Genomic DNA, 133,596 nt, shown 5'->3' with positions numbered 1-133,596 from the left:
TAACCTTCTCTGCCAAAGAGCGCAGGTGCCTCAAAAGACTACAAAGCCCAAAATTCTGTAGGATGAAGCTATGGCAGTTAAAGTGGCATTATTTCTACAGTGTTGATGCACCCAGAGATAGACTACCTCTGAACCTGGAGGTCCCAACCATCAATAATTTCTTATTAACAAATCAATCCTCCCTGACTTTGTCTAATTTCATCACCTTAGCCACTAAGAGGCTACATCCGCACTGGAGAAATAACCCCATTTGGCACCGCTTTAACTGCCCTGGCTCAAGGCTATGGAATTATGGGAGTTGGAGTTTTGCTGTGGGTACAGAGTGGAGCAGAGCTTCAGTCCCTGTACTGGGAGGAAGGTAGAATATAAATAAACATAATAATAATAATAATAATAATAATAATAATAATAATAATAATAATTGTTCAGCAATTGAAGTAAGCTGAAGACAAATACCTTTTGCACTTTGAACTTAGTTTGCAGCAACTGAAGTACCGTATATACTCAACTATGAGTCGACCTCATGTATAAGTCGAGGGCAGGTTTTGGGGCCAAAATTATGGATTTTGATATGCCACTTGGATAAGTTGGGGGTAAAACTTAGGGGCATGTAACGAAGGATGTAAAGGACAAAGCAAAGGAAAACAGTGCCAACAAACTTACAAAATTCCAGCAGGCATAACTATTGGTACTCATACTAAAGGCTGGATGGATGAGAAAGTAGAAGGGGTCAGTGCTTTCAGGGCAGATTAAACTCTTGCCTTTCACCAGGTGATGGTTTTTTAAAGTACAATACTTACACTGACCCTACGGTTGGTGTCACCCAGTGTGGTCACTCACAGGGGGGTGAGACTTATGGGGACAGGACTTCTGGTGTGCAACATCCGGTGCGAACAGTAGCATGAGTGCATAGCTGAAGACACTGTCCGCGCCCCCAGGGAGCAGCCCCAGGCCCCCAGGGAGCTCTGGAAAAGCCCCATGCACCCTGGAAAAGGGCCAGGGAGCAGCTACAGGACCATGGGTAGAGCGGATGAAGCCCTGCATATCCCCAGGGAGCAGAGCCACATCTGCGGGGAGCCCCATAAAGCAGGCCTGTGGCTGCGAGGACACCCCTCATGTGGGGGGACCAGCCATGTGTCACCCCCTTTTCTGGGTGTCACCTGGTGCAGTCTGAACCCTCCGCACACCCCATTAGTGACACTACTGCTGACCTTTTGATAAGCTGGCTCAGGTTTTTGGGCCCATTTTTTAACCTAAATGTCTAGACTGATACATAATAATAATAATAATACTGTTTGTTTTGTATCCCGCTTTTCCTTTTCAGATCAAAGCGGGTTACAGGAGCACAGCAGTGTGCAAAACATTCCAACAGCATACACATCTAAAAACGCAAACGGTACAATCAAACAGATTAAAAACAGATTAAAAAAACTACCAATTACAGTGGAGCCTCCGCATACGCTGCCTTTTTATAGGCGGCTTTGAGCATAGGCGCTCAAAGCCGCCGGCGCGCGCGGGGCGGAAGGGGCGGCGCATCCCATTCAATTGAATGGGCGCACAAACCCGTTGCACTTCGCGCGCCGCCGCGCACGAGCCCCATTGGAAACAATGGGGCTCGAGAATAGGCGGATTTTTTTATACGTGGAGGGATCCGGAACGGATCCCTCATGTATAATAAGGTTCCACTGTAAAACCATAACAATAGCTAGCAAAAGTGCAAGTTCATCAATACATTGGGGGGGGGGGAGAGCGGATATTACATTATCTGGGGGAAAGCCTATTTAAAAAGGAAGGTTTTTAAGCTCTTATTGAATATGTCAAGGCAGGTAGCCGAGCGGAGCTCATCGGGAAGAGAGTTCCAGAGCTGCGGGGCCGAGCTAAAAAATGCCCTTTGTGCAAGCGTAGAATGTTTCATGTTTGGAGCTCTTAACAGGTGCTTCCTGGCCGACCTGAGAGTGCGGGGCGGATTATATGGGGAGGCGGTCCTCCAAGTACCCTGGGCCCAAGCCATTTAGGGCTTTATAGGTAATAACCAACACCTTGTATTGTGCCTGGAAGCGGATGGGCAGCCAGGGTAGATCTTGTAAAACAGGTGTTATATAGCTCATCCTGGAGCATCCAGTGACCAGCCTGGCTGCCATATTCTGCACCAATTGAAGCTTCCGGGTTTGGTACAAGGGTTGCCTCATGTAGAGCGCATTACAGAAGTCCAACTGAGAGGTCACCAGAGCATGTACCACCGTTTCAAGGTTCCCCCGGCCCAGGTAGGGTTGCAGCTGGCGTATCAGCCGAAGCTGATAACAAGTGCTCCTGACTGTCACATCCACCTGAGATGTAAGGTGGAGCAACGAATCCAGAAGCACCCCCAGGCTGCGGACAGAGTCCTTCAAGGGGAGCGTGACCCCGTTCAGGACGGGTGGACATATTTCCATCCCTGGGCCTGGGGAACCTATCACGAGTACTTCCGTTTTCTCTGGATTCAAACTGAGTCTGTTTTCCCTCATCCAGCCCATTACTGACTCCAGACAGGCATCTAGAGGAGAGAGGCCATCCCTGGTCACTGCAGCAGTCGGAGACACAGAGAAACATATTTGGGTGTCATCAGCGTACTGATAACACCGTGCCCCATGTCTCCGGATGATCTCTCCCAGCAGTTTCATGTAAATGTTAAATAGCATGGGGGACAGAATGGCTCCTTGAGAGACGCCAGATGTAAGCGCCCTCTTATCGGAGCACACGTCCCCCAGCTGCACCATCTGGAATCTACCCGAAAGGTAGGAACGGAACCACTGGAGCGCAGTGCCCCCGATTCCCAACTCCCTCAGGCGTTCCAGAAGGATACCATGGTCAATGGTATCGAAAGCCGCTGAGATGTCTAAGAGCACTAACAGGGACACGCTACACCTGTCCATGCCCAGACGGAGATCATCGTCCAAGGCGACCATGGCAGTCTCAACTCCATAGCCCGCCCGGAAGCCAGTTTGAAATGGGTCTAGAAAATCAGTATCATCAAAGACTGATTGAAGCTGAATGGCAACCACCCTCTCGATCACCTTCCCCAAAAAGGCAGCAGCGAGACAGGCTGATAATTATTATGAATCAGGGGGTCTAGGGAGGGCTTTTTTTAACAGCGGTTTTACAATGGCCAATTTCAAGCTGGATGGAAACCGCCCTTCCCTAAAAGATGAATTAATTATGCGACGTAACATATTAGTTACAGCCGTGCGCCCCTGAGCCGCTAGCCAAGAGGGACAGGGATCGAGAGAGCATGTCGTCTTCCTAACACTTCGAAGGATCTTGTCCACTTCCTCAGTACTCACAGACTCAAAATGATCCAGTACAATTGAGTCCACGGAAGCTCTGGAGACCTCTATTCTGGAACCTGAAGAAATCCTGGCGTCAAGATCAGCCCTTATCCGAGAGGTTTTATCTGCGAAGAAGTTGTTAAACTCATCGCAGCAGGCCTTGGATGGTTCCAAAATAGGGTTCAGGGCGGAGGGCAGCTGAGCAAGCTCCCTCACTACCCTGAACAGCTCTGCCGGATGCGACTCCGCAGATGCGATACGTGCAGCATAGAACGAATTCTTTGTATATACAGTATATGTATATACTGAGTATATACAATAAGCTGAGGACAGGAAAGTGGGAGGAGGAGAGGGAAACTGGGGCATTTTAAAAGCAGCTGAGAAAGTGGGAAGGCTAAGGATTAACTGGAACTGTCCCAGCCAAATTGGGACAGTGGCAGGGTATGAATTTGCGAAGCCTTGCTTTTTGTTAAATATATTTAGGGTCAGGATTCCAAATTGAAGGTTATCCTTTTGTATACAGAGGGGCTAAAGTCAGTCAAGACATCTCTGCCTCCGTAAATAATTTATGCTTTGTCATATGCCATTCCTCTGCTTCACCTCTGCTTCCTGGGCCATGCGATGGTTGCTCTTGCTAACCATCCACCCGCCTCAGACAGATGGGCTCATTACAAGAGATGGAGGCTGTTTCCTTGAGTTTTGGTCTCGCAACATGTCATCTAGAGAGCATTAGAGAGCCCAGCATGACTGATGAGATCAGATTTCATTCCTTGGCCCAAGCCATCCTTTTTTCTTTCCTTTTAGCATGGCCTTTTCTTTTCTTTCAGCTTATTAATAATCTTGGTGATGAGCAGTGATGCAACGCAGTGGACAACAGCAAAATATTCAAGACAGTTAAAACAAAACAAAACAAAAAAGAACAATAGAAAAGATCTCTGAACAACAAAATGGTGCATATATATATAAATTTTACATTACATAGTATCCGCTGGAGTTTGGTTCCAGGATCCACCCCGTGGCTACCAAAATCTGTGGATGCTCAAGTCCCATTAAATACAATGGCATAGTAAAATTGTGTCCCTTATGCAACATGGCAAAATCAAGGTTTGGGTTTTTTTGGAATGTATATATTTGAATTTTCAAACTAAATAAAAGATCCGTGGATATGAAAGTGCAACTGCACTTAAGTCTAAAGCGCTGCCCACTGGGGGGGGGGGGGGGGAAATATCCCCATTTTGCATTTATGCTGGGGGCAGACAGAGCAAGAAAGATGTCTTGGGATTGTGCTGGATTAGTTTGATGGCAAAATTAGCCCTGTGAGTTGCAGCGGTGGAAAATCCAAATGCTATGTTGGGCATCCTTAAGAAAGGAATAAAAAATAACCCTGCCAATATAACGATTCCTTTATACAAAATGATGGGTTGACCATAGCCTGGATACTCTTTTACACTGACTGCATGGTTATAGCATTAATAGTACTTTAGCTGTACTGCAAACACCAGGATCCCATACGATGCAGCCTTGGTATTTAATCTGCTATCAAACTCCTACAATTGTGTCATGTAGCATACCTTCCAACTATCCCGATTTGGCATGGACAGCCCTGATTAATCCTTTGCCACCCCAGTTTTTCAACTGCTTTTAAAATGTCCCAGTTTTTCTCTCTTCCTCCCACTTTCCCCTTTCATCCTCAACTTACTTCAGTTGCTGTAAACTGAGGCTGCTTCTACACTGCAGAATTAAGGCAGTTCAACAGCGCTTTAACAGCCGTGGCTCAATGCTATGAAATTCCAAGATTTGTAGTTTTGTGAGATATTTAGCCTTCTCTGTTAAAGAGCTCTGGTGCCACAACAAACTAGAAATCTCAAGCTTCTCTTGGATGGAGCCATGATAGTTAAAGCTGTGTCAAACTGCATTAATTCTGTAGTGTGGCAGCAGCAGCAGGAATTCAAAGTGCAAAAAGAGTTTGCAATTAACTTATTGAGGGAAGAGAGATCTGAGCCTTGTTCTTCCCAGTAGACTCAGGCAAAAGCAAACCGCTGCAGCATCTTCTAGTTTTTCTTTCTTATTAATAACTTTTGCCATCTGGACCACATTCTGATATTGCTTTGCTACACATGTCCTGGTTTTCATTAGTGAAAGGTTGATGGTTGAAGTAGATACACTCCTAGTACACTCCTCTGAGTGACAGGAGAGAAACCTAAGACCCTCCCCAAACTATAAATCCCAGAATCTCATTGCATGTGGCCATGACAATTGAAGTGGGATCAAAGTACTATACAGGGTGACTGAAAATTATCTTTATGACTTCCAATTCTGCATGTAGTTGAAATTGTAAAGATAATTTTTGGACACCCTGTACATAGTGTGAAACAGTATGATCGTTTTCCAGGAAATATATTGTATTGCTGGGAAACATGCAGAAAAGGGCAACTCCAATGACCAAGGTTGCATTTGGAGCTGTTTAGTGTGGAAAAAATAAGGGTTTGGGAATACAGGACAGAGGAGAACACAACCATGGATGAGAGAGGAAAAAGTGGATAGGGAAAAGATCCCTCTCCTTCATAAAACAGGAACCTGGCCCTCTTTCAGACTGCGCAACTACAGTGCTATGATTCCACTTTAACTGCCATAGTTGTGTCCTCTGCAATCATGCAGTTTGTAGTTCGGGGAGACACTAGAGCGCACCAATCTAGAAATGCCATCAAACTCTCCTAATTTATTCCACACTGCAGAAATTAAATAGTTTGATACCACTTTAACTGTCATGGCTCCATCCTGTGGAATTCTGTTGATGAGATATTTAGCCTGGTCTGTCAGAGAGATCTGATGCTTCACCAAACTGCAAATCCTAGGATACTGTAGGATGGAGCCATGACAGTTAAAATGGTGCCAAACTATTTCTGCCATTTGGATACACTCCTTCTTCCAGTGACCCCACAACATGTTTCTTAGTATATCATTGAAGAGAAAGAGCCTGTTGGCTGCTGTCTGATATTATTTGCAACCTGTTGTCACACCTTCTTAAATGTATTGAAAGCAAGGTCTCCTCCTTTTCAAGAGCAGCCCCAAAGATCCCCTGACAATTTCTAAAGATGTCAGCTGTGGCAATTGGCAAAGGCGATCAGTTGTCTTCGATGCCATTGCCTATGTCAATCTATCACGACATCTCATCAGTATTAACTTTTGGACTGGTCTTGTTCTTTTCTTATCTCCCATTCATGTGATCGCTTTGTCTTAACATGAGTTCTGGTTGCTATCCATTTCTTTTGGTGCAACAGACAAATGAAGCCAACGTGACTCTCCTGGGATCTTCCAGTGAGTGTGGGTGATAAAACTCATCGAGTTTTGCCAGGTTTTGTTGGCTTTTCTTGCTTCTGTGTCCATTCGGTCCATTCTTTTGGGGGATCTGTTTGTAGCAGCTCCATGACTCTTCCAAATTTTTTAATGCCGTTGTATATAACGGGACATGAGCATCCACATCTTTTGCTATTTGTGTGTGTGTGTGGAGGGGGGGGGGTCCCGAACAAAACTGCAGCAGATACTAAGACACCCCTGCACTTCTTCTGGCCATTAAAAAAAAAAGACTATTCAGGGGTCTGGGAGACTGGAGGGATGCAAAAACAGCCAGGGAGGGTTTGTGCAGACAGTACTGGGCTGTAGTTTTCTGTGGGTTTTGGGGTTGTGTAGCTGCATTCTGGAGAAATTTATTCCTAATGTTTCACCTGCAACTGTGGCTGGCATATCCAGAGATTGGTGGCATAGATGTGTGTGGAGTATATATACCTGTGGGACCCACACACTTCTATGCCACCAACCTCTGAAGATACCAGCCACAGCTGCAGGCGAAACGTCAGGAATAAAATCCTCTAGAATGCGGCCCACAGCCCAAAAAACTCACAGAAAACTATGGATGCTGGCCCTGAAAGCCTTCAACTTCAGTACTAAAATTGTTATGATTTATTAGTTATGGTGGGTGGGTGGGGTTCTGGGACATTGTATTTTAATGTTTTTAATGTTGTTAGCTGCCTCAATCTCATTGGAGAGGCAGGGTATAAATAATAATAATAATTATTATTATTATTATTAGCCTAGTTAAGAGGCTGTACCAGGGACCTGGCCTGATCAAAGATCATTTTTAGCACCAACGCAATGACCTTTGGGGTGCCAAGACCCTGTCTGAACAGATATCCCTTTGCCGTATTCAGTACAATCGTGTCCCCTTAATGCAAACACATCTCCTTCCAGTCCTAACACAAATGTCCATCAAACCAATTTCTCCTCCACCTCAAAGTGTGTTGGCTGTGATTTCCTGGCGTGTGGGAATTCATTACTTGCTCTCTCAAGGGATGCCTTGAAGGCTGAATCGATCCCACCTCCCACCTCCTTTGCTTCCCAGTTCTCATTCTCTTCTTCAAAACGCATGCTTCCAGTGCTTTGGCAGGAACTTAAGTGTGGGTTTGCCATACATACCCTCACCTTCTCTTTCCAGGTTCACATACATCTTTTAATCGGATGCTTGGGCCTTTTTGCAGACCTCTGTCCCTGGCAAGTGACGTTTTCTCTTTGGGTACCTCTTCCCCCATATTCCTGCCCTTTGTGTGACATGGAAACATAATGAGATCTCCTTTGTCTTACTGACCTAGGGAAGAGGTGGGGAACTTCAAGAGCGCTGGTGTCACTAGGGTTGATGTTGCCAGGTACAGTAATTTATGGTATCATATCTCCCCATTGATCTCCTCCTATAGCACACCATACAGAACTCTTAGGAATGGTTTTTGTACTAATCTAGTAACATCAACAATCCACCAATCAGGGATTACCATTACTGGGCCAACCAAAATGCACAATAGACATCTTGCAAGCTTTCAAAGCGCCACTGGCTGCTTCATCGGGTAAGGCATTAAAAACTATACAAGTGAAAAAAATGGAAGCTGTTAGTCATAGGCCTGCATTTTGCTGTTTTTGGCCCAGTACAAATGGGCCAAAAGTGGCATGCTGGCACCGATTCTAGGGTTCTGGAGTGTGCAGCAACCGCACGCTCTGGAACCCTAGTACAAACGGGATGTGCGTCATGATGCAAGCATGGCGCAGCATCCACACGTCCTGGTGCTGTGCTTGAGTCATTGACGTGCCACAGTGTGCCAGTGGCGCACTGATGACATCATCTGAGTGTGCCAAAAAGAACCTGTTTTTTCTGGGTTCTTTTTGGTGCAGAGGGAAGCTGCACAGTTAGGCTGTTGTGGCGTCTCTCCAGAGGAAAAGTGGGTGCCTCCAGCCCACCCTTTTGGGGTGGTCTGGAGAGCCCCTTTATTCTCAGTTCAGATGGTATGGAGGGGTATTTCTTGCAGGGTGGCACCTCCTCCTTCTGGCCATGTGGCTACTGGGAGATTCTCAAAGTCCAGGAAATTTAACATCCATTTGCAATACAAAAAGGTACCTTCGGACTTTATTGCACCGCCTCCGGTGCCTGACTTACCTCTTCTGAATTGGGCTCAAATTCAGAAGTTATGCTGATTGTATCTCATGGACATTTCCTCAAAATGGCTTCCTGTTCCCTCCAGTGTTGAGTTTGGGCCCCGTAAGTCCCCTTGGCGGCCATTTTTTCCAATTCCGAAGCTTTCATCCATGTAAACAACTTGGTTCCACTGCTTTGCTATCAGGAACCCCTTAACTCTTACCTGTCCAGGAGGAGATAACTTTTGCTATCCCTGACCTTGTTTTTCTGGAGGAAAGTCCTTGAACCCAATTCCAAAGAGAACACAGTTCTAAAGAGATGCAAATATTGTTCTAAGTCAGCACAAGCAAAACTTGTTTCTCCTTCCCCTTCAGCGAGGACTCTAAGGGTGATCCAGTCCAACAATTTGATGATGAAAATAATGACGATGAAGAGGATGATGATGACGACGATTCCACTTTTGTTCCAAGACCTGGGGTGCAAAGTGGCTTGTTCATTACAAAGATTGCAATGCAAAACATTCAAAAAGTCAACACTGAAACTGTTTTAAACTGTTAACTGTATTTAAAATGTACATTCTAAAAAGATTTTAAAAGTTTAAAACAACACAGCACTTACAGCCGGAGGAAGTAGACCTAAGTCTACTAAGGGGCTGTGCACACTGCCGCGATAGGGCACCTTGTGGGCGGAGTCAGAGTGTGGCATCCATATGATGTATGCCCCAACCCCGCATGTGTTGCCGCATGCCGCACCATGTGGAGCACGGTTTTACGGCACTCCTCTGGCACTGTGTCTGCATAACACAGCACCGAAGGAGCCATGGCACCAAAGCTATCATGCCCTTTGCAGGGCGCAAAAGGAAGCTGCTTTTTGCACCCTGCAAAAGCAGCCAGATTGGAGCCATGGCGTGCAGTTGCCGCATCCCTGATCTGGCTGTAAAAGGCATGGCCTGCACAGCCCCTAAGTCTACAAAAGCTTATGCTATAACTTCTTTTGTTGAGTTAGGGGCTCTACAGGACCGAGGATCAGAGCCATGGTAGCCTCATGCCACAGCCCTGCTCTGGCCTTCCAAGGGTGCTATAGTCGTGGCGACCTGGCTATATGATGACCCTGACTGTTTTAATATGCTGTTTTAAATTTTTTTATTGTAATATTTATAATTGTTGATGTAGTGTATTGTGACATGTGTGAACCGCTTTGATCTGGAGGAAAAGCGGTATACAAATAAAAGTTTATTATTATATTATTATATTATTATAATATGGTGTCAGGGATGATGGGAGTTGTAGCTGTTCACCTCTGGCTCGAACTCACCACCTTGTTGCGCACCGACGCTGACCAGTTTTGGCCAGTGGATAAAGCTTTGCTCTAGAGCAGCAGAGTTACAGAGAATAGGCTGAAGACCCTGACAAACTCTCCAAGCCTTCTCACTCTTGCTTCCACAGAAGTCTTCACACTTCTTCAGGATCCAGCTGGCTCTTGTATCTTCACCCAAGACACCAGACAACTCAGTAGTCTTATATAAAAGATCTACTTTATTCTACTATATACAGCTCCAAAACTATCCAACACAACTCCAATAATACTCCCCACTACTACTACCCACAAAATACATTGGGATTCATAGCCATTATTATAGTCATTGCAAAATACCACCCACTGTTGTCTGTTTCCACCCAGTGGGCGTGTACATCCACTCTCATTGGTTCTCTTGGTTCAACCCACAATTAATGATTTCATCATTTCAGCCTTGACCACTTAACAATTCTCAGGTGTGTTCAATTATCCACTTTGCATTTCTGTCCTTGGCATTCAGGCCTTGCTAATTCCATTACCTTTTACACCTGTGTGGCTTCTATTTGCTTCTGCTGAGTCATCCTGACTCTCACATACATGTTTTATTTCTTTCACTGTATATCCCATGTTGCATTTTCCTTAACATATGGCACCCTTTCAGCACTGCGTCATCTGGATGCAGTGCCTGAGGAATGCCATGATACAGTATGCCATCTCAAGTGGCGCATGGCATCGGGTGCCCTGGGGGGGCGGAGTCAGGCGTGCGTTGTGAGGATGCTGCACCCCAACTCTGCCCCCAGGCTGGCCTTTCAGGTCAGTCTGTAAAGGCCCTTAGTCTCAAAGATGTTACAAGATCCCTTTGCACACAGATATTCCAGACTAACAAAGCCATATCTCTGAGTTGCAGCCCTTTCTAAAAGCCTTCAGTTCTAAAAGCCTGTCTGAATGGAACGTTTTTTGCCTGTTGATGGACAAAGGGGGTCTTTCTAGCCTCCCTGGAGAGAGACTTCTGGAGTTTAGGGGCTGCCACTGAGAAGGCCCTTTTTCGTGTCCTCAACAACAGTACCTGGGAAGATGGTGGGATCTCAAAAGCATCCCTGAGAGGTGGCCATCTAACATCCTTTTAAAACTTTCTGCAAAGAGGTATCCACCACCACCTCCCCAGCCAGTCCCTCCTCTTGGGGAATGCCTCTTACCACCATCCAGATATTCTTCTCAAGGTTTAGTCAAACCATCCAAGAAATGGGTCTGCTGCCATCCAGTTCTGCAGGACCAAACCCGAGTTTCACTCATGAATCCCTCCTCCAAGGAAATGTTCCCCCAGTTTGAAAATGTTCCCATTTTCGAGGGTTTGGGACTTCAAGTGCTTTCAGCCGCAGATGCAGCTGGGGAGAGGGACTGGCGGCTGCGATCTTTCTTTTTCCAGATCTCCAATTATTTCTTGCGCTTCCTGTGCTGATCATCCTGATGAGGAGATGAGCAAGAGCCAGGCTGAGCCTTCTCCAAAGACACCTGCTTCTCCTTCCCTCCTTCCTTGCTCCCTCCTTCTCGTTGCTCTTGCTCCTTGACCCCCAGAAATCGGTGGGTGACGTGGAATGGTATGGTTTTAATCAGGAGGAACAGAGGAGGAACTGCAAGGGAAGCAAGCAAAAGCAGGGCGATGGGGGGGATCATAATGACTCTTCCTTTATGCGCCAGGAAAAAACAAGGCTCATGTGGAGTCACTTCTGGAATGCTAAATTGCCTCCGATAAATTGCACAGCAGTCAACAGCTGCTCAGAAGGGACAATGAAGGGGACAATATGGCTCAGGGGACAGGAAGGGAAAGCCGCCAGAGGCCTATCATGCAAAACAGTTTTTAAAAACCATCTTTTTAAAAATAATAATAATAATAATTCAAATTTATGCAACGATATAAAAACGGTTTGCATCAAGGCACATGCAGGCACGTTCTTAATGCAAAGAACTGTAAGCATTTCAAGCCTTAATATATGTTGTTGTCTTCTTGTCTTGTCTTACATTTTTGTTACCAGACCAGCACTTTGGAGTGTCTTGTTTGGCTCCAGTCAATATGCTTGACAACTCTCAGGTCATTCAAGTGGTTTCTCCTGAACATTGACTGGCTTCATTACAAATGCTATGGAGGTGTTTCCTCCAAAGCAAAACCAATACATTTATACCACACTGACACAAAGTGGTCACGTTGGTTGCTCCACTCATGCCTTCTTTTCCACTGAACTCCAGGGTTTTAAAGGGATGCAAACACTATAGCCCATTTCTGCCAAAAGGCAAATGTTTTGGGAGCAGTGCTATCACCTGTTACCCTAAATGTGTGGGGCTAGTAGAGCCTCCACTGACAGCAGCAATCTATCTTTAATTAATGAGGGGAACGCTTGTCTTGGCCACATGAAAGGGGGGGTGTAACATAATTTGTAGGATCCAGCACTAGTTATATTACCAGTAATAACTGATAGAGACCCTAGGCATGTGACCATACAGTTGGGCCTTAATATATGCTGGGGTTTAGTTCCAGGCCCCCCTGTGGATGCCAAAATCTGTAGATGTTCAAATCCCATTAAATACAATTTCATAGTAAAATGGTGTCTTTTATAAAAAATTTCAAAATCAAGGTTTGCTTTTGGGAATGTATATATCTTTTGCGTATTTTAAATCCATGGATACTTGAATTCATGGATAAAAAATCAGTGGATTCAGAGGGCCAAGTTTATATGACCTTTTATTGGAGGAAATATAAAGCGCACACACATCCAGCTAACTCATCCAAACAACCAACATACAGAGCTAACCAAAAGGAGGAGTGAAATGGGATCGCAGACTTAAGGAATCGAGAGAAGAGAGTGCAGTTATCTGTCCTTAAGAAATGGTCTACGGAACGCAGTAAAGTGGAACCGGTGCAAATCATAAGACTTGGAGAAGCAGCTTTGGGAAAGTGGATGGCACACACACAAAAAATCAAATTGAGGCCCAATGGGCTTCTTAAGCCTCTGCTTTTGTTATTAACTGCTCTCAAGTCGATCTTGACTCATGGAGACCCTATGAATGAGACATCTCCAAGACCCCTTGTCTTCCACTGCTCTGCTTGATTCCTGCAACCCCATAAAACCCTTAATAGACCTCCTTAATAGAGCTATCTGGCATGTGGCCCTCCTCTATCCCTACTTCCTTCCTCCTTTCCCAGCATTATTGTTTTTTTCCAGTGAGTCCTTCCTTCTCATGATGTGTCTGAAGTACGACAACCTGAGTTTTGTCATCTTGGCTTCTTCCAGGGAGGTTTCCGGCTTGATCTGCTCCAGGACCCATTTGTTTGTACATTTGGCTGTCCATGGGATCCTCAGCACTCTTTTCTAGTCCCACATCTCCACTGAATGGATTTTCTTCCTATCTTCTTTCTTAACTGTCCAGGTCTCACATCCATCCATGGTAATACAATACAGGGAATACAGTGGTTTGCATAATTCTAACTTTTATGCTCAGTTATATATCTTCGCATTTTAGAATCTTTTCTAGTTCTTTCATGGCTGCCCTCCCCATTCTTAATCTTCTTCTGATTTCCTGACTGCAGTCCCCATTTCTAGCAATTGTTTGATCTCAGATACAAGAATTCTTTTATCATTTCTATTTCTTCATTGTCTAGATTGAACTCTTTAAAATGTCCAAAGAAGGAGGCTCCATAACACTCCGAGGAAAGAGTGTGTTCCACTGTCAAACAGCCCCTACTGTCAGGAAGTTCTTCCTAATGTTGAGGTGGAATCTCTTTCCCTAGAGCTTGCATCCATTGCTTCATTTTCTGGAGCAGCAGAAAACAAGCTTGCGCCATCCTGAATATGACATCCCTTCAAATATTTAAATTTGCCTAATATGTCTCCTCTTAACATTCTCTTCTGAAGACTAAACAAACCCAGCTCCTTATGCCTCTCCTCACAGGGCTTGGTGGTTTCCAGACCTTCAATCGTTTTGATCGCTCTTCTCTGGACACGCTCCAGCTTGTCAACATCCTTCTTGAATTGTGACCAGAAATGGACACAGGATTCCAGGTGAGGTCTGACCAAAGCAGAATACGATGGTACTGTATTATTACTTCCCTTGACCTAGACACTCGACCTCTATTGATCTACAACCCCGGCCATTATATCATGACATACGAAATTATCCTTGACCTGGCCTAGAACAGAAGGATGTAGCTGGCTTGCCAAGCCACCAGCTTGTATGAAAATCATTAAAATTATTTGGAGGGTGGTGGTCTTTCTCCTTTATTGGAGGTTTTTAAAACAGAGGTTGGGTTTCCCCGCCCTCAGGAGGAACTTTTCAGATGGATTCCTGCATTGGCAAAGGTTAGACTGCATGGCCTTTGGGCTCCCTCCCATCTCCATGACATTTTGGTTATAATTTGCACTATAGATTAAAAATAGACAAAGAAGAAGAAGAACTTTCTTTTTGAAACCGACTGTAACCATATTTATTTTTGGTTGTTTTTAAAACAGCATCCTTGAAAAGCACACGCTGGCTTTCTTCCGTTTCAACAGGCCACCCCTTTAAGAAAAGATAAAGCACTCTCTCTTTATTTATTAGAAGAAGAAGGCCTGGCACAGAGGCATTCCTTCAAGCAAGTCCATAACCAGCAGCCAGAAGGATGTTTTATCAGTCATCCTGAGTGTCTGTAAACATCAGCTGAGAAACTTATCAAAAGATGCGCTGGAGGAGATGGAGAAAGGAGACAAAGATGCTGTTGAGTCTTGCCATAAGTCTTCATTCTTCCACATTAGACAGGCTGGAAGCCTAAAGCAGGCTATCTGGGGAGTTTATCAGACTCAAGTTTTGGACCCTGCAATTGCGCTAAGGAAGTGTAAAGAACGTTGCGAAATGACTGTTTCACACGATGTCTTACCACATTGCTTGCTTTTCCGTCATTCCCCCGTAATGTTATGTTAGCGCTACAATTGCGCGAAAGTTGTGATTTGCGTGATGCGAAACCACGCATAGCGGAACTGTCTACTACACCAGCGCCTTCCTTTTGTCTTTCGCATTTCGCATCAACATATTTGCGCATGCCCTTTGGAGGCTTTGGTGGCATCCTGACCTTTGTGCTTCTGGGGGAACGAGGGGGTTCCCCCCCTCTAGGGTCCTATTTAGTGGAGGGGAGGGGGAGAAGGAAAGAGCCGAAGGAAAAGGGGAATCTGGATGCAACAGGTGACAGAAGGCAAAAGGGCAAATCAGGGTGGCTTTTGGACTGCAAATGCAGTATTTTTCCCCATTATTTTTATTATTAAATATATACACCCCTGTCTTTATTTTTATTTATTTTTTCATTATTTTCATTATTAAATATATACAAAATGAGTGCATGTTTTGTTGTGTTTTTTGCTGAGGAATGTGTGTGTGTGTGTATGTATATATATATAAATATATATATATTTGCCCTTTGCAACAGTATCCCTTTGCTGGAAAGCAGCTAATAAAAGTGAAAGGGAACAATAAAAGGGCACTTTTTTCCTTGGAGAATCCATGCTAAAATGCGAATGTTACAATCGAATGTTACATTTGTTGCTTTTGTCAATTAGGCAATTGGCAAAATGATACATGCTTTTGCAAGGAATTCAGGGACAGCTCTGAATTGCTTTTAAAAGTCATAAAATAATGCATGACAATCGCATCCTTTTCTGGCATTTATGGTGATGAATTTATTATTATTATTATTATTATTATTATTATTATTATTATTACAAGTGCAAGAGGCATTCTGGGGTGGCAAGGAGTGGGGGATACAGGATGCATTATTTTTATTGTTAAATATATACACCCCTGTCTTTATTTTTATGTTTTTTCCATTATTTTTATTATTAAATATATACACCCCTGTCTTTATTTTTATTTATTTTTTCATTATTTTTATTATTAAATAAAATGGAATGGATGACCCCTAGGGGCCCCTTTCCTTTGCAGCCTCCTAGGTGTCCATGCTGGAAAGAGGAATGGGGCTGGAATGGATGACCCCTGGGGGTTCCTTACATTGGAAGCCTCCTAGGTGTTCATGCAAGACAGTCACCAACCCGCCCCGGGGGTTGTCCTGGAAAAGGAAGACCACCGGAAGGGAATGGGGTCAAAAAGCAGCCCAGCATCATGGGAACTTTGCAATCAGTAACTTTAGCGTTGCGTTGTGCTGCTGCCTACCACACCAAACCATTTCGCAACACATTTCGCAAGATAACGGGAGACCATGGCCTGGCTTCCACTTTTGCCCGCAATGCCCAAAAAGGGGAGGAATGATACTTAAACTACGGGAGCGTTGCACAACGGGCTCCCATAGAAATGAATGGCGTCTGGAAGAACATCGCGCTTTCACGTTATTGCGCAACGTTGGCGATGCTAACATTGCGCAATAGGCAGGAAAAATCGCCAAAAACTCACATCTGATAAACTCCTGGGATTGTCACAACCAAATTAGGGGCAGTGCTACACGCATTACAGATACTATGCGCAGGGTGTTTGTTTGCTGAAATTCTGCACCAAGGAAAGCTAATTCTGCAATCCACCTTTGCATTCTTTATTCTGCTGTTTTACATCATTTATCAAGCATTGTGAGGCATGAGAGCAGAGAGGGATAAATGGTCCTGAAGGTACACAGGCACATCCAAAGAAATATTTTGGAAATCCCTTTTGGTTTATGAGAAGGAAGTGAACACTGGCCTAACACACTTCAAACAGATTTTTGTAGCCATGAGGACTAGACACTTGTGCTTTGGGGAAGTTCCATGCGTTAGAAGCACCATACAATTGCTTGCTACGGCTTGAGTTTCCCTTGTCTGGAATTCCAAAAAGCAAAACTTTTGTCATGGGTGGCTGAGATAGTGGCACCTTTCTGCTGGAATTTTGTATTTAGACTTGGGACTGATCTCCAAGATAGCGCATTATGTATGCATAGGCAAATACAGGTATTCCAAAATCCCCAAAAATCCAAAACGTTTCTGGTCCCAAGCATTTTGGATAAGAGAAATTCAACCTGGACAAATAAATATATATTGGTGATAAGGGGAGGAGGGATAAGATAAGACCTTTGGTTTTCAGAAAGTAATCTCACATTTTCCACAGATGTAAACCCACTACTTTCCAGAGCCGGGGAATGGAAGGCTTACTATTTTTTGGAATACCTATCTAGGGATAGCTGAGTTGGCCATGTATGTAGCACAGTACAATAACATCCAAAATCCACATAACAGTGGTACCTTTATTGGACCAACTAGATGCAAAAAATACACGTCGCAAGCTTTTGGAGCTTCACTGTCTTCTTCATCAGACAAAGATGTTAAAAATCATACAGGGCAAAAAACAATTGTGATGATGTTAGTCCCAAGCTTGTATTTTGTCAAGACATTCCTGTTCTCCAGTTCAGATGTTTTCTGGGGGGAAATTCATGTGGATGATCCTCTCTTCCTTTTGGCCATGTGGATATTCTAGAAAAGAAATAATTTTTAAACTCCATTTGCAAGACAAGAAGAGATGCTCCTCTTGAGATTCAACTTGAGGAAGCCTTCCATGCCTTTGCATTAGGAAACAATTTTTTTGCATTTGGTTGGCCCAATAAAGGTGTCATTGTTTTGTGGATTTTGGATGTAATTTTTGGACTGCAGCTCCCAGAATCCCCTGGCCTGCACAGCCATTCCTTTCACTTGTGATTTCACCTTTTATAATTCTACTTCAATTGTATGCTGGGTTTCAGCTGGTCTCCTGATGGGTCTCCATGGTTATCCTGCCAGGCCACGCTCTGGACACAGGGCCACATGCGGCCAGCACAAGTCATCACACCCTCCAGGGAGCCAAGACACCGGCGCCAGGGCCTCCCAAGGGAATAATCATAGTTTTGTTTGCAGATAATCTCTTGGGAACGATTACTCTTAAATTGGAAGATTATGGATCATAATCACATAAGACTATTTGTTCTAGTTAAGTGGAGACATCGCTTTGGCTGTCAGCGCTGTGTGCGAGTGTGATGGCTGCAATGGGAGGAGAATAGCAATTGCAACTCAGTTCCTTTGTCCAGGAAAATGCCACACAGAGATCTCATGCAGACCTTTCCCCCTTCAGCTTGTCAAAAGATTGACTGATTGAGGGACTGATGGATTTAATATTCCTGCCTTTATCCTAATAGAGGTCCAGCCTAGTATAGCAGTTGGGGTGTTGAACTAGGAACCTGGAGACCAGGGTTCAAATCCCTGTTCAGCCATGGAAACTCACTGGGTGAGCTTGGGCACATCACACTCTCTCAGCCTCAGAAAAAGCAAAGGCTTAGGGAGCTAGAGATGTTTAGCTTGGAGAAGAGAAGGTTAAGAGGTGGCATGATAGCCCTATTTGAGTATTTGAAGGGGTGTCATGTTGAAGATGGAGCAAGCTTTGTTTTCTGCTGCTCCAGCAAATAGGACCTGGAACAACGGATGCAAGCAACAGGAAAAGAGATTCCACCTCAGTAGTAGAAAGGACTTTCTGACTGTAAGAGTTTGGTGGAGTCTCCTTCTTTGGACACTTTTATACAGAGGCTGGATGGTCATCTCTCAAGGATGCTTTGAATGTGTGTCCTGAAGGCAGAATGGGGTTGGACTAGATGGCCCTTGGGATCTCTTCCAGTTCTATGATTCTTTGGTGCAATACAAACCGCCTGAAAAGGGAGGCCTGCCGGCAGCCTAATTTCTTCCAGAGGGAAGCCACAGCTGCCAAACTCCCCCTCCGGAGGAAAACTGGGTTCTTTTTCCACCGCCATTGTTACACCATGAGTGTGCACTCATGACCATTGTAGCGCCACCAGTACATGCTAGAATTAGGGACCGTGCGGTTACTGCACAGTCTCTAACCCTAGTTGCGCCGCCGCCATGCCACATAGGGCCCGTCTGTCCCAGGCCTATGATTCTATAAAATGTGCAATTAAATACACACCCATGCACAATGCAATGCTCACCAATGCATTTGTGTGTGTGTAACTCTGCTTTTGTGACCTTGGACTGAATACAGACATTCCATATCAGACCAAAATAAGTCCCTGCTTCCATAAAATAATTTGCGTATGTTTTAGATAGCACCAAGGTGCTGTCAGTGGAATGGAGGGCCTGAGAGTTTAGATTTTCATTTCACATGTTGAAGTTGCTTCTACGAATTCTGCCTAAGCTTTTATAGAACCATAGAGGTGGAAGAGACCCCAAGAAGGGCCATCCAGTCCAACCCCCCTTCTGCCATGCAGGAACTCTCAGTCAAAGCATCCCCATTGACAGATGGCCATCCAGTCTCTGTTTAAAGACCTCTAAAGAAGGAGACTCCAATACACTCCATTGAGGGAATGTGCTCCCCTGTCAAACGACTCTTTGTCAGGATGTTCCTCGTGTTGAAGTGGAATCTCTTTTCCTGCAATTTGCATCTATTGTTCCGGGTCCTGTTCTCTGGAGCAGCAGAAAACAAGCTTGCTCCCTACTCAATATGACATCCCTTCAAGTACTTTAGGCGTTCCTCATGGTTTCCAGACCCTTCACCATTTTAGTCGCCCTCCTTTGGACATGCTCCAGTTTCTCAATGTCCTTAAATTGTGGTGCCCAGAACTGAACACAGTATTCCAGGTGAGACCTGACCAGAGCAGAATACAGTGGCACTATTACTTCCCTAGACACTATACTTCTATTGATGCAGCCTAAAATTGCATTGGCCTTGTTAGCTGCTGCATCGCACTGTTGACTCATGTTCAATTTGTGGTCTACTTGGACTCCCAGATCCCTTTCACATGTAGTCTTGTTAAGCCAGGTGTCCCCAACCTTATATCTGTTCATTTCATTTTTCTGCCCTAAGTGCTGTACCTTACATTCCTCCCTGTTGAATTTTAAGCTTCCAAGTGGCATCACTGCCTTTGCCACCATGAAGCCCTGTGCCAGGGGATCAATAAGAGTGGTAGGCCAACACATCTGGAGGGCACTAGGTTGGCAAAGTCCGCTTTATGTGATCATCTACAACACTGTTTTATGTATTTATTTTATTTTTTAAAAATGGACATTTTCAGGATGAGGGTGAGTCAGCTTTTCAGCAAGGGTTACGGTATTATCAGTGATCATGTAAATATTTCAGCAGATGCATTGGGAAGCCATGAATAGGAAATGAGGACGCTTATTCACAATGGGTCCAAAACCACTGCAGCTTTCACTGTCTGCAGCTTAAATTGCAGAAGAAAGGAAATGCAACCCAGATCTCTGTGCAATTTGGGAGGCAGGGCTGAGTGGAGGCAGGGGTAGGACTCGTATTCGGTTCAGTGCCTTCCATTCCCATAGTCTTGCGGTCTGCATTCTTTTGCATGTTTGTAGCAGGGCTAGTCCTCTTTCATCTTTAATCAGTACTGATTAATCACAGCAGAAATGTCTGCTGCCAGGATGTATCTATCAATCAAACCTGATTACTTGGAATCAGAGGCTGCATCCGCACTGGAGAAATAACCTGGTTTGACACTGCTTTAACTGCCCTGGCTCAAGGTTATGGAATTCTGGGAGTTGGAGTTTGTTGTGGTACCAGAATCTTAGCACTAGAAGAGACCCCAAGGGTCAATGCAACCCCCTACACTACAGAAAGACACAACTAAAGCACTACTGAAAGATGCCCATCCAACCTCAGTTTAAAGGCCTCCAAAGAAGTAGGATCCACCTGCTCAGCCATAAAACTCAGTCACCTTGGGCAGGTCACACACTCTCGGCCTCAGGAAAGGCGATGGCAAATCCTCTCTGAAGGAACATGCCATGAAAACCCCAGGATAGGTTCACCTTGGGGACACCATAAGTCGGAAATGATGTGAAGGCACACAACAACAACAACAAAGGAGGGCTCCTGGAGGCCAAATGCAGCCCTTAGACCACATTTTTTACACCTTTGCTCCAGTTTAACCCTCTGTCTACTGCAAGACATTCTTCCATTCCCACGTTGCCCTCACAACAGTCCTGCGAGGTAGGTTTAGGCTGAGAAAGTGGGACCAGCCCAAGGTCACCCCACATCACCCTGAAGATGCTTGCTGTTGTGGTTCTCGTGTGCCTTCAAGTCAGTTCCAACTTATGGTGACCCCATTCTAGGGATTTCTTGCTGAGATTTTATTGAGAAAGGATTTGCCCTTGTCGAGGACAACCAAAATGATGGGAGGTTTGGAAATGATAAAGCCCTATGAGGAGTGACTTAGCGAGCTGGGGATGTTTAGCCTGGAGATGAGATGGTTAAGATGTGATACAATAGCCCTGTTTAAGCATTGGAAGGGCTTTCATATTGTGGATGGAGCAAGTTTGTTTTCTGATACTCCAGAGAACAAGACCTGGAGCAATGGATTCAATCTCAACATTAGGAAGAACTTCCAGACAGTAAGAGTGGAACATGTTGCCTCAGAGAGTGTTTTTAAACAGGGGCTGGATGGCCACCTGCCCCAGGAAGGGCTTGGATTGTGTGTTCCTGCTTGGCAGGATGGGTTTAGAGTGGATGCCCTTGTGATTTCTTCCAACTCTAGGATTCTATGATTCTTTGATTCCTTTCAAGCTGGCTCTTGATTCAATTGCAAACTTTTAATCACTCTCTGCTATAATCAAGAAATGGAACCCATCAAGACACAGATCTGGCTGGAGGCCAGCAGTCTTTGGCTCCAACCTCACAACAGTCCTGACTGGGCTTGTTATGTAGCGAACTTGTTTTCTATATTGAATTTCAGATCTGGCTGCTGCTTTCCTGCAAAGTAGACATCTCTCAAAGGTGTGATTTGCAGCTGAAAAGCAGTGGCTGGGAGGGAAGGAAGGAGGGAGGAACATCTTTTAACTCTTCTCTAGAAGAAAGCTTGCAACATGTATTTTGTGCATTTTGGTTGGTCCAGTAAAGGTTTCACTATTTTGTGGATTTTGGATGTTATTGTACTTTGCTACATGGCCAACATTGCCACCCCTGAATCCCAGAATTCCATAGCATTGAGCTATGGTAGTTAAAGTGGTGTCAAGTTGCATTATTTCTGCAGTGTGGATGCATCGAAAGAGTGAGGCACTGAAAATGTTTTATAGTCTTTATCTTTGCTATGTTCACGTTCCCTTGGTCGCTTGGGGTGTGTGTTGTGTGCCTTGGTTCAGGGCTTATGGCGACCAGGTCTAACCTATCGTAGGGTCTTCCTGGCAAGATTTATTCAGAGGAGGTTTGCCATGGCCTTCCCCTGAGGCTGAGAGAGTGTGACCTGCCCAAGGTCACCAGTGGATTTCATGGCTGAGCTGGGAACTGAAGCCTGGTTTCCAGAGTCATAACCCAACATTCAAACCACTATGCCTAACAATACCTGTGACTTTTGGATGCCAAAATTGTAATCTCCAAATGGTCATCTGAAGGTTTAAGTTACTGCAATGCAAGAAATGTGAAGACAGTAGGGAAATGTCATGGGCGCAATGGCCCCATTTTGTCTCCCCTCACCCCAAAGTACACCCCTGGCTGCATCCTTTAGCAACCTGGAATTTGTAGTTTTGTGAGGAATGTGCAGTTCTGTGGCTGAGAATTCTAAATACCCCTCTCTAAACTGTAAATCCCAGAATTCCATAGGATGTGGCCATGGCAAAGTGGAATCATAGTGCTATGACTGCATGCATAGCCTCCAACAATTCACAGACAAAAAAGGAGACACATAGGCTCTCAAGACCAGGGTTGAATTCTGGAGACCAGGGTTGAATTCAACTTTGGGTTTTACTTTCAAGGAGCTGTGCAATCTGTTTTGGGGATAGCACTGCATGCACACCTTCTGGAGACCAGGCTTCAGTCCCCAGCTTGGCCATGAAACTGACTGTGTGACCTTGGGCAAGTCACAGTCTCTCAGCCTCAGTTCAAATTCAAACCCAGACTGTATTCACCTTGTCCATTGACATAAAATCATAGAATCATATTGGGCCACCAAGCTGCTATTGATTGTGTGCAAGTAAATCTATAGTATGCGTCCCACACAGAGAGAAGTCTGTGATATCAAGAGCATCCTAATGGCAGCTGCAGCTTCAATGCTAAGGAGCTGCCCAATCTACTTGGGGAAGGGGAGAGAATAGTGCTCCACACCTTGGACGGTTCCCTGGAAGTTCAGAAAAAAACTCAACTCAGATTCCCCACCCAGCTGACATTGAAGCCACAGCTGCGATTGTGAGGCTGTTGGAATTGCAGACTTGTGTTTGTGTTGCATACCACTGGTGGGAGTGAGTTGCTGGTGCCACCGGACAACCTTTCCTGGTCTAGCAGAACTTCTGGCCAGGAAGAAAAGGATGGAAACCCACTTTTCCTCCTGGCCAGCAGATCCTTCAGACCTGGGGGTATCACTGGTATGGTCCGCAATCCCACATCCCTCTAGTGATGCCCCTGCAAGCTCCTAGGAAGTACAGTTGGCCCTCCACATTTGCAGCTTTGACTTTTACAGATTTGATTATTCACAGATTTTATTAATATGTTCTCTCTAGAAAGCTCTAGATGTGTGTGACTCTATGGTCAATGTCCACAGAAGTCGTGTGGGAGGACCTTGATTCCTAGAGGAAACACTTCTCTAGGCATTTGTAGGTTGTCCTGCCCAATTCTCTGGTCAAGGTCTGGCAGGTTCTGACCATAAGAGTGGCGCTGGAGGTCACAGAGATTCCTAGAGAGGCGTTCTCTCAGGTAAAATAAATTGGGGGGTTATTATTATTATTATCATCATTATTTTTTTTTGTATTTGTGCTTTTTCCACTTTCACAGGGGTCCTTCCCCTCCACTAACCCCAGCCAACATTGACCTACAAATGCCTAGAGAAGTGTTCCCTCTACTTTACAACTGACTCTGTAATGGCATTTACAGCAGCATATATGTTTAGGATCCAGGCTTTCTGAATTATATCTTCACTTTTTTTATATCTATACCTATATTTTTATATCTAAGACCTTTGGGGAAGGGCCTACTCTCGATCCCACCATCTTCACAGGCATGTTTGATGGGAACATTGGGGAAGGCCTTTTTGGTGGTTGTTCCCAGCCTTTGAAAGTCCCTTCCCAGTGAGACCAGGTTGACTCCTCCTTTATCATCTTTCCTTATCACTTGAAGACCTTTCTATTCTAGCAGACATTTAGGAACTGATGGTTTTACATGTAAGAAATGTTCTATTTTAGCATGCTATACAGTTGGCCCTTGGTATCCATGGATTCAACCATCCATGGCTTGAAAATATATATTTTAAATAATTCCAAAAACACAAACCTTGATTTTGGCATTTTATGTAAGAAACACCATTTTACTGTGCCATTATATTTAATGGGACTTGAGCATCCATGGATTTTGATATCTACAGGGGGTCCGGGAACCAAACCTTGGTTAATACCAAGGACCTGCTGTACTCATTTTATCCTGTTTGAAATGATTCTAGTTTTACAGACAATTTAATACTATTTCAATCTCAATTTTTTAAAAATGTTTTTAGCTACGTGTGGTTTTAGTGGCAATTCTTGTAAACTGTAAGCGGCTTCACTTGAGTCTCAGCCTTGGTGGAAAACAAGGTACAAATAAAGCAATGGGTTGCTGGATTGATTGATGGATGGATACCAGCCTTGGTCACCAATAGGATTCCAGCCAAAGAACTGTATTACCCAATAAGCCCATGCTGGAATAATGGAGGGGTTTTGTCAGATGGCTCTCTCTGGTCCTGTTGCAAGGGACTACTAACACAGCTGTCTTTTTGGAGATTGGTTCACTGCCTGCCAGTGGCTCTCTGGGGATTTGGACTGGAGGAGGGGTTCTTCTTTCCCAGCAGGGATGCAACCCGGCACTTTCTCACAAAAGCAGGAGAGGTGATTATGCGCCATGGATTCTCAGAAGCCGATTAACCCTTGCCAAGGGTCAGGGAAACGGGGCACCAAACCAGCATCTTGCATCTGGGGCCTCCAAAATCAGTTTGGCACTTATCTTCTCCTTCCCTTTCCCTGCCAGCATCCATTATAATACTCTCATAGTGCAGAATTCTCTGCCAGTTCATCTGGAAACACAGAATGCATTTCTTCCAAGGGCTCCTTAATGCTACACAATTACATACCTTCCAACTGCTCCGACTTGGCAGGGAGAGTTCCAATTATTCCTCTGGGGAATCTGTTTTTTCCAACTGCTTTGTACTGTAAATGTCCCAGTTTATCTCTCCTCCTCCTCCTCTTCCTCCTCCTTTCCCTCTTTGTCATTGGCTCAATTCAATTGTTGCAAAAAGAGTTCAAAATGCAAAACTAAGTTGCCCTCCATTGACTCAGGTAGAGGAAGGGGCAGAATTTGGTCCTTCCCAGCAGACTCAGGTGAAAGCAAACTGCTGCAGCTTTTCCTAGCTTGTGGGGACTTCCTTGTTTGAAATATTTGCCATCTTGACCACAACCTGACATTGCTTGGCTATGTTGTTGTTGTTGTTGTTGTTGTTGTTGTTGTTGTTGTTATGTGTCTTCAAGTCAGTTCCAGCTTATGGCGACCCTAAGGCAAATCTGTCATGGGGTTTTCATGGCAAGATTTGTTCAGAGGAGGTTTGCCATTGCCTTCCCTGATGCTGAGAACATGTTACGTTCCCAAGGTCAACCAGTTACTTTCATGGCCAAGCGGGGGATTGAAGCCTATTCTCCAGAAGGTGTGCAATGCTATCCCTCAAACAGATTGTACGACTCCTTGAAAATAAAAACCAAAGTTTATTGGAGCCAACAAGCTGTCATTGAATGTTACACAGCTATCCATGGTGCTGATTCCATCCCACCTAAATAGATTCAGAATGTTGGACACCTCCTGGAAAGTTCAAATCTTGGAGGAGATTGTAGAATCCTAGAATCCTAGAGCTGGAAAAGACCACGAGGGCCATCCAGTCCAACCCCATTCTGCCATGCAGTAACTCTCAGTCAAAGCATCCTCGACAGATGGCCATCCAGCCTCTGTTTAAAGACCTCCAAGGAAGGAGACGCCATCATACTCCAAGGGAGTAGGTTCCACTGTCAAACAGATCTTACTGCAGGAAGTTCCTCCTAATATTAAGGTGGAATCTCTTTTCCGGTAGCTTACATCCATTGTTCTGTATTTTGGTCTCTGGAGCAGCAGAAAACAAGCTTGCTCCATCCTCAGTGGGATACCCCTAGCCCCTTACACCGGAGCCCAATGGATGTGGGGTGATTTGTATACAAAGCCTTCAGTCTCTACACAAGGTCTCCCTTCTCCTGCACATTTTTTCTGAGATAATTTGTGTTCTTTGCACATGTGAGTGTGCAGAGCTGGCTGGGGAGTGGGCAGCGTATTTGGGATTGCCTCAAGTGCAAAGAAATATGCCAAAATCAGAATTGTCCATGCCATCATATTTCTCATTCCTATATATGGTTGTGAAAGTTGGACAGTGGAGATTGCTGATCGAAGAGAATAAACTCTTCTGAAATGTAATGCTTGAGGAGAGTTCTGCAGGCACTGTGGATGGCTAAAAAGGCCAGTAAATGGGAAAATCAAACCTGAACTGTACCTAGAAGCCAAGATGACTAGACTGAGACTGATGTACTTTGGACATCAGAGGCATCACAAGGGAGGTGCAGGAGTTGCAGACCACATCAGGTGGCATTCTATATGGGAGGTATATACCTGGAAGTTAGCACACCAAGTGGAATTGGCACAGCTGCTGGGCAAGAGAGAAAATGCCTCCCTTTGTTGCTTGCCCACTAGTCACATGAGCCCTGGAATGGGCTATTGTTGGGCCACAGCACTACCCACATCACCAACCACTTATGGCTGTGAGTGTGTGTGTGTGTGCACGTGTGATGCCTTCCATTCCATGGCAGAGCTTCTGGGTGAGCAGCCACACCAGACCTGGAATGGGCTGTTGTCTGCAATAGCACTACCTAGAATCATAGAATCATAGAGTTGGAAGAGACCCCAATGACCATCCAGTCCAACCCTGCTAAATCCAGAGCTGACCATATTATACCTATTTTAAAAATCTGTCCACTGGCTGCCAGTTAGCTTCCAGGTGCAGTAGAAGGTGTTGGTTATCACCTTTAAAGCCCTACATGGGTCCTGCTTACTTGCAGCAGCACCTCCTCCCCTATAATCCATCTCTCACACTCAGGTCCTCTGGGAAGAATTTACTGCAGTCTAGGAAGACCAGGTTGGCTGCAGTTTCCCAGAGGACCTTCTCATCGGATGCTCCGAAAGTGTGGAATGACCTGCCGGATGAGATCCTATATTATCATCTTGGATGCCTTAAAAAGGGCAGTCAAGATGGATCTTTTCTGGCAGGCCTTCCCAGGCAACCCCCTGCCATGCAGGAACCCACAATCAAAGCACTGCTGACAGATGGCCATCCAGACTCTGTTTAGAAACCTCCAAAGGAGACTCCACTACACTCCGAAGGAGTGTGTTCCACTGTCGAACAGCCCTTACTGTCAGGAAGTTTTTCCTAATATTTAGGTGGAATCTCTTTTCCTATAGTTTGTATCTATTGCTCCGGGTCCTAGTCTCCGGAGCAGCAGAAAACAAGCTTGCTCCATCTTCAATGTGACATCCCTTCAAGTATTTAAACAGGGCTATCACATCACCTCTTAACCATCTCTTTTCCAGGCTAAGCATACCCAGCTCCCTAAGCCATTCCTCATAAGGCATGGTTTCCAGGGCCTTCACCATTTTGGTGGCCCTCCTTTGGACATGCTCCAATTTGTCAACATCTTTTTTGAATTGTGATGTCCAGAAGCCATCTGGCTGGACCAGCCAACCAGGAGCAGGTGAATGAGGCAACAAGAGGGAGAGAGGGCAGAGCTTGTCCACAGCATGCATTCTCCAGTCTTTTCTGGGCAGCTGCACAAGGTGACACCAACACTAGTGATGACACCGTTGGCCATATCATGAGAAGACATGGCATGTTAGGAAAGACAGTATTGCTTGGTAAAGTGGAAGGCGATTGGAAAAGAAGAAGCATGATAGAATCATGGAATCATAGATTTGGAAGGGACCTCAAAGGGCATCAGGTACAGCTCCCTGCCATGCAGGAATAGACAGTCAAAGTGGCCCCAGAAGATGACCATCCAGCCTCTGTTTAAAAACTGCCTCCAAAGAACGAGACTCCACCAGCTCTGAGGGAGTGTGTTCCACTGTCAAACAGTTCCTAAGGTGGAGCTGGAATCTCTTTTTCTAGAGTTTGCATCCACTGCTTTGGGTCCTGTTCTCTGGAGCAGCAGAAAACAAGCTTGCCCCATCCTTAATATGACCTCCCTTCTAATATTTAAACACATCTATCATATCACCCCTTCTCTCCTCCAGCTCCCTGTCTCTCTTCATAGGACTTTATGTTTTCCAGACTCTTTACCATTTTGGTTGCCCTCTTCTGGATATCCTCCAGCTTGTCTCCATCCTTTTTGAATTGTGGGGCCCAGAACTAGATGCAGTACTCCATTAGCAGCGGATAGGCTGACCCAAAAAAGCGGCAGCTGGCCTGAGTCTGCAAGGCCTAAGTGATCTGTTGATGACTGGAGCTCCTGGAGATCTCTCACTAAGAGGGTCGCCATAAGTCAAAGTGAACTTGACAGCAATTAAAAACAACAAGCTCTTTCTCCTTCTTCTGGGATGACCATGTTGGCCTTTCCTCCCTCTCCTTCGCCTGCCCCTGCAGTCTGTCTGCCCTCCTGGCACCAGCTCCTAAGCTTGGGACTGCCACCCTGGCTGGGCATTAGCCAAGAAAACAGCTCATCATGCATCAGGCAAGCACTTCTCTGCCTCTAGGCATCTGAGCTGACCCTTTCCGACAAAAGGGCATCCATGACATCAGAGAAGGGTTTTTGCAAAAGGCAGGAAAGAACCCAAGGCAGAAACATCCAGCAAGAGCCAAAAGCCTAAATATAGATTTGGAAACAGATTCTCTCACGTCCATCTCACTTCTCACCTAGAATTCACTACTGAATGGCTGGAGTGCTGTGGAAAGTTACTTTTCAGTGAGTGTAGAAAGTTACTTTTTAAAGAACTGGGAAGTTACTTTAACAATTGTTCTCTTTGCTGACAGGAAGGAAATTAACTCATTTGAGAACTGATGCTGGATGAGAGTTCTGCAGATACTGTGGATGGCATAGTGGTTTGAGTGTTGGATTAAGACTCTAGAGATCAAGGTTCGATTCCTGGCATAGCCATGGAAACCCACTGGGTGACTTTGAGCAAGTCACATGCTCTCAGCCTCAGTGGAAGGCAAAGGCAAACCTCCTCTGAACAAATCATGCCAAGAAAACCCTGAGGTAATGTTGCCTTAGGGGCGACAGGAATTGGAAATGACTTGAAGGCAACACACACACACCCCTGATCAAATCATGCCTGAACTCTCCCTTGAAGCCATGATGACTAAACTGAGGCTGTTGTATTTTGGCCATACCATGGTAAGATAGGACTCCCTAGAAAAGACAACCATCCTTGGTAAGGTAGAAGACAATCGGAGAAGAGGAGGAGCACATTGCAGGTGGATGGACTCAAGAAGGGAAGCCCCCAAAGATGCCCTGAATCTCCAAGACCTGAGCAGAGCTGGAGGTGACTTGGCCGTCTCTCATTCATGGGGTCACCATGAACTGAATTGCATTTGATGGCAGTGAGCAATAAACTCATTTCAGGATTTGGAAAGGAACTCATTGTCATTAGCTAAAAGGCTGAAAGACTTGCTCATTTCTCCCCTCCTTCCCCACTTTCTTTCCCTTAAAAAAAGATACACTTAGAAATTATTTTAAAAAATATACAGTGAATGTGAAATAAATCCTATCAAAATGCCTCTTAAAGTTCTTTAAGACACTCTTTAAAAGATGGGCGGGGGAAATATTCTTTTTTCTATTTTTTGGTTAGAAAGTTTTGTGTTTTACTTCTCAACATAATATCAATTACACACACACAAAGTCACTCACTAAAACAGGGGCAGCTGGTGGCTCCCATGTCAGTGGGGCAGTGACTCCACTCCAGGTTTTAGGTAAATTTCTAAAGGAGTGATCCAAGGGAGATGCAGTTCTCTAAATTGGCCTACTCTTTTTAAAGTTCATACTACAGCCCAGTTGTTGTGGTTAGCAACAGCTGACAACAACAACAACACTTTCTTTAAACAAAATTTTAAGTGACTATGGTCCAAAACACACTGCAGAAATAATCCAGTTTGAGACAGCTTTAACTGCCCTGGCTCAGTGCTAAAGAATCCTGGGATGTGTAGTTTGCTGTGGTCCCAGAGGTCTCTGACAGAGCAGGCTAAATGTCTCACAAAACTACAGTTCCCAGAATTCCCTAATGCTGAACCAGAGTAGTTACAGTTAAAGGGGTCTCAAACTGGATTATTTCTGCCGTGTGATTTGGATCTTAGATTTCACTTAGCCGGAAACTGAACAAACTTAAATGACAAACATCAATCACATTGAGACAGCTAATAGGTTTACTGAAAGTAATCCTGTTCAGAAGCCCAAGTGAAAATAAACCTGGCAGTTGGAATCCTCTGTCATGGGTTATGCGATGTAACTTTACATATATTTAGCTCTGTAGCCGAGAAGCTAAGAAATCTTGTGAGTGAATTGCAAGGAAGTGGCAAGAGTGAGTCAACAGTGTGATGCTGCAGCTAAAAAAGCCAACATGACCCTGGCCTGCATCAATAGGAGTATAGTGTGTGGATCGAGGGAAGTAATAGTGCCACTCTATTCTGCTTTGGTCAGGCCTCACCTGGAATAATCCTGTGTCTAGTTCTGGGGACCACAATTCAAAAAGGATGCTGAGAAGTTGGAAGGTGTCCAGAGGAGGACAGCCAAAATGGTGAAGGGTCTGTAAACCATGCCTTACAAGAAGAGACTTAGGGAGCTGGGGATGTTTAGCCTGGAGAAGAGAAAGTTAAGAGATTATATGATAGCCCTGTTAAGTATTTGAAGGGATGTCATATTGAGGAGGGAGCAAGCTTGTTTTCTGCTGCTCCAGAGAATAGGACCCAGATTAAAGCTACTGGAAAAGAGATTCTAGTCCAACATTAGGAAGAAAGTCCTGACAATTAATGCTATTCAGTAGTGGAAGATGCTCCATCAAAGGGTGGTGGAGACTTATTCTTGGAGATTTTTAAACAGAGGCTGGATGACCATCTTGGATGTGTCTTCCTGCATGGCTGGGGATTGGATTGGATGGCCCTCAGGGACGTAGCCAAGGGGGGGTCCTTGGGGTCCGGACCCCCCCTTCCATTAGAAACATGAATGGTGCATGCTGCTGCGCCCAAGAGCCCCATTATAATGGTAACACTTAGTCTGGACCCCCTCCTTCCTAAAATCCTGGCTACGTCCCTGTGGCCCTCGTAGTCTCTTCCAACTCTATGATTCTATCAATGTCACAGTGTGCATTGGGTTATACTGATATATGTTGATACTCTTTGGCTAGTGTCCTTGTCTGCAAATGGGACCAATGTGCATTGGTCACTTTGCCAGCTTTTTTACATAGTAGCATAACAGGGACATCCCTTACTGGACAGGGACATTATGGAACTAATTCTATTTTCTCCAGATGTATGTCCACTTATGAAGATGTAAGTTCCCCATGGAATGCTGTCCAACATTTTTAATATTCATAGAGCTTAAACTATTTAATATTCACCCACTATTTGGATGAAAACATACTATTTATGGTTAGGCTTTGCACCATTCAGGCAGCCATGGGAGTTCTCAACCCCAGAGACATTGCCTCCCCTACATTGTTGGTGTAGCAATTAGTGTTTTCCAGTTACTTTTAACTAGAGTTACTTTTAACAATTTTAACTCTAATGAGAGCCAGCGTAGCATAGTGGTTTGAGTGTTGCACTACAATTCTGGAGACCTGGGTTCGATTCCTAGCTCAGCCATGAAACCCGCTGGGTGATCTTGGACAAGTCACAATGGCAAACCACCTCTGGGAAAATCTTGCCAAGAAAGCCCCATCATAGCTTTGCCTTATGGCTGCCTAAAGTGGAAACAACTTGAAAACACAACCACCACAGCAGTTACTTTTAAAATAAGGGTAGAAAACTGCATAGGCTCAATACTCAACTTCATCCTCACCTTCTTTACAAGCACGAGTCTTTTACAGCAAATCCATATACCTCTGTTTTCCTAGCCCTTCCCAAAATGGTGGCCAGATGTGACTGTATCGTGGCCACCATCTGGAAAAGGACTGCAATGAAATTGAGGAGTTGCAGGTTAGTGGAGGTGCTTGTGTGAATGGAGCATGGTGAGGTTGCTGATGAACATTTTTGCACATGGGGGGGGGGTGTCTGTGTGGTCTTCATCCAAAAAATTTACACAAATTATGCAGTTGTGTGTGTGTTTTTTAAGGGGGTTGTAAGCTTAAGAGGCTCCAGAATTGTGGAGGGTACATTTCCTAGAAGACTGTGTCCAGTTCTGGGCACCAAAATTGAAGAAGGATGTGGACAAGCTGGAATGTGTCCAGAGGAGAGTGACCAACATGGTGGAAGGTCTGGAAACTATAAAGCCCTCTGAGTAGAGATTTAGGGAGCTGGGTATGTTTAGCCTGGAGAAGAGAAGGTTAAGAGGGGATATGAGAGCCCTATTTAAATATTCAAATGGATGTCATATTGAGGATTGTTTTGTGCTGCTCCAGGGAGTGGGACACAATGGAGCAATGGATGCAAACTACAGGAAAAGAGATTCCACCTAGATATTAGGAAAAATTCCTGTTGGTAAGAGCTGTTTGACAGAAGGACATGCTGACTTGGAGCGTGATGGAGTCTCCTCCTTTGGAGGCTGGATAGCCATCTGCCAGGGGTGCTTTGGTTGTCTATTCCTGCATGGCAGAATGGGAAGGTTATGTTGGACAGCCTTTGGGGTCTCTTCCACTCTATGATTAAATGACACAACCAAGAAGGAGGGATTTGGTCTTGCTGAAGAGAACACCCCACTCCACTATTTTAAAAAATCTGATATGTGTGTCCCTAAAGGCTTTGTCACTTGCAAGCTACCTTTTGGTTTTGGCCCTTCCACCTCCAGATCTAGTTTTTGCTTTCGAACAAGTATGATAGACAGATACTCAAAGGGCTGGGCTCATTCAGGCTGCCTCCATTCAAGCCTTATCTCTTCTGTCTGGAAGCTTCAAGGTTTCACCTCTTCCAGGGCTTTTTCTCTCGTTTGCCAAAAAAAGGACCCCCCCCCAAAATAAAATAGAGGCAGGTATGAAGGAACTGGTGAAATTATCTCTGAGGATTCCTTTGTATGAAATTCATGGGGTTGCCATAAATCAACAGGTGACATGAAGACATGCACATACATGCGCGCACACACACACACACACACACACACACAAAACTGTACCATCTACACATGCATATCTGGGCTTCTTTGAGACCCTGAATATTGTGACCTGCCTTCAGGTTGTTTCCACCTTATGGCAACCCTAAGGCACACCTATCACAGGGTATTCTCGGCAGGATTTGTTCAGAAAAAGATTGCCTTTGCCCCTGTGAGGCAGGGAGACTGTGACTTGGCCAAGCTCATCCAGTGGGGCTTCCCTGGCTGAGCGGGTCTCTCTTCTCCAGAGTCATGGTCCATGGTTCATATCACTAGACTAGACCATGCTAGGGATTTGACTCCAGTTTTCCAGACTCCTTGCCCAATATGCAAACCACACCACCTCCCTGTCCTCCTTTATTCTGGCTGTGTCCTCCCTTTATTCCTTATTGTGCAAATGAACATTCGCTGTAGATCCTTTTAATTCAGGCAGACAAACACAAATGTTTTCTTACTTCTGAACAATGGGAAGTGTTCCAAGTGTGGCATGCAGTTGGCCTTTTCCTTTCTACATTGTTCATTCTATATTCTAAATTCTAAAGTGTAGATAGATAGATAGATGATAGATAGATAGATAGATAGATAGATATGGAGCCAGCGTGGTGTAAAAGTTTCATAGAATCATAGAACCATAGAATTGGAAGAGACCCCAAGGGCCATCCAGTCCAATCCCTTTCTGCCATGCAGGAACTCTCAATCAAAACATCCCCAACAGATGGCCATCCAGCCTCTGCTTAAAGACCTCCAAAGAAGGAGAAGGTCTGAGCATTGGACTACGATTCCAGAGACAAGGGTTTGAATCCATGAAACCCACTGGGTGACCTTGGGCAAGTCACATGCTCTCAGCCTCAGGGGAAGACAAGGGCAAAGCTCCTCTGAACAAATCTTGCCAAGAAAACCTCATGATAGGTTTGTCTTAGGGTCACCATAAGTCAGAAATGACTTGATGGTACCCATCACCACTGCCACCACTACTATTCCCATTTAATATCTTGCTTTGCTCATTTCCTACAGCTTTGACTAAAACACAAGAGGAGTGAAAACCCATGCATACCCGTTTATTTTTAAAAACAACAACAGAATGCACTTTATCTCTTTGGCGGAGGGGTGGGTGGGAAGACGGAATCTCAGGGAGAACAAGAGGGACCCAGCCGGATTTGAGGCAGCAGGTGGAGTAAGACGATCCCTTCTGCAAAGCCATTTTGAGAACAGAAGGCCATATTGGCGAGGGTCCCAGTGAGAGGAGCAACCAGTGCTCAGAGAGGATCCAGATAAGTCATACTTACTGGCAAAGAGCCCTGGGCTGTGGCGTACCTAGTATATTTGACACCCAGGGCGGATCATTTTTGAAGCACCCTTCCTCCTTTCCTTGACCTTTTCTGGATCTAGCAGAGCTGCTTGCTTACCTTCTTGGCCAGCAATGCTACCAGATGCGGAAGACGCTCCATTTGAGGAGTCACCCGGTTCATGCTGTATCCCTTGCACTCCCATAATGACACCACTAGCCCTGGGCTAAGGCGACCCTCGCCCTGGCAAGATTTATGATGCACACTCAGCCAGCACTTTCTAAGGCAAAGGGTGAGAACCATGCTCCGCTCCGCTCTGGGCCCACAACAAACTCCAACTCTCACAATTCCATAGACTTGAGCCAGGGCAGGTGCCAAACTGGGTTGTTTGTTTTTTTACATTCATGAGGGTCCATCACCCCTAACCCCAGTGAATGTGGAGGGATAACTGTACATATACACTTACATACATACATACATACGTACATACATAGTGACGACTTTAATCCAGCTCCTTCCTCATGCACCTTCTGGAATCTTTGTCATTTCTGATGGGGAGGATTCTGAGTCATAAGGTTGTTGTTGTTGTTTTAAAAAATCCTCACCTTCCTCAAGGTCCAGAATAAGCCTTTTTGAATTTATTTGTGCATACTCAAGAAACATGGCCCAGTGCAGTGCGGTGGTTTGAATGCTGGCATACAACGCTGGACTCCAGGGTTCAAATCCCTTCAGTCAAGAAATCAGAAGAAGATTATAATAATATAATATAATAAAATTTTATTTGTATACCGCTATTCCTGGGTAGATCATAGCGGTTCACAACATACAAAAATAATACAGTGAAATAACAACATATATCCCCAGTAACATCCAACAATCTTCCCGCACCAATTAAAACTTCAGAATACAACCTAAAACATTACATCATAAAACCATTAAAAAATCCCCAGTACAAACAATAGCTGGATTGAACAAATGTGCAACAAGGGGAGGAAGGATGGTATAAATAAGGAGCATGGGGGAAAGCTTGTCGGAAAAGATAGGTCTTCAACTTTTTCCTAAACAAGTCTATAGAGGTGACTGAGCGGAGCTCGTTGGGCAGAGAGTTCCAAATCTGTGGGGCTGAGATGGAAAATGCCCTTTGGGAAGATGAGATGTATCTTGACTTAGGAACTCTTAACAGATTCTTCCCGCCCGACCTGAGAGTGCGGGGCGGACTGTATGGGGAGAGGCAGTCCTCCAAGTACCCTGGGCCCAAGCCATTTAGGGCTTTATAGGTGATAACCAACACCTCGTATTGCAAGGTATTGTTAATGGAAAGATTAACTATGAAAGAACTAGATAAAAATCCAAAGTGTAAAGAGCCACCGGGGCGTAGTGGTTTGAGTGTTGCAATATGACACTGGGAGAATAGAGTTTGAATCTCCACTCGGCCATGAAACCCACTGGATGACCTTGTGGAGGTCACACACTCTCAGCCATAGAAGTAGGCAAAGGCAAGCCTCCTCTGAAAGCAAAAACATTATTGGGTCAATGTGAAGTTGAAGGCATTCTGGAGATGCAATAGTTTTTTGTGGGTTTTTGAGGCTATGTGGCCGTGTTCTAGAAGAGTTTATTCCTGACGTTTCACCAGCATCTGAGGCTGGCATCTTCAGAGAAAGCAATGGTGCTTTCTGAAGATGCCTGGCACAGATGCAGGCAAAACGTCAGGAATAAATGCTTCTAGAACACGGCCACATAGCCTCAAAAACCCACAAAAAACTATTATTGGGTCACCTTAGGGCAGCCAAGGGAACCCACTGGGTGACCCTGTGCAAGTCACACTTTCTCAGCTTCAGGGGCTGGCAATGGCAAACCCCCTCTGAAGAAACTGGCCAAGGAAACACCACAATAGATTTGCCTTAGGATTGCCATGAGCTGGAAATGACTTGAAGTCACACAACAACCAAGTCAGAAATGACTTGAAGACACAAAATATCAACAGTAAGAATCTGCAGCCTCTGAGTTCATTTGGCATCCCTCTACATAGGACCTTTCCACACAGGGCACAGAAGTAGGGTCAGTTCACATTGGTCAATGCGTATTTGTGTTATATCGCATTGGTGTTCCACACCTGTGAGCTCAGAATACGTATTGACCAATGCGATATAACGTGAATACGCTTTGGCCAATGCGTATTCACGGCTGGGTTCCGAACTGAAGGCAGCCGGCTCCTCCGTTTTGCGAGTGCGCTAAATTAGTGGATTGGCGGGATCCGTATTGATGGCCAGTGCGAAACCTCTGCTGCTTTGGCTGGTGTGTACATCCAATCCGCTGGTTCTCCTGAAGACCACCGGTTACAAATTTCCCATGATGCTGCGCTGGAATTTCCCCCTTCTCCTTCCGTTGGCCCTTTCCCCTTTCAGGACAACCGCTGGGGCTGGGGAGCCATTTTTCCACTGAACGAGATAAAGCAGAAACCTTTTGTGTCGGGGGGGGGGGGGGGAATGTATATGTATATGTGTGTATATATGTATATGTATATGTATGTATATATATATATATTCACACACACACACACACACACACACACACACAAAGATGTGTGTGTAAGCATATACATGCAGCATTACACTTTTGGCTGCTCCACAGTTTGTGTGTGTGTGTGTGTGTGTGTATATATATATGTATATGTATATGTGTGTATATATGTATATGTATGTATGTGTATACACACACACACACACACACACAGCTATGTGTGTACACATATAAATACGGCTTCACACTTTTGGCAGTACCACTATGTGTATATGTGTGTATATCTGTGTGTGTGTGTGTGTGTATAAACACTCATACAGACAAATGTGTGTGTACACATAAAAAAAGGCATCTCACTTTTGGCTTTACCACTATGTGTATATATATAAGTATGTATGTATATATATAAGCATGTATGTATGTATTTATGTGTGTGTGCATATATATATATACACACACACACAGAGATGGTGCATACCCCTTTCGTAAGTGGCTAAAGGCAGCAATTCTCGCGATATTACGCGCTAAACAGTGACCTCATTCTTCACCCCGGAAGTTAAAAATGTTGCCCCCATTCAGAGCCCCACAGAGCATGCATAAGGCTGCCGATGCGCATTGGCCAATACATATTGTATTGGGCTGGTGTGGTTATCCAATCTGCACTTGCCTCACTTTGCCTGAATACGCATTGGCCGATTCGCAAAACCTCGATTTGGAAGGCCGCCCAGGTGTGGAAGAACAATGCAATATGAAACGAATACGAATCGGCAAAGCATATTCAGAGAGCGCGGGTGTGAATGAACGATGCGATATGACGCGAATATGCATCGACCAATGCGAAGTGACCATACTTCTGTGCCCTGTGTGGTAAGGTCCATAGAGAGATTGGCTGCATCCACTCTGGATAAATAACCCGGTTTGGCACTGCTTTAAGTGCCCTGGCTCAAGTCTATGGAATTGTGAGAGTTGGAGTTTGTTGTGGGCCCAGAGTGGAGCGGAGCATGGTTCTCACCCTTTGCCTTAGAAAGTGCTGGCTGAGTGTGCATCATAAATCTTGCCAGGGCAAGGGTTGCCTTCGCCCAGGGCCAGTGGTGTCATTATGGGAGTGCGAGGGATACAGCATGAACTGGGTGGCCAACTTCCAGCAGAGTTGCGTTGGAAGAGCTGGAGATTCCTAGTGATAACATATTAATCAAATCTGCAAAAGTCAAAGCTGCAGGTGTGGAGGGCCCACTGTATATAGATCTATCTTGATCTAAATAAAGACTTTTTTGTTTTCTGAATTATCTGGAACTTAATTTTAATATTGTTCAAAGATATAGCTGTGTTTGTCTGTAGAATCAGTTGTAGAAAGATCTTGTAGCACCTTTGAGATTAACTGAAAGAAAGAAATTGACAGCATGAGCTTTCATAGACTTCACTCTACTTCCTCAGACTGTTGCATAACTTGAGATTTGTTCATATGTATTACCTGTCTTTACAGTTTTGTGTTTTAATTGTATAATTTGCTTAATTGCAGTACAGTTTTACCCTTCATGATTTTTTTAATTGTATGCCATTGACAGGCTTTAATGTTGAATGGATGATGTCTGCAAAGCGCCATGTAAATGTATGGTGCTGTACAAATAAACACTCCTCCTCTTCCTCCTCCTCCATGGCCTCTGGGGTTCTCTTCCAGGTCTTTATAGGCATGCTTAAATACAGATTGATGGAGCAGCAGGACCTCTGAGGCTTCCTTTCAACTCTGTCATCCTTGAGGGATGCTTGAGCAGAGAACTTCCAGCACTGAGAAGGTTGCCTTGGAGTACATGACCCTTAGGACCCTTCCACCTTTATGCTCCTACCAACTGAGAGGGGAGGAGTGGACCTCTCTCATGGAGGGAGGGATTGCATAAGGAGTTTGTGGTTGGGGGCGGGGCTGAGATCCAGGACGGGGCGTGGCGGAGGGCGTGGCCTCCGAACTGAACCAGAGGGGTCCAAAGAGCGCCACCCAGAGGAGCCTCCAGGAAGGGCAGCTCCAGCAGAGAGAGGCAGGGAAGGTAGGAGGGGAGGAAGGAAGGAAGGAGGCAGCCGGGGAGGGGACTGGGGTCTCTTTCTGCCTCGGACCGAGGAGGGGATTGAGGAAGAAGAAGAAAAAGAAGGGAGGAAGAGGAGGAGGAGGAGGAGGGAGGGCGCCGCCCGCTTGGCTCCCCCCATCTCCCCTCCCTCCTCCCCTCCCTCTTTCTCTCCTCCTCCCTTCCTCTCCCTTCCTCCCCTTCCCCACTCTGGCCGCCCTCCTCCTTCGGGCCCCTTCATCCCTCCTTCCCTCTCCGTCCTTCCTTCCATCCCTCTTTCAGTCCCTCGCTCCTTTTCCTCCTCTTCCTGCTCTCCATCCTTCTCCCTTCCCTCCTCTCCAGTCTTCTCTCAGTCTCTCCATCCTTCTCCTCTTGTTCTCCATCCCTCGCTCCATCCCTCTGTCCTTCCACCTGTCCCTCCCTTTCTCTCCATTCCTCCGCCGCCCTTCCACCCAGCCCTCTCTCCTACTCCTACTCTCAATCTATCCATTCCTCTCCCGGTGCCTCCCTTCTTCTCTTGCTCTCCGTCTTCTGCCTTTCTCTCCATCCCTCCATTCTCTTCTGGCTCTCCATCTCTCCCCTCCTCTCCATCCCTCCATCCCTCTCCCAGTCTTCCCTCCTCCTGCGTCTCCCTCCCTCCCTCCACTCCCCTTCCCTCCATCCCTCTCTCTTTCTCTCCATCTCTTCCCTTCTCTCTATCCCTCCATCTCTTCCTGCTTCGCCCTCCACTCCCCCTTCTCTCCATTCCTCCATCCCTCTCTCAGTCTCTCCATCGCCTCTCTTTCTCTCCTCTCCATCCCTCTATCCTCCTCTTGGTCTCCATCTCTCCCCTTCTCTCCATCCCTCCATTCTCCCCTTTCTCTCCTTCCACTCCCCCTTCTTCCCATCCTCTCCTTCTCTCCATCCCTCTCTCTTTCTCTCTATCCCTCCCTCCCTCTCCTCTCCCGGCCCCTCCCTCCGGAAGCCCTCCTCCTCCTCCCTTCCCTCCTTCCTTCCCTTTTTCCTCGTGGGCTGGGCCTTTCCTCCTCCTCCTCCTCCTCCTCCTCCTCCTCCTCCTCCTCCTGCTCCTTCCCTCCATCATGGCGGCCAAGTCGGACGGAGGCTTGGCGTCGGGGGGCTCTCCTTCCTCGTGCTGCTCCTCTCCGCCGCCTTCTTCCTCTTCGGGGGCCACTCTTCGGAGGGAGGCCCCGGGACCCCTCGGGGGCAGCCTCTCCCGCCCCTCCCGCCCCGGACCCGCTGCTCCTTCCTCCTCCGCTGCCAAGAGCCCCAACCCGGGCCTCCCCGCCCCTCCCGGGCCGGTGCTGGTGCTGGTGCCCCCGGGGGGCTCTGGGTGCGGATCTGGCGGCGGAGGGCAAGGCCTGGAGGCCGTCCCCGGGGCCCCCCGCCGCCGCCCTGGGGCCCGCTACAGCGCGGGGGACTGCTGCTGGGTGCTGGGCGCCCTGCTGGTCTTCTTCTCGGACGGGGCCAGCGACCTCTGGCTGGCGGCCCACTACTACCTCGGCGGGCAGCTCTGGTGGTTCGCCCTCACGCTGCTCTTCGTGCTGCTGCCCTCCCTCGTCGTCCAGGCCCTCAGCTTCCGATGGGTCGTCTACGACTTCGCCGGCAGCGCCGCCCCGAGCCCCGCGCCCACGGCCCCAGCCTTCAGCACCAAGGACAGCGGCTCCGCCAGCGCCAGCGCCTCCCCCGCCCGGCCGCCAGGGGGAGCCCCAGGGCACTCAGCAGTCGCAGCCCAAGGAGCAGCAGCAGGAGGAGGAGGAGGAGGGTGCTGCCGGCTCTGCGTCTGGCTCCTCCAGTCCCTCATCCACCTCCTCCAACTCGGACAGGTCTGGAGGTAAGGGGCCAGGAAGGAGGGGAGGGAAGGAAAGGAAAGGAAAGAGAACGAGAAGAAAAGAGGGAGGGAAAGGAAAGGAAAGAGGAAATGGGATGGGATGGAAAAAAGGAAGGAAGGGAAGGGGGAGGGGGAAAGAAAAGAAAAGAAAAGTGATAAAGGGAAGGAAGGGATGGATAAGAAGGAAAGAAAGAAAAGAGAAGGAAGGAGAGGGAAAGGAAGAGAGAAACAGGGGAAGAAAAAAGGGAAAGGGAGGAGATGGAAAGGGCAGGAAGGGAAGGGGATGGAAGGGGAGAAACAGGGAAGGAAGGAAAGAGAAAGGAAAGAAAGAGAACGAAAGAGAAGGGAAGGCGGGAGAGGGGAAGGAACGAAGGAAGGAGGGAAAAGCAAAGGAAGCAGAGGCAAAGGAAGGTGGAAGGAAGGAAAGAAGGAAAGGGAAGGAGGGAGAGGGGAAGGAAAGGAGGGAAGGAAAAAGAAGGAAGGGAAGGAAGGGAAAGGCAGGGAGGAAAGAAAGGAAGGTAGGAAGGGAAGGGAAGAGAAGAGAAGGAAGGGAAAGGGCGAAGGAGGGGGGCAGGAAGGGAATGCGAAAGGACAGGGAAGGAAGGGAAGGGAAGAAGAGGGAGGGAGGGAAAGAAGGAAAGGATAGAGAGGAAGAGAAAGGAAGGAAGAAGGGAAGGGAAGGGGTGTGGTCTCTGTTGCGCCCCTTGGTGTGTGTCTCTGTCTGGGGAAAGGCAGCCCTCTCCTGCTGCCCCCCAACCCGAGGGAAGCCAAGGGGAGGGCGTTTGGTGGAGAGGGCCACGCTGGGGGGCCTTGTTTGTTCCTCGGGAGGAAAAAGAGAAGGGCTTCCCCTTGGCCCCTCCCAAGTCTTTTTGCCAGTCCCTGCCCCCGACACGTGTTGAGAGGCGTGGAGCCTTCCCACGTGCAGCTGGCCTTCCCAGGCACCTGCTGCACATTGCCCCTCGCGTGCAGAGAGGAGCCTTTGCCCTTCTCTGCCTTGCCTTGCCTTGCCTCTAGGGACTGGACCAGGGCAGCCTTGCTCCTTCTTCTCTGGAGCACCCCTTACTCCTTAGGAAGAGGGGGGGGGGGGAGGCTCAGGCATTGCAAGGGGGCAGTAGAGACCCCTGGCTTTCATCCCACCAAGGCCCACTTGTCATTCCTTCAGCTCTGGAGAGGGCAGCAGGGCTTGCAGGGGGCTGGACAGCTTCCCTTGACCCTTGGTCCAGGCCAGGATGGGGACCAGGTTGCAGTCCCTACTCCTTGGAGGACAGAACCACAGCCCCCCCCCCCCCCAGGCTTTGTTGGCAGGAGACATCACCCTCTTTCTCTGGGGTCTGTTGGGGAGGGACGTTGCCATCAAACTGGATGGGGGCCTTGGGTGATTGGTAGGGCTGTATTCTAAGATACAGCCATGTTAGTCTGAAGAATCAGTACATAGAGAGATCTCGGCTGCATCCACACTGGAGCAATAGCCCGGTTTGGCACCTGCCATGGCTAAAGGCTATGGAATTCTGGGAGTTGGAGTTTGTTGTGGGGCCTTCCTTCCTTAAGCTCCACTCCGCTTTGGGCCTACAACAAACTCCAACTCCCTGAATTCCATAACCTTGAGCCAAGGCAGGTGCCAAACCGGGTTATTTCTCCAGTGTGGATGCAGCCCGTGTCGCACCTTTGAGATTCATTGAAAGAAAGAAGTTGGCAGCATGCACTTTCCAAGATTCCAGTCTACTTCCTCAGATGCTACAGTTGTTGTTGTTGCTATTATTGTTATTATTTGCAGTCCAAAGGCACGCCAAGCAGGGCTCTCATCTGGCGGTGCATCTCTTTCTCTCTCTGTGGGGCAATGCTTGAAAGCGCTCTGCTAAATCTGATTTATTGAAGACACTGAAGTTTATCACACCAGAGGAATTTCTCTTAATTTTAAATGAAAAGAAAGTGGGGCCAGAACGCATTCACTTAAAGTCGCTAGTTTAGCAAAATTACATGAATTCTCATTGCATTTGAATTGGCTCCCCATTGCCCAGAAATAGCATGCCATTGCCCAAATTTGTATGTGGCAGTCTATCACACAATAATGTTAAACCCCATGATTGCGTTCAGATTGCCATTGGATTATACTTCCAATTTCCTGTGTCTGATAAACTCCACTGCAATGTGAGGAGAGGGAAGAGAACAAGGCAGCAAGGAGTTAGAAAAGGCTCTATGTTCAAGGCCCAGGGTAGACTGTGTGTGTGTATGCATGCCCCATGCTGTGCAATGAAATGAAAGGTCAGAGGGCTATTGTGGTTTTTCCATGGGTGTCCGTGTGTGGCTGGGTGGGCATTCATTAGATTTCTTGCTGCCTTTGCCCATTCAGCGGGAACTAGGAAAAGGTTATGAGGAGTCCACAGGGTTATGGCCGCCTTGCTAGGTGAGCCAGGCTTGGAGGGACGCAAGGAAGGCAATTTAATTGCTTGCAAGGTAAGGGCCAGGCAAAGACCTGCCTCTCCAGGGCTGCTGCACCATGTGGCTTCCCAGGGCAAATGCTCATAGTGATGATGGGGATGATCATGATGATGATGATCAGTGTGATGTGGCAGCTAAAAAGGCCAATGCTGTTTGAGGCTGCACATTCAATAGAAGTATAGTGTCTAGATCAAGGGAAGTAATAGTGCCACTCCATTATGCTTTGGTCAGGCCCCACCTGGAATATTGCGTCCAGTTCTGGGCACCACAATTCAAAAAGGACATTGAGAAACTGGAGCCCTGTGTCCAGAGGAGGGCAACTAAAATGGTGAAGGATCTGGAAACCATGTCCTATGAGGAAAGACTTAGGGAGCTGGGGATGTTTAGTCTGGAGAAGAGAAGGTAAAGAATTGAAATGATATCCCTGTTTAAATATTTGAAGGGATGTCATGTTGAGGAGGGAGCAAGCTTGTTTTCTGCTGCTCCAGAGAACAGGACCCAGAACAATGGATGCAAGCTGCAGGAAAAGAGATTCCACCTCAACATTAGGAAGAACTTCCTGACAATAAGAGTTCTTCAACAGTGGAAGACGCTCCCTCTGAGTGTAGTGGAGTCTCCCTCCTTGGAGGTGTTTAAACAGAAGCTGGATGGCCATCTGTCGGGGATGCTTTGATTGAGAGTTCCTGCATGGCAGAATGGGGTTGGGCTGGATGGCCCTTGGGGTCTCTTCCAATTCTTCTATGATGATGATGATGATGATGATGATGATGGAGCAATTCCAGCAAACTGAGAAAAAAAATCTCAGTGAAATCCCCTTAGATAGGACCAGTGTAGCATACTTACAGAAAGTGATATTGCTTGGAACGTGGCAGATTATCCCACAAGACCTCATAGAATTTTTGGACAGGAGTCAAATAATTGATGGTCAATTATTGATGGCCAGTGGATGATCAAGAATTGGTAGTCATCGGAGTAGAATTTGCAAGAATATTGTCCATTATACCTTTTTAATTTTGGATTTAATTTCTAACTTTTTTCTGCTTGCTGCCTTGTGCTTCTTAGATAGGGAAGGAAAATGTAGGCCCTTAGGTTATCTTTGGTCACGGTCTTCATTTTGCTCTGTGTGCATCTGTTGAAAGTTTAGAGAGCACACTGGCTTTCTCTCTTTGTAAATAAGACTGCGTTCTACCTGGATGAAAGTGTTTCAGAGATGTATGTTGTGACAGTTGTGGTACTTTTCTGCCATCAATATGCACTGAAGTATGTTCAGTTGATTTGATCACAGGACTGGTTATCGGTTGGACTGTTCTATTTTCCTGGTTATCCTGAGGTGCTAACAAACATGTTTCATTTGAATAAAGTCTATTTTGTTTTGTTTTAAAAAAGAAAAGAATTGGTAGCCATTGGTAACCTCTGGTGGACCATCAAAGCAATGTTTATTAGGGTCATCTTTGTTTATAGAACACCTTTTCTCCAAAAATGAGACTGAGATGCATTCCCTGCTCCCCCCCCCCGCCACCGACTATATTCCTCATGACTTTTGAAGAATTCCCCATGCGCTGAGCATGCCCCTTTATTGCATTCTCTCAACATCTAATCGATGGCTGACTTCCTTCTGTGACAGGGAAAAGGTGTGTGAGTTTTATGTTCCACACACAGAGACACAACAACCAGGGAAATCTTTACAGGGTGGTGCTAAGAACCTCCAGCATCGAGCACAGTCCAAAAACGGAGAGCTCAGGCAGCCTGGTGAGGGGTGAGGGTGAATCGGTCACTTGGTCACTCGGCTGAAGTGAGGACAGGAGGCACAACTGGTGAGATTTTTCTTCTAAGCACCTTCCTCCTTTCTGTCCTTTCCCATCCTTTTACTAGATTCCTCCAGCCCCACATCTGCTCCCAAGGGATCAAGGAGTGCATCCCCCATACCACCCAAAACACACTCAGTCTCTTTGGAAAGCTAAGCTGGGTTTGGCTTGGTTATCATGATCAATACCAGATATATGCATATTGTATTTTCCTTGGGTCTGAGACTTTTCTCCAGCTCTAGGAAGGCGAATCTTGCCAAGGTTTGCTTTGGGGTCACTGTAAGGACATGATGGCATATGGTGACAACAAAGTTAGTCCTTTGATAGGACAGCAGCAAGAGAATAGGATAGTATAAGATGGGTGACACCTGGCTTGACAACAGTACAAGCAAAAGGGATCTAGAAGACCTGTTGTTGACTCATTGTATGGCTTCAAGTCGTTTCTGACTTATGTCAAACCTAAGGCCAACTTATCATGGGGTTTTATTGGCAATATTTGTTTGCCATTGCCTTCCCCTGAAGCAGAGAGCACGTGCCTTCAGTCTTAGTAGGCCACAAGCTAATCATGAGTCAAAAGTGTGACACAGCAGCTAAAAAAGCCAATATGATCCTAGGCTGCATCAATAAGAGTACAGTGTCTAGACTGAGGGACATAATAGTGCCACTCTATTCTGCTTTGGTCAGGCCTCACCTGGAATTATTATTATTATTATTATTATTATTATTATTATTATTAAACTTTATTTCTAAAGCGCTGTAATTATACACAGCGATGTACAAAGTCGGAATACTGTGTCCAGTTCTGGGCAACACAAATCAAAGACAGGGACAAGCTGGAGGGGGTCCAGAGGAGGGCAACCAAAATGGTGGGAGGTCTGGAAACCATCAACCCTATGAGGAGAGACTTAGGAAGCTGGGATGTGTAGCCTGGAGAAGAGATGGTTGAGAGGTGATATGATAGCCCTGTTTGAATATTTGAAGGGATGTCATCATGAGGATGGAGCAAGCTTGTTTTCTGCTGTTCCAGAGACTAGAACACGGAACAATGGATGCAAGCTATAAGAAAAAAAGATTCCACCTCAATATTAGGAGGAATTTCCTGAGGGCAAGAGCTGTTCAATAGTGGACCACACTGACCAAAGCAGAATAGAATGGCACTATTACGTTCCTTGGAGTGTGGTGGAGTCTCCTTCTTTGGAGATTTTTAAACAGAGGCTGGGAGGCCAACTGTTGGGAGTGCCTGTGTTCCTACATGGCAGAGTGGGGTTGGACTGGATGGCCCTTGGGGTCCCTTCCAACTCTGTGATACTGTTATTCTAGTACAGTGATCTGCAGATTGCGCTAAGAGAAGGTCCCACGGTATAAGACCGTTTCCTATGTTCTTGACATTTTGTATGGATACCACCCTATCCTTATCAACACACAGTACTTGATCCTCCCGATTTTAAAAGCTAAGCAGTGTTGGGCTTGGATGGGAGATTGTTCAGGGATGCTCCAAGGGGTTTCCAGGTAGGGCTAAGAAAAAAGCCCATCTGAGCCCCTGGCAAACTGCTTCTCCCAATCAGAATGGACAATACTAGGCTAAAGGGAGCAAGGGTCTGGCTCAAGATTCCTCTGTGTGTCAGTTTCATAACTGAGCAGAGACTCAGACCTGCCTGAAACCTAGAGAGTTTCTTTTGCCAGTCAGGGCAGATAACACTGGGCCTAATGGTCAGACTCAGTGTAAAGTAGTTTTGCCATAATTCTCTTCCACAAAACCAGGGCAAAAAGGTATACAGGACTAGACTGGGTGTCTTATTGACACCCCCTCCCCAAATAAAAAGCCCAAAATACACAGACCACCACCACAGAGGGAAGGAAGGAATAATAGAATATATGCTGCTTCAATCAGCCGGGACATTTTTCAGACACTTCAGTTAGTGATTTTCCTGGTTTTTTTGGTACCAATGGCAACTCTAATGTAGGCTGCATTCACACTGGTTTGGCATGGCCTTAACTGCCCTGGCTCAAGACTATGGAATTCTGGGAGTTGGAGTTTTTTGTGGGCCCCAGAGCGGAGCAAACTCCAACTCCCAGAATTCCATAGCCTTGAGCCAGGGCAGTTAAAGCCATGCCAAACCAGGTTATTTCTCTAGTGTGGATGCAGCCATAAAGAGGTTTCTTGTGAGCTGGGTGATAAAGCGGAGTCAGGTTAAGAGACAGAAGAAGAGAAAGGAGGGGGACTCACACCACTTTCCAGCATCTGCTTCCGACCCAGGGCACTTGGGCAGGCGATCCTTTCCCGGCAGGCCTCTTTCCTCAGGTTGGATTATGGAGCTGCCCTTTAGCTTTCTGCACCCGAGGGGTCTCCAGCCTCTGAGCTCCCCCTTACCTCCTGTTTTCCTCACCACCACCACCATCCCCATAGCCACCCAGTCTCCCCCATATGTGTAAAAGATCTCCTGATGAGGAGAGCTGGAGCTGGCGCAGGAGACAATGGTGAATTCCTGAAAGGCAGCCTTGCCAAGCTCTTCATCGATCGGGGTGTCTGAGCGACAGAAGCAATCTTTCCCCTTGTGTTCTTGAGTCCGGGCGTGAGGCCTTGTCCTCTCCCAGCCAGGGATTCCATGTTGTGTGCATATGTGCATGTGCTTGTGTTTGATTAAATATATTTTTAAAAGTACAGTTTCAAAGAAAAGAAATAGAAAGGAACATGAGAGAAAAAGAAAAAGATCAGAAAGAGGAAACAGATAGGGTATGAATAAGGGTTAGGGGTAGAATTCAGAGATATAGCCATGTTAGTCTGTAGAATCAGTATGTAGAGAGATCTTGTAACACCTTTGAGACCACCTGAAAGAAAGAAATTTGCAGCATGAGCTTTAGAGGTAGAGTATGAGTTAGATATAGGGTATGGATAAGGGTTAGAGATAGAGCATGAATAAGGGTTAGGCCAGTGGTTCTCAAACAGTGAGGTGTGAGACTTAGGAGTCCCTGTCCCTTCTCTTCCCTCTTCTCTTTCCAGACTTTTTAACGTGTAAAATGTACACATGCCTTGAGTTAAATACTGGAATTACTTCAACAAACTTGCAATTTGAACAATGTTATTTCCTTGTAAAATGTTAAAATATGAGTATATATGAATGTGCAAATGAAAATATGCATACAACATAAACAAAATATTTGTATTCATATATTTGTTGAGTGTGGGGGCACGTGTCTGTGTGCAGATTCTAAAGGGGGGCTCCCAAGGGTAAAAAGCTTGGGTACCATTGGGTTACCACTGGGTTGGGCATATATGCTGAAAAAAGATGACTGTATTTCCATACACACACACACAGACGTATTGAAGTTGGTGTCTAATGTTGCTATGTCGCTAATGCATTAAGAGCTTCTGGTTGTTGGTTGGTGTGTGTTGAATGTTTATCTTTTCAACCTTGGAGTATAAAGTCTTTTTTGAACTGTGAAAGCCTGTAGGATTTTGTTGGGTGTGTTCTCTATTGTCACTGCTCTATTCAGGTGGGCCACACGCTTTGGGGACAGAACACAGATTGCTCAGGACTCAGGCGTTCATTCCCTGTGGCATTTTCCATTCCTGTTTGTAAAGTACAGGAGGCTGGATCCTCTCCCATTCATGTTTCCAGCCCATTCTTATCACAGCTGCAAACAAGGGAAATTGACAAGGAGCGTGCAACAGTCCCGCTTTCTTTCATAGAGAAATGCAACCTCAGTGGATTTCAGCTGTTTGCAGCAGCATCATGTACATCTGAATTTCCTTTAGAGGGGGGAAGGGGAGAGGCTGCGTGCAAAGCTTGCAGAAGAGGGCTGGCAGATTTCCTTTTGTGCTGTTCACCATTGAAGTTTGTGTGCAAGTGTGGATTTGTGTTTCTTTCTCCATTTGTGTGTGGTTTTGTTCTGTGCTGTTTGGACACGGAGCAGCTCCCAGCTACTTAGCCACAGTGCGGAGGGCTCAACAGTTGCAAATGGGTGGAGAGCAGCTTGCCAGCGGTGAATGGAGGAAATTGGATCCCTAATTGCCAGCTTGAGGAAAACTGCTGAAGCTTCTGAAAGCGTGCGGAGTCAAACCTGGGCATGAATGAAGACGGAGGGCTTGCTTTTGTGCTGAGGCTGACAGGATCGGAGAACTGAAAGGGATGGGCGGAGGGGTCCGATTCACAGTCCCAGAAAGCAAAAGGAACATTTTGAAAAGAAAGCAACATTTCATTTGCGCATGCACACTTGGTGACCCATGAGTCTACTGCAAGTTGCCTTTAACCCCAGGAGCTAAAATTTCACAGCAAGGAACAATTGCCAGAGGTTGAAGTCAACTTGAGGGCAACCAGGGGTGTCACAAGGGGGTTCAGGGAGTGTGAGCAGCACCAGGAGATATCCTAAGAGGGGGTGATCCCACTGCACCCCAAATATCTGTCTTTGGCAGCAATGGGCTGTCTGCATCTCTTTCAAATGCTAGACCTCTGTGGCAGAGATGATATGAGTGGGGCGAGGCTTCGTTGGAAGAGAGGTTCAGTTTTAGATTTGAATGGCACCTTACATTTTAAGTTAAGGGTTTTCCATGCAAGTGTTGGGTTGCCATGACAAGCAAAGCACATTTGCTGAAGTTCATCCATATTGTGTACCTCCAGGTCATTTTTTAACGTATAGCTACTCTAACGTAAAGCTATCATAAGGCTTTCTTGGTACCTTTCTTCAGGCTGAGGCTGACAGGTTGTGACTTGCCCAAGGTGACCCAGTGGGTTTTGTTGTGCTTAAGCAGGGATTTGAACCCTGGTCTCCCTGAGTCGTAGTCCAACTCTCAACCCACTGCACCACGCTGTCCCTCAGAAAGGAGGTGCCTCAGGTTTACTTTTTAAATTGTATTCTTTTAATTTTTTATCTAAAAACACCACATCTCACCAAATTTTCACTTTAACCACATGAAGCTATACATGTGTGTGTGTGTGTGTGTGTGTGTGTGTGTGTAAATACATTTAGGCTGTCCATATGATATTGTAATTTCAACGTATAATTTTAATTATTTATAGCCAAACTATTGCCATTGCATTCAGCATAGTACGGGAATTACAACTTGTGAGCAACATTAGTACAAAAACATGACTAAGGATTTTGTATGATGTGGGATGAGGAGGTCAGTGGAAGTGTGTGACACCATGAGTTACCACACCGGGTAACACCAGCCTCTGTGACGCCACTGAGGGCAGTTAACAACAAGCTAGAAAGTCATGCCTGTTGGCTTCCAAGTCAGTGGGATGGTGAATTCCCTCTGGGGTTTCCTCTAGTTCCTAACCCTGTCCCCCAGTGAGCCTATTTGGTGGATGGGGTTCAGCAGCTTGGATCCATCCATTTTCTGATAGAGCCCAGAGCAGGTTCATTGTCCACTGACCCAGAAATCATCAGTTGCCACTGCTGCTAGAAAAGAGACAGCAGACACCACAAACTCCCAGCAGGGCTGGGAATAAAGGACCCCCCCCCCCAAAAAAAATGGTTGGGGCCCTGTTGGTGTTTTATTAATATTGACTGCCCTTGAGTCGACCTCAACTGATGGTGACCCTGTGGATGAGACTTCTCCAAGCCCCCCATCCTCCATTCCTCTGCTTAGTTTCTGCAGCACATTCATGCTTCTCTGATGGAGTCCATCTGTCTGACATGTGGTCTCCCTCTCTTTCTGCTTCCTTCTGTCTTACCAAGCATTATTGTTCTTTTTCCAGTGAATCATGCCTTCTCATGATGTGGACAAAATATGACAGCCTCAGTTTAGTCATCCTGGCGTCTAGGGATAGTTTGGACTTGATCTGTTGAAGGACCCATTTGTTTGTCCTTTTGGCTGTTCGCAGTATCTTCAGCAATCTTCTCCAGCACAACATTTATAGATGGCCCTCCATTTTCACGAGGATCTGTCCTGGACCCCACCACGCAAAAACGGAGGCTTGCACATATTCAAGCCCCATATCCCCCCCCTCCCCCGGCACACTGCCCTGGTGCATGCAGCAGGTGGGATCCTTAGGTGGAAGTGACCATGTTCTCCTGGAGTTTGTTATACAATGGAGAGGAGAAGCCAGACATAGTCAAACACACATTCTAGACTTTAGGAGAGCGGATTTCAGTAAACTTAGAGAAGTATTGAGGGTGATCCCATTGTCAGAAATACTAAAAGAGAAGGGAGTTCAGACCAGATGGGAGTTTCTCAAAAGAGAGATACTGAAGGCACAATTTCAAACAGTTCCAGTGAGAAAGAAAAATGGGAGGTGTCTCAAGAAACCAGGATGGATGACTAAGGAACTTTCAACCCAGCGGAGTTTAAAACGGAACATGTATAAGAAATGGAAAAAGGGGGAAATCACAAAAAAGGAATTCAAAGAAATAGCAGGCATGTGTAGGGGTAAAGTCAGAAAAGCTAAAGCGCAGAATGAACTCAGGCTTGCTAGAGAGGTTAAGAACAATAAAAAGGGCTTTTTTGGATATGTCCGCAGCAAGAGGAAGAAGAAGGAAACGGTAGGGCCACTGCGTGGAGAAGATGGCAAAATGCTAACAGGAGATAGAGAAAAGGCAGAATTACTCAACACCTTCTTTGCCTCAGTCTTCTCAGAAAAGGCAAAGGGTGCTCAACCTGAGGATAATGGAGCAGAGGACAGAATAGGGGAATTTCAGCACAGAATAAGTAAAGAGATAGTAGAGGAACACCTTATTAATCTAAATGAATTTAAGTCTCCGGGACCAGATGAACTCCATCCAAGGGTACTAAAAGAACTGGCAAAAGTAATATCGGAGCCATTGGCAATCATATTTGAAAACTCCTGGAGAACAGGAGAGATCCCAGCAGACTGGCGAAGGGCAAACGTTGTCCCCATCTTCAAAAAGGGGAAAAAAGAGGATCCCAACAATTATCGTCCAGTTAGTCTGACATCAGTTCTAGGAAAGATTCTGGAGCAGATCATTAAACAGAGAGTCTGTGAACATCTAGAAGGCAATGCCATAATCACAAAAAGTCAACATGGGTTTCAGAGAAACAAGTCATGCCAGACAAACCTAATCTCTTTCTTTGATAAAATTACCAGCTTGGTAGATGAAGGGAATGCTGTGGATATAGTATATCTTGATTTCAGTAAGGCCTTTGACAAGGTTTCCCATGACATTCTTGCAAACAAGCTTGTAAAATGTGGGCTAGACAAAGGAACTGTTAAATGGATCTGTAATTGGTTGACCGGCCGAACCCAAAGGGTGCTCAACAATGGCTCCTTTTCATCCTGGAGAGAAGTGACCAGTGGGGTGTCCAGTGGGGCTCTGTCCTGGGCCCAGTGTTATTCAACATCTTTATCAATGACCTGGATGACAGAATTGGGAGCATGCTTATCAAATTTGCAGATGACACCAAATTAGGGGGAATAGCTAATACCCCAGAGGACAGGATCAAGATTCAAAATGACCTGAATAGACTAGAAAGCTGGGCCAAAGCTAACAAAATGAAATTCAACACAGAGAAATGTAAGGTATTGCACTTAGGGCAGAAAAATGAAATGCACAGATATAGGATGGGAGACACATTGCTGAATGAAAGTACATGTGAAAGAGATCTTGGAGTCCAAGTAGACCATAAGTTGAATATGAGTCAACAGTGTGATGCGGCAGCTAAAAAGGCCAATGCAATTCTAGGCTGCATCAATAAAAGTATAGTGTCTAGATCAAGAGAAGTAATAGTGCCACTGTATTCTGCTCTGGTCAGGCCCCACCTGGAATATTGTGTCCAGTTCTGGGCACCACAATTCAGAAAGGACATTGAGAAACTGGAGCCATGTGTCCAAAGGAGGGCGACTAAAATGGTGAAAGGTCTGGAAACCTTGCCCTATGAGGAACGACTCAGGGAGCTGGGGATGTTTAGCCTGGAGAAGAGAAGGTTAAGAGGTGATATGATAGCCCTGTTTAAATATGTGAAAGGATGTCATATTGAGGAGGGAGAAAGCTTGTTTTCTGCTGCTCCAGAGAACAGGACCCAGAACAATGGATGCAAGCTCCAGGAAAAGAGATTCCACCTCAACATTAGGAAGAACTTCCTGACAGTAAGGGCTGTTCGACAGTGGAACGCACTCCTTCCTCAGAGTGTAGTGGAGTCTCCTTCCTTGGAGGTCTTTAAGCAGAGGCTGGATGGCCATCTGTTGGGGATGCTTTGATTTGGATTTCCTGCATGGCAGAATGGGGTTGGACTGGATGGCCCTTGTGGTCTCTTCCAACTCTATGATTCTATGATTTAAAATAGTGGAGGTTGCCCCTACATAGATATTCAAGGGCGCGGTTCTCAGATGCGCAAGTTAGGAGAGACAACTGTATTTGCTTTCTGTCTGCTTTCTTCACTGTCCATTTCTCACATCTGTACACGGTGATGGGGAATAGAGTGGCTTGGACTATCCTCACTTTAGTATTCAGAGTTATACCTTTGCTCTTTAATGTCCTGTCCATTTCTTTTATTTTGATGCATGAGGAGAAGCGGGTAAGAAATAAATATCATCATCATCATCATCATCATCATCATCATCATCATCATCATTTCATTGCTGTCCTTCCCAGTCCTAACCTTCTAATTTCTTGACTGCAATCTTCATTCTGATTAATGTTGGAACCAAGGTATGGGAACTCTTTAACTGTTTCGATTGCCTCATTATCTAGGATTAACTCTTGTAGCTCTTCCATAGTCATTGTTTTTGTTTTCTTAATGTTTAGCATCAAGCCTACCTTGGCACTTTCCCCCTGGTCCTTCTTCAACCATGCTTGAATCCTTGGATAAAAAAAAATCCATGGATAGGGAGAGTCAACTGTAACAAGAATCTCTTGGAAGAAGTGTCTAGATTGATGGAAGTAATAGTAACCAATCTATTCTAGAAGTAATAGTAACCAATCTATTCTACCTTGGTCAACTGGAATACTGTGTCCATTTCTAGGGACCACAATTCAAGAAGGATGTGAACAAACTGGAGCGTGTCCAGAGGAGGGTGACCAAAACGGTGAAGGGTCTGGAAACCACCATGTCCTATGAGGAGCAGTTTAGGGAGCTGGGTAGGTTTATCCTGGAGAAGAGAAGGCTAAGAGGTGACATGATAGCTATGTTCAAATATATGAAATATATTTATATGATGCAATATTGAAGATGGAGCAGAGCTCTTTTTTTGCTGCACCAGAGACTGGTAGGACACGGAAAATGGATGCAAACTCCAGGAAAAGAGATTCCACTTAAACATTAGAAAGAATTATAGTTTTTTGTGGAGCTTTTGGGGCTATGTGGCCCTGTTCTACAAGAGTTTCTTCCTGAAAGTAAGAGCTGTACAATAGTGGAAGATAAAGTATAGTAGAGTTTCCTTCTTTGGAGGTTTTCAAACAGAGGCTGGATGGCCATCTGTCTCAGGTAGTGCTTTGGTTGTGTATTCTTGCATGGCAGAATGGGATTGGACTAGATGACCCTTGGGGTCTCTTCGAAATCTAGGATTCTAGGATGTCTTTCATTCCTAGGATTGCCATAAGTCAAACTTGACTTGAGGCAGATAACAAGAACAAATCATGTTTCATTCTTTTCTTCTAAACATCTCCACCTCCCTCAACCGCTTGCACCTGGATCCTATGTACCTGGTGAAGAGCTGGATTAAGAAACCAGAAGAGCAATTGGAGTGAAGGCTCCCGTTGGGTCCCTGGGCTTGGCCCTCTTCCTTCCTTACTCAGCTCTGCTTGGCAGGGCTTTAAGCCAATTAAAGCGGTCCCTCTTTGCAAAGCCCTCCCGGTCACAGTGGCTACTTGAGCCCTGTATCAGCCTCGGCCTTAATCTTGGGATTTGTGGCACTTGCTCCACTGACCAGTTAAATGCAGTTTGCTAAACCCATTAGCGAGGCTGGATTTGGTACGGAAAGGGGATGGCTCTTTCGAAGAAGTGATGAATTATTACTGGCGGAAGTAGGCTTGGGAAGAGAAGAGCACCAAGTGTTCTCTCTGTGTTTCCGTGCCTCTGTCTCTCTCTCTTATCGCACACACGCACACATACCTCCTGCATCACATAAGCTCCTTTTTAGCATACTTCTGGAGATGTTGCCTATTATATGCACACAATTTGAGGGTAGAGACAAAGCCCTCTGATGGAAGACATTCTCTGAATGCTGAAAAAAACTGAGGTTCAGTCCCCAGTCTCTGACCACAGGATATTTTGTTTTCAGGAACCAGGTGTGTAAGTAAATTATTATTACTGGCTTGGTTAAGTCACACTCTCTTAACCTCAGAGGAAGGAAAAAGCAAAGCCCTTTTGAACAAATCTTCCCAAGAAAACCCTGTTATACGTTCTCCTTAGGGTTCCCATAAGTCAGGAATGACTTGAAGGCACACAACACCAACAGAGCTGAATTGCACCATTATGCAAAATTTGTATTCTCAGACGGAGAAACTGAGACATAGCTATGTCATTGGACTCACTGCACAAATGGAGCCAGCAGTGTGTCAATGCACAACATGTCCCACTGCACAATGAGATACAGTATGACCCCTGGATTTGCAGGACTGGTTAGTGCAATTTCACTTATCTGTATCTGGGGGAAAGACCTCTCTAGCCATCTAGGAATCCTCCAGCATGTCTCCAAGGTCAGCATCTGGTGGAAATATGGGGTTCACCATTATTCACTATTTTTGCTATCTGCAGTAAGTCTGGAAACATATTCTCATAGATACAGGAGTCGTACTGTATTTTGCACATTGCCCCATTGTGGATCATTGCAGTTCATGAGCATGGTTGCCTACTGTGTCAGCAGTGTTGCTCCGACATGTTGAAAGTATGCGTTACAGCCTCTGATGCAGACTCTTGGCTAGTATCCAATGTGGGTAAAATCTTTTACATCTCCCCAATCACTCTGCTGCCAGCCTAAAAAGACAGTAGAGGTTGAGTCTCCCTTATCTGCAAAATCCAAAACTGCCCACATGGGTGAATCATAGAATCAAAGAGTTGGAAGAGACCGCAAGGGCCATCCAGTCCAACCCCATTCTGCCATGCAGGAACTCTCAATCAAAGCATCCCTGACAGATGGCCACTCAGCCTCTGCTTAAAGACCTCCAAGTAAGGAGACTCCACTACACTCTGAGGAAGGAGTGCGTTCCACTGTCGAACAGCCCTGACTGTTAGGAAGTTGTTCCTAATGTTGAGGTGGAATCTCTTTTCCTGTAGCTTGCATCCATTGCTCTGTGTTTTATTCTCTGGAGCAGCAGAAAACAAGCTTGCTCCCTCCTCAATATGACATCCTTTCAAATATTTAAACAGGGCTATCATCATATCACCTCTTAACCTTCTCTTCTCCAGGCTAAACATCCCCAGCTCCCTGAGTCTTTCCTCATAGGACATGGCTTCCAGACCTGAGATAGTGCCACAAACTTTGTTTCATGTGCAAAATAATTCAAAAAAAATAGTGTATATAAAATTGCCGTCAGGCTATGTCTGTAAGGTGTATATGAAGCATACATGATTTTTGTGTTTCGACATGGGTCCCATCTCCATGATGAAGATACAAATATAACAAAATCCAAAAAAAAATCCAAAATCCTACGACCCCCAAGCATTTTGGATAAGGGAAACTCAGCCTGTACAGGCATACTTCAGTTAAAGCGTCTGACAAACAAGCTTCTTTTAAAGAAACTTTGAAATACCCACCCAGTCACCCCCTTTTCCTACCTTATCCTCTGTCTAGCTGGGCATTTGTAGCAGCATTGACATTGGGAGAACAGTGAAGAAATGTCGTTTCAGTATCAGATTACAGCAGTGTATCTGCAGTCAACAATGCAATAAAGCTTGAGTTGGAAAAGTGTGGGATCCTCCATCTGATCCTACTACACTTGTACGCGTTCACCTACAATTGGCAAGGTAATCCAGAAATTGCCTCCAGAATCAGGGCAATAAGGGAAGAACAGATAAGCCTTTTTAACCACTACCCTCAGTGTATTTTTAAAAAAGGTGTAGATCTAGAAGTTCAAGCATTAAAATGGAAATAAGAAAAGTGGAAATCTAGTAAAAGGAAAAAAAAACTAGTAAAAGAAAGAAAATCCCTGCATAAATTTTAGGAAGATGCTTTAGAAGGTTGAGCATGTTGTTTTTTCTTATACAAGGCTCTCCTTTCCTGACTTGTTCATTACACTGTTAGTTTTGGTGAAAGGTTTGCTGAGACATATTGAACTGCTATTCTTTTTTGTAGTACAAGAACCTAGGCATTATTTTCATGTTAGTTCTGCCTTTGGCACCACATTTTCTGTTAGAGAAGGAACATGCAGGAACATTTCTAGTTCATTAACTGGAATATACCCAACTAGGATATGGTTCAGCACCCTGGAAAACTTGGTATTTGTAGGGTTTGGGTTCCAGGACCCTCTCTGGATACCAAAACCCATGGATGCTAAAGTCCCATTAAATACCATGGATAGTAAAATGGTGACCCTTATAAAAATGACAAAAATCAAGGTTTGCATTTTGGAATGTATATACGTTTTGAATATTTTCAAGCCATAGATGCTTGAATACAAGCATCAAATTGGATATGGAGGGCCAACTATATGGTTAAACTGTTTACTCCATGCCAGCAAGTTGATTCTGATCTATAACAAGGCATTTTTAAAGTAATGGTTGTGTGTCCAAATGGACAGCCAGTCCTGGTGTTTGGATACCCAGAGTATGTGTGCAATGAAGAAATAATGCAGTTTGACACCACTTTAACTGCCATGGCTCCAATCCTACAGAATTGTGGGGATTTAAGGTTTTGTGACACTATTTGGTAGAGAAGGCAAAAGACCTTGTAAAACTGCCAGTCCCAGGAATCTGTAGGCTGGAGCTACAGCACTTAAAGTGGTATCCAATTGCATTATTCCTATAGTGTAGATCAAGGACGTAGCCAAGGGGGGGGGGTCTTGGGGTCCGGACCCCCCCCCCTTCCATTAGAAAAATGAATGGTGCGTGTTGCTGTGCCACCACACTCAAGCTCCATTATAATGGTGGCACTTAGTCTGGACCACCCCCTTCCTAAAATCCTGACTACGTCCCTGTGTAGATGCACCCTTCGCCAAGTGAAGCATACACCTGTATTTTGCAGGGAGCCCTGCCGTTCCCTGGCACACCCCTCTTTCCGGCTTCCTTACTTTTCTTTGAGTCTCTGCTCCTTGCAGCCTCTCCAGAACATTACAAAAGCCTTGAAATAAATATTGCACTCTAAACAGATTTTGGGAAGGAACACAGCACATTTGTGCCATACTGAATCGTTGCATAATTAATCAGGGATTGATAATAATACTTCACGGGCGGCTCCTGTCTTTCACATGAGTGGGGCCAGAGTCGGAGAAGTGCCAACGTACAAGAGAGTAGGGAGGGATGGAGCCAGTGTGCTTTGCCTGCCATTGTGCACATCCCCCACACCTGCTGTGGGGCGAAACCACAGATCCCTTGCTACAGCAGGTGTGGAGGTGGGCGGGTGTGAAGAACACTGGTGGAAGGAGGCAGAAGCTCAGTAAACACAGCCCTATTCCTTGCATTTAAAACAGGGCTGGGCACAATGTGACACACACCCTGGGGCCATATTTGTGACTCCTCAGTTAGATATTTCTTTCATGACCTCCAACATATCCCAGCCCCCAAACCCAGGTGTGTGGACAAGTAACTTCAGAGTGTGGCCAGGATGATAAAAGTTATTAAGGAGGGAGAACAGACAAACCAAGAGAGGGTGCAGCAATTTGCTTTTGCCTGAGCTTACTGGGAAGGTCAGGATTCCCCCTCTCTCTGAAGTTAATTGAGTGCAAACTACTTTTGTGCTAAAAACTTCATTTGCAGCACCTGAAGTAAGCTGAGGACACAGAAGAAAAGTGGGAGGAAGTGAGAGAGACTATCTTTTAAATCGGACTGTGAATTGGTTTGAACCGGTTCAAATGACCCTGGTTCCCACTTAATCCGAATTGCTGAAGTGATTGGGGGGGGGGGGCATGTGCTAGACCCATTTAACCTGCATCTTTTTTATGCTGATATTTTCCGCTTCTTTTTTGATAAATCAAATCTGCGAACCACATGTGGATTGGAATCAATTTAAATTTATCCATTGGTCGGTTGGAACCAAATCATTTTGAATCGATTCATTCATGAATGGGAACCACAAGTGGATTATTTTAGAGGGGAAAAATGTGATCGGGGCAAATGTAGTGGGAGAAAATACAACCGGGGCAAATGTAGTGGGAACCATGCTCCGCTGTTGAATTGATCCATCGATTCCGATTTATTTGTAAGCAGGAATGGGAAGTTTTAAAAGCAGCTGAAAACTGGGAAGACAGGGGATTAATCCAGATTCTCTCTGCCAAATCAAAACAGTTGGAAGGTATGCTTTTGAAAAATTTGCTCTCTTGGGATGTGGGAGACAATTTCTCCCTTGTATAACAGGCTTATGACCTGGCCCTAAATTTGCTGGCTGCAAAACCAGATGAAATTGCCCTGCAAGGTCCCTAGCTCTGTATTTATTTATCTTATCTAGCTAGCTATCACTATCTATCTATCTATCTATCTATCTATCTATCTATCTATCTATCTATCTATCTCTAGCCCTTCATATGTTTTGGATTTCAGGAAGTCCTTGCCAGTATGGTCAGTGCTCAGGAATTAGGGGAACTGAGGTCCCAAACATCTGAGGCACCAAACTTTGAGACCCACCGATGTAAACTATCTGTGGTCATTATTTTTGTTTTCTTAATATTCAGCTGCAAGCTTGCACTTTCTTTCGCAACTTGCATCAGCAGTTGTTCCAAGTCTTTGTTCTTTCTTCAAAACATGGTCAACCAACTCTGTTATATTGGGAAGACTGGCATCTCACTCTTCTGTGTTCAGCAGAGTTCTTGTCCCAGATATTTGACCCCAGTCCTGCCCTAATGTTGGTAGACATTGACATGCTGAGGGCTTTGTGTTTAGGACCACTGTAGCTGTGAGTCTGGAGGGTAACTTCATGTCGACAGGGAAGTGATAGGATCTAAACTGACAGCAGCCGATGGGAAACATGATCTTGGGTTTGTGGTGGATAAGGCAATGAAAATCTGTGCAGCCGTTGCAAAAAAAAAGTTTTTGTGCGTGTGTGTGTGTGCTGGAGGTAATGAGAATAAAAAGTAAACCTGTGGCTGTCATAAAGGCTGAGTCTCCTTTATCCAAAATGCTTGGGACCAGAAGTGTTTGGAATTGCAGATTATTATTTTTTGGCTTTTAAAATATTCACATATTCCTGCATACCTTGGAGATGGGATCCAAGTCTAAACATGAAATTCATTTGTGTTTCATATACACCTTATAAACATAGCCTGAAGGTTATTTTGTACATAACTTATTAAAATAAGTTTGGGCACAAAACTAGGTTTGTGTACCCTTAACATTAGAAAGCAAAGGCGTCACTGTCTCAGCCACTCTTGCGGATGATTTTGGAGTATTTTAGTTTTCAGAATTCCAGATAAAGGATCCTCAGCCTGTTTTGTCTTTGTCAAAGGCACTGGTCCATCAACTGTGCATCAGCTGGGAGTAACACAAGATAAAGGATGCAGTTGCAATCCCAACCTGGTCATGGGTTTTCCTTACTAGTTGGCCTTGGCTTCTGTTTTTTCTTTGAAAGATGTTACTGAGATCATTGCTCCACTGAAACTTGCATTTTTTCCCCTTTTTGGATTTTGTCTGTTTGTCAGCCTTCCTGGGGAGGCTAAGAACCAGCACAGAAATAAGTGATAACATAATTCCTGGCAAGCGCCTGATGCAGATTAAGGCCTCCTGCTATCAACATCTGAATGAGCCTAATATTTTGCCTTTTTGCTGGAAGACTTTATGCATTGTTCGTCTATTGTTATGCTTCCCCTATGTTTTCTGAGTGATAAGAAATATCTGGGTGCAGCACTTACTGCAGTACTTAGTTTTGGAATCCTTTGGTAATAGATCAGTTGCTATTCTATAATATTTGAATTTATTTACCAATATTTAAGACAAACATAGGTGGGCAAGGCAGCTTAAACCGCACACACGCAGACAGGGACAGTCAAACCAACATTAGAAAGAACTTCCCAACAGTAAAAGCTGTTTGACAGAGGATTAGACTTTCTCAGAAGGTGCTGGAATCATTTTTTGTTAGAAGTGTTTAGATCCAGATTGGAGGCTCACTTGTCATTTGTGTTCGCTCTGGATTTTTGCATAGCAGAGGGTTAGACTACAGTATATGATACTTGGGGTACCTTCCAGTTCTACAGATCTATGATTCTATGGGCTCTTTCACATGACAGAGTTATAGCGCTATGATTCCACTTTAACTGCCATGGCTCAACCTTATGAAATGGTGGAGTTTGCAGTTTAGGGAGAAATATTTAGATTGTGAAGTCAAAGGCTTTCATGGCCGGCACCCATAACTTTTTGTGGGTTTTTCAGGGTCTGTGTCCATGTTCTAGAAGAGTTTCTTCCTGATGTTTCACCAGCATCTGTGGATGGCATCATCAGAGAATGCATTCTCTGAAGATGCCCTTCACAGATTCAGGTGAAATGTCAGGAATAAACTCTTCTAGAACATTTATTTATTTATTTATTTAGGTATTTATATCCCGCCCTTCTGCCCTAATGGCTCTCAGGGCGGCTTACAATATTATTTTTAATCCGACAGTTCCCTGCCCTCAGGCTTACAATCTAAAAGAACATGGCCACAGAGCCCAAAAAACCCACATCAAGAAACCCCAATATTTAGATTTCTCAGCCAGAGTTCTAGGCCATTGCCAGACTATAAAGGAGACAGTCATGGCAGTCAAACTGGAATCGTAGCACTACTGTATAATTATGTTGTGTGAAATGTGGTTCTTTCAGCAGAGAGAAACACTCCTGAGTCCCCAAAACATGGCTTTCTGTCCCCAAAATTGCTGTTTTCCTACTTTCACAGACCCCCCCCCCCCCAATTGTCCAGGGGACAAAATGAGGACATTTCTCCTCCTAATGAAAATGCTTCCCTCCCCCCAAGAAAAACCCTTTATCTTCAGTCTACAAATTTCTACTATTGCAGAGAGTGAGTTATTGAAAATCGCTTGCAGCTAAAAGTCTTCTACAGAAGTGTTTTGGATTTGGGAGTTTTTTGGATTTTGGAATACCTGCATGGAATACCTGTCTTTGTAAAAATGTGCATAAAGAGAGATCTTGGAGGTGGGACCCAAGTCTAAACACAGAATTCATTTTATGTTTCATGTAGACCTTGTACACAGAGCCAGGAGATAATTTTATTCAGTATTCAGTTTTAAATAATGCTGTGCATGGAACAAAGTTTCTGTACACTGAACCATCAGAAAGGAAAGGCGTCACAATCTCAGCCACCCATGAAAAAAGTTTTGTTTCTGTAGAGTCTTCAAGTAAGGGAGAGGTAGCCCTTATCTGCTGTGTTTGCATTTCCTTAGTCACTTTGGTTGCCCATTTTCTTGAGATGGAATCATAGAATCATATACCTAAACTCTATTTCTGACATCTGATGTTTTCTTGTTATTAGCTGCAAGTGCTTTCCCACTTCTGCTGACCCTAAGGTGAACTATCACAAGGTTTTCTTGGCAAGATCTTCTCAGCCTTCCTTTGAGGCTGAGAGAGTGTGACTTACCCAGGGTCATCCAGTGGTTTCCAGCTCTGAAGGGGGATTCAGACCTGGGCTCCCAGCATCTTAGGCTGCATCTACAATGCAGAAATAACACAGTTTTAAACTGTTTTAGCTGCCATGGCTGAGTACTAAATTCTTGGATTTAAGTGTAAGGACCCATTTTGCCCCTACTTTATGGTTGCTAACTGCCATCAAGTTGACTTTGAGTTATGGGAATGAGAGACTTGACTGAGTCTGTCCATCCAGAATGCGCTCTTCCTCTTTTCTGACTGCCTTCCACCATTGTTGTTGTTGGGTGCCTTCAAGTCATTTCTGACTTATGGTGACCCTAAGACAAACCTATCATGGCATTTTCTTGGCAAGATTTGTTCCGAGGCGGTTTGACATTGCCTTCCTCTGAAGCTGAGAGCATGCACCTTGCCAAAGGTCACCCAGTGGGTTTCACGGCTGAGCTGGGAATCGAACCCTGGTCTCCAGAGTTGCAGTCTGACACTCAAACCACTATGCCACTCTGACTCTCACCTTACCAAGCATGATTCTCTTTTCTAGTGAGCCTTGTCTCCTCATGATATGCCAAAATGTGGCAGTCTCTGCTGCTGACCTAGATTACGTCATCCTTAAGGGAGCTGGGGAAAAGAGACATTTATTCAGCCATTCCAGGTATTTCCCAGCCATTTAGAAAATATCCACTGGCTATTTAGCCAAATGTCCCTGGAGACTCATTCTCTGGCTCCAGCATTAATCAGAATGGAGGCTGCAGTCAAGAAATCAGGAGAAGACTGGGATTTGGAGGGGCAGCCATGAAGGAACTAGACAAGATCCTGAAATGTCAAGATACACCATTGAATACTGAAGTTAGGATTGTGACGCTGAAGGCTTTCATGTCCAGCATCCATAGTTTTTTGTGGGTTTTTTGGGTTCTGTGGCCCTCTTCTAGAAGGGTTTATTCCTGATGTTTTGCCAGCATCTGTGGCTGGCATCTTCAGCGAAAGTTAGGATTGTCCCTGCCATCGTATTTCCTATTTCTATGTATAGTTGTGAATGCTGGATAGTAAGGAAAGATGACAGGAAGAAAATCAACTCCTTTGGGATGTGGTGCTGGAGAAGAGTGCTACACACAATATGGACTGCTAAAAAGACAGATAAATGGGTCCTCGGGAAGGCAATTGCAAACCTCCTCTGAACAAATCTTGCCAAAAAAAACCCAATATAGGTCTGCCTTCTGGTTGTTGTTGTGTGCCTTCAAGTTGCTTTCAATTTACAGCAACCCTATCATGGGGTTTTCTTGTGCAGAGGTGGTCAGAAAAGGTTTGCCATTGCCTTCTCCTGAGGCTGAGAGAGTGTGATTTGCCCAAGATCACCCAGTGGGTTTCTATAGCCAAGCTGGGAATCGAACCCTGGTCTCCAGTCTAACACTCAAACCGCCATGCCACTCTGGCTTAGGGTTGCCGTTAGTCAGAAATGACTTGAAGGCACACAACAAAAACAAGAAGAAAGAGCAAATCAAGCCTGAACTCTCCCTAGAAGCCAAGATGACAAAACTGAGACTATCATACGTACCATGAGAGCATGACTCAATAATACTTAGTAAGGTAGTAAGCAGTAGGGAAAGAAGAGGACCATCAAGGAAACCATGACCCTGAGTGTGCAAGACCTGAGAAAGGCTGCTGCTGATGACAGGGTGACCTGGCAGTCTCTCATTCCTTGGTCATCTTAAGTCAAAGTCAACTTGACGGCAGTTGACAACAGTAACAACCCAGCAACTTTGCCCTGTCCATTATGGAACTTTATGTTAGCTTCATTAACCCTCTCCTGTCTCCCATCAGTGCCTATTTTCCTCTCTGTGGATACAAGAAGCTGGAGAGGACTGAATGTTTTCTTAGCAATGGGGCTCAAAGGGCAACCATTGTAATCAGATGGGGACCTGACCACATGTATCTGAGTGTCGAAACAGTAAGATGTCAGAAGGGAAGTGCTTGTGGTGTGTGTGTGACTTAGCAAACTTCTGCAACCTCTCTTTCTCTTGGCAAAAAACAATATCAAAGTGGCCCAAGATATTTTGCTGCCTGAGTCAGAGTCAGAGAGCAAGAAGATGTCCCCTCTCTGGAGTGGCTTCATTGTTTGCAAGATAGAGAATAACTCCAGGCTGCAACTAAGGCTTTCAGGAGCTATCCAAGGTCCTGATCACTAATCTCAATGTACAAAGGATTGAATTAAGTACAAGATGAAAACTTTAAAAAGGTTATTTAAAATAATAATAAGAAGAAGCAATAATAAAACAATAACACACCACACCACAATAACCCAACTAACTAGATCGGTAATATATAATCTGTACAACATTCAGAAGTACAGCACTTTCATTTTAAAACCTCTGAGAGCTCACTAGGCAATCCGATTTTGAAGGTCTGCCTGAAGGAGAAGGCTTTTGACTGGCAGTTGAAGGCTGACCAGGAGCGGTTGAATTTCCCCTTTTCTCACAGAAATGAGCCTCAAAACACGTCTGTCGCCATAGCACTGCTTTCCCCAGCCTGCTGCCTTCTAGATGTGCTGGACTCCAATTTCCAATCTGTAGCCAAGTATGTCTGTCTGAGGATGATGGGAGTTGGAGTCCAAGAGTACCAGCATAAAGGAAGCTATCTTAGCATTCTGCTTGTGTGTCGTTGCGTGCAGCAATGTTGTGAACTGTGGAGCATATCACCATAGGTCTGTGGTTTGACACAGTCCTGCAGTTACCCTTCCCTCTTCAGTCTCATTTTAGCCATGTGTTAATTTTAGTGTTAATTCCATATTTTAATCGTCACCAAATTCTCACTTATGTTACTAAAAAGTCATAGATGTCTCATAGAGCCTGGCTGAAGCAGCATTTTAGCACGGGTTTTTAAAGACTGGGTTAAAAATGAAAAGCAATTTGGTTGGGTTTTAAAAAATGAATGGTTTAAGAAATACTAAGAGAGCCTCATTAAGCACGTTGCCACTTGGTTGCCTTTGTGTTGTTGTCGTTGTGTGCCTTCAAGTTGTTTCCAAAGTGAAGCTATCATGGGATTTTCTTGGCCAGTTTCTTTAGAGGGAGGTTGCCATTGCCATCCTCTGAGGCTGAGAGAGTGTGACTTGCCCAAGGTCGCCCTGTGGGTTTCATTGCTTAGTGAGATCCGAACCCTGTTCTTCAGAATTGTAGTCCAACACTCAAACCACTATGCTTGCCTTTGTGCATCCGGTATTTTAATTTGCAGCAAACAGCTTATGGCTTGTTTTTTAACAATGCTGCAATACGCAGCACTTTGATCTGGTAGCATTTTGTCAGATGTTTTAAAAACAAGTTTTTAAAATTTTAAAGACGGAAACCCATGCATTTGTGTGGTTCTTTTTTTAAAAAAAACTCAATTAAATTGGCTTAAAAATGCCAAATGTGAACATCATTAAGTCCATTGTCATTTGTCCCTAAGTATGTCACACACACTTGTGTGCGCATAACATGGAGGGGTGTGCACAGTCATGGAGAGGTGTGCGCGCACACACACAGAGACATACTATGCCACCCTGCTCCCCAAGCATAGGAAATCACTTGCAATTCAGCTTGGAGCTGTGTAGCTTTACATCCAGAGAACAATGACTTGGAAGTCAAAGGACTCAGTAGTGAAAAGCTGTCAAGACTAGAAGCTCTCTTTGAAGCCTTTCCTTTTTTGGCTTTCTTGCAATGATGACCTCTGCTTGTTGGGCCAGCCCAGTTCCTCCCAGTTACAAAAGCAGGACACAGCCTTCTTTTGGTTTTCCAACCAAGTGTCAAGATGCGGTTATCCCACCTGCACTTGCTGGCTTTCTTGTGATGCTGACAGTGGCGATGGGGTTGTGCATTCGGAGAGGCTGGGCGGCCGCTAAGCTTTGCAGTGACATCATTTTCAGGTTGCTTTGCCACCCAGCAGCAGTCTGTCTAAGGATCCGGCTTTCTGAGAGGTATAATGGATTTAAATGGCTGCAACCCCCGCCTCCTCTTTGCCATTCCCCAAAGAAAATTCTCTCCTTCTTTGAATAAGGGATTGTGGGCTTCGATCACCTTTTAGGAAAATTTTGCTAGGTGGAGATCAGTGGCTTTCTCTTTCCTTCTGCGCTCTCTCTGTCCTCTTTGTATTTTTCAATGTAGATTTAAAAAAGAGGGGAAATGTGTGCTGAACCAATTTGGTTTACAACAGGGGCTGGTTGCCTTGCAAAATATACATCAAGGCCTTAGATTTACCTTTCAAATAAAGGATTGTGGCCTTAGATCACCGGATTACTTTTTAGGAAAATTCTACTAGGTTGAGATCGGTGGTTTTCTCTTTCTGTTTGCCTTTTCTCTGTCCTTTTTGATTTTTTTAATGTAGCTGTAAAAAATGAGGAACAAAATGTATGATGGCCGAATTTGATTGCAACAAGGACTGGTTGCCTTGCAAAATATAGATGTGTGTGCCTGTGTGTGTGTGTGTGTGTGTGTGTGTGTGTGTGTGTATCCCTCGACATTCAAAAATTGGAGGTAGTAATTGGAACAAGTTAAGAGCTTTGTCTGCCTGCTTGGTGGAAGAATCACAGGCAGGGAGACGCCTCAATTGGTTTGGATTATTTATATCGCTCTGAGAAGGTTAATAATGAGGGTCTTTAGCTGGTCGCTTGCTGCGTGAGGCATGTCTCCAGGCGATGACTGGAATATGAAAACGCATTTTTCAGCAGGTCTGTTCCGGAATGCAGCGTTTAAAGTGGCACTTCTGCTGAGTGAATGGCGCTTGTGGCAAACCAGAAAATACACATACACAGAATACACACCCCTTGCATCAACCCCCTTGTGGGACACAGAAAGGGTCAAGGTGTTTTAGGAAACAATAGAAGCACTTACTTCTTGTTGTGATGTGTCTTGAACTCTGACTCTGTCCTGGGGTTTGCTTGAACAGATTTCTTCACAGGAGGTTTGTCATTGCACAGATATAGGATGGGGGACACCTGGCTGAATGAAATTATGTGTGAAAGGGATCTAGAAGTCCTAGTAGACCACAAGTTGAACATGAGTCAACAGTGTGATGTGGCAGCTAACAAGGCCAATGACATTCTAGGCTGCATCAATAGAAACATAGTGTCTAGATCAAGGGAAGTAATAGTGTGTCCAGTTCTGGGCACCACAATTCAAAAAGGGCATTGAGAAACTGGAGTGTGTCCAAAGGAGGGCAACTAAAATGGTGAAAGGTCTGGAAACCATGTCCTATGAGGAATGACTTAGGGAGCTGGGGATGTTTAGCCTAGAGAAAAGAAAGTTAAGAGGTGATATGATAGCCCTGTTTAAATACTTGAAGGGATGTCATTTTGAGGAGGGTGCAAGCTTATTTTCTACTGCTCCAGAGACTAGGACCCAGAGCAATGGATGCAAGCTCCAGGAAAAGAGATTCCAGCTCAACATTAGGAGGAACTTCCTGACAGTAAGGGCTGTTCGACAGTGGAACAAACTCCCTCGGAGGGTGAGAGTCTCCTTCCTTGGAGGTCTTTAAACAGAGGCTGGATGGCCACCTGTCAGGGATACTTTGATTGGGAGTTCCTGCATGGCAGAATGGAGTTGAACTGGATGGCCCTTGTGGTCTCTTCCAACTCTACGATTCTATGACTCTAAGTCTGTGAGAGTGGGACTTGCCCAATAATAATAATAATGATGATGATGATGTTTATTTATAATGGCCTTTCCACTAAAGGGCAGTAGATCAGAACATATATAATTAGAAGTGAACAATAAAACACTACACTATAAATTACTAAAACCCAGTGGGTTTCCATGGCTGAGTGGGGAATTCAAATCCTGTTCTCCCAGAATCCTAATCAAACCTCAAACTGTAGACCATACAGTATGGGGCCTAAAAATAGGATTTTCCTTTCCAAATTCCTGGGGGGGGGGGCAACATTGCCTTCCTCCAAGGCTGAGAGAGTGTGGCTTGCCCAGGGTCACCTAGTGAGTTTGCATGGCCTAGTGAGGATTCAAATCCTGATCTCCCAGAATCCCAGTCCATACTCAAAGCACTACACCATGCTGGCTCTCCCTTTACTTATCAGAAGTGACCAGCAATTGAACAAAGAAATAACCTGGTTGAAAATGTGCCTGCTGAATGGTTGACTTATAATTATTGACATAGTATATCCACATTTCCGTAGAGAAGTTGAGTTCTATGGCCGACATCTTACCTTGTGGGTTCATAGCATGAACATCCATATGTGGTGGTGGTTGTGTGCCTTCAGGTTGTTTCTAACTTATGGCAACCCCATCACGGGGGTTTTTGGCATGATTTGTGCAGTGGATATTGTGCATTTTGGTTGGCCAATAAAGGTATCACTGATGGATTTTTGTTTGCATTTGTTAAATTGCCAACACAGCTACCCCTGCATGGCATCAGGGACGTAGCCAAGGGGGAGGTTCTTGGGGTCCGGACCCCCCCCCCCTTCCATTAGAAAAATGGATGGTGCATGCTGCTGCACCACCACGCCCAAGCCCCATTATAATGGTGGCACTTAGTCTGGACCCCCCCTTCCTAAAATCCTGGCTAGGTCCCTGATGGCATTTGTTCACAGGAGGTCTACCATTGCCTTCCTCTAAGGCTGAGAGCATATGACTTGCCCAAGGCCACCCGGTGAGTTTCATGGCTGAGCGGGGAATCAAACTGTGGTTTCCAGAGTCATAGTCCAGCTACACCACACTGGCTCTCCATATGTGGAGTTAACAGTGCTATGATACCCTTGTGTCAAATGGCAGTGTTGTGCAATGCAACTAAACTCAGGTTGCCCAATGTGCATACAAACACACAACCCAGTGTGTTCACATCCATGCACAAGGCACATCCACATGAATTGAAAATCCAAGTGCAATGCACAGTTGCACCCTGGGCAATGGCACCTTGTGCACAACTCCTCTTCCACTATCTTGAATTGAAAGTGGATGTTCCATCTTGGACATAAATGTCCAGCAGCTTCTATAGAGGAATTTATATATGTGTAAAACACCAGCAGTGTCCCAGACTGAAAGTCCCAGGGTCTGCGTAGAATCATAGAATCGTAAGAGTTGGAAGGGACATCAAGGGCCATCCAATCCAACCCCATTCTGCCATGCAGGAATACACAGTCAAAGCACCCCTGATAAATGGCTATCCAGCCTCTGTTTAAAGACCTCCAAGGAAGGAGACTCCACTATACTCTGAGGGATTGTGTCCCACTGTCAAACAGCCCTTACTGTCACAAAGTTCCTCCTAATGTTGATCTGGAATCTCTTTTAATCTAGTTTGAATGCATTGTTGTGGGCCCTACTCTCTGGAGCTGCAGAAAACAAGTTTGCTCCATCCTCAACATGGTACCCCATCAAATACTTAAACTGGGCTATCAAATCACTTCTTAACCATCTCTTCTCCAGGCTGAACATACCCAGCTCCCTGCCTGGCTTTTTAATATGATGATACCAGTCACAATTGACTGTACTGATGGACCAAAGAACCAAGTCAGTATAGCCTAGAGAAGAGGAGGTTAAGAGGTGATATGATAGCCCTGTTTAAATATTTGAAGGGATGTCATATTGAGGAGGGAGCAAGCTTGTTTTCTGCTGCTCCAGAGACTAGGACCTGGAGCAAGCTCTAGGAAAAAAATATTCGACCAAAATATTAGGAAGACCTTCCTGATGATAAGAGCTGTTGGACAGTGAAAGACACTGCCTTAGGCGGTGGTGCAGTCTCCTTCTTTGGAGGTTCTTAAAGCAGAGGCTGGATGGCCATCTGTCACAGGGGCTTTGAGTCTGTGTTCCTGCATGGCAGAATGGGGTTGGATGGCCCCTGGGGTCTCTCCCAACTCTAGGATTCTATAAAGCATCTTTCTACATTCTAATCGTCAATTGCTGATCCTTGTCAGTAGCCTCTCTCTCCGTAAGGGGCATAACATTAATTATTTTTAACTGCTGAAGCGGCATCGAAATAAATAGGGGCAAAACAACAGTATTATACTTTTGAAAAACAATTTAAAAAAAATAACTGAAGGTACTTTGAAGTTTTGAGTCCTGTTGGGGGAAAAGAAGCCGATCCCTCTGATCAGCCAATTTGATCGCTTATTTTATTATACAGGCCTCTCCTGAACAAGAGGGAGCTCTATTAATCTTCAAAGTATACTTATTTGTACCCGGCTGGGGTCTTAAAATCTGGTCCATGGACCACTGCTGGCATTTTTCAGGTGGTCCCAATGTTGGGTTGGGCTAAGATTCATGAACCTGGATAGGAAAATACAACCCAAAGTCTGGCTAAAGGATCCACAAAAAAAACAAAACTGTTTTCGGCCTAACTTACAGCAATGCCTCTGATGGACACATTTTTATTTCACGGCTGTAGCATTTTATAGAGTTTTCATAGATACACAAACAGGCACATGAGCAAAGCTAAAGTTTCACTCCCCTATTGTATGCCTGTCATTTCTTATCTCTAAAGAGATAATGATCAAATGTTCTCAGGGTAGGACCGTTTTAAAATGGTTCTTATTATCTTATCTGTAACACTGAACCTGGACACAGTTCTTGCAGTTAGAAGAGTTTGCAGAAAGACAGTGAAACAGACGCAAAAATTGATTCCAAGATCTTAACCTATAGAACGACTTTGTTTCAAGTGGCTTAGGTACTCAGAAATAAAAGACTAAATGCTTGAAATACTTTTGTACCCAACACCAAGACTACAAAAAAAAAAAAATGCTGAAGAGATGAGTGTTTTTATTTTTCTGGTTTCCCTGATTTGATGAAGAGGAAAGTCTCTTTTCAGGTTCAGATTCAATATAAAGTCAAAAGTAGCTAGCAGTGAGAGAAAAAGCTATAGTCTCTGAAGATGGCAGCCACAAATGCTGGCGAAACGTCAGAAATAAACTCTTCTAGAACATGGCCCCCCAAAAAACCCACAACAAACTAAGAAAATATGGTTGCCCACAAAAAGTAAACAAGTAGAATGGTTGTTGCAGTTATTGGAATACTGACGAATCAATGACTTCTAACAACCCATTTTAATCCAGAGAGAACGCCATTGCATTATCTAGTTGATATCTTCCACCTTTCCATTAATTGCCATAATGAAACTCATTAACTTCCCCTTCCCCAGCCACCTTCCTGAATATGGAGGTAGTCATTAGCGGCAAGGGTCTGCTCTGTGGGATTCTGCCTAATCATCAGCTTTGCAAAATTAAATGCTTTTGAAGGAAAGAGAAAAGAGAGGAGAAGGAGAAGAAGAAGGGAGAGCATTGGAGTCCTTATTGTTCATGCAGCTGGTGTGGCCTTCATCCGCACGCCTTAGTAGTGCCCCATCAGCTTCTGGCTCAGAAGGAGGAAATATTACTCGGGCCTGAAACGCAAGCTGTATGATCAAATGCATAACAAATGAATATCAGCTTCCCTTTCTGGTGAGTGGATGGAAGATGAAATCTCGTTTTAATAAAAGCTGGGCGTTGGACAGGCAGATGCGAGAAGATTTTCTCTCTGCAAGGAAAAGAAGAAGGAGGCAAAGAGATAGAACGCTACCTGTGGCATGATACCCACCAACATCTCCCAAATGAAAACCAGGGCAGCAACATCAGAGTGTGGTTTAAGATGGCAAAAGTTGTTAGTGAGGAAGAGCACATCGGCTAAAAGAGGCTGCAGCAGCTTGCTTTTGCCTAAACCCACTGAGAAGGGCAAGATTCCCACTCTGTTCCAGTGCAACTCTGTGATCAACATCTGCCAGAAGCTGATCATAGAATCACGCTGGAGGACCTACAAATGTCTAGAGAGGTGTTTTCTCTAGGAACCTCTAGGTTCTCCAGCACAAATCTATGGTCAATGTCTGGTGGAGTTGTGCTGGAGAGAATACATTCAACCCTCCTTATCCATGGATTTTTAATCCACAGATTCAAACATCTACAGTTTTAAAATATTTCAAAAAAGTATAAATTCCAAATAGCAAACCTTGTATATTTTCCATTTTATATCAGGGACACCATTTTGCTGTGCCATTATATTTAATGGGACTTGAGCATCCACAGGGGATTCTGGAACCAAACAAGGAGCCACTGTATATTTGGTGGAAAGGGCATCATTAAAAATTATTATTATTATTATTATTATTAAAAATACAAATAATCAAATCCGCAAAAGTCAAATCCGCAGATGTGCAAGGTCAACTGTATTTTCGCATTTTGAACTTAGTTTGCAGCAATTGAAGTAAGCTGCAGACAAAGGAGGAAGGTGATCCTAATGACAAAGTAAGGGAGAGCCAATCTGGGGGGGGGAGAGACTCCTCAACCAGAGAAAATTTTAAAGATCATAAAGTTATTAAGCCTTCAAGAATCTCAAGAAAAAACAAGTGAAACATGTAAAGGGCTTCTGAGCCATATCTTCAGAACAGAACACTATCCCCTCCAACTGTCTTGGTTTGCAAGGACAGTCCCAATTCCATCTTTGCCATCCCACATTTTCAGCTGCTTTTAAAATGTCCCGGTTTCTCTTACCCTCTCCTTTTTTTGTTCTCAGCTTACTTCAGTTAGAGCAGGAGTGAAAGGCAAACTAAAAAGAACTGGAGATTGGTTAAACTCTGGGCTTTTCTTTTTGCCAGCCTGTCTCAAATCCATGCTTACACTCCCTCTGCTTGGTTGACTACCTTGACATGCTATGGCCCTGTTGGTGCAGTGCTTAAATGCCTGTACTGCAGCCATTCACTCAAGACCACAAGGTTGCGAGTTCAAGACCAGCAAAAGGGCCCAAGCTCGACTCAGGCTTGCATCCTTCCGAGGAGGGAGCTAAAATGAGTACCCAGACTGTTGGGGGCAAATTAGCTTACTTGCTAATTAGCTTACTTGCTGTTCACTGCTATGATCTTTGGAATAGCGGTATATAAATAAAATAAATTATTATTATTATTATGCCATGGATGTTCCTCTGGTTAAATCCAAATGTAAGCCACTACTCTTTGGTTCACATAATGCAGTCTCTATGTGATCCCCAACACTCAATTAATATTTCACATGCCAAGGGGCACTGCTTGGGCACGGAAAGATTGCATTCAGCTGCAGGTGATGCCAGCTGCTAAATATAGCAGCTTGAGCCAAACTGTGTAATAAACCTTGAGAGTTCTTTCTTTAAAAAAAAAATAACCTAGCTACAAATAAAGCTGCTAAAGCCAGAAAAGCTGGTCATCAGGTCCCAGACCAGCGCATGGCAGTAATTGGGACATAATGACACTGGAATGCAACTATTAAAATCGCATTAGACAGGAAGGCTGTTTTACTTGTCAACACTTCCAGGGTCCTTTGCAGATTGGAAAGAATGGAAGCCATCTCATATCACCCAAAAAGGGGGTAGGAGGTGGAAGAAGTGGTGGGTTGCATGAAAATGGGCCCATTCAAGGGGTGCCATGGTAGTTGTAGTTTGCTGTGGCACCAGAGCTCTCTGAGAGAGAAAGCTAAAGCTCTTACAAAATCTACAAATCCCAGAACTGCATAGCATGGAGCCATGGCAGTGAAAATGGTTTCAAACTGCATTACTCCCTTGCTAAAAATAAAGAAGCCAAACGAGAAAAGTGAGGTTCTTCTGCATCAATGATGTTTAGTAGTGTCTGTTTTAAAATCTTGGAAAAATCAGGGTAGTAGGTTTTTGTTTTTCCTCTTGCTAAGGCAGCATCTGCACTGCAGAAATAATGCAGTTTGACACCACTTTATCTGCCATAGCTCCAACCTATGGAATCCTGGGAATTGTAGTTTGTTGTGGCACCAGAGCTCTCTGTCAAAGAAAGCTGAAGACCTCACAAAACTACAAATCCCAGAATTCCATAGCACGGAGCCATGGATGCAGCCTAAATCTCTTGCTAAAAGAGAAGCCGAATGAGAAAAGTGAGGTTCTTCTGCATGCCCCCAGCACCGAGCAACATGCGCTGATGAGACCGTCCTGCAAATTGGTTCAGAAACAGATTCTTTCTCTCATACAATCCTGGCTGCTGGCAGAAATTGGAGATGGTTGCCAGGAGCCGTGCCAGTTGGCTGGGGCCCTTCTGGTGGCGTCGTGTGGCCTGTGTCAGAAGGCTGGGCTTCCTCCATGTCAGGGACAGCTGGTGTGTCAGATGTCGGTGGCAAATGTGGGGGAGAAGCCACTTAGGGCTGTCATCTGAACTTTAAAGGTCGATGAATTTTCTCTTTGTTTTAGTCCAAATTGAGAAGGAGCTCTGCAAGGTGATAGCCTTGTTGGAGATGAGTTCAGCAGCCTCACAGCGCCTTTAAAGTTCAGATCTGCCCTGAGCAAAATCCCTGACCCGCTTACAAGAGAGCCGCCACCTGACACTGATTTTTCCAGCGCTTGGAAAAGTTGCTTTATATTTTGGACTATGTCTCCCAGAATCCCTAGAGGCCCTTGCAGGTCTCTCATAGAATCATAGAGTTGGAAGATACCGGGCCCCCCTCAGGTCACCCAGTCCAACCCCATTCTGTTTGAATCCCCTTGATGGTTTATGCATGGAATTTGCACTGGGCATAACCAAATGATATGATTAAGAGATGCATGGTAAGAATAATAGCATCCACAGGTTAGCAGGCACACTCTGAGTGTTGCAAAATAAACGTCGCACTGTCCAATATGCTGTGAAACAAGTGTTTTGGTATGTACATTGGAGATTGGAATCCATGTTCCTCTGGCCTAAATCCTCTTGGTGATTTACGCATGGAATTGGTTGGCCATTTTTGTATGATTTGTTGAAATGCTGTACTCTGTTCAAGGTTGGAGAAGTGAATGTGCACATGTGGTGCTGTTATACATGTTCATGTGTTTGGTAAACCTCTGGGGTTGTATAGTGTGACTCTCTGCATGAAGAGTTATGCATTGTAGGTCCTCTGCAACTCTTGTGTTGAATGGTAATGTGCAACTGAATGCACAACCAAATGTGCAACTGAACGTGTGTGTGTCTGTGTGCGCGCGCACGTTCACTACAAGATTGTGAAAGTAGTGTGTATGGCGCCATTAGGCCTTGTTACCAATGCACATTGTACATGTGCACCATGCATATCTGTTGGGCCTGAAGATATGCACTGTGTGTGTGCATTTGGTTGTGCATTCAAATGCAGAACATCACAGTTCATGAATGAGGTAGTGCTGCACAAAAATTATGCAGCTCTGTAAGCATAAAGTTATCCTTCATGTCCTTGCTGGTGTTGGCCTGATAAGTACAGATATGAGATTTCAGGTCCTAGCCTAGGGAGACAAGATAAGGAACATTTAATCTGAGCAGCCTAAATACTCTAAAGACACCAGATCCCATCTGATTTTGGAAGCTAAACTGGGTCAGTCCCAGTTAGTACTAGGATCATAGAATAGAATCATAGAATGATAGAGTTGGGAAAGACCCGAAGGGCCATCGAATCCAACCCCATTCTGCCATACAGAAATACATAACCAAATCACCCCCAACAGATGGCCATCCAGCCTCTGTTGAGAAACCTCCAAAGGAGAAGACTCCACTAAACTCCAAGCCAGCATCTTCCCCTGTCAAGCAGTCTTACTGTCTGGAAGTCCTTCTTAATGTTTAGGTGAAGTTTGCTTCCATTCCTCCTGTATTCTGATTTCCCCCCCTCTTGTATGGGTTTGAACACCTTGCCTGATGTAGAAGCCAGTGGAGCTTTGAAAGGCTGCAACATGTGTACTGTGCATTTTGGTTGGCCCAGTAAAGGTGTCACTGTTTGGTGGGTTTTTGATGTTATTGCTCCTGTAGTGTGCATCCATTGCTCCATATACTACCGTGGGTCTTTGTTATCTGCTGGGTTTTGGTTGTAGGACCCCCAGTGGATAACAAAATCCGTGGATGCTCAAGTCCCATTAAATATAATGGCATAGCAAAATGGTGTCTCTTATATAAAATGGAAAATCAAGGTTTGATATTTGGAATTTATAATTTTTTAAAATATTTTTAATTCACAGATGCTTGAATCTGTGGATAAAAAAATCCATGGATAAGGAGGGCCAACTGTATTCTCTGGAGTACCAGAAAAGAAGCTTGCTCCATGGAGTAAGCTTGGGCCTGGTACAGATGGGCCAAAAGTGGCGTAGCGCCACTGATACTAGGGTTCGAGAGCGCACAGCCATCGGATGCTCCCGAACCGTAGCATGTACGGGTGCCACCATGACTGCATGGCCCCGCCCACATTGAGCGCGCATCCATGATGCAAGCGCTGTGCAGCTTCTGTATGTCGCTGCGCTGCGCTTGCATCATTTAGCGGGTTCTTTTTGGAGCGGAGGGAACCTGTGCAGTTTGGTTGTCGTGGGCTCCCTCTGGAGGAAAAATGGGCAGCTCCAGACCACTCTTTTGGGGCGGTCTGTCCAGCCCCTTGCTTTCTGATGCTCCAGAGACTTGGACACTGGCTGCCACTGAAATTATTCTTTCTGCCCTCTGTGAGCCTCTCAGGCTCAGACTTTATTGTTGTCCACACTGCAATGAAGTTCCAGCAGGATGACTGCAAGGCATTCCATAGCGGGTAGCTCTTGGAGATAGTACAGAAGAATCTGGAGTGAAGGAACAATAACCTCTTGGCTAGAGGAGATGGTTGAAGACCTGATACCGCCTCTGTTCAGACTCTGAGGAAGTTATCATTTTGGACCTGCAGCTCCTATAATTTCAAGAACAACTAATCTTTCCAAGCTTTGCCCCGAAGGGACGTAAATCCTCAACTATTTCATCCTCATATGAGAGGATGGATAATTACAGTAATTTCTGTCCTTATTATGTGGAGACCCATTAGAAAAGACAATGGTGCTTGGTTAAAGTAGGAGGTAATAGGAAAAGAGGGAAACCACAGGACAGAGGGGATTACGCAGTTTACTCACGGCTGCCCTGAATTTTCAAGATCGGAGCAGGGCAAAGCATGGCCTTGGAGGTCTCGCATAATAGGGTTGCCATAGGCCGGAGCCAATTTGACACCGATTAACAGCAAAGCCACCCAATTTGTAGATGTGTGAGGCACCAGCACTCTTTGGCAGAGAAGGCCAAAGACCTTGTAAAATGACAAATCCCAGGATTCTATAAGATGAAGCTACAGCTCTTAAAGTGGTGTCAAACTGCATCATACTAAAGGGAGAGGCAAACAAGAGGAAAAAGAGGAAAAAATTAAAAAGAAACCTATTTATTTTTTAAAAAAAGAAGGCTAAGGCAGAAGACAATTTATTCCTGTATGCCTTCGAGTTGTTTCTGACTTATGGCAGTCCTAAGGTGGACTAACAATATACATGTGAAATCATGGGTTTTGTTGGCAAGATATGTACAGAGGGAGTGTGCCATTGCCTTTCTCTGAGGTCAGGAGAGTGTGACATGCCCAAAATCTGCCAGTGGGTTTTCTTGGCAAAGCGGGGATTTGAACCCTGGACTGCTGGCATCTCTAGTCCAGCAATCAAGCCACTACACCACGATGGCTCTGGCAGAAGACAATAGATTAGAATTATATCAACAAGGAAACATATATGCATAGAATGCTAGAAAAGCAAATCTTCAAGTATGTATCCATGTAAAGCTGAGATCTCTGTGGTATGCATTTAAATGGGGAAAGGGTTGTGCATACCTGTCCATTCAGTACCAGAGGGGAGATAAGGGCACTGGTCTTCCCAGTGTTGTCATAATAGAAGCCTTGGTGGTGCATTCAACTTCTGAACATCATATGAGGTGGTTTTGCACAATAGTTATGCCCCTCTGTAAGCATAAGATTATCCTCCATGTCGTTGATCATGGCCTGAAGCATGATAGCTAGGGTTGTCAGATCTCAGGCCCTAGCCTAGAGAGACAAGATAAGGAAAATTTGAGCAGCCTAAATACTCTGAAGGACCAGATCCCATCTGATTTTGGAAGCTAAACTGGGTCAGCCCTGGTTAGTACTGGAATCATAGAATAGAATCATAGAGTTGGAAGAGACCCCAAGGGCCTTCCAATCCAACCCTATTCTGCCATGCAAGAAGACACCATCAAAGCCCTTCCATTGACAGATCGCCATCCAGCCTCTGTTTAAAAAAACCCAAAGAAGGAGACTCCATCCCATTCCGAGGGAGTGTTTTTCACTGTCGAACAGCTCTCACCATCAAGATGTTCTTCCTAATATTGAGGTGGAATCTCTTTCCCTCTAGTTTGCATCCATTGCTCCATGTCCCAGTCTCTGGAGCAACAGAAAGCAAGTGTGCTCCATCCTCAATCTGACATCCCTTCAAATGTTTAAACATCCCCTCTCAACCTTCTCTTTTGTAGGGTAAACATACCCAGCTCCTTAGGTCATCCTGCATAAGGTCTGGTTTCCAGGTCTTCCACCATTTTGGTTGCTCTCCCTCTGGACATGCTCCAGTTTGCCCACATCCTGTGGTGACCAGAACTGGGCACAAAACTCCAAATTAGGTCTGACCATTGGAGACTGTCAACAAATACTATGTGCTGTAGGCTATATTTCAGAAGTGGCAAAAAGCCACCTCTGAACATTCCTTGCCTAAGTAAATCCTATGGAATTCATAGGGTCGCCATAAGTCAGCAGATGACTTGAAGGTACACAGACACTTTCTTCTAGCCAGAAGGTGAATGCAAAGTAGGGTTGAGAGTGAGCCCTGGCACCACAATGACTGAGAGGGAAGGAAGAAGCTGAGTATAGACTCACAGAAAGTTTTTTTTTTTTCAAATTGCAGCAAGAAATCAATTAAAGATTACAAATTGTAACAAAATTCTGCTGTATTAACTAAGATGGAGATCTTTCCTCTTGCCTATAGGTGAATCCATCAAAACTGGATAATTTGCACTCTTGTCTCCTACTTAGAGATGACCCAGGAAAACTGAAGATGAGGGGCCAGGCCCTGAAATCTGGCAATTGTAGTTTAAGTGACATCAAAGTGCTATAATTCTGCCGTGTGAAAGAGGGTGTATTTACCTTAGTGCTGATGTGGGCTGTTTTTCAGAGAGAGAAAGTTTTCCCTGAGGTTAGCTCCTTGGTTTTGATTTTTATATATATATTGTTGCTGCTACAGAGTTACGGTGCATTTCTCTTGCTATTTTTGCACCTTTAAGTTTTATTTACTGCCTTCGTTTGATTATTAGGTGCTTTGTGCTTTTTTAGAACAGAACAATCTTTATAAAATGTACTAGGGGACATGTAGCAAGAAGTGAGTTCTGGCGTGTGAATGCACAAGAGGCAGAAGACCTGTGACATTGTGTGGGGATGTGTTATAAGAAAATAAGAGAAACCACGCTGGATCAGACCAGGGACCTATCCAGACCAGCGTTTGGTTCACTTTGGAGCCAGGCAGTTGCCTCCAGGAAGCCTGCTAGCTGGAGCTGTAATGAAATGAGGGCTTACAGTGTCAAAGCCTCTTGACTGTTTTTATTGCCAGGGACTATGGCTGCGTCCCCACTGCAGACATAACCCAGTTTGACACTACTTTAACTGCCATGGCTCCATACTATGGAATTCTGGGGTTTGTGGCACTAGAAGTCTCTGAGAGAGAGGGCTAAATGTCTCACAGAACTATAACCCCCCGAATTCCATAGCACTGAGCTATGGCAGTTAAAGTGGTGTCAAACTGGATTATTTCTACAGTGCAGATGCAGCCTATGGCATCATCTACCACTCCCTTCTGGTTCTGCCGATCCCTCTTTCAGAGTGGTCTGTCGAGCCCCAATGATACTCATCATGGTGCTCCTTGGACTTGTGCTGGTTTGTGAGCTATCGGCTGCTCGTTCGTATTGAGTTTCCAAGAAAGAAAGAAACAGTTGTATTGAATGGGCATAAACATGATTGTTGCAGAATAGAAAACCTGGTGGTTCAACATATCAGATATCTTCAGAAGCACAGATCTCTGGGGTGATCTAAAATATTCTATTTTTAACTGGATGTGCTTATAATGTGATTTTCTTCCTTTGGAAGCTGCCTTGAGTTCCAGTCTGAGAGAAAGGCAGGCTATAAATAACAAGAAGAGGCAATGTCTGGATCTTGAGTGGGCAAGTCCCTTTAACTTTACAAAAGACTTGCTCTTGGGGGCAATCAAAGTAGCTGAAATAGTTTTAACAAATATGTATATATATATATATATATATGAGAGAGAGAGAGAGAGAGAGAGAGAGAGAGAGAACACCACAGCTTCCTTCTTGGAATTTAAATCTACAATGCTATACAAATTTATTATTATTATTATCTATGATGAAGGCTAATTTCAACAACCACCCCTCCATAGTAGGTAAATAAATTCTTACATCTTTGCGCATACAACAATGCTGTTGTGTGCCTTCAAGTCATTTCTCACATATGGCAACCCTAAGATGAACCTGTCAGGGGGTTTTCTTGGCAAGATTTGTTCAGAGGAGATTTACCATTGCCTTCCACTGGGGCTTGAGAGAGTGTGACTTGACCAAGGGTTTCATGTCCAACCTGGGAATTGAACCCTTGTCTCCAGAGTCATGGACCATCCATTGCTCCATGGTGGCTCTCACAGTTTTGCTGCCTTGATAAAAACGAGTTGCCCAAGTGCTGAGAAAGCTTGCAGATCAGGCTCCCCCCAGCACAAAACTGAGGTGCCTCTTTTCTTCTCCTCAGTTTGTTATTTCTCTTCTGTCCCCCCACCCCAAAGATAAAGTGCCCCACATTGGAAAGTAGCTGTCAAACTCCTCATCTTTCTCAGAGGCGATGTCCTTGGTCTTTTCTCCAAAGGCAAGGCTCTGTCTCTTTAGCACCAGCAGTCGTATTCCCGACATATTGGAAGGCCTGGGAAGTGGTCCAAAGCCCATTAAATCATCCATCTCTCTTTCCCTACCTCCTGCTCCACCACCTTTCTCCGCAGAATATTTGAAGAGTGGGATTAACTGTTGTCTGCTGTCACATCTCAGTGCCCTTGTTAAGGCAGCCAGCCAGAGCCACTGTCTCCGGGTGATGGCAAAGGAGTGGCTTTGCCTGGCCTGCTACCCCAAAGGTGGCAAAAGGATTCAAATCGGGTCCCTTTCTCCTCTCAGGATCATAGCATCACAGAGTTGAAAGAGACCCCAAGGGCCATCCAATCCAACCCCATTCTTCCATGCAGGAAGACACAGTCAAGGCCCTCCCTATGAGAGATGGCCATCCAGTCTCTGCTTAAAAACCTCCAGGAGACTCCATCACACTCCAAGGGAGTGTCTTCCACTCTCGAATAGCTCTTTCTATAAGGAAATTCATCATAATTTTAGGAGGAATCTCTTTTCTTGTAGTTCCTATGGAGCCCTGGTAGCACAGTAGTTAAATGCCAGTCCTGCAGCCACAAGGCTGTGAGTTCAATCCCAGAGGGCTCCAAGGTTGCTTCAGCCTTCCGTCCTTTCGTAGGTTAGTTAAATGAGTACCCAGCTTGTTGGGGACAATTGGTTTACAGATTGTAAACTGCTTCGAGAGGGCTGAGTTCACTATGAAGCAGTATAGAAATGTAAATGCTATTGAATCCATTGCTGTGAGTTCTAGTCGATGGAACAACAGAAAACATCCTCAATATGAAAACTTGAGTTAAGCATTTAGAAATACTGTTTAGGCCTTAGAAAAGGGGCAGGCAAAGTGATACCAAGGGAATGCAAACACAAGAAAGGGAAGCTTTCTAAGTGTGAACAATTTTCAATTTCTCCCTCTCTGTAATGCTATAAATTTGGAGACTGAAGGAAAATATCATTTTTGGGGACACAATTTGTATTTTATTTGGGGGCAATGCCCTCTTTTTGCCACCACACCTTTGACACAATCCATATCATAAGCAATATGTCTATGACTGAACTGAAACGTGCCACCTTTCTACATAAGTGGTTTTTTTTAAAGTCAGGAGAATGTTTGGATGTGGAAGTGACAATAAATGTCAAAAAGTGTCCAGAAACAATCTTAAATGGAGTGACATAAATTGGCACAGATCACCACTCTGGATGAGTCTCTCTCTTTCACACACCTTTTATATTTACAGTTTCTCCCTAAATATACTAAGCTGCGTGTTTCGTAGAACGGAGTATGAAGGTGGATGTGAGAAGGAGAAAGGGAGGATGGAAAAGTTGTAGCTGATCTTACTAGAAAAGTAAGGAAAGTTTTATAGTAATAGACCAAGGCAAGGCACTGTGACTCGACGTTGGGCTGCCCTTGAAAAATATTAGGAAATGTTGTTGTTGTTTTGTGCCTTCAATTCGTTTCCAACTTATGGTGCCCCTAACGCAAACCTATCATAGGGTTTTCTTGGCAAGGTTGGTTCAGAGGAGGTTTGCCATTGCCATCCTCTGAGACTGAGAGATTGTGACTTGGCCAGGGTCATCCAGTGGGTTTGCATGGCAGAGCTGGGATTTAAACCCTGGTCTCCAGTGCTCAAACAACTATACCATGTTGGCCCATTGGGAAGTTTCAGATACCATGTAGAAGTCAGACAGTTGTCTGGTGTATACTTTAGAAAGCGCCATTCAATTTGGAACAAGTACACTGGCTTCTGAGTGCAATGCAAGGGGCTAGTCTGGCAAAACTATGTAACTCCTGGCCAATTTATATGCTGAAAACATCATAAGAGAAGCAAAATTTGAATCAGCATGAGGAGGAGCAAAGATAGGAGGAAGGAACATCAGCAACCTAAGATATGCAGACAACACCATAATATTAGCAGAAGACATTAATGAAGTGGAACAGTTAATAAAGAAGGTCAAAGAGGAAAGTACAAAGGCAGGTCTGATGCAGAACATAAAGGAAACAAAAATAATGACCACAGAAGAAATAGACAAATTCAATCTAGACAACGAGGAAATTGAAATAGTTAAAGAATTCCCATCTCTAGGATCAAACACTGACCAGAATGGAGACTGCAGACAAGAAACAAGAAGAAGACTAGGGATGGGAAGGGCAGCTATGAAAGAACTGGAAAAGCTACTAAAGAGCAAAGACAACGGAGCACTAAACTCAGAAAGGTCCAGGCCATTGTATCCTCCATCATCCCCATGTACGGATGTGAGAGCTGGGCAGTGAAGGAAGCAGACAGAAAGAAAACCAATTCCTTTGAAATGTGAGGCTGGAGAAGATTACTTAGGATGCCATGGACAGCCAAGAAGACAAACAAATGGGTTCTTGAACAGATCAGACCAAGGCTCTCCTTGGAAGCAAAGATGGTCAAGTTGAGACTATCATCCTTTGGGCACATCATGAGAAGAAATGGATTACTAGAAAAACAACAATGCTAGGAAAGTTGGAGGGTGGAAGAAGGAGAGGAAGACCACAAACCAGATGGATAGACTCTATCAGGGGTTATGGGCAAGGGCTTACAGGATCTGGGCAAGGCAATGGAGGATAGGGATTCCTAGAGATGTCCACAGGGTCGCCATGAGTCGGAGTCGACTCGAGGGCAGCGAACAACAACAAAGATATCTAAATAGTCTCTTCCTCCCATGGGCCCCAATTTTGAGATCCTCAACAGCGACCCTGGCTGCATCTGCACTGCAGAAATAATGCAATTTGACACCGCTTTAACTGCCATGGCTCAATGCAATCGAGTCCTGGGATTTGTAGTTTGTTGTGGCACCATCGCTCTCTAAATATCTAAACAAAACTACAAATCCCAAGATTCTATAGCATGGAGCCATGGCAGTTAAAGAGGTGTCAAGCTGCATTATTTCTGCAACAGCTCCTGTTGCATGTCCAGTTAGTTTTCTAAGTACATGAGATAGGGCCTTCTCTGTTTTGTTTTGTTTTGTTTTGTTTTGTTTTGTTTTGTTTATATGCTGCCTTTCTCCCAAGCTGGGACCCAAGGCGGCTTCCATAACAACAAATTTAAAACGGTTTTAAAATTTAAAATTAATTTAAAAATGCTACATCTGTGGCGACCCCTTGACTGTGGAACTCCCTCCCTCTGGACGCCAACCTGGCTCCATCCCTTTAGGATGCGGCAGCCGAGAAGCTGTTATTTCACATTGCCTTTGGTCCTTAAAAATCCTTTTCGGGGTTAGCTTTAGGTTTCTGTTATTGCAAGAACTCTGGCTTTTGAAAATGGCTTTTTAAAAACCGTTTTTTGAAGGAATGCTTAATCTGTTGGACATCACTTTAGGAGCCCCAGAGAGGCAATAAAAAAAATAGTTTGCATCAATCAATAAAGAATTGTTGCTTACCCAAAGGATCCTTTTCTGGAAGAGATAGCAGGTCCAGCAGATTATGGAGGTTTAAATTACAGATCCCCCCCTTTTGTTCAGCAAGGACAGATGGTATTAGCAGTTAGCGTCTCCCTTGTGGCACATTTGCCCCCCCTGGGCAGTTCCCCCCAATGAACCTTTGGGGCTAAAGATGTCTCAGTCTCTATTTAAGCCTTCCATCAAGCCTGCCAGGTACAGAGGGAAACCATCCCTGGGGTCCCATTGCTAAGGAGGTCTTGACTGATGGTGGCGGATGAGAAAAGGAACTTGGCTGACTGCCGCCTGAGGCACCAGGGGCCTGGCATGTGAGCAAGGTCCAGTGGGAATATGGAATCGGGGGTCTACCTTTGGCTTCCCCTCCTCCATCCCTCTTTAGAGGTGATGTATGAGCCAGAAGATGGCTAATGCATTCTACTGGCAGCATTTTATTGCTGTTGTGTGCCTTCAAGTCCTTATCAGCTTCGGCTGATACGCCAGCTGTGCCCCTTCCAAGAAATGGAAGACCTAAAGATGGTAGGGCTCATTGATGTCCCTAGGGTTGGTCTCATCAACCCCCCCCCCCCATTGACCTCCTTCCATGCTACACCCATACAGAATCCATAATAATGGGGGGGGGGGGGGGTTGTACTAATGTTACTCATGAATCGTAATTCCCACATATCACTGAATCTAATGGTAATAGTTGTGAAATAAACAACTGGCAACATTGAAATTATACCTTTAACTTACAATAGCATATGCACAGAATAATTGTGTTTACATATACAGTCTTTCCTCCATTCTCGTAGTTTTTAAACTTGTGTCCCTTGCTTAAGCATGAGGGATGAACGGAGGGGGAAACAATCGGGTGTGTGCACCACAATTCAAAAAGGATGTTGAGAAACTGGAGTATGTCCAAAGGAGGGCCACCAAAATGGTAAAGGACCTGGAAACCATGCCTTATGAGGAAAGCTTAGGGAGCTAGGGATGATTAGCCTGGAAAAGAGACAGTTAATGGGTAATGTGATAGCCCTGGTGAAATATTTGAAGGGATGTCATACTGAGGAGGGAGCAAGCTTGTTTTCTGCTGCTCCAGAGAACAGGACCTGGAGCAATGGATGCAAGCTACAGGAAAAGAGATTCCACCTCAACATTAGAGGAATGTCCTGACAGTAAGAGCTGTTTGACGGTGGAACGCACTTCCTTGGAGAGTGGTGGCGTCTCCCTCCTTGGAGGTCTTTAAGCAGAGGCTGGATGGCCATCTGTCGGGGATGCTTTGATTGAGAGTTTCTGCATGGCAGAAGAAGGGGGTTGGACTGGATGGCCTTGGGGTCTCTGTGGTTCTGTCCTGCTTAGTGACATCACCAGGTGTCTCCTCCTGTGACCTCAGGTTTTTGGCCTTGAATTCTTGGGGCCTGGAATACTTCTGCCTTGGCAACCCTAATTACAACTACAATGAGTCCTTGGTATCCTCTAGGGTTGGGTTCCAGAACCCCCAGTGGATACCAAAATCCATGGACACTCAAGTCCCATTAAATACAATGGCACAGTCAAATGCTATCCCTTATACAAAATGACAAAATCAAGATTTTCTGTTTGGAATGATGATTATTATTTTTTTAATATTTTCAAGCTATGGATGCTTGAATAAAAAGTCAGTGGATAAGGAGGGCCAACTGTACTTGCATTTGGATTCTTTGCATGAGTTACAATGCAACAGTTTGCATAACCTTGGGATTTGGGAGAAAGGCGACATACAAATAAATATAACAACAACAACAAGAAGAAGATGGAGTGGGAGAAGGCTTGGAAACATACCTGTAACTAATTAAGGTAATTTTCAAAGCTCCATATGATTCTGTGATTCTAAGTAGTCAGTCCAAGGATCCAGCACTTGGCAAGCTCAGGGTTTTTGTTGTTGTTGTTTTCTTTCCTTTCTGCAAAACAAGGCTCTGATGTTGACAAGGCTGGCCTGACAATGAGTGGGCAAGACCAAAATATCTGAAAATTGTGAGATGTGGTGCATGAGAGGGAGGTGTGCAATGTATGACAACACTAGGCATGTGAAGCTATATATAACTGCATACATATTTGCAAAATCCTGTGCACATCTATAGAGAAGCAAGTCCCACGAGTTTAACAAAGCTTACTTTTGTGTAAGCAAGGTCAGTGTAAGCAGATGCCTCTAATAACTGCTATAATTCTAAAATTTATCACAATGCTATATTGTGATGATAATAATAATAATAATAATATAAAATTTATTTATGTCCCACCTCTCTACAAAATGCAATCGAGGCGGCTGACAAGATTAAAAATATACAATCCGAACCCTCAACCCACCCCCCTTAAAATACAATTAAACAATGTAGAATTTAAAACATAAAACATACTTAAAAACAATACAATAACTGTGGTGAAGTCAGAGGTCAGCAATGGCCAGTGGCCTGATAGAATTATGTTTCTTCTAGTTCTACGAGTTTCTGCTTTTCCTTAAACATTATTATTCTTGACTTATCTATGAATTAATGCGTTTTTCAAAAATCTTTATGCTGAGTGGACAATGTCTCGTGGAATTTCAGAAGCCAACAGCAACTCCTGAGTTCCTTGACAAAAGGAAAAATATTTTTAACACTTAAAATAACTATGTGCAATTAAATACAGTTTGTTGGCATAGTTATACCAGCTTCAGAATTTAGATTTTTCTTTCTTTCACAGAGTTAAAAGGGTGTGTGTGTAAGTTATGTTCACCGATGTGCATTCTTTATTAAAATCTCCATGATGCACCACAAAAAGTCAATTTCCTTGACCTGATTATATACATTTACATGATTTACTCTGGTGGGAAAGACTCAGTGATATCCTGCATAGACTTCTAGGGATGCAGCCCCCTATTTAAATCCCCCCAGACAAGAGTGAAATGGGTTGATGGACTTTATCCCCACTTCCATGAGGGCTAGAAACTTACTAAAAATAATTTAAAATATCATCTGAAAGCTTCCCAGCCTATTGAAGTGTATGATATATCAATTTCTGTCAGAATGGCCAGACTAGTGGGATTCATGCCCTGCTGGTACACCTATGCGCAGTGGGATGTTCATGCAAACTGCCAAAGCAACATGGGAATGGAGGGCTCCAGATCTGGAGCAACAGGTAACTTTTTAAAAAACTGTGTTAAGTGTATGTTTTACTCCATTCCTGGTATGTAACGTGTTGGACATTGTCTGGACTGCTTGCACCAGAATTTTGGTTTAGGCCATGCGTTGTCCACAGGACAACACAAGAACGGGGGGGGGGGGGGGGGGGCAGATCTTTTGGTCTGTGCAGACAAGGCCATAGAATCAGAGTTGGAAGAGACCACAAGGACCATCCAGTGTAATCCCTTGCCATGGAAAGCTGGGCCAAAGCTAACAAAATGAAATTCAACACAGAGAAATGTAAGGTACTGCACTTAGGGTGGAGAAATGAAATGCACAAATATAGGATTATGGGGGACACCTGGCTTAACAAGACCGTATTTCTACACTGCTTATCACTGCACTTAAGCACTCCCTTAGCAGTTTACAATGTGTAAGTTAATGGTTCTCCAACAAGCTGGGTACTCATTTTACCAACCTATGGAAGGATACAAGGCTGAGTGGAACCTGCAGTCCTGCCTGGGATTGAACTCACAACCCTGCAGCTGTGAATGGCTTCAGTACCAGCATTTAACTACTGTGCCTTCTCACAGTGGTTCCCAACCTGTGGATCGGGACCCTTTCACAGGGGTCACCTAAGACCATCAGAAAACACATATTTGCATGTAGCAATGAAAATAATTTTATGGTTGGGGGTCACCACAATATGAGGAACTGTATTAAAGGGTTGTGCCATTAGGAAGGTTGAGAACCATTGCCTTAGAAGGAGGAGAGGAAGACCACATGCCAGATGGATGGACGGACTCAGTCATGGAAGTCATGAGAATGAACATGCAGGACCAGATCAGAGCAGCGGAGGATAGGGATTTTTGGAGATGTCTCATCCACAGGATAGCAGTCAATTGGAGTGAACTTGAAGGCAGTTAACAACAACAACAGGCCAGCCTGGGTTAAACTGGGTCACTGTGTGTAGAAATAGCCTTTATCAAGATGCCTACAAAGCCACCCACTCCCTGGTATAGAATTCAGAGTTAGTCTAGAATATCATTATGCAAAGGGATCTTGTAGCACCTTTGAGACTAAGTGTGCAAAAGAAGTTGTTGCATTCCACAAAAGCTTATTCTTTCACAGTTAGTCTGAAATGTGCTAACAGAATCCGTTTGCATATTGATAGTCCAGATTAACACAGCTGTGTCTCTGAGGGGTCATTCAGATGTCATTTTTTTTGCACGATGATGCAAATCATTGCACTTGCGCATTTTGGGTTTGTTATTTATACTATCAAACCATGCTGATCCACATCTCTGTGAGTTTGGTTGTTCGAATAAAGATGGAGTCGGTGTGAATGCATTTGGAACCCTTTTTTGTATGGAGTTTTATCCCAGGTCTATTCGGGTCTATTCACATTGGTTATTCACACTACCAATGATGCAGGTCTTTTTAAAGAAAACTTTAAATCGATTATTCCAGATTAAGCAGGTTTTTTGGCAGCCCCTCCCCCCTCCCCCCAAAAAACCCAAAATCGGGTGCATTCAGGATGCGTGTGAACAACAGAGATTTAACTCGGATTCATCCTGGATTATATTCACAGTGTCACTAGCCCCTCAGTTCTACCTCCTTCAGGAAATGCTTCCAAATGTTTAATCAGATCTTTTGTGCAATTTTCATGCACTGGTTCGTTGCCACCATTGCCTCCAACTTGCCACATTTCTGGCAAGGTTAGATTTGGGGAGCAGTGTACCTACCCAGGCCTAAATGGGGATCCATTTTCTTTGGGGTGCCTTAATTGAGTTTGTCAGTTGAGCTCCCTGTGGGTCCTGAGGTTGGCAGCCACAGACTTCGAACCAGAATTTGAAAAAATTACCTTTTTGAACATGGCTCCCACTATCCCCGATGCCAACTGGGGGTTTTGAGAGTTGCATTCCAAAAATAACCTTTCCCAAGCTTTTGCACCAGAATCATGTATCTCATACCATCCGTCTCAGTCTGTAAGAGACAGTTCTGATTATTCCTCTGTCATCCCACTTTTCAACTGCTTTTAAAATGTCCCAGTTTCTCACTCCTCTTCCCGCTTTCCTCCTTTGTCCTCAGCTTACCTCAAGTGCTGCAAACTAAGTTCAGAGTCAAGTAACTCAGTGGGGAGGGGAGAGCAAAGAGTAGGATCTTCCAACTTTCCTAATTAATCCTCTGTAATCCTCCTTTTCAGCTGCTTTTAAGACGTTCCAAACTGCTTCAGCCTCTCCTCGCTTGTCTGTTTTTCCTCATTAATACCTTTTGCCATCTTGACCACACCCCAATGTTGCTTGGCTACACTTTAGAGGGTATTGTAGCTACTCTCTGCTTGTCAACTCAGAAAGAAGTCTTACTTATTCTAATGTGGTTTACTCCAAAATTTTGTATAGCTAGGAATTCAGCTTTATTTGCCCTGTAATATAGCTTTGTTTACATCAAGATTTTGCTTGTACATATTTCTATAGGGTTTTTTCTTCTTAATCCAGAGCATGTGAGTGTCGAGAGAATGGTGTAACAGCTGTCACCATTAGACTTCCTAAGCACTCCAGGAGAAAGGGATAAAGAGAAAGGAAGGAGGAAAGCAGGCAGGTGTGAGGCTTTAGCTGGGATTACAAAGTGTTGGAGAGACTTAATGGAGATTCTTGTAGCCCTACAAATGGCATTACGTGGAACTGTGGTCCCCTTGTGCCAAAGTATGCTCTCCCCCTGTTTCCAGTATATCTACGAAAGCAAGACAGAAAACAGATGGAAGGAGGGGGATGAACAGAAAGGATCCCCATCTCATTTTCACTGTTTGTGGCAAAGATTGTGCTATTGGGGATTGTGCTAAACTGATAAAGCAAAGGTGTCCAGTTGATTCCACACCTGCAGAAAGCTGGGGAGAATTCAAAACAAAACAAGGAAATGTGAACTTTTCACTGGAACAAAAGAGTCCCCCCCCCCATGGTTTAATTTAGAAATGTACCTGAGCTCACAACCTCCTTGTTGCAAAAGTTCCATTGGCAGCTAGTCTGATGTGAAGTCAAAGGCTTTCACGTTGGCATCCATAGTTTTTTGTGGGTTTTTCAGGCTATGTGGCCATGTTCTAGAAGAGTTTATTCCTGATGGTTCACCAGCATCTGTGGCTGGCATCATCTTGGCGAAACGTCAGGAATAAACTCTTGTAGAACATGACCACACAGTTCAAAAAACCCCTGAAGATTGGAAACTTCTGTTGTACACCCTTCCTATCAAGGCTGATCTGCCTTTTCCTATGCAGTATCTATTACAATGTGCCTCGCAGAGAAATTGTAGAATCGGGGGTGGAAGAACATATCGCCACCGTGGATGGGGTGGAGGTAAAGAAGGGTGGCTTTGTAGGTAAGGAGCATTTGCTCAGAAAGAAAGAATAGGTCTTTCTCATTTCCCGCTCCCCATCCCACCCCCACCCCCCTTTGGCAAAATCAGAAGGCCTCCCTCTGAACACCTACATTCACTGCAGATTGACTGGCAGATGGTCGACACAGTCCCCAGCAGCCGAAGCCAAGCCTCCTTTCGTCATCCAACCTTGGGAGTTCAGTGCTTCGGCTCCATGTGGCTCAGGAAGACCAGCTGTTCCTGCCTTCTTCCAAGGCTTGTTTCATCAGAGCAATGAACAGGACCCACTGCTTAAAGGGGGGAAACGCTCTCTTGCCACCACCCCACTGTCCTGATGGGCTTCTTGTAGCTTTGGTCTGGCAGTAGTTGTCATATAAGCAAGAGAACCATAGTACTGTTGAGTAGGAAGATAACCACAGAGGTCATCTACCTCAACCCCCGGCTAGTGCAGGAAATTCACAGCTAATGCAAAAATGAAATGCACAGATATAGGACGGGGGACACCTGGCACATTCAGGAGTCCTAGTAGACGACAAGTTGAACATGAGCCAACAGTGTGATGCAGCAGCTAAAAAGGCGACACAAGAACTTGACACTACTACTCGAAACTGGGACTTGAGAAAAATTAATGTGGTTCTAGGTTGCATCAATAGAAGTATAGTGTCAAGATCAAGAGAAGTAATAGTGCCATTCTATTTTACTTTGGTCAGGCCTCATCTGGAATACTGTGTCCAGTTCTGGGCACCACAATTCAAAAAGGATGTTGACAAGATGTAACTGTGTCCATAGGAGGGCGACTAAAACGGTGAAGGGTCTGGAAACCATGTTCTATGAGGATAGACTCAGAGCGCTGGATATGTTCATCCTGGAGAGGGTTAAAAGGTGATATAATAGCTCTGTTTAAACAGAGGCTGGATGGCCATCTGTCAGGTATGCTTTGATTGAGAGTTCCTGCATGGCAGAATGGGGGTGGACTGGATCAGGGCCCTTGGGGTCTCTTCCAGCTCTAAGATTCTATGATTCTGTGATTGACTGTTGTGCAGCCAACCTCTGTTTACAATCCTCCAATGGAGAGTTATTCACCCTCTGAGGGAGCCCATTCCATTGTCAAACAACTCTTACTATCAAGGCATTGTACAATAAGACAAGGTGCTGTGTTTTATCCTCCCCCAGTATCTGGCAGTTCAGCAAGCATGGTATGTCCCATCTAGGGATTTAAAATCCACAGGGAATGAATTATTAGCGGTTCCACCAATGCATACCGCTCTATCAAGGCTGCGAGCCTTTCAGGATCTGGCTCTGCATTTGTGGAATAGTTTTCCTTTGCACCTCTGACTGGAAGAGAAACTTACCCAATTTCATAAAGGGTTGAAGATCTTCCTCTTCAATTTGCCGGATTACGGAGTTGCTGAGTGCACCTAAGGTCTCCAAAATGGATAGTGACTGATAAGGAGCTTGTTTTAGTATTATATTATTTTAGTTTTTAAGCATGTTATAGTATTGTGTTTTATTGATTATATATCTTTGATGTTCTGCCCTTTGGAAAGGGTGATATAAATAAACTTTATTATTATTATGGCATTGTGCGGCCACTCCATTGTGCAGTAACACGTGCATTTTGCAGCTACTCCATTGTTTTTCTTATAGAATCACTGGAGTTGGAAGGAAACAAAAGCACCATGTGTTGCAGGAATACAAAGACAGCAGTTCTGAGAGATGGCCATCCAACATCTGTTTAAAGACCTCCAAAGAAAAAACACTGACCACTCTCCAAGGCAGTCAGTTCTACTATTGTACAGCTCTTATAGTAAAGAAGTTCTTCCTAATGTTTAGGTGGAATCTCTTTTCTTCTAATTTGAATCCACTGGTTTTTGTTCTAGCATTTGGAGCAGCGGAAGATAAGCTTGTTCCATCTTCTACCTGACATCCCTTCGGATATTTAAAGATGGATCTCATCATCTCATCTCTCAGTTTCCTCTTCTGCAAGCTAAACATGCCCAGATCCCTAAACTGCTCCTCATAAGGCTTGGTTTCCAAACCTTTGACCATCGTGATTTCCCTTCTCTGGACCCATTCCAGCTCCTTCTTGAATTGTGGTGCCCAAAAATGGACCCAGGATTCCAGATGAAATCGGACCAAAGCCAAATAGAGCAGCGCTTCTACTTTGCTTGATCTGTACGCTACACTCCTGTTGATGCAGCCAAGAGTTGCATTGACTTTTTGGTCTTCACATCAGACTTTCAACTCATTGTAATTCTCCTTAATGGAGTCTCCCAATAAGAAAACAGACAGAGGCAGCATTAGGGAAAGCAAAGGAGGTTTGTGTGGGGAAAACAAGGTTGTGTGAAGCCTTCTGGAAAATGTGGTGAATGAGGCATGAGGTTTTTAAACAGGAGTTGGATGGCCACCTGCGAAGAATGCTTTAGCTGTGGTTTCTATGATTCTATGATTCTACTTGCACTGGCAGCAGGTTGGATTAGATGGTCTTTACTGTTCTTTCCAACTGTATGGTTCTACCACCCTTCCTTCCTTCCTTCCTTCCTCCTCCTCCTCCTCCTCCTTTCAGGTCTGGGATGGTACTTCCATCATTATCATTAATGTCTTCATTACTGTCCTCATCATTTTTGCCTCTCATCTGTTCCTTCTTCCCATCGTGCGCCTGGGCCTTGGTGTCAAAGCACATCAGGAGTGGGTAACTTGGTGTCCTCCAAGATGACATCTTGGAAAGGCTACAAAGTCCTCCCTCGAGCCTCATCACCTGCTTCTTTTTCTCTCTTCCCTTCTTTTATAGGTACCTCCGGACCCTGTATCTGGGTCTTCAGAGCCGTTGGCAGTCTGAACATCGCCGGCGCCACTTCTACTGGAGGATGATGTTTGAAAGTGCTGACATCAGCATGCTGCGTCTCCTGGAGACCTTCCTTAAGAGCGCCCCACAGCTGGTGCTCCAGCTTAGCATCATGGTGCACCAGAACTACATTGAGCCATTGCAGGGTAAGTGGCGCCCTGCAAGATCCTCTCAACTGGGTGACATCCAGCCCTGGCAAGTCCAGCATCTTGCTTCCTGCTGCCACAGCTTCTTGTTTCACAGTGCAAAAAACCAGGATTTGTAGTAAGCCATGGTTTATTCTTTAAGCCTCACATTGCACTTAAGCCTCACATTGCACTGCAGAGGACCATACAAACCATGGCTTGTCCTATGCCTGCTTCTGGTTTGTTTTTCTCCTGCCCCTTTTGTCAGCTCCTGTTTCAAATTCGGGGAAACAAGCCAGAGACAAGCCATGATTTGGGGTTCAAATGTCACAATAAGCCATGTCTCAAACAAGGCAGAATTGGTAAGCCAATAATATGCAATAGGTTCAGAAGACTTTGCTGGTTTAAAAACTGGCTGATAAGCAGGGGCTGTTTCATACATCACAACAAGCCACATTCCAAAAAACCATACCATGGCTTGTCATGGCATGTTAATGTGGGAATGGATTTCATTGAATAATGGGAGAAGAGGTAAGGATTAGGGTTGCCAGCATTAAAATTAGAGATGGTTCCTGTAACTTTAATGGCTGCATAGAAATGGGGATTTAAGCAAGTGTTGCTTGTCATTCAATCTGATAACAAGCAACAACTGCTGAAATCCCGTCTTCTACAAAACCATTAAAGATATGGAGGTACTCTCCATTTTTCAATTTGGCATGTCTAGTAAGCGTGGATTACTTTTCCCAATTGCCTCAATATTAATGATGATAATAATAATAATAATACCTTCTGATATTTTCAGAATTTTTTTAGATTGGATTTGATAGGTTGCCACCCTAAAGAGCCAGCATGGCACAATGGTCTGAGCATTAGTCAATGACTCTGGAGACCAGGGTTCGATTCCTGTCTCGGCCATGAAACCCAGTGACTTTGGGCAAGTCACACTCTCTCAGCCTCACGGGAAGGCAATGGCAAACTTCCTCTGAACAAATCTTGCCAGGAAAACCTCATGATAGTTTGCCTTAGGGTTACTATAAGCCGGAAATGACTTAAAGGAATGCAGCATCAACATCCTAGACATAATAGAATGAAGTGCCCCTGAACCATTTGGGGCTTACTTTCAAGTAAAGTGAAGCACTGCAATGTCAGGTTATAATCCTATAGATAGACCTCAGTTGACAGCATAGACATATTCCTAGGCACAACTTTAACAGAAAATTTGGTAGCAGAGGCAAAAATAACAAGGAGCGAATAGGTTTCAGCTTGTGCACCACAAAAAAGAAGACCATGCTTCAGCAAACATTTATCCCAAACTAACATTATGCACATGTGAAAAGAAACAACCAGGTCAGATAAGCCTTGCCTAAGTAAACCAAAGCATTTTGAGCCTTCTAGAGAACACTGAGAGCCAGCATGTGTAGTGGTTTGAATGTTGGAGTATGACTCTGGAGACCAGAGTTTGATTCCTGCTTGGCCTTGAAATTCACTGGGAGATCATGGGCAAGTCACACTCTCTCAGCCTCAGAGGAAAGCCACAGCAAACGTCCTCTGAACAAATGTTGCCAAGAAAATCCCATAATAGGGATGCTTTAAGGTTGTCGTAAGTCAGAAATGACTTGAAGGCACACAGCAGAGAGCGAGCGAGAACACTAGAACAAATAATTTCCCCCCTTTCCCTGGTCACCAGTTTTCTTTGGATTTTTGTTTGGGTTGCCAAACTTACAGATCGATTCTTTTTAACATGCTGGGGATATACCTGGTAAGGTAGGCTTATCCCTCACCTCCCTTTTTCCTTCCCTTTTTTTGTATTAAACCTCTATTATCTTACCACTTAGCTTTGTACAAACACAACTCCCTTCCACCCACCCACCCACTTATAATATCCTGGCAGATTATTCATGAATGCAAATATGGGAATTGAGTTTTGTAGTAAGAATCAAGGAAATATTTCATTTCCTTTCATCACGCACATTTCTTTTAACAAAGAAAACCCCCTGCTCTCCTCCCTCCGTGCCTTCAAACATTTTCCGATGTGTTGCATCTCTTCTTGTCCTTTCTTCCTTTCCTCTGTAGTGCTGCGTTTTGCTCCACCTTTCATCCTTTCTTGCGTCTTTGCTCCATCATCCTCTCTCTCACACACTCTCTCTATTTCTAGGTTTCCGCCTTCTTTTCTTTTCTCTCTGTAAATCTTCATTCTTCCCAGCATCTGAAGCTCCTGTCCAGACTTGCCATTAAGAGTGACCACATGCTGGGCCAGACCTACTAACTGTATGTTTCATTCACCATTCTGCATCCCTTACAGTGACCAGTCCAATAGGCCAGAACAGTTTCTAGCAGGGTGCAATGAAGCTAGCCAAGAGCCCTGCAGCTTCAGACTGACTGAAACTGCTGCCACACTGCAGAATGAATGCAGTTTCACACTGCTATAACTGTCATGGCTCCATTATATGGAATCCTGGGATTTGTAGATTGTTGTGGCACCAGAAGGCTCAATCTCTTGCAAAACTGCAAATCCCAGAATACCATAGCATTGAGCCATAGCAGTTAAAATGGTGTCAAATTGTTTTTCTTATACATAGCACTTCTGTTCCACTTTAACTGCCATCTTAGTGTAGAAACAACACAGTTTAACACCACTTTAAGTGCTATAGGTCCATTCTGCGGCATCCTGGGACTTATTGTTTTACAAGGTCTTTAACCTTCTCTGCCGAAGAATGCTGCTTTTTACAAAACTACAAATCCAACGATTCCATAGGATGGAGCCATAGCAGTTAAGGGGGTGTCAAACTGCAGTTTTTACAATGTAGATGTACCTTTATAAAATGCTGGGATCTGTAGTACAGGGAAGCAGCAGAGCTTCCTGACAGAGGAGTCTAAGTATCTACAAACCCCAGGATTCTATAGGATGCAGACAGGAAATTTAAAGTGGTATCACAGTGCTAAACGGTTGGCCCTCCATATGCATGAATTCCTTATCCACAGATTCAGGCATCCAGAGCTTGGAAATGTTTTTAAAAATAAATACTAATCTCAAAAAGCAAATCTTGATGTTGCTGTTACATATAAGGGACACCATTTTATTGTGTCATTGCATATAACGGAATTTAAGCATCCACAGATTTTGGTATCCATGGGAGGTCCTGGAACCAAACCCCAGCAGATACCAAGGACCCACTGCACTAGGGTAGTGTGTAAGGAGCCTTGGTCTCACATGTCCTGTTTATTACCTTTCCTTCTCTTCCCATCCCCATCTCCTGCTGTCTTACTTTCTCTCATGTCATTCCCTTTTCCACTGTGATCCCTCCTCCTCAGTAACACCGTTTCTCTGCCCCCTAACCCCCTGCTTCCCCTTCTCTCTCCTTGTTCGCCTGGGTAGGTCTCTCGGCTTCGGCCTCCTTGGTCTCCCTGGCATGGACCCTTGCCTCGTACCAGAAGGTGCTACGGGACTCACGGGAAGACAAGCTGCCCATGTCCTACAAAGGGGCGGTGGTGCAGATCCTCTGGCACCTCTTCACCATCGCCGCCCGGGCCATCGCCTTCGCTCTCTTTGCCTCTGTGTTCCAGCTCTACTTCGGCATCTTCATCGTCACTCACTGGTGCATCATGACCTTCTGGATCATCCAAGGCGAGACGGATTTCTGCATGTCCAAGTGGGAGGAGATCATCTACAACATGGTGGTGGGCATCATCTACATCTTCTGCTGGTTCAATGTCAAGGAGGGCCGGAGCCGGTGCCGCATGTCCATCTACTACACCATCACCCTGTTGGAGAACGCCGCCCTAACAGGGCTCTGGTACTGGTACCGGAGCGAGAAGAACATCTCCGAATCCAACGCCTTAATCATCGTCTGTGTTGTCACATCCAGCTTCGCCTTAGGTGTCTTCTTCATGTTCATCTACTACTGCCTCTTGCACCCCAATGGGACCATTTTTGGGACACAGAGCACAGGCTGCATTTGCAGCGAGGAGACCACTGCAGTCCCCAGTGGCGTGGGGGTCCCTGGGGATATCATCACCAGCCCCCCGCGCTCCTTGCCAAGGACTACAGGGGCCGAGAGGGAGGGGGTACCTGGAGACAGAGACAGCTGCGTGCCGGTCTTTCAGGTCCGGCCTAGTGTCCCCCCGACCCCCGTGCCCCGTGCCCCACGGACAGAAGGCCCTGTCATCCGTATTGACTTGCCACGGAAGAAATACCCTGCCTGGGACGCCCATTTTATCGACCGGCGCCTCCGGAAGACCATCCTGGTGCTGGAATACAGCTCACCCACCACGCCGCGCTTGCAGTACCGCAGCGTGGGAGCTTCACAGGAGCTGTTGGAGTATGAGACCACCGTGTAAAAAAAAAAGAACAATGAATGAGCTGCAAGGGACCCTGTGCTTCGGGGTCCCCTTCCTGAGTGTAGGGGCCAGGCCTGGCTTTTCTAAGAAGCCATGGCAAATGGGTCTCGGGTTCTGTTCCCTCACCACGGTCCATGGGGAGCAAGCAGGGGGAACGTGGAGACCTCCAAAGCAGCAGGCCGCTTCCCATTTCTCGTTGGCAATTTTGGTTGATTGTTCCTCCTCTGTGAAGACCTCCATCTCTTCCTTTCTTCCTTCTTTTCATCTTCCCCCCATCCTGGCTCAGACTCCTTTCCCAAATGGGCCAATTTTGGTGCTACTTTCCCTCTTTTCTAAGGTTGCCCAATGGGCTACAGGCCACCATTAAGGTAACAATGCCGCCGTCTCTCCCTCAGGTAGTCCAGGTGCTTTCTCATCTGCCCTGGAGGCCCCGACAGGAGGGGTGCCCTCTCCAAGTATCCTGTCCCCCCCCCCCTGAAAAAGTGGTGATTGGCAATGGCTTCTCCCCAAATACCTCACCTGTTGTTACCTGAGCCAGGTAGTGTAGGCCTCATTTTTGGAGGTGATGGATTTCCGTTACCTGAGGGTCATCGGGGGGGGGGGAGGGCTGGCACAGAGGGGGGGATTGATGGTGGCTTGTTTAAGGGCAGGTGGCAGAGGGTTAGTTCAAGGTTCATTTAAGAGCAAGCGATGGAGAGTTAATTGCCGGATCCCAGGTGAAGAATGGTGAAATGAAAAATATGTCCACCCAGGGAATCATAGCGGGGCAAGATCTGTGGCACTGGGCACTAATAGTCAATGGCTGCGTGGCACAGGCTAGCATTGGGCAGAAAGGGGGTATGAGGGTTGAAACACATTAGGGTTGTGTGGGAGGGCTGGGGTTTTTTGGGGTGGGTGGGGTGAGAAGGACCATTTTCCATGCAGGATGTCAGATCTAGCTCTCCAAAAAAGAAACAAAACCATACCGTCCCTCTTGTTTTGCTCTCCCTGCCTTCCCCACTTTGCCCACAGGCTTCAGTTATCCAGGCTGACGTGGTTTTGAAAATAGAGGGTCCATTCAAACTGGGCAATTGTACCACTAAGATACTGCTTTAAGTGCCACGGCTCCAACCTGGGAGATCCTAGGCGGAGTAGTTTCAGGAGGAACTTGGAATCCTCTGTTGCAGTTCAGAGGAGTGTGCCAGAGTACAACAACAACAACAACAATAACTATTATTATTATTATTATTATTATTATCTTGCTCTTTTCCTAAAACTGGGACCCAGAGTGGCTCACAATACTAAAAGAACAGTACAATTAAAAACATAGAAAATTGGTATGTTAAAAGTGGTACATTTATATCCACTTTCCCCCAAAAATTGGAACTCCAAGCAGCATTAGAATTCTTAAGTGCCTCGCCGAACTACAAATCCCAAGGTTCCATGGGATGCAGCCATAGCATCAACGTCCTATTGTTGTGCAGTGTGGATACCTCTTGTCTCCTCTACACTCCACATTTACATCACTTTGAACCCACTTTGGCTGCATCCACACTGCAGAAATAATCCAGTTTGACACCACTTTAACTGTCATGGCTCAATAATATGAAATTTTGGGAACAGTAGTTTTTGGAGGCAGTTAGCCTTCTCCATCAGAACAAACTACAGTTCCCAGAATTCCATAGCATTGAGCCAAGGAGGTTAGTGGTGTCAAACTGGATTATTTCTGCAGTGCGGATGCAGTCTTTAACTGTCATGACTGCATTCTACAGAATCCTGGGATTTGTATTTTGGGGAAGCACCAGAGCGTTCTGGTAGAGAATTCCTAATACCCTCATTGGAACTACAAATCCCAGCATTCCATAGGATGGAGCTAAGGTACTTTAAGTGGCATCAAAACCCTACAACCTCAAAGGCACAGAGACAGCTATGGATAGTATATCCTGGAAGAGTGCGTAGAGGCATTTGAACATCAGTTCTTGGCTGGCTTTGGACAATTACGTTTGCCAGGATGATGGTGGTTGGAGTCAGGAATAGGAAAATTGTTAATTGCTACTTGCATATGTTCATTTATTTAAATATGTGTATGTTAAAAAAAATTGACACTGCGGGCTTCCAGAAAGAATGGGTCTTACCATAAACCTTATCAGGAGAAGGGATGTTTTAAACTTCAGAACTTGAGGGTGGAGTGGGAACTCCAACTCCCAGAATCCCCCAGCCTAAAGGCAACATTTGCAGGCTTTTTGTGCTGTTAGGATACCAAGCCAAGGAATGGGTCTCTGTTATATATACCTTGAACTTTATTTCAGTTTTATACCACAGTCTCTTCCTGCAGAAAATCCTGAGAATTGTAGTCAGCTGAAAGTGCTGCCTAGGTGCATATTCTCTGTTCCAACATCCCAAAGTCCCCTGGACAGAACTACACTCCCCACGATTCCCTGGTGCAGAGGGAATGATGGTTACATCCGTCTAGCCTAGTGTAGATATGCCTTAAGAAGGTGTGAAGACTGTTTTATCCAGAAAGCATTTGGGTAATTTCTCCAGCTTATCTCATGGGTGGCTGGTGGCATAGAAAGAGAGTCACAGAATTGGAAGGGATCTCCAAGGGATCTCCATCAGCAAAGCACGTCCATTTTCCATGGCAGAATAGAACCCATGCTCCCTGACTAAAAGACTGTTTTACAGCTGTGGCATCTGTGCTTGCCAGGGCATCCAGAGCAACACAGAGTCATGCCCTCCAATTGCCCTGATTTGTCAGAGACACTCCCAATTACTTCCCTGTCTTCCCACTTTTGAGGCTGCTTTCAAAATGTCCCGATTTCTCTCTCCTCCTCCCCCCTTCCCCCCTTTTGTGCTCAACTTACTTTATTTGCTGCAAACTTAGGGCCTGAACAGACAGGCCAAAATAAAGCTGCTTTGCGTCCCTTTGGAGGTATGCTATTTAAATGACACGCGCATCTTAAGAGGCCAAAAGCTGTGCCAAAGCTGCACTCCAGTCCTTAAGACTGAAACATGGCTTCTGGCCTCTTAGGATGCGTGCATCATTTAAATAGCATACCTCCCAAGTGACGCAAAGCAGCTTTATTTTGGCCTGTCTGTTCGGGCCCTTTGTTCATAATGCAAAAGTAGTTTGTGCTTAGTTAACTCAGCAGGGGGAAGGAGAGGGGAGAAGGGGGCAAGATTTTGCCTTTCCCAGTTGGCTCAGACAAAAACAAACTGCCTCTCCTAGCTTGTGTTTTTTCCCTTATTAATAACTTAATGCCATCTTGACCAATCTCTGATGTTAGAAGGCCACATGCATCCCAGTGTTCACCTGTGAAATGCTGGAGGGTGCTTGGTGCAGTGGTTTGAGTGGTGGACTATAACTCTAGAGACCATGGTTTGATTCCCAACTCAACCATGAGACCCACTTGGGTAAGTCATATACATACTCTCAGCTTTAGGGGACGGCTATGGCAAACCTCTTCTGAACAAATCGTGCCAAGAAAACCCTATGACAAGTTCGCTTTAGGGTTGCCATAAGTTAGAAATGACTTGAAGGCACACAACAAATGCAGCATTTTGGAAAGGGGGCATTTCATCCAAGTTATTCTACTGTTTGTGTATCTTTCAGGGAGCCTCCCTTGCAGCCGGGGTGATTGCAGTCCTTGGATGAGACTATCTGGAGGACAGGTGCTAAAAACTCAATTGATGGAAACCTTCCTGGGGTCCTAAGGCTGTTGTTGTGGTGCTAATACATCTTGCAAATGTGTTTTTTTAACTTTCAAAATAGGCGATCCAACATATGGTAAGGGCACTGCTCACACTTATTTCAAAATAGCAAAATGCCCGTCATTTTGTGAGAGGTGCTAGATGCAAGGAGGGGATCGGGAGAGTGAGGAGCCATTAAATATGTGCAGCTGACTCTCCTGCCTCTTTTAATAACCCATCTTTTAAAACAGGGCTGGGGAATTTGCAACCTGTAGGCCTTGAGTTGTTTTTAATGCCTCCAGGGGCCCCAAAAGCTATTTTTTAATTTTTTTAAAAATAGAGGTTGTATGGGGACAATTTTGCTATGTCCTTTGTCCCTTCCTCTCAGGGTGGTTTAAGCTGAGGAGCATACTTTCCAACTCTCCTGATTTTACAAGGAGAGTCCCAATTAATCTGTTGCCATCCCATTTTTACTTCAGATGCTACAAACTGAGAGCCTTATCACATTAAAGAAACCCGGAAGACAAACGAAAAGTTTGTGGTTTTTTTCTCCCTCTCCATGATGTCTTTCTGGAAAGGATCATAAAAGTGTCCCATTTTCCAAGCTGAAATAATCAATTTGGCAAAAATGACACCTAACATCAATGCCAAAAAGCATGCATACTTTTAATTGCCTGTCAGGTTTGTTTAATAAAGCAATAAGGCTCTGAGTTCAAAGTGCAAAAGTAGTTTGTGCTTAACTGAGCCGTGGGGAGAAGAGAGGAAGGGGTGGAATCTTGTTCATCCCTACAAATTCAGGCAATAGCAAATAGCTGCAGCTTTCTCCAGCTTGTGAGCAATGGGGGACCCCTTCCGTTACATTTCCCCCAGCCTCAGGACTGAAGGCTGTACTCCAACTATGCGCCTTGTGGAGCATGGAGGAGCAGACAGAGGTCTGGACAGTCACACTGAGCCACACATATAGCCCTTTGCAGGCCACATGTGGCCAACAGCCAAAAGGTTACCCACCCTTCACATGCAGCGAGCCTTTGGTATCCCCTTGGGTTTGGTTCCAGGTCTTCCATGGATACCAAAATCTTTGGATGCCTAAGTCCCATTATATACATAGTGAATTTGTGTCCCTTACATAAAATAGTAAAAGCAAAGTTTGCTCTATAATTTATAACTTTTTTGAATATTTCCAAGCTGTGGATGCTTACAGCATATAAATGCAAAGGGCTGACTGCATATAAATGCAAAAAACATGCTGAAATTGATCCTATCTGATGCATTCTTGAGCAACGTTCAAGAGGAAGCGCCACGCCTTACCTGTTGGAGCATGAATGGAAACCATTGTGTGGATCACCTCTTCTGACACAACCATCCTCTACCAGTGAGTTCCAAACTCTGGTCTTCCAGATTTTTTGGACTTCAGCTCCCAAAAGCCTCAGCCATCTTGGCTAATGATCTGGGATCCTGGGAGCTGAAGTCCTAAACACGTGGAACAGAGACGTAGCCAGGATTTTAGGAAGGAGGGGTCCAGACTAAGTGCCACCATTATATGGGGGCTTGGGTGCAGTGGCGCGGCAGCACACACCATTCATTTTTCAAACGGAAGGGGGGTCCGGACCCCAAGAACCCCCCCCCCCCCCTTGGCTACATCCCTGCCTGGAAGACTAGAGTATGGGAATCACTGCCGTTCACTGGAAATTCCATTTGTCAGTGCAAGTTGAGTCTCCCTTATCCAAAGTACTTTTGCATTTCGGATTTTGCGGGAATTTTGGAATACCTATATTTTCATATACATACATAGTGAGATCTCTTGGAGATGGGACCCAAGTCCAAATACAAAGTTCATTTATGTTTCATAAGCACCATAAACACATAGCCTGGAGATAATTTTATATTGTTGTTGTGTACCTTCCAAGTTATTTCCAAGCCCTATCATGGAGTTTTCTTGGCAAGATTTGTTCAGACTAGAGGAGGTTTGCCATTGCCTTCCCCTGAGGCTGAGAGGATGGGACTTGCCCAGGGTCACCCAGCCCATGACCAAGCAGGGAATCAAACTCAGAGGTTTAATCCAACACTCAAACCACTACACCACACTATATAAAATATTTTAAATAATTTTGTGCATGAAACAAAGTTTGTACACACTGAACCATCAGAAACAAAGGTGCAACTATTTCAGCCACAGATCAAAATAGTTTTGGTTTTTGGAGGATTTTGGAATTCCAGATAAGGGAGACTCAACCTGTGTTGCAATGACAGAACTAGCTCAGCTCCAAACATATTGGCTATTACAACCTGTTGCAGTGCTTAAGGCCAACACTAGCTATCACTACTCCTCTCCAAGTAGCCAGCATGAAAAATGTAATGTACAGACTGTTTGCAAAGGAGCTGTACTCCTGTGTATGACTTCTTTAACAGAAAATTTGGTAGTACCAGAGGTAGAAATAGCATTGAAAGGTGCATCCAAGGAAATAAGCTCAAGTCTATGAAAGCTCATGTTACCTTCACTCTTTCAGTTAGTCTCAAATGTGCTGCAAGATCCCTTTACATATTGATTTTCCATACTAATATGGCTATGTCTTTGACTTCTGCAAATCCCAGGATTCCATAGAATGGATCCACAGCATTTAAGATGAAACCAAGCAGAGTGTGGTTTGCTGCGGTGAGCCTGTGATTTGAATGTTATTTTCTTTTCTTTTTTAAAAAAGTACACTTATCACTCTGCATTCGCTGGGGTTTGGGGCACAGGGCCCCTGTGAAACACCGCAGATAACAAAAGCACTATGTTTTTACCTGAGAGGACACCTGTCCAGGAATCTCTAGGTCCTCCAGTGCAACTCTGTGGCCAACATCTGCCAGACACTGACCATAGAACTGCGCTGGAGGAGCGACAAAGGCCTAGCGGAGTGTTCTCTCTAGGAATCTCTAGGTCCTTCAGTGTGACTTGGTTGAAGTTGACCATAGAGTTGCACTGGAGGACCTAGATATTCCTAGAGAGAACATACAAATAAAATCTGTGAATAATCAAATCCACAAAAGTCAAAGCCGCAGATATGGAGGAAAGTCCCAGTTTCGCCTCCCACTTTCCCCTTTTGTCCTCAGCTTTGTATGGAAATGAAGTGGCAAGTCCAATTTTAAGGATGGTGGCCATTGGTGGACAAAGGCAACAGAAGCTGAAACTCTTTGTTTCCCACAGTTAGCCATTGTCCTCACCTACAGGCTAGAGTTTCTTCTGCCTTTGTTTGCCAATGGCCATCGTTCAATCTGGACTTGCCACTTCATTTCCATACACAAAGGATTTTGAATTTGAATTGACTTTCTCATGCACCAATGGCATGTATAGGTCAGTCCTGGCTTTCTACTCCACCAAATGCATCTGAGGAAGTAGACTTACGTCTAGGAAAGCTCATGCTGCCAACGTCTTTCTTTCAGTCTCAAGGTGCTACAAGATCTCTCTGCATACTGATTTTAGCATAGAATCATAGAGTTGGAAGGGACCACAAGCACCATCCAGTCCAACCCCATTCTGCCATGCAGGAAATCTCAATCAAAGCATCCCTGACAGATGGCCATCCAGCCTCTGCTTAAAGACCTCCAAGGAAGGAGAATCCACTACACTCAGAGGAAGGAGTGTGTTCCACTGTTGAACAGCCCTTACTGTCAGGAAGTTCTTCATAATGTTGAGCTGGAATCTCTTTTCCTGGAGCTTGCATCCATTGTTCCGGGTCCTGTTCTCTGGAGCAGCAGAAAACAAGCTTGCTCCCTCCTCAATATGACATCCTTTCACATATTTAAACAGGGCTATCATATCACCTCTTAACCTTCTCTTCTCCAGGCTAAACATCCCCAGCTCCTTAAGTCATTCCTCATAGGACATGGTTTCTAGACCTTTCACCATTTCTAGTTGCCCTTCTTTGGACACATTCCAGTTTTTCAACGTCCTTTTTAAATTGTGGTGCCCAGAACTGGACACAATATTCCAGGTGGGGCCTGACCAAAGCAGAATACAGTGGCACTATTGCTTCTCTTTATCTAGACACTATACTGTGACAGGTGGCCACACTCGTCTGGGTTTTCATCTGTGAAATGTAGAAGGATATGGTCTTCTGGTGGCCAAATGTGACCCCAGCCTCTGAAAGTCACTGTTGGGCTAGACTGAACTTGGTGCCATCTCTGTTCATGGATTGGAGAGAGAGTTTAGCCATGACGTAAGATGCTCCTTCATAGATCAAAGAGCTGCACCAAAGAGAAACACAGTGGTCCCTCCACATTCGCTTGGGCTAGTGATTAATGTGAGAAAACCGCAAATAAAACACACTATTCTTTAGTTTTTTGTGGGTTTTTCGGGCTATTTGGCCTTTTTCTAGAAGAGTTTATTCCTGATGTTTCGCCAGCATCTGTAGCTGGCATCTTCAGAGAATGCTGTCATGGAAGTGAGTGGGGTATATATATACTGTGTGACACTATTCTTTTTACCTGAGAGAGCACCTCTCTAGGAATCTCCAGGCCCCTCCAGTGCAAGTCTATGGTCAACATCTGGCAGAGGTTGATAATGGAATCATGCTGGAGGACCTACAAAGACCCAGAGAAGTGTTTTCTCGAGGAATTTCTAGGTTGTGCAGCACAACTCTGTGTTCATCATCCAGCAGAAATGCACCGGAGGACTTAGAGATTCATAGAGAGAACGTATTAATCAAATCCGCAAACAATCAAATCTGCAAAAGTCAAAGCTGCAAATGTGGCGGGCCGACTACAAAACCAATCAATCTATGAGTGGCATCCTAAAAGGGAAGAGGGGGAAATGGCTGGCCTTTGAGGGGGGTCTACTCTATGCACTCTTAGCCACGGTTTCTTCTCTTACTGAGAATTCACATCTCCTTTGCAATAATCTCAGAGCAGCTGTGAAATGGGAAGCTTCTGCAGCTCCGATCTTCTCCCTCCCCTTTCCCACCCCTGATGTGTGTATATTTAGATGGAGGGAGGTGTGTGCATAGGTGTGCATGTAGAAAGCAGGGAGAGATTGATAAGATATTACAAAAAGCCTCCTTTTCCAGTATATATACACACACACACACACACACACACACACACACACACACACACCCCTCCAGCATTAAGGTGGTGGAAGGTGGGGCAGACACCCCAAAATTTGGGGGTACAGGGCAGGGTTCTGGGAGGATAACAGCCAAGGATTTCTTGAAAGAAGATTCCTCATTCCCTATTCCACCACCTCCCCTTTGCATTTTTATTCTAAACAGTCACTGAAGCTGGAAAAATAGGGCTCAAAACTAACCAAATAAAAGAATTGCATTTCCCCCCCAAAAGACTTTGCTGTTCTTTGGTTCCTGAACAAGGGAGGTCCATGCAACCCTAAGGGAAGACAAAAGGGATTTGCCCTCTCCAGAGGCAAACCATGTTGCAGATAGGCAAGCATTGGAATAAACTCAAGACTGGAGGTGGAAAGAATATTGGGAAACATTTGAATAGATGAAAAAATGAGTTTCCCACATGCCACCAAACAGAGACAGCCTTGGAGAAAGGAGAATTTTTGGAGTTTGGGATTTAATTCTCAAAACAAAAAAGCATGTGGAGTTTTGGTGCAGAAAACGGCCTTTTTGTTTGTTTGTTTGCTGTGCAGAAAACACACAAGTTTTCTGCAAAAATTTGCTAAGCAGAAAACAAGTTTCCTGTGGTTTTTTTCTGTGCAGAAAACATTTTTACCAGTTATAATTTTCTATTTTTTTGCATAGAATAAACTGCAAATGGAGCGTTTTCAATGAGTTTCTAACCGAGGGAAGAAAAATGGTAAAATTACTCATACTTTCCTAGGAGAACAAAACGGAATGTTTTTCCTAATTAAAGGTGCCCAGATTCTGTTCAGAAATGGAATACTGGTCCAGGTTTGAGGCCCACATGTCGACTTTCAATGCTGTATGCTATGTTCTGGGTTCGAGTGTGCTGTATTTTTGGCCAAGTAATGTGGAGAAGGGCAGGAATTTCGCTTCTAGAAGATATGCTGGGTAAGATTCAGATAGATGTGTTTTTGAGGTACATAGTGTCTTTCCTTTAGAGAAAGACAGGCATGCCTGCAAGCTCCTTGCAAATGCTGAAATACTCAGGCTTGCAAAAGTACAGATAAATAGTTCTCCCTGTTTGAAATGTCCCAGAATGAGAAAGAAATAAAAGGACATTTTAAAGCTGCCATGTTCCGAAATGTGAGCCGTTCGATGTGTGTTCCGTTGAGCAATCCCAGATTACGCTGGACTACACAACCTCACATTCCCTGCCAGCAGCCATGCTGTCTGGGGATGGTGGGAATTGAACCCTATCCTCAGCACGCTGAGGGAAGCTGCAATGGAGAGATCATCCATTGCAAGAAAAATGATCTATTGCAAGAAAAACTGATCAATTATCCATTGCAAAAAAAAAAAGTTGGATCTATTGCCAAGTGCTTGTGTTTAGAACTCAGAGCCCTGGCCCAGCTGGATGTATGCTGCGCTGGAGGCAAGTGACTGAACAGAGCTGGCTACTGTTGAGGCGGGGACACACAATGTCCCTTTCCCCCTTCTCCGGACACCTTTGCCCTGTTTTCCCCTCCCGAAATCTGTGATCTGGTCCACCATGTATTGTACATAAAGCAAATGCGCCTTCTTCTATGGGCTCCCCATCCAGATGCGCGCGGGAGGCGAGGAGGGGACCAAGGTTCTGTACCGAGACTCTTTTGTATACCACAAACGTTTTGTATATTTTTAATTCTGCTGCAACATGATATTAAATTCATTTCAGTTAAAAAACAACAACAACTTGTCTTGGTGAGGTTTTTGCATTTCTTCCTTCCTCTCTCTTACTTACCGTACTTACTTACTTACTTTATTTATAGGCCGTCTTTCTCCCAGTCAGGGACCCAAGGCGGCTTCCATAAGGACATATTTTTAAAGTTTATAAAAAAAGTTTACAACCAATTTAAAAACACCACATTAAAACACTATAAAACCGCTTTCTCTTCCTCTGTCTGCACTACAGGAACAATCCAGTTCGACACTACTTTACCTGCCGTGGCTCAATGTTATGGAACCCTGGGATTTTTAGTTTGTGAGACATTTAGCTGCCTCTGCCAGAGAGCTCTGGTGCCACACTACAAATCCCAGGACTTCATAGCACTGAGCCATGGCAGTTAAAGTGGTGCCAAACTGGATTTTTTCTGCAGTGCAGATGCAGCTTCCTCTCTCTCTCTCTCTCTCTCTCTCTCACACACACACACACACACACACACACAACCCACAAATAAACTTTGAAACTGTAACTTTTTCTCATGGGGAACCACAAGGGACCATAATGGTGGCCACAATCTATTTAGCATTTGTCTATTTAGAATTTGTCTAGGATTACTGCTTGTGCGCAAAAGTCGCTATTTCCAAACCATTAGCAGGATATTCACACATCTGTGTAAAAACCAAATGTGCATTCTGTCCTCGTTATTGTTGGCTGTGTGTGAAAACCACACATTTGTGCACTTTTGTGCCATGCAGACGCTTTAATATTTTTACGAGACGGTGGCACGTATGGTCCCTTTGTGACGAACTCTTATGCTTCTATGGTCTTGTTTCTTAGTGGGCATGGATGTTACAAGGCTGTGGCCTTACATCCCAGATCAATTAAATGATCATCATGCCATGAAAATGATCATTATCCAACCAAGTCTGGGCCGGCTGGCCTCTTTTCTTCAAAACATGCCTGGGCTGCTTGCCGTTTCATGCAATAAAACAGTGAGTTACCAGCTGCAGCAGATTGATGGCAATTTCTGGACAAAGGGACAACGCCAATCTGTTGTGTATGTGTGAGAGAGAGCAATCCGCTGAATCCCAGTTTCCCCCCCCCCCCTTTTGACAGAAGACCTGATCATCTGTCGGAGGAGAGAGATAGCTCTCTTCCACCAAACTGAGTCTTGTGAGCACTAATGTGTGATAGTAGGGGAAGGCAGACTTTGCATGATTCTGGATGCTGTCTTCACACCAACACACACACAAACACACACACACACACACACACCAGCCCTATCACACTGCTGCTTAGGGAGGGAAGGCAAGCATAAGGACAGGCTCAGCTCTCTGGAGGAGAACATAGGTTTTGCACTGTGCAACCAGCTCCATTTTACTGGTTTAAAATAGACCTCAGGTAAGGTTTCCATTCTCAGCTTAGCCATGAAACCCAGTGTGTGATCCTGGGCAAGTCACACTATCTCAGCCTGAGGGGAAGCGATAGCAAACCTCCTCTGAGCATTATTATTATTATTATTATTAAGTCGAAGGCTTTCATGGCCGGCATCCATAGTTTTTTGTGGGTTTCTCAGGTTATGTGGCCATGTTCTAGAAGAGTTTATTCCTGACGTTTCACCAGCATCTGTGGCTGGCATCTTCAGAGAATGCATTCTGTGAAGATGCCAGCCACAGATGCTGGTGAAACATCAGGAATAAACTGTTCTAGAACATGGCCACATAGCCAGGAAAACCCTCAATAATCATCATCATCATCATCATCATCATCATCATCATCATCATCATCATATCCCATTCTTTTCCTGAAAAGCTCAGGGCTGTTGACAGTATTAAAGCAAACAGAAAGGTATATTAAAACAGAGTTGTTATTATATTTATTTAACAAAAATTTGTTAAGAAAACCCCATTATATGTTCATCTTAGGGCTACCATAAATCGGAAATGACTTAAAGGCAAGCCACAACAACAACTGGGGCTGCATCCACACTGCAGAAATAATTGAGTTTGACACCACTTTGTAACAGCCATGGCTCAAGGCTATGGACCTTTGGGAACTGGAGTTTGTTGTGGCACCCAAGGTCTCTGATAGCAAAGGCTAAAGGTTTCACTAAACTACAATTCCCAGAATTCCCTTGCATTAAGCCAGGACCTTTAAAGCAGTGTCAGACTGGATTATTTCTGCAGAGTGGAAGCAGGCAAGGTGATAAATGTAGTGAAAAGCAAGTGCCAGTCAAAGCAGGGAATGTTGAATTCACATCATCTAGGCTGGTTTGGCAGGGATAGCCTTGGTTAATCCTCTGCTGTCCCATTTTCTCAACTGTTTGGAAAAGGTCCCATTTTCTTTCTCCTCCCACTTTCCCTCTTTGTCCTCAGACCAAGACTGCTGCAAACTGAATGCACACTCAACACACCCAACAGGGAGAAGAGGAGAGGAAGGGGTGAGATATTGTCCTTTCCAGCTGGCTCAGCGTGCATCTACATTGTAGAAATAATGCAGTCTGACGCCACTTTGAGTGCTATAACTCCATCCTCCTGGGATTTTGTAGTTTTGCAAGGTCTCCGGCCTTCTCTGCCAAAGAGTGCTGGTGCCTGGCAAAACTGCAGATCTCATGATTCTGTAGGATGGAGCCCTGGTAGTTAAAGTGGTGTCACAACTGCATTATTTCTACAGTGTAGTTGCACCCCTAGACACATCTGCAGCATGGAAGAGTTAATTTTGGGACAACAGCTCCCAGAATTCACTAGCCAGGGGGCTTCGGGAAGCGGTAGTCCAAAAAAATAACCTTCCCAAGTACTCAGACTTTCAGACCATCCCCATTTTTAAAAGTTTTATAGGAATTGTATGTCTGTCTGTATTCTGGCTGTGAACTCTGGGTTACAGAAAGAGAAAGAGATGTTCTTCTAGTCCATGATTCTGAGTTTGATCTCGGAAGCTAAGCAGAACAAGCTCTGATTAGGACTTGGATGGGAGACCACCAACAAAAATCAGGTGCTGCGGCTATATTTCAGAGTAAAGAAATGGTCAAACTACCTCTGATTACTCCTTGCCTGGGAAAACCCTATGAGACATTAATGGAGAAATTTTAAGGCATGTGCACACAAACACACTGAGAACTCAGCATATCCAAGGAGGATTCTGTGAATTGCAGTCAGACTGGGGGATTCTGGGAGTTGTAGTCTGTTTTTGCACTGTGTACCGCCTTGGATCCCATGTTGGGAGTGAAGTATCACTTAAATGAGATCAATACAGTGACTTGAAGGCACACACACACACACACACACACACCTCCCTGATCAGCATACCCAGAGAGGATTCTGGGAGTTGTGATCTGTTTTTGCACTGTGTGCCACCTTGGGTCCCATGTTGGGGCGAAGGTGGGGTATCATCACTTCAATAAGATAAGTAAACAGTCAGTCCATAAAAGTGAGTTTGGCCTGCACTTCCCCTCCTTCTGCTTTTCCATTGCAAAAGGGCAGGCACTCTCATGCGCTCTGAAACCAGGGCCAGAGGTTGTTGTTGCTGCCGGTGGTGTTGTCGCTGGTGGAGTTTCCGACACAACAGGATGGGGAAACAAAGGATGGAGGGCGTAGAGGGAAAGCTGCCTTCCTGGGGACAGGAGGAGCCAAGCAAGAACTGGGCATGGAGTACGAAGCGAAGAAAGGCAAGAAGGTAAGTCATGGAGATGTGGGGCTTTCTCGGCATCCAGATTTGTGGGGCTGCATCCACACTGGATACATAACCTGGTTTGACACCACGAACTGCCCTGGCTCCATGTGATGGAATTCTGGGCATTGCAGTTTGTTGTGGCACTGTGGTGCCACAACAAACTGCAATGCCCAGAATTCCATCGCATGGAGCTGGGCAGTTCAAGTGGTGTTAAACCGGATTATTTCTCCAGTGTGAATGCAGCCTAGGTGTACTTGTGCGGGTGGCACATTTTCTGCATGCAGCCCCTGTTGCTCTGGGTGGCTGGGTAGAAGACAAACGCCACTACATCTGTAGCTCTCCACATGTTGCCAAAGTGCAGTTCCCAGCATGGCTCACCTTTCGTTGTGCTGGCTACCAGGCTGATGGCAATGACAGTCTGTCAACCTTGGGAAGGCCAAAGGAGCCCCACCCTTGGCCTAAACTGTATAAGTGGGAAAGCGTTACACTTTTCACACTGTGCATTTATAGCGCTTTGGTACCATGGTTCCCCCGTGTATGTAATTTGGGGATTTGTAGCTTATCATGTCAATGCAACTCCCTGAGAATTCTAAATAGCCTCCAAAACCGCAAATCCCAGGATGCAGCCATCACAGTTAATGCAGAATCATAATACTGTACTATAATTGTGGAGTGGAACCAATGGGTACATTCTAAGTGTTCCTGGGATCGGTAGTTTAGGGAGGCACTAGAGCTCTCTAGCAGATAAGTCTATATAACCACCTTCAACTACAAGTCCCAGATTTATAATTTAATAGTTTGAAAGGGATCACAGAGGCATAGTGGTTATGTTGCAAGACACTGTTGTAGTATATGGAGCTCTGGTGGCGCAGTGGTTAAATGCCTGTACTGCAGCCATTCACTTGAAACCACAAGGTTGCGAGTTCAAGACCAGCAAAAGGGCCCAAGCTCGACTCAGGCTTGCATCCTTCCAAGGTTGCTAAAATGAGTACCCAGACTGTTGGGGGCAAATAAGCTTACTTGCTGTTCACCGCTATGATCTTTGGAATAGCGGTATATAAATAAAACTAATTATTATTATTATTAATTATATTGTATACATGATTGTAGGTATTGACACAATGTCGATTTTGAGAAGGCATAACAAGAATGGGAAATATGAAGCTCTCTAGGCTATAACTCCCACTACTAGCTCTTTTGGCTAAGGCTGCTGGGAATTGGAATCCATGCAACCCCCATATCCAATCGAATATGATCTCCACATTTCAATGGAGCAGCCATCCCAGCAGAGAAACCCTTTCAATTTCCCCAGTAATTTAGATTGGGGTTTTCAAAGCTCAGTTGCCTGTATCCCAGGATAACCCCCCCCCCCAAAAAAAAAAATTAAAACCCAAACACAGCAAATGTGATATGAATCATCTTGCAATGAACACATCATGGCCCCAGGTAAGCCAAAATTGCAAACTTGCACTTAGGAGTGTAGGCAATCACAGGTCCAAAACATACTGCAGAAATAATCCAGTTTGAGACCGCTTTAATTGCCCTAGCTCAATGCTAGAGAACTCCAGGAATAATAATAACAACATTTTTATTTGTATTTTCCCGCCTCTCCCCACGGATCGAGGTGGGATTACAGCCAGTATCAAAGCAATGATACATCATAATTACAATCATTTAAAAACAGCTTCATAAAATAACAAAGGAACTGTAGTTTTGTGAGACGTTTTGCCTTCTCTGTTGGAGAGCTCTGATGCCACAATAAACTACAGTTCCCAGGATTCCCTAGCACTGAGCAAGGACAGTTAAAGCGGTCTCAAGCTGAATTATTTCTGCAGTGTGTTTTGGCCCATAGAATCAAAGCTGTAGAGGATCTTGTATCCCAGTGGCCAGGCCCAGTAGCTCATATTCTTGGTGCATGTGTGACACTGTCTGAGAGCCAGTGTGGTGTAGTGGCTTTGCATGATGAACTACAACTCTGGAGACCAAGGTTCGGTTCCCAGTTTGGCTATGAAATTTACTGAGTAACCTTGGGCATGTCACACTCTCTCAGCCTCAGGGGAAGGCAATGGCAAACCTGCTTTGAAAAAATCTTGCCAAGAAAACCCCATGATAGGGTCACCTTAGGGTTGGAAACGAAGGCACACAACAAATGTGGCCTCATCTAGCATGCCAAAAGCGGTCAGGTGTTAACACTCCCCCAATGTATACATTTTGTTATTTATTACTATTGATAAATGCTGGAGTAGCAACATAATGCTCCCTGAACATGACCAGAGGATGTCTCCTAGGTCCAAGGCTAACAGGAATAGCCAAACCGATTCCAGAACTGATCTGGCAGATCCAATATCTCATCTCATTCTTGGAGCCTTAGATCTCTATGGCACATTTTCATTGAGGATTTGCTGCACTGACAAAAGGGGAGTTGGATGAAATGACCTTTGAGAATCTCTTCCATGATCTTTCCAAGACAAGGACACCAGGAGGCAAATGCTTCCTTGCCAGCTTTCCTTCTGAGCAGATGGGTCCTGGTGGCCTCTCCTCTGCCTTGATGTGGATCCAGCATCAACATCCCAGTCCTCTGGGGAGACATCCTTTTCCCCTCCAGATGCCTCTGGTGATGCCCAGCTGTCAGACCGGGCTCTGGACCGAATCACCACCAGCCAATCCTGAGATCGGCGTGTTAAATTGGTTCACTTGGCAGCCACCCGTCAGACAAATCGAAGACATTGGGTGCCCGAGGCAGATAATCCCCACACCGGCTGCTCTCTAATGGGGAAAGGAGATCAGCATCCAAAAAGTTCTGGAAGCCAGAAAGAGAGAGAGAGTGAATACTTCTTAGGGCTCATTCCCACTATGATTTAAAGCAAATTGCTGATCAGTTTATATGATTGTTGTTCCCATTTGAAACCAGTTCCGATCCTACTTTTCTGTCACGATAAAGCGAGGCAAAAGCAAAAAAACAAAAACAAAAAACAGTTTTTCTAGATACTAGTTTCCTAGTGTCAAAAAATTGAAAATTTTGATTCATTGATTTTGCAACCATTTGCCCGAGGCAAACGATGTACATCAGGACCAATCCACAATGGGACTAGTACAAAATGGGACTGATGCGCATCAGGACCAATCCGTAATTAGACTGGTACGAAATGGGACTGATACGCATCAGGACCCATCCATAATGAGATTGGTGCACAATGGGACTGATGTGCATCAGGGATGAGGTGCAATGGCACTAGTGCACAGCGGAACTGATGCACAATGAGACAAATCGGTAATGAGTCTGGTGCACAATTGGATGGATACGCATCAGGACTGATCCACAATGAGACTGATGTACACTGGGACTTATGAGCATCAAGACTGATTCACAACAGGACTGGTACACAATGGGACTGAAGCGCAACAGGAACATTATGCAGTGGCACTGGGTACACAGTGGGACTGACCCGCAATGAAACGTGTGTGCAATGGGATTGATACACATCAGGAATGATTTGTAATGGGACTGGTAGGCTCCACTTTCTTTTTCTGAACTGTAAGAGAAACAAAATAAGAATACTATGGCGCATTACAGACAGGCCCTTCCAGCGCCCCCGTCACGTGCTAGGGGTTGGCCGAGGACCTAGCTTCCACACCAGCCTCACCCCAGCACATGACATAAACATGGGCGCCGCCATTATTACGTGCCAGACACATAGCGTCCGCACGTCACGCCACGGATATGACGCCACAAGTGCGCACCTCACGCCTCATGGCATCACATCCAGGGCACAAGAAGAAGCGGCATTTCGGCGCTTTTCAGCTGCGCCGGGAAGCCTCGTGGTCTGGCCACTGGGGCTTCTTGGCGCATCTAATGACGGAGCAGGGAGAGCGCCGCTTTTCGGCGCTCTGTAACGTGCCCATATCTATCAGCCATTCTGTGAAATCCCAAATAGAGTAGACCTATTGAATAGAGGGGATTTACAGGCATTTGGGAACTCATTTCTTTCACACGTAACCAGGGCTTTCTGTGCTAATATGCTGTATTCCTTTTAATCTACATTTTAAAGAGTTTTAACTTTGTGGGTAATTTAACACTGCTTTAATCTTGATTTTGGATGTTTTTGGCTACAAGTGGTTTTATTTATATTATCATGAATCTGTAACCCCCCTTCAGTCCCAGGTGTGGGGAAAAGGTGCAGTTTCAATAAATGGTATGTAAATAGATGAATGGATGGGTGGGTGGGTGGGTGGATGGATGGATGGATGGATGGATGGATGGATGGATATGTGGATGGATAGATGAGTGGATAGATTTACACAAGTGTTGATTTGCCACGCAACAGTTGATTCTACTCTTCTGTAACAATCTCTAACAATAGGATCCATTGTGTTCAGTTTAGGCTGCAGGGATCCCCCCCCCCTTCTTCTTCCTCTTCCCCAATTATTATTTTCTTGACATACAGAACTCAGTTTGGCTTTTTGTCAGAGGAACAGCACAGCCATCTGCGTGCCTCTTCTCTCAGCTTGTGCGTCTCCATTTGCCCAATGACTTGTCTTTGCCAGCCATGGCATGGCAGTCTATACCCCTCCATTGCCAGAAGATCCATTGTTTTAACCTGATCTCCTTTTTGCTCTCTCACAGGGGTTCGTGTCTCCCATCAAGCGGCTGGTTTTCCCAAAGGCGGCCCGAAAGCAGGCCCTCAGGACAAGCCTCTGCCGCCGTCCTTTGCACTCGGTGCCGCTCCATCCTCCGGATTATCTGATCGACCCTCAGATTCTCCTACATGACTATGTGGAAAAGGAAGTGAAGGTGAGGGAGGGAGAAAGAAGGGACCTGGAGTGGTATTTTGTATGATTTTCACTTGCTGGCAAGAAGGGCCTAATTTAGGGTTAGAATAATAGAATATTGGAGCTAGAAGAGGTCACAAGGGTCATCTACTCCAATTTAACCTACCATTTAAAAACCCATTCAGTAGTTGGGACTACCAATAGGATTGAGACATAGTCACTAAATTTTACTATGGGATTATATATTTGCAGTAAACACACGTAGTTACAGAATTGTAGGCTGCATCTACAGTATTGGAATAATGCAGTTTAACACCACTTTAACTGCCATGGATCCATCTAACTGAATCCTGGGATTTGTAGTTTGGTGAGGCATCAGCACTCTTTGGCAGAGTGAAGGTTGAAGACCTCATAAAACTACAAATCCCAGGATCCCATAGGATGGAGCTGCAGCACTTAACGTGGTATCAAACTGCACTATTTCTACAGAGTAGATCGGTTGTACTCAAACCTTTTACCTTTAGGACCTCCCTTTTACATCTACATGTGGACATCACCGCCACCACCCACTCATTGTAGTGTGTGTATCTATCTATCTATCTATCTATCTATCTATCTATCTATCTAGTACATATTTTCACATGCACATTCATGTATATTCATATTTTAACTTTTTATAGGGAAATAACATTGTCCAGATTGTTGTTGTTATGTACCTTCCAGTCCTTTCTCACTTATGGCAACCCTAAGGAGGTTTTCTTGGGTTTTTCTTGACAAGACTTGTTCAGAAGTGATTTCTTATTGCCTTCCCTTGAGGCTGAGAATATGTGCCTTGCCCAAGTTGGCCCAGTGGGTTTCATGGACAAGTCAGGAATTGAAATTGAACTGAGGATGCCATTCAAATGTGAAAGTGAAACACTACGTCTAACAAATGAGGAACACAGTGTAAACATGAGTCAACTTTGTGATGTGGCAGCTAAAAAGACCAATGCAATTTTATGCTGCATCAATAGAAGTATAGTGTCTAGATCAAGGGAAGTAATAGTGCCACTCTATTCTGCTTTGGTCAGGCCTCACCTGGAATAATCCTGTGTCCAGTTCTGTGTGCCAAAATTCAAAAAGGATGTTGAGAAACTAGTGTGTGTCCAAAGAAGGAAAACTAAAATGGTGAAGGGTCTGGAAACCATAAGGCCCTATAAGGAGAAACTTAGGGAGCTGGGTATGTTTAGCCTGGAAAAGAGATGGTTAAGAGGTGATATGATATCCCTGTTTAAGTATTTGAAGGGGTGTCATACTGAGGAGGGAGCAAACCTGTTTTCTGCTGCTCCAGAGACTAGGACCCGGAGCAATGGATGCAAGCTATAGGAAAAGGGATTCCACCTCAACATTAGGAGGAACATCCTGAGTAAGGGGTGTTCGACAGTGGAACAAACTCCCTCAATGGAGGATGGTGGAGTCTCCTTCCTTAGAGGTCTTTAAACAGAGGCTGGATGGCCATTTCTTGTAGTGCTTTGATTGAGAGTTCCTGCATGGCAGGGCATTGGACTGGATGGCCCTTGGGGTCTCTTCCAACTCTATGATTTTATTATTCTACATGCAGACACCTTTCAAGGCATTGCTCTCACCCTGAGATACCTCCCCTTGAGGACTGAAAGAGAGATACCAAGCCCTGAAAGACTCAAGGCTAAGCCTGGAGATGTGACAACTCTGGGAGCTCCCCAGTCCCCGATTTCAGAGTGAAAACCTCAGATCTATGGTTATCCCTTGGTAATGTCTTGAAAGGGATGGCACTGGTTATGTTATTAAGCAGGAGGCATTAGACATCAACCATAGTTACATAGAACAAGCCATTTGTGCAATAAAAACCAATAATACTCTGGGCCCTTGGTATCTGCTGGGGTTTGGTTCCAAGACCCCTCATGGATCTCAAGATCTGTGGATGCTCAATTCCCATTAAACACAATAGAATAGTAAAATTGTCTCCTTGATATAAAATGGCAAAAACAAGGTTTGCTTTTTGGGATTGATTTTTGGGAGTATTTTCAAACTATGGATGCTTGACTCCATGGATGCAGGAACCATGGATACAGAGGGCTGACTGTATGACGGGGAAGATACCTCTCTGGCTGGAAATGCAGATTCTCTGTTGAAATTGGGCATTGAACAGAAACACGGAGAGTAACAAGCTTTTCCAGGCTCTTTTTAACATTGCTGCAGGCACTGCTTTGAAGAATACATAGAAATTGTGTTGTTGTTGTTGCTGTGTGACTTCAAATCATTTCCAACTTACAGCGACCCTAAGGTGACCCTATCATGGGGTTTTCTGAGACCAAGAGTAGGTTTCCATGGCCAATCAGGGATTTGAACCCTGGGCTCCAGAGTCGCAGTCCAGTGCTCAAACCAGTATGCCATGCTGGCTCTGTGGAAGTTGTAGTTCCATTTTTTAAAAGCTTTCTACTTGGAACAAGAAACAGTCAGCAACATTTGTGGAGCCAAAGATATCTATTTGCAAGTCAGCATTCTCACCCTGAGTTTCCTCCTCCATATTGTGAAAATTAGAGATGTTTGGTATCCTATTCCAGGAGAAAGGCAGGATAAAAATCCATACATAAATAAATATGTGCCCTGTAGGTAGGGTTGCCATAATTCTGGACCTCCACACTGGGACAAATGTAGGACAAAAGTAGGACAACATTTTCAAATGTAGGACACATTTTTTTAAAATGGAGGACATGCAAAAAAATGATGATTTTAAAAAAATGTTAATATAAATGCATGTTTCTTAGGCATGATCAAAATGGAGGGCATTTTGGCATTGTTCCTGACAGATGGCAGAAATGTACTTCCCTTTCTGGCTAACCTCCCCCCCCCCCATTCCAAACAGCATATTTGGGCATTGAAGAGGAGGAAGAGTGGAAAAGGCAGAGGAGGAGGAAGAGGAGAAGAAGAAGAGGAGGAGGAAGAAGGGGAGGAAGAGGAGGAGGAGAAGAAGAGATGGAGAAGAAGAGGAGGAGAAAGAAGATGAAGAAGAGGAGGAAAAGGAGGAAGAAGGAAGAGGAAGAAGGGGAGGAAGAGGAGGAGGAAGAGGAGGAGGAGAAGAAGAGATGGAGAAGAACAGGAAGAGGAAGAAGATGAAGAAGAGGAGGAAAAGGAGGAAGAAAGAAGAGGAAGAAGGGGAGGAAGAAGGGGAGGAAGAGGAGGAGGAGAAGAAGAGATGGAGAAGAAGAGGAGGAGGAAGAAGATGAAGAAGAGGAGGAAAAGGAGGAAGAAGGAAGAGGAAGAAGGGGAGGAGGAGAAGAAGAAATGGAGAAGAAGAGGAGGAGAAAGAAGATGAAGAAGAGGAGGAAAGGGAGGAAGAAGGAAGAGGAAGAAGGGGAGGAAGAAGGGGAGGAAGAGGAGGAGGAGAAGAAGAGATGGAGAAGAAGAGGAGGAGGAAGAAGATGAAGAAGAGGAGGAAAAGGAGGAAGAAGGAAGAGGAAGAAGGGGAGGAAGAGGAGGAGGAGGAGGAGAGGAGGAAGAGGAAGAGGAGGAAAAAGATGAAGAAGAAGGGGAGGAAGAGGAGGAGAAAGAAGAAGAAGAGGAGGAGGAAGAAGGGGAGGAAGAAAAGGAGGCAGAAGAAGAGGAGGAGGAGAAAGAGGAAAGGCTCTTTCCCCTGCCTGGCTGCCTCCATCGCCAACAGAGGAAGCCAGGCAAGGGAATGGGGCCTCGCTGAAGCCAAGCCCCAAACCCCTGCCTGGCTGCCTCCGTCGCCGTTTTGCCCCCACCCCCGGGATTTCCCCCCCCCCCCCCCCAGAGACGGAGGCAGCCAGGCAGAGGTTTGGGGCTTGGCTTCAGCCGTCCTCCAAGCCCCAGCCAAGCCTGCAGGACTCGCTGGGGGGGGAGTCCCGGGGGCAGGGCCAAACCGGGGCGGGACCGTGCGGACCCGCCCCAAATCGGGAAAGTCCCGCCCCCAGGCGGGATATGGGAAGCCTACCTGTAGGGGAAGCCCACAACTCTAAGGTAGCCTCTCTGCCAATGTGGGGACTCCTCCAGATGTGTTGAACTACAATTCCCACTATCCCCAGGCAGCAGAGATTATGAAAGCCACATAACATGAAGCAAAGCGAAGCATGTGTTCTTAAACCTGCAGTCTGTCCTGACCACAAAGTCCTATACACAAACCCTGTTTAACACAAATTTTTCCTTTTCGAAATTTCCACCTGACTGTCTTCAATTGGGATTTTTAAAAAAGATCATTTTCTCTTCCATTCCAGTTTTTAGGCCATTTGACTTGGGTGAACACCTCCTTGAACCCCTCCAGCCGTGATGAACTGTTGCAGCTCCTGGACACTGCAAGGGTAACCACACAATGTCCTTCAATGCACTTTGGTGTCGTCCAGTTAACAGTAATGTACTTCTAATGAATGCAACCAGAGAGCACACTGATATGATAGTGATAGCTGTGAATGAACAGACTTGAGTGAATTTCCCACATATACAGTGGACCCTTGTTATATGCTGGGGTTTGGTTCCAAGATCCCCCATGGGTAACAAAATTCATGGATGCTCAAGTCCCATTAAATATAAAGACATAGCAAAATGGTGTCCCTTATAAAAAATGGAAAATCAAGGTTTGATATTGGAAAGGTATACTTTTTTTTTGAACATTTTCAAACCGTGGACGCTTAAATCTGTGTATAAAAAATCCAGGTATAAGAAGGGCTGACTGTACTATAGTGCAGATTCTTTTTCTTTTTAATCATTTCAAAATAATTTTACAGGTTGTCTTCCTTATCTGAAATACCAAAATCAGAAATCCTCCAAAACCCAAAACGTTTTAACGGATAGCTGAGATAGTAACACCTTTGCTTTCTGATAGTTCGAGGTAAACAGATTTGGTTTCCAGCACAAAATGATTAAAAATACTTATCAAATTACCTTCAGGGCATGTGTATAAGGTGTATATGGTACATAAATGAATGTTGTGTTTTGACTTGGGTCCCATCTCCAAGCGATCTCACTATGAGTGTATAGGCAACTATGGGTATTCCAAAAACCCAAAAATATAAAATCCAGACCAAACTTCCAGTCCCAGGCATTTTGGATAAAGGAGACACAATTTGTATCTGTATTATATTTTAATCTATGCTCTAAGCTGCTTTGCATCCCATACTGGGGGGAAAGCAATTAGTTAGTTAGTTGGCTGCTACCTGCATTTGCAGCACATGGAAAGGGTCATGGGGTGAGAAATGACCATGCGCCCCCCACAGTTGCCCACCCATACTTTAACTTTTGAAGTGAACCTGGCTTTCCTTTCCAGCATGGGAAGTGGTTGTATGGAAGTGAACTGTACTTTGCAGCCCAGGAAGCTGTGCTTTGCATGCCTAAAAGCTGTTCTTGTTAAACTTCTGTTGACCCTATGAATGAGAGTCCTCCAAGTCACCCTGTCATCAGGAGGGCGACCAAAATGGTGAAGGGTCTGGAAATCAAGGCCTGTGAGGAGTACCTTAAGGAGCTGGGTATGTTTAGCCTGGAGAAGAGACGGTTAAGAGGTGATATGTTGGCCCTGTTTAGCTATTTCAAAGGGTGTCATATTGAGGATGGAGCAAGCTTGTTTTCTGCTGAGAACATGATACAGAACAATGGATTCAATCCATAGAAACAGAAATTCCAGCTCTACATTAGGAAGAACCACCTGACCGTAAGAGCTATTCGACAGTGGAAGACGCTCCCTCAGAGAGTGGTGGAGTCTCCTTCCTTGGAGGTCTTTAAACAGAGGCTAGATGACCATCTCTCAGGGATGCTTTGATTGTGAGTTCCTGCATGGCAGGGGGTTGGACTGGATGGCCCTTGCGGTCTCTTCCAACTCTGATTCTATGATTCTATCAACTGCCCTTGCTCAGGTCTTGCAGACTTGATGGAGTCCATCCACCTGGCATGCAGTCTTCCTCTTTTCATGTTGCCTTCCACCTTCCCAAGCAGTATTGTCTTTTCTAGTGCGTCAAGTCTTCTGATGATAAAATCTGTAGCTTAGTGGCATTTAGGGCTAAGGACGACTTTTCAAACACATCAGCCCCAGGAAGGAGTGCATGCCTCAGCAGACTTTCCCACTGCTCTGTCTTTCTGGCAGCAACTGAAAGAGCTTCCTCTGAAGACCACTCCGGAGCAGGACAGCATCCTGAGCCTCTCTGCCCGCTGTCTTCTTCTGACTTGGAGGGACAATGAGGAGCTCATCTTGAGGATCCCTACCCATGAGATTGCTGCTGCCTCTTACCTGCGGGATGATGCACTGCACCTTCTTGTGCTCAAAACAGGTGCTGATGGATTTGGCTGGGGGGGAGGGGGTACTTCGAACTTAAAAAAGGAACTATTTAAAGTGCTGAACCAAATAGACTTAGTAGAGGGCTGCCCTTTAACGTGTGTATGTGTGTGTGCTGTGTGCCTTCAAGTCATTTCTGACTTATGGCAACCCTAAGGTGAACCTATCCTGGGCTTTTCTTGGCATGATTTGTTCAGAGGAGGTTTTCCATTGCTTTCCCCTGAGGCTGAGAGCATATGACGTGCCAAGGTTACCCAGCGACTATCATGTCTGAGCTGGGAATCGAACCCTGGTCTCCAGAGTCCGAGTCCAACATTCAAACCAAAGTTCATACCAGTGATGTATTCAAGTCTTCTACTCCAAAAGTCTCAAGTCTCTGTAACTTCCATTTTCAAGTTGAATCTCAAGTCCTTGCAAGGTATTTTCAAGTCAAGTCTCAAATCTGGGAGCCAACTTTAAACAGGGGAAAAAAGAGTTGGGTGCATTCCTTGGAGGGGAACAGCAAGGAAATTAAGTAATGGGCTGGAGGCAGAGGTTGAGGTCTGCTTGGCAGCCTGTCTCCATTGCACATCGGAAGAGCCTTCTAATGATTTCCAAAGCTTTAAAAGGAGCCTTCTGCCACAAGCCCGTCGGCTAATAATGCATTTGCTGTTCCCTTCCAAGAAGAGAGCTCTAGGGGCAAGTCGTGCCTACTTCTGAAAGTGAATGATGTTATCCAGTCAGTTGCTAAAAACATACAAGTTGCAAGTCGAGTCAGTGCGTCATTTATTGCCGAGTTGAGTCCAAGTCAAGTCACTAAAGTGACTTGAGTGTACATCACTTATCCATACGAAAACGTAATGTGGATACACTGCCCCATTCACTGCTGGACTTTGTATTCTATATGCAGTGGATTGTTTATTGGTTATCTGATTTATATTCTGCATTCTTTTCAAAAGTGAGACTCAGTGCAGATCAACCCCCCCCCCCCAAAAAAAACCCATATTTTAGCTGCCCCAGCTCCCTTTCTCCCCCAAACACACCAGTTGCTGCTTGGTGAAAAGTAGAAGCGCTGCAGAGAATTGTCACCTCTTTCCATATAACTGGACTCACAGTAATGTGTGAGTAGTTGCTGAAGGTTCTAGAAGATGAAGTTATTGTTTGTCCATCCAGTTATAGTAACATAATGGGACCTTGCTCTGCCACCACTACCCTACTCTCCACTGGACAGAAAGTTGGCATTTGAGGGGCATTTCACAAGCTTAAAGGTGGATTTGGAGCAGAGAGTTTGGGAGTTTGGTATCGCATGGATGGTAGAAGATTCTGGAGCATGTCCAAAGGAGGGCGACTAAAATGGTGAAGGGTCTGGAAACCATGCCCTATGAGGAACGCCTTAGGGAACTGGGGATGTTTAGCCTGGAGAAGAGAAGGTTAAGGGGTGATATGATAGCCCTGTTTAAATATTTGAAGGGATGTCATATTGAGGAGGGAGCAAGCTTGTTTTCTGCTGCTCCAGAGACTAGGACCCGGAGCAATGGATGCAAGCTGCAGGAAAAGAGATTCCACCTCAACATTAGGAGGAACTTCCTGACAGTAAGGGCTGTTTGACAGTGGAACACACTTCCTCGGAGTGTAGTGGAGTCTCCTTCCTTGGAGGTCTTTAAACAGAGGCTAGATGGCCATCTGTCGGGGATGCTTTGATTGAGAGTTCCTGCATGGCAGAATGGGGTTGGACTGGATGGCCCTTGCTGTCTCTTCCAACTCTATGATTCTATGATTCTGTGATTCCAATCTCTGTAAAAACCCCAAAATTGAGTTATTCCCTCAGTTCCCAAATTTCTAGCTCTGCAGTAACTTGAAACCTCAGTTGAGCATTTAGGAAAACAGTTTATAGACATTCAAATATAAGGAGCCAGATCATGAGAATGTGAACGCAACAGATAGAAGAGTTCTGCATGTGAACAGTGTTGCAATACTAGAAATTTGGGGACTGAAGGAAATTTTCATTTCCCAGCTTCCCTAGGAATGTAGCTCTGGCACTCTGTTAGCTATTTCTTCTGCTTTCTGTCAAAATACATTTTTTCTCTTTCTTCAAGTTCACCTACTTAGTTTTCCAGCCAATGTAACAGAGCAGGATTTGCATGCTGCCCGACCTGCCTTTACAGCTGAGAATATTTCTCTGTGGCTCTTTTTATTTCTACAACCTTTGCTAGCCAGAGTGCCTTTATTATGCAAATCGGCACTCACTCAAACTGCCAGTTGAAAGCAAATGAAAGCAGATGAAGGAGAAGAGAGACAGCAAACTCTGGATCAAACACTCAAGGTCTATAGCTAGTGCTATTTTTTAAAAAAATGTGTGTACTGCAACATGTCAAAAGTAATTGAATATAAAAACATGTGGAGGCTTCAGGTTGTAGCTTTCGGGCAGACGATTTAGTTGTCTGGAGACTCAGCCATAGGGAAAATGGGCAAGCGGAAGGATGAGGCTGATCCTTAGGCTTTATCATAGCATCCAGAGAAAATGCTGTGGGTCCCCTTGCATCATTTGAGCATCTTGCTGAGACTGAACATTTGAGCATTGCTGAGACTTTCAGGAAAATGTCCCAATACAATCCTAAGATTGCTAGGAGATGTGTTTCCTAAGTGTTTCCTAAGAATATATGTGTTTCCTAAGATACACACACACACACACACACACACACACTCCTCCTCCAACAGGACTAGTGCTACTGCATTGAGCTTACAGCAGATCATTAAACAGGGAGTCTGTGAGCATTTAGAATGGAATGCCATAATCGTGAAAAGTCAACATGGGTTTCTCAAAAACATGTCATGCCAGACTAATCTTATCTCTTTTTTTTCCTGATAAAATTATCAGATTGGTAGATGAAGGGAATGTTGTGGATGTAGTGTATCTTGATTTCAGCAAGGCCTTTGCCAAGGTCCCCCATGATATTCTTGCAAACAAGTTGATCAGCTGAACCCAAAGGGTGCTCAGCAATGGCTCTGCTTCATTCTGGAGAGAAGTGACCAGTCCTGGGGCCAGTGCTATTCAATATCTTTATCAATGACTTGGATGAAGGAATAGAGGGCATGCTTATCAAATTTGCAGATGACACTAAATTAGGAGGAGGAGCAAATACCCAGAGGACAGGATCAAAATTTAAGATAACCTGAATAGACTAGAAAGCTGGGCCAAAGCTAACAAAATGAATTTCAGCAGGGAGAAGTGTAAGCTACTGCACATAGAGAGGAAAAAAATGAAATGGCTTAAGGAGACTTCTACGTGTGAAAGGAATCTAGGAGTCCAAGTAGGCCAAAAGTTGAACATGAGTCAACAGTGTGATGCGGCAGCTAATAAGGCCAATGCAATTCTAGGCTGCATCAATAGAGGTATAGTGTGTAGACAGAGTGAAATAACAGTGTCACTGTATTCTGCTTTGGTCAAGTCCCACCTGGAATCCTGTGTCTAGTTCTGGGATGTTGACATGTTGGAGCATATCCAAGGGAGGGTGACTAAAATGGTGAAAGGTCTGGAAACCATGCCTTCGGGAGCTGGGTATGTTTAGCCTGGAGATGAGACAGTTAAAAGGTGATATGATAGCCCTGTTTAAGTATTTGAAGGGATGTCATATCGAGGGGGAGGTAGCTTGTTTTCTGCTGCTCCAAGGAATAGGACACAATGGAGTGATGGATTCAAACTACAGGAAAAGAGATTCACCTAAACTTTAGGAAGAATTTCCTGATGGTAAGAACAGTTCAACAGTGGAAGATGCTCCCTCAGAGTGTGTTGGAGTCTCCTTTGGAGGCTTTTAAACAGAGGCTGGATGGCCGTCTGTCTTGGGTGCTTTGATTGTGAGTTCTTGCATGGCAGAATGGGGTTGGATTGGGTGGCCCTCGAGGTCTCTTGCAACTCTATGATTCTGTAACAACAACAACAAATATACAGTAAGCTTTTGGGTTTGTTCCATTTCATTCTATTTTGTTCCCAGGCCTGGGAGTCGACCCAGTCCCTGCAGGGAGCAGCTCAGACATCTATCCGGCCAGTAAGCAGGAAAAGAAATTCCCCAGCAGTCCGGCAGAGAAGCGTCCGATGGAACCCCGGCCATTGGGGGGCACCATGGAGCGGCGCCACACCATTTGCAGCTTGGACTGGAAGATGGCCCGGAGTGGCCCGGAGGGGAGGCCGAGCGGAGGGGGCAGCCTGGAGAGGAAACGGGGCACAGGGAGCTGGGAGAACAGGCAGAGGGCCGGGGGTGGCCCACCGTGGGAACGCCGGCAGACCTACAGCGGGAGCTGGGAGCGTCGCCCAGCGGGCAAAGTTGGCAGCTGGGAGCGCTGTCGGCAGGCCTATAGCGGGAGCTGGGAAAGGGGCAAGACCTGCGGCAGCTGGGAACGGAGGAACACAGGGGGCAACCCCTTGGACCCCAAAGAGCCCAGCCCTGAAGCCTACTGCAACCTTGTCATTCTGGCTGTGGCTAACCGAGTAAGTGAGCTGCACCCACACCCATCTCCCGTCTTCTCCTCCCCCAAATTCCTTCTAACCAAAAAACAGAATAAATAAGACATGCTTTAGGATTAGGCTTGCCCCCCTTTTCCTCGTTCTTAGGACACAGGAGGAGGAAACTCAGGGTGAGAGTGCTGTCCTAAAAGCAGTGTTTGTACATACAGTGGGCCCTTAGTATCCATTGGAGTTTGGGTCCAGGACCCCTCATGAATAAGAAAATCTGTGGATGCGCAAGTCCTATTCAATACAATGGCACAGTAAGATGGTGTCTGTTATATAAAATGGCAAAATCAAGGTTTCCTTTTTGGATTTTTATTTACATGTATTTAAAATGTTTTCAAAGAAACTTTGATTGCTCATACAAGCATGTTATACACTCAGGATTTTCGGTTGTGGGTCTAATACGGAACTCCTTCCTTTTCCTATCAGTTCATGGTAGCTTTGTAAAAGCAAGCATGATTCCAACCATGAGATGTATTTGAGACTGCATAGAGCTTGGAAACATTACTTTTTAAGGCTACAACTCACTCAGTCTCACTGCCTCAGAGCCCAGCCTAGCAATAGGAGGAATCACAGACCAAAAAAGTAATGCTTAAAGCCTGTGGGATTGTGCTGTATGTACCTGCCCAGCCCAGACATCCTCCTTTTCCAGGACATGTCCTACGTTTCAACCTTCTGTGCAGGAGGAATTTCAAAATGTCTTCCAATTTCTGCATGACTAAGAAGCATACATTCATATTAGTGTTTTAAGCTTGGTAATGTCCTCTTTTTTCTTGGCCACCTTACATTTTGCGGTGCCTTGTCCGCCTTTGTGGTTAAGACATATGGTCACCTTTGTCCAGCAATTCTGGAATACAGATCTGACTACTGTTTCTTCCCTGGGATGTAGGACATGGCCGAAGAATCATGTGCTCTCATCTGCCAGGTTTTCCAAATAATTTATGGGGACCAAACCATTGAGTGTGTGGACCGAGCCGGCTACCACTATGCATCCACACCGAAGCGTCCTTGGCTCTCCAGCCGGAGTGAGTACTTATGAAAGGAGGGAGTGCTCCTTAAATTGGGTCCAATTGTTAATCCATCTACTCCATTATTGTCTGCTGTGAGTAGCAGCGGATTAACTGTTGGTTCCCTGAACAAGGTGACAAGGCTGAAGTTGGTTCCTTATTCCCGTTTACTTTATTTGTGCAAAAATTTGAAAGACAGCTAACTCATTCAGATGACTAAGGATATAAGGTCTGAATGCCCCTATGTACCCAAAGCAACTTTTAAACACACCATGTTGCCTGTTGCCATACTCAAGAAACGGTCTACTTCAAAATTAAAAATAATTCAGGCAATTCTACAAAGCTATTTCTGAAAGTAACAGGTATATATTTGATGAGATGGCTGTTGTAAATAAAAGAAAAATAATATGCACCCTAAAAGAAGCAATGGGTCAACTGAAATAGTACATCCCCACATCCAGGGGAGTCTCCTTTGTGAGATGGCAAACAATCCTTTCCGACCTGAAGCCCTTTCTACATGCAAGATCTATTCAAATGTGCCAGCCTCTGCCAGTTAGAATTAAAACAAGCCAAACAAATATGGAATTCGACTTGTGTGCCCCAAAACAAGTCTTGGGTCAGCCCATATCATACATTGCTATATCAGGACAAGGCTGAAGTTGTTTCCTTATTTCCCGTTCCTTATTAGAATGAGTTTAGCTGTCTTTCAATTTTTCAGGCAAATAAGGAACTGCATCTTGGGAATAAGGAACCGGCTTCAGCCTTGTAGTAAAGGGGAATATTCCAAACTGATAGACCAGGTGGAAACAATACGTAGCAGTGGGTTCCAGGAATGGCGAAATAATTATTCAGAACAACAGAAACTTTGGACATTTTTTTAAATACCCAAAAATTACAGCAACAAATATCGCAACTTCCCAATACATTGATCCCATCTGGAAGACCTTCAGAACCATTATTTTCCAAAGATCTTTCCAACCAAAATAGTGTTGGCACTTTTGAGCTGAAGCATTTCATTGTTAGCTCACATTCCCAGCCTTTTTTAGTTGATTCCAGTGAGACCTTTTCAGTTCCACAATAAAGCTGTGGAATGATTCCTGTAGCAAGAAAAATGACACAGAGATATCCCTGCAGAAGAGAAAATCTTTATAGAAGTATGCTATTCTTAAAGGTACTGGAATTGTACTGGGAAATGGACTGGCAACCAGTGGAGCTGTTGTAACAAGAAGTCATATGTACCCTGGAACTTAACCAATATAAATCAAACGTAAGGGAACACAAAATAGTTGGGACCCATGTGGCCCACTTTCCCCACCCTTGATCTAAATGCAGTGATCCCCAGACTTAGGTCCTCCAGGTGTTTTGGACTTCACTTCCCAGAAGCCCCAGCCAGCTTGGCCAATAGTCAGGAATTTTGGGACCTGAAGTCCAAAACCCCTGGAAGGCCAGAGTTTAGGAATTGCTTATCTAGTGAGTGGCAACAAGAAAAAGCTGCAACTGGGGGCTCATCTACATGAGTCAAATGAAGCGGTTTCCTCCCTATCCTCATGGTGACCTGTCTTCATGACACAGGGCCAAATCCCCAATTCAAGTGTGGTCTTCACGACATGAGGCCAGTTCCTCATTAAATCCATCCTATCCCTCCCTTTAACTGGATTTTAAAAACTCACCTTTTGCTCTGGATTTTGCAGGAAGACCTAGAGCACTCTGTACCAATGCTGGGTGGCTGTCTACACATGTATCCCCACTGTCTCCCTGGCATCACCATTGCTGGTGTGAGTCACTCCCTCTGAGGTCACAACAAGGCACCCAGCCATGCGCTGGGAGGTAATGGGAGTCCCAAACACAGTCTGGGCAACCAGCTAAAGAGTGATTGCTACACAGCTGGTAGCCAGCAGCTAATGAGCAAGCCCAGGCAGAGTAGCTTTACAGTTCAACACTTATTTTGCTTTAGTAAATACAAGCTTACATTCCAACCAGTGTGCAACAGGGTCCAAGTCCAGGTAAACAACAGGCCAACAAACAAAATCTAGGTCAAGCACAGAGTTCAGGAACTTGACAGGGAGCCTAGTAGGTTAGATAATCTCGAACAACTAGAGAACAGGGCTGGGAATCTAGATCAGCAACTCAATGCAGCTGCTTTTTAATTAATTGTTGCTTCCGATAAATCCTCTGAGACCTCCTCAAGCATTACCTTCCTTCTCTCCACTCAGTTAAGGTAGGTAGGGGTAAATGGTCTTCTATATCTGAATGGACAGGACTCTTTGCCAGAGCTGGTCCCGCTCTCTGGTCTGTCTCTGAGGCGTGTGGCTCTGGAACCTCCTTCTGCTTTGGTTCAGCAGCAGGTCCACTGCTTCAGTCTCTGAGTCAGAGTCCAGGTCCATGTTCTGGAAGCAGGGCATAACAGGAGGAATGACAGGCAGAATCTGAGGCAGCTTCGGGGCCAGAATACTCCAGGAGCAGCCCAGAGTATTCTGGCCAGTGTAGATTAATCCCAGGTGGATTGTTGGGCAGATAATGATTGCAAAGATGTGATCAGGCTTTGCAGATCGAAGCTGTGGGTAAGCAAGTCCGAGGCTTTGCCTCTCACCCCGTCCCAGCAGCTCACCCCTCTCCTTGTTTGCTCTCAGGTGAAAGCTGTCGGACTGATGGGACGTACGGATATGATGCCGATTTCAGCTGTTGCAGCTCCTTGTAAGTCTTGCTCCTCTCAATGGTAATGGCTGGAATGCCTGTGAGTATGTCGAGCCAGCGTGGTGCAGTGGTTTGAGCGATGGACTATGACTCTGGAGACCAGGGTTTGAATCCTGGCTCAGCAAGTCATGCACACACACATTCTCAGAGGATGGCAATGGCAACCCCCCTCTGAAGAAACTTACCAAGATAACCAAATGACAGGTTTGCCTTAGGGTTGCTGTAACTCAGAAATGACTTGAAGACACACAACAACAAAGTGTTGAATATATTTTCCTGCTCTGAAAACACCCTGGCAAACAATAGTCCTCCAAGAAAGCAGGGCCTCTCCACTGCCATGCAGGCTGGGGATGATGGGTGGATAGGAGTGGGATGGGCATTGACTCCAGATGCGAGAGAGCAGGTTGCTTGCTAGCCTGAGTTTGGAAGTGTTGCTAATCCGCTTCCTTCTCTCTTGTAGCGATGGCTCCCATGAAACATTTGAAGCCTATTGCAGTGGTGGGTCCTCGCCTTCCTTTCACCAGTCCCACCACAGCCTGGCCACAGCCTGGAGTGGGAGTGACCAAAGCAACACTGGACTGGAACAACTGCAAGACTACATGATCACGGCGAGTTTGTGGTGGAGGAGTTTATGGCTTCTTTGTCAGTCAGGTGGACCATCTGTTCTGGGTTGCAGTCCAAACTTTGGAAGGAATTATCCAAAATGGTGATCTCAGATATTGGACAGAGAAGGAAGGTGCTCTCTTTTTTGGTTCAGCCACCTCAGAATTTAGAAAAGTAGCATTTTTGGACAATGGACCTCAGAACCCCCCAGCCAGCAAAATTTCTGGGTGTCCAAAAAAGCAATTTTCTCCACCTTTGGACACAAGGCCCATGTGCCTGGGGTTCAAAACCGTAAAGCTCAGCACAAGATGTGCGAGCAGCTGTTCTCAGTGATACCTTTGGCTCTCTGTCTTTTGTTATAGAAAAAAAAGAGGAAGGAAGGAAAGAGAGAGTCAAGGAAGGAAAGAATAAAGAATAATAAATAAATAATGCAATGATAAAATTCATGAATAATAATAAAGAATAAATATTGGGAAGGGAAGGAGAGAAGGAAGAGAGGCAGGGAGGAAAAATAAATGAGAAATAAGAAGAAAGAAATAAGAAAAAGAAGGAAGGCGAAAGACATGGAAGAAAAGAATAAATGATAAAATGATAAAATGCATGTTTAATATATTTATAATTATATTATAAAAATAATAAATAATAAAGATAAAGATAGAAAGAAGAGAAAGGAGGAAAAGGAAGAAAGAAGGAGGGGAGGGAGAGAGGGAGGAGGGAAGGAATAGATAATAAGAAGAAATAAAGGAAGGAGAGAAGGAAGGAAGGAATAAATAAAGAGGAAGGAGGAGGGAAGGAAGGAAGGAAGGCGAAAAGATGATGGT

The 133,596-nt window shown here is 44.9% G+C and overlaps 2 protein-coding genes across 2 annotated transcripts in view; both read left to right on the top strand.

Annotated features, from left to right (window-relative positions):
• The first annotated feature begins 40,286 nt into the window (after window positions 1-40,286).
• XKR7 (XK related 7) lies at window positions 40,287-99,393 on the top strand. Its single transcript, XM_089513315.1, has 3 exons — window positions 40,287-41,038; window positions 94,298-94,497; window positions 97,853-99,393. Exons 1-3 carry the CDS (start codon window positions 40,287-40,289, stop codon window positions 98,812-98,814), a joined length of 1,914 nt encoding a protein of 637 aa, XP_089369441.1. The 3' UTR covers window positions 98,815-99,393.
• A 13,479-nt stretch (window positions 99,394-112,872) lies between these two features.
• Window positions 112,873-133,596, top strand: part of CCM2L (CCM2 like scaffold protein) — a 25,131-nt gene continuing 4,407 nt past the window's right edge. The window contains exons 1-8 of the mRNA XM_089518432.1: window positions 112,873-112,920; window positions 117,542-117,709; window positions 121,941-122,024; window positions 123,797-123,980; window positions 127,957-128,450; window positions 129,361-129,496; window positions 132,109-132,172; window positions 132,633-132,780. Coding sequence (XP_089374558.1) covers window positions 112,891-112,920; window positions 117,542-117,709; window positions 121,941-122,024; window positions 123,797-123,980; window positions 127,957-128,450; window positions 129,361-129,496; window positions 132,109-132,172; window positions 132,633-132,780 — 1,308 coding nt within the window. The 5' untranslated portion in view covers window positions 112,873-112,890. The remainder of the gene's footprint in view (window positions 112,921-117,541; window positions 117,710-121,940; window positions 122,025-123,796; window positions 123,981-127,956; window positions 128,451-129,360; window positions 129,497-132,108; window positions 132,173-132,632; window positions 132,781-133,596) is intronic.

Source organism: Sceloporus occidentalis, unplaced genomic scaffold (assembly GCF_023333645.1).
Source record: "Sceloporus occidentalis isolate IW3139 unplaced genomic scaffold, rSceOcc1.0.p SCAF_3, whole genome shotgun sequence".
In the NCBI taxonomy this organism is placed as follows: Eukaryota; Metazoa; Chordata; class Lepidosauria; order Squamata; family Phrynosomatidae; genus Sceloporus; species Sceloporus occidentalis.
The sequence above is the reverse complement of the archived record's forward strand: the minus strand, read 5'-3'. Positions and strand labels throughout refer to the sequence as shown.

Excerpts from the sequence above, each read along its gene's own strand:
- XKR7 (XM_089513315.1), top strand. The coding sequence starts at position 40,287 with ATGGCGGCCAAGTCGGACGGAGGCTTGGCGTCGGGGGGCTCTCCTTCC. Across the intron at positions 41,039-94,297 it reads CAACTCGGACAGGTCTGGAG|GTACCTCCGGACCCTGTATC; the intron begins GTAAGGGGCCAG and ends CTTCTTTTATAG. Across the intron at positions 94,498-97,852 it reads CTACATTGAGCCATTGCAGG|GTCTCTCGGCTTCGGCCTCC; the intron begins GTAAGTGGCGCC and ends TCGCCTGGGTAG.